This window comes from Orcinus orca, chromosome 13 (assembly GCF_937001465.1).
Source record: "Orcinus orca chromosome 13, mOrcOrc1.1, whole genome shotgun sequence".
Lineage (NCBI taxonomy): Eukaryota > Metazoa > Chordata > Mammalia > Artiodactyla > Delphinidae > Orcinus > Orcinus orca.
Window position 1 is genome coordinate 4,918,136 of NC_064571.1, and position 144,179 is coordinate 5,062,314.

Here is a 144,179-nt window from a genome sequence, read left to right on the forward strand (position 1 = left end):
CTTTTGTTCTTCTTTCTCTAATTGCTCCAGGTGCAAGGTTAGGTTGTTTATTTGAAATGTTTCCTGTTTCTTAAGGTAGGATTGTATTGCTATAAACTTCCCTCTTAGAACTGCTTTTGCTGCATCCCATAGATTTTGGGTCGTCGTGTCTCCATTGTCATTTGTTTCTAGAGATTTTTTAATTTCGTCTTTGATTTCTTCAGTGATCACTTCGTTATTAAGTAGTGTATTGTTTAGCCTCCATGTGTTTGTTTTTTACGGACCTTTTCCTGTAATTGATATCTAGTCTCACAGTGTTGTTGTCGGAAAAGATACTTGATACAATTTCAATTTTCTTAAATTTACCGAGGCTTGATTTCTGACCCAAGATATGATCTATCCTGGAGAACGTTCCATGAGCACTTGAGAAAATTGCGTATTCTGTTGTTTTTGGATGGAGTGTCCTATAAATATCAATTAAGTCCATCTTGTTTAATGTATCATTTAAAGCTTGTGTTTCCTTATTTATTTTCATTTTGGATGATCTGTCCGTTGGTGAAAGTGGGGTGTTAAAGTCCCCTACTATGAATATGTTACTGTCGATTTCCCCTTTTATGGCTGTTAGCATTTGCCTTATGTATTGAGGTGCTCCTATGTTGGGTGCATAAATATTTACAGTTGTTATATCTTCTTCTTGGATTGATCCCTTGATCATTATGTAGTGTCCTTCTTTGTCTCTTCTAATAGTCTTTATTTTAAAGTCTATTTTGTCTGATATGAGAATTGCTACTCTGGCTTTCTTTTGGTTTCCATTTGCATGAAATATCTTTTTCCATCCCCTCGCTTTCAGTCTGTATGTGTCTCTAGGTCTGAAGTGGGTCTCTTGTAGACAGCATAATATATGGGTCTTGTTTTTGTATCCATTCAGCCAATCTGTGTCTTTTGGTGGGAGCATTTAATCCATTTATATTTAAGGTAATTATCGATATGTATGTTCCTGTTCCCATTTTCTTAATTGTTTTGGGTTCGTTATTGTAGGTCTTTTCCTTCTCTTGTGTTTCTTGTCTAGAGAAGTTCCTTTAGCAGTTGTTGTAAAGCTGGTTTGGTGGTGCTGAACTCTCTCAACTTTTGCTTGTCTGTAAAGGTTTTAATTTCTCCATGAAATCTGAATGAGATCTTTGCTGGGTAGAGTAATCTTGGTTGCAGGTTTTTCTCCTTCATCACTTTAAATATGTTCTGCCAGTCCCTTCTGGCTTGCAGAGTTTCTGCTGAAAGATCAGCTGTTAACCTTATGGGGATTCCCTTGTGTGTTATTTGTTGTTTTTCCCTTGCTGCTTTTAATATGTTTTCTTTGTATTTAATTTTTGACAGTTTGATTAATATGTGTCTTGGCGTATTTCTCCTTGGATTTATCCTGTATGGGACTCTCTGTGCTTCCTGGATTTGATTAACTATTTCCTTTCCCATATTAGTGAAGTCTTCCACTATAATCTCTTCAAATATTTTCTCAGTCCCTTTCCTTTTCTTTTCTTCTTCTGTAACCCCTATAATTCGAATGTTGGTGCGTTTAATGTTGTCCCAGAGGTCTCTGAGACTGTCCTCAGTTCTTTTCATTCTTTTTTCTCTATTTTGCTCTGCAGTAGTTATTTCCACTATTTTATCTTCCAGGTCACTTATCTGTTCTTCTGCCTCAGTTATTTGCTATTGAACCCCTATAGAGTATTTTTAATTTCATTTATTCTGTTCATCATTGCTTGTTTCATCTTTAGTTCTTCTAGGTCCTTGTTAAATGTTTCTTGCATTTTGTCTATTGTATTTCCAAGTTTTTGGATCATCTGAACTATCATTATTCTGAATTCTTTTCAGGCAGACTGCCTATTTCCTCTTCGTTAGGTCTCGTGGGTTTTTATCTTGCTCCTTCATCTGCTGTGTGTTTTTCTGTCTTCTCATTTTGCTTAACTTACTGTGTTTGGGGTCTCCTTTTTGCAGGCTGCAGGTTTGTAGTTCCCATTGTTTTTGGTGTCTGTCCCCAGTGGCTAAGGTTGGTTCAGTGGGTTGTGCAGGCTTCCTGGTGGAGGGGACTAGTGCCTGTGTTCTGGTGGATGAGGCTGGATCTTGTCTTTCTGGTGGGCAGGTCCACGTCTGGTGGTGTGTTTTGGGGTGTCTGTGGACTTATTATGATTTTGGGCAGCCTCTCTGCTAATGGGTGGGGTTGTGTTCCTGTCTTGCTAGTTGTTTGGCATAGGGTGTCCAGCACTGTAGCTTGCTGGTCGTTGAGTGAAGCTGGGTGTTGGTGTTGAGATGGAGATCTCTGGGAGATTTTTGCCATTTGATATGTGGAGCTGGGAGGTCTCTTGCGGACCAGTGTCTTGAAGTTGGCTCTCCCACCTCAGAGGCACAGCACTGACTCCTGGCTGCAGCACCAAGAGCCTTTCATCCACACGGCTCAGAATACAAGGGAGAAAAAGTAGAAAGAAAGGATTAGTAGAAGAAAGAAAGAAAGAAAGGAAGGGAGGGAGGGAGGGAAAGAAAGAAAGAAAGAAGGGAGGGGGGAGGGAGGGAGGGAAGGAAAAAAGAAAGAAAGAAGATAAAGTAAAATAAAATAAAGTAAGATAAAATATAATAAAGTTATTAAAATAAAAAATAATTAAGAAAAAATAATTAAAAGCCAAAACAAAACAAAAAAACGGATGGGTAGAACCCTAGGACAAATGGTGGAAGCAAAGCTATACAGACAAAATCTCACACAGAAGCATACACATACGCACTCACAAAAAGAGGAAAAGGGGAAAAAATCATAAATCTTGCTCTCAAAGTCCACCTCCTCAATTTGGGATGATTCATTGTCTGTTCATGTATTCCACAGATGCAGGTTACATCAAGTTGATTGTGGAGCTTTAATCTGCTGCTTTTGAGGCTGCTGGGAGAGATTTCCCTTTTTCTTCTTTGTTCTCACAGCTCCCAGGGGCTCAGCTTTGGATTTGGCCCCGCCTGTGCGTGTAGGTCGCCAGAGGGCATCTATTCTTCGCTCAGACAGGATGGGGTTAAAGGAGCTGCTGATTCGGGGGCTCTGGCTCACTCAGGCCGGGGGGAGGGAGGGGCACGGAGTGCGGGGCGAGCCTGCCGTGGCAGAGGCTGGCGTGACATTGCACCAGCCTGAGGCATGCTGTGCGTTCTCCCTGGGGAGTTGTCCCTGGATCCCGGGACCCTGGCAGTGGCGGGCTACACAGGCTCCCCGGAAGTGGGGTGTGGATAGTGACCTGTCCTCGCATACAGGCTTCTTGGTGGCGGCAGCAGCAGCCTTAGCGTCTCATGCCTGTCTCTGGGGACCGTGCTTTTAGCTGCGGCTCGCGCCCATCTCTGGAGCTCCTTTAAGCAGCGCTCTTAATCCCCTCTCCTCGCGCACCAGGAAACAAAGAGGGAAGAGAAAGTCTCTTGCCTCTTCGGCAGGTCCAGACTTTTCCCTGGACTCCCTCCCGGCTAGCCGTGGTGCACTAACCCCTTCAGGCTGTGTTCACGCTGCCAACCCCAGTCCTCTCCCGGCGCTCCGAAGCCCAAGCCTCAGCTCCCAGCCCCGCCCGCCCCGGTGGGTGAGCAGACAAGCCTCTCCGGCTGGTGAGTGCTGGTCGGCCCTGATCCTCTGTGCGGGAATCTCTCCGCTTTGCCCTCCGCACCCCTGTGGCTGCGCTCTCCTCCGCGGCTCCAAAGCTTCCCCCTCCACCACCCGCAGTCTCCGCCCGCGAAGGGGCTTCCTAGTGTGTGGAAACCTTTGCTCCTTCACAGCTCCCTCCCACTGGTGCAGGTCCCGTCCCTATCCTTTTGTCTCTGTTTATTCTTTTTTCTTTTGCCCTACCCAGGTACATGGGGGCTTTCTTGCCTTTTGGGAGGTCTGAGGTCTTCTGCCAGCGTTCAGTAGGTGTTCTGTAGGAGTTGTTCCACGTGTAGATGTATTTCTGGTGTATCTGTGGGGAGGAAGGTGATCTCTGCCTGTTCCTCCTTGTATAGTCACTTTATGTGTAAGGTTAAGTTGTTGGAGACTTTTCTTGTTTCCTGAGGTAAGATTGTATTGCTATAAACTTCCCTCTTAGAACCGCTTTTGTTGCCTCCCAAAGATTTTGGATCAACACGTTTTTGTTTTTATTTGTTTCTAGCTTTTTCTGAGTTTTCTCTTTGATTTCTTCAGTGGTCCACTGGTTCTTCAGTAGAATATTATTTAGCCTCCACATGTTTGTGATTTTTGCAGTTTTTTTTTTCTTGTAGTTGATTTCTAACCTCATAGTGTTGTGGTCAGAAATGATGCTTGATGTGATTTCAGTTTTCTTAAATTTACCAAGGCTTGCTTTGTGGCCCAACGTGTGATCTATCCTGGACAAGTTCCATGTGCACTTGAAAAGAATGTTTATTCTGCTGCTTTCAGGTGGAATGCTCAATAATTATCAGTTAAGTCCATCTGGTCTACTGTGTCATTTAAGGCCTCAGTTTCCTTATTGATATTCAGTCTGGATGTTCCATCCATTGATGTAAGTGGGATGTTAAAGTCCCCCACTATTAGTGCCCTACAGTCAATTTCTCCTTTTATGTCTGGTAACATTTCCCTTATATATTAAGGTGCTCCTATGTTGGGTGCATATATATTTACAATTGTTAAATCCTCTTCTTGGATTGATCCCTTGATCATTATGTAGTGTCCTTCTTTGTCTCTTGTAACAGTCTTTTTTTTAAAGTCTATTTTGTCTGATATAAGTATTGCTACTCCAGCTTTCTTTTGATTCCCATTTGCTTGGAATACCTTTTTCTATCCCCTCACCTTCAGTCTGTATACATCTCTAGATCTTAAGTGGGTCTCTTGTAGGCAGTATAAATACAGGTCTTGTTTTTGTATCCAGTCAGCCAGTCTGTCTTTTGGTTGGAGCATTTAATCTGTTTACATTTAAGGTCATTATCAATATGTATTTTTTATTGCCATTTTGTTAACTGTTTTGGATTTGTTTTTGTAAATCTTATTTTTCCTTTCCTCTTTTGCTCTCTTGTGATTTGTTGATAATCTTTAGTGTTGTGTTTGGATTCCTTTTTCTTTTTTGTGTGTATATCTATTATAGATTTTGGGTTTGTGGTTACCATGAGTTTTCGTTATAGCAATCTCTGTATATACATGATTGTTTTAAGTTACTCACTTCTTAATTTTAAATGCATTTTATTTTCTTTAATTTTTATTGGAGTATAGTTGATTTACAATGTTGTGTTAGTTTCTGCTGTACAGCAAAGTGAATCAGTTATACATATACATATATCCACTCTTTTAGATTCTTTTCCCATATAGGTCATTACAGAGTACTGAATAGAATTCCCTGTGCTATACAGTAGGTCCTCAATTGTTATCTATTTTATACATAGTAGTGTGTATCAAATGTATTTTAACTATCCAGCATTTGTACTCTCCTCTCACAATTACTGTTTTTCATATCATATTTGTGTGTGGATGACTCCCTACCTTTACTGTTTGTTTGCCTTTACCAGGCAACTTTCCCATTTCATTAATTGTCTCATTTCTAGTTGTGGCCTTTTCTGCTTACAAAAGTTCCTTTAGCATTTTGTTGTAATGCTGCTTTGGTGATGCTAAATTCTTTTAGCTTTTGCTTGTTTGTAAATCTTTTGATTTCTCTGTCAAATCTGAATGAGAACCTTGCTGGGTAGAGTATTTTTGTTGTAGGTTTTTTCCCTTCCATCACTTTCAGTATATCATGCTGTTCCTTTCTGGCATAGAATTTCTGCTGAAAAATTAGCTGAAGCCCTATGGGGATTCCTTTATATGTTACTTTGTTGCTGTTAATATTTTTCCTTTATCAATTTTTGTTCAATTGATTACTATGTGTCTTGGAGTGTTCCTCCTTTGGTTAATCCTGTATGGGACTCTCTGTGCTTCCTGGGCTTGGGTGACTGTTTACTTTCCCAGGTTCGGAAGGTTTTTAGCTATTCTCTCTTCAAATATTTTCTCAGGCCCTTTCTCTCTCTCCTCTTCTGGGACCTCTATAATGCAAATGTTGGTGCATTTGACCTTGTTCCAGAAGTCTCTTATTAGACTGTCCTCATTTCTTTTCATTTTTCTGTTCTGTGACAGTGATTTCCACCCCTCTGTCTTCCAGCTCACTTACTGTTTTTCTGCCTCATTTATTCTGCTATAGATTTCTTCTAGTGCATTTTTCATTTCAGTTTTTGTATTCTTCAGCTCTGGTTGTCTCTATACATTCTAACTCTTTGTTAAAAACTTCTTGTAGCTTCTTACTCTGTGCATCTGTTCTTCTCCCGTGTTCTTGGATCATCTTTATGATCAGTACTCTGAACTACTTCTCATATCTCCACTTCACTTAGTTGTTCTTCTGGGGTTTTATCTTGTTCCTTCATCTGGAATATATTTCTCTGCCTTCTCATTTCATCTAAATTTGTTTGCATTTTTATGTATGTGGAAGGTTAGTTATGTTTCTCAAACTTGGAGAAGTGGACCTCTGTAGGGAATGTCCTATGTGTCCCATCAGTACACTCCCTTTCTTCACCCAAGGGCCAGGGATCAGCTGGTCCCAGGGTGGGTTCTGACCTGTGCTTGGGGACTCATATCCACAGGCTGCAGGACTGTTGTTTTCTTGCATCTGGTGGGTGAGGCTCGTCTAGAGGCTTGTTCATGCTTCTGGGTGGGAGGGGCCAGTGTCTGCCCACTGGTGGGCAGAGCTGGGTCTTGGCCTTCTGGTGAAAATGTAAAAGTCTATACAATGGTTGCCCTTATCAGTTTTTGGACTGGTAAAGGGTTAATAAGAAGACTCACATTTTAATCCATTTTAGGAGCAAGCAAACAGATGGAGTACAGCTGAGGCTACAAAGGGGAATCAGCCCTCATTGGTTAGCTAATGGTCTCTGACCTCCCCAGGCAGAGTGTCCTCACTCTCTATGGGACCTGCGAGTGTGCAGGTAAACTCAGGAGAGGGCCGGCAAAGGAACAGATTTGAAGGAGAACGGTCAATACCAGGTTTTGACAATTTTATTGGAAAATAAATACAGTCCATTGATCAATGATATGTGCTGTACATGAATCTGGCATCTTACTATATAAAAATATTTGGTATCTGCTACAGAATTATACAAACAAGTTTTAAAAAAACCCTTCATCATTAACCAGTACAAATATAATTTACAAAAAATATCATTGAAAAAATGGCTCAATACCCTTTCTTTCATTGCAAATAAAATAGAGGCAGAAGGGGGAAAATAAAAATTCTGCTAAGCCAGTTTTAACAACTGGAAATGAAACACTTCATTGCATTTGCAAACTTAAACAGGCTGACCAGAACAAACAAAAAATTTACCATCAGATAGTGCAGTAAAATCTAATTAATGGGGAAGGCCTGAAAGGAAAGAGGTTAGAGGAAACCTTAAAAGAGATTTTCAAAAATTAGATAAGATAATCTGCGGACATTTTTAAACAATAAAGCACTACACAAATCTGTTATATGTGCAAATTACTTCTGAAGGCACCTCTGACAAAGAGACACACCCACACCTCTCCTGCAGAGAGCAGGGCTCCTTAGCTGGAGACAGAACAAACTTCCCATAAAGTGACAGCCAACAATAAGTACAATCAGACTGAGAAAAAGAGAGCAAGTGCCTTAGGGCAGTTTCTTGGGGAGATCTCTTGGAGGAAGTGACTTGGAGTAAATTTTGAGTTTCAGTAAAATTCTGGCCAGCTGGAGAAAATGTGAGGAGACAGGAAGGAGAGGCAGAGATGGAGGGGCACTGGGGGCAGGTATGAAGGTGCACAACTTGGGATTCGCAGAGCAGGACCAAGAGGGGTCCAGCTGTGTTGGGGTGGTGAGATGCTAAGTGGGAGAACATGGGCTTTAGCTCCTGAACCAGGAGGAGCCGGTGGAAGTATTCTAGTAAGGACAGGATGAGATCACAGCAGCATTGTGGGAAAGATGGTTCATCTGGGGCCGTGTGTGTATGACAGAGTATAAGGAGGAGGTGACTTGGAAGTTGTCCTTCCAAAGAAGGTACGAGTCAAGTAAAATGCAGAAGAATAAGGTGGAACCGAATGGTCATTCCAGGGGGAAGGCATTAAGAGGTGGATCAATTCTTTGCAACTCTTGCTCTTGAAATTGTCTCTCTCCTGCAGAAAGCTAAGGTTATTGCAAACCCTTCTAATACTGGAGAATTCCTTTGTTCATTGAAATGACAGTTTTAAAGGTCTGTGAAGTAAAATTCCATCTTTGGAAAGTGACTGCCAGCCGTCAAGGGGTATGGGAAATGCAAGGCAAATGGAAAGTTCTCCAAGAATGCGTCTAATTTCCCTGGGAAGTACGGGTCTCACTGTGCCTGCAGCAATGTCCAAGAGAACCGCTCGAGGACCAGTGACCCTGCTGTCCCCAGACTGGGCCACAGCCCTGCCCTCAGACTGTGGGTGACTTCCTAAAGCTGTCTATAGAAGGGATTTCCTGCACGTTCATTCCTCTTGTTTGCCGCCTCAGTGCCTTTTCTCAGCAGTTCAAACATTCAGACAGGGCATCTGCTGCCTTGTTAAAGGACTTCCCAAGCCCTCTGCTCTGAGTTGCCCTGGCCACAGGGCAACTGTCACCACTTACTGCTCCCTTAACAATCCAATTCTAGGTGACCTCAGGGATAAGGGACTACACAGGTGTGTGGTATGACTGTACAAGTCAGTGAGGCCCAGCCCCGCCTGCAATGCCTGAAGACAGGAATCACCAAGGAACTCTTGACCAAGCTTCTCTGCTACCCGAGGGGCACGTGGACCTCCAGTGGCCGTTTCTCCTTAGAGTCCCGCTGAGTGGCCGGGGACAGCAGCTTGTGCTTGGCTGAAGGCGGCTGCCGCTGGACCGGCATGTGGTACCTGACCTTCTTCCAGAACCTCGAGTTCGTAGTCTGCGACCCTTCTCTAATGTCCCCTGACCAGCGTATGGCCCCCTGTTTCTGCTTAATGAATTTAATGGATTCTGGCATTTTCTCATAGTCTGGGATTTTCTCTAGCTCCAGCAGGACAACTTTAATTCCTTCCTGAATGAGAGCGTTGTACATGGCTATCTGCTCTTCAGATGAATTCCCCAGCCAGCAGAATCCTGATATTTCTCGGGCCAAAATGATAATCAGTCTTCTGCTTTTCTTTATGGTTTCATTAGCAACCTCCACAATGCCTGAAAAACACGGAGCACAGCAAGTAAACTTTCAACTTACAATCATTCCCTCCAGAACCAAAACCCCTCAAGGTTCTTCCCACCCCATGGCCTATGTCTCCTAATGCTCTTTTTTTCTTGCCTTACCTAAGATTGAAGGAGTTTCTCATTTTATAGAATAGGTCAAAAACTGACCCACAAAAGGTGAGCAGGGGTCAGAGTACTTTAAGTAGAAATTTATAAACTTTCTTGTTAAACCACTGGATCTATATCACTCCTATTTTACCATCAGCTGTAAAGTAACTACTGGATCTAACTAGTTACGTTTTCCAAAATGAAATAAAACTTAGTTAATTGTTGCCCCAAAAGAATATGAGAAAAGTAAACACTTTGCATTTAATATGAAAGTCGTCATCATGCACCACTTAAGAGGCTCTTAAAATTGTCAGATATGTACACCCAGAAAGAGGGAACCCAAGTTTCGTAATTAAATTAGTTTTACAAGACTATTACTTTTTCCACTGCATACATACTTTCCCCAACATAGTCATCTCGGCCACTGATGAAGAGCTTATATCCACACTGTTTTTCCAAGACCTCAGGTAAGACTTTAAACACAAAAATATCTGAGTTAGAGGTGGACCCTTCCCCAGGGGTCTTTGGACATAGTATGTACGCATCATACGTCTTTCCATCTGAAGCTAAAGAGAAAATGCAATATATTTAGAACCAAAAGAAAAAAAAATGAGATTTGGTAAAGTCAGTATCGCAAACATGCATTTCATAGTGAATTATTAATTTTGTGTGCAATGGTATGAAGCAACAACACCAAAAGTATAATGCCTTTTTAAAGTGTTCATCTTCTTACAAGTTTACATTTATTCTGTTTTACTACAAAGTTCTTCTTATATTATTCGATGGTCCCCTCATATGCAAACATTCTTTACCCCTCAGTATGGAACTACCCTTATCTCACTGTTCTCATCTTCCCCAAACGTCTAAGCCCTGAATGCTATCCATTCTTCCTTTTATATATTAGTGTAGTATTAGTTTTCTGTGAGGTTTAAACAAAAGAGAGAGTGCTTCCCTGATGCCTGAAAATTACTTCATTTCTTCCATTTGATGGCAAATCATGGGGTGATCTGTGTTCTACCCAGCACAGAGCAAGTCCTCAACCACAGCTTCTGAATAACCGGATTTATCAGCAGATGCTCTAAATGCCTGTTTATCCCACCATGATGAACACCAGAGCAGTAACTTAGAAAATAATACTATTCAGTCTATTTGGTTAAGAAACTATAATTATGTATAATTATGTTATTTTGTATATGCCACATTTCATTTTAAAATTTAAATAAAACCCCTCTTAGTTAGCTTTTACATCTCTTAACTATCCCAACAAGAAAATACTGCATAGAATACAAAATTGTACCTTTTTTGGGGAGAAAATCATAGAAAGAATCTCTGTACCAAAGCACAATGTCAACCTTGAAGACTTTATAGATGAAAACAGAGCATGTAATTACCAATGTTAACATGACAAATATACCAATTGTGGGCGTCTGGAAGTCAGGGACTACAGCAGAAAAGAGGGGAAAAAATATTAGAACCCAAAGAATTTAAAAATTGAGCATAGCAAATTAAACATTATCATCCCAGAGAAACCATATTTGGGATTGGCCTGTAATCCCAAATCCCAGACAGTATTAACCCATTCATTATCATCTTTTATTAATGAATACTGATGTACAAAGGCATTGAGAATGGATACTGTATAAAACTAAGGTGCGTTGTATTAAATCTTCACATAAGTCGTATGTAATAACATAGAAAAAATACCAAAGACCATAGGATAGAGCACTCCATAGGACTATGAGTAAAGTCAGAGTCAGTCAAGAACCTACAAAAGTTCTACAAAAGTAGGAGAGTCAGGTGGAGCAAGCTGAAGACAGGAGGAAAGGAGAAAAGGGTTTAGGGATGCCAGACAGTGTTTCACACTTCCACATCCTCCCAGCTTCACATGCTAGTTATTCATCTGATGACTGCAGAGGAGTTCATGCGGAGAGGTAAGGGAGAGGAGAGGAGAGAAAGAAGGAGCCTTCTAAATGCCAAGGGCCAAGGAGGCATCCAGAAAGCTCTGTTATGTTGCTTTTCCAATTTCAGTCATTGATCCATCTCCAGTTGAACTGGCTATGAAGTGGAACTCAAGATAGATCAATATCCGATTGGCCCAACTGATAGTTCACATTTACAGTCTTAATTACTGTAGCTTTGTACAAGATCATGATATCTGAAGTGTAAATCTTTGCGATTTGTTGTTTTTATTCAAGACCACCTTGACTAGTCTTGGCCCTTTACATTTCCAATATGACCTTTAGGATAAACGTGCCCACAACAACATGCCCACACAAATGCCCACCCACACCTGTACAAATATTGCTGAGATTTTGATTGGAACTGTTTTGAATCTGTAGATTAATTTGAAGGGAACTAACATATTTATAATACTGAGTATTTCAGTCTTTCAATCCATGGATATTGTATATCCCTCCATCTATTAGGTCTTTAATTTATCTCGATAATGTATTTTTAGTTTGTATCACAGATTTTGAACAGCTGTTGCTGGATTTATTCCTATATACTGAATATTTGATAGTTTTAGATGCTACTGTAAATGTTATTTTTTAAACTTAATTTCTATTTGTTGTTGGTATTTGCAGAAATACATAGAAATACTATATATAAACATATACACTAGTGATCGTGCTAAATTCATTTAGCTATTAATTCTAATAGTTTGTCCATAGGTTCTTTTAGATTTTCTTCCATGTACACGTTCATAAATACCGTATTTTAATTCAACTACAAATTACCTTAAAATATTTCACAAACACTTTAAGATTTTTTTATTGGAGTATAGCTGACTTATAATGTCACGTTAGTTTCAGGTGTACAGCAAAGTGATTCAGTTATATATACAAATAAAATATATAATTCAGTTAGATGTGTGTATATATATATATATATATATATATATGTTCTTTTTCAGATTTTTTCCCCTTATAGGTTATTACAAAATATTGAATATAGTTCCTTGTGCTATACAGTATGTTCTTGTTGGTTATCTATTTTATATATATTAGTATATATATGTTAATCCCCAGCTCCTAATTTATCCCCCCCTCCCCTTCCAACTTTGGGAACCATAAGTTTGTTTGCTATGTCTGTGTGTCTATTTCTGTTTTGTAAACAAGTTCATTTGTATCTTTTTTTTTTTTTAGATTCCACATATAAGCGATAACATATATTTGTCTTTCTCTGTTTGGTCTACTTCACTTAGTATGATAATCTCTAGGTCTATCCATGTTGATACAAATGGAATTATTCTATTTATGGCAGAGTAACATTTTATCGCAAATATATACCACATCTTCTTTATCCATTCATCTGTTGATAGACATTTAGGTTGCTTCCATTGTTAAATAGTGCTGTTAGGAACATTGGGGTGCATGTATCTTTTTGAATCATAGTTTTCCCTGGATATATGCCCAGAAGTGGGATTGCAGGATCATATGGTAACTCTATTTTTAGTTTTCTAAGGAACCACCATACTGTTCTCTATAGTGGCTGTACCAATTTTCAATCTTACCAACAGCATATGAGGGTTCCCTTTTCTCCATTCCCTCTCCAGCATTTATTATTTATTTGTAGATGTTTTGATGATGGCCATTTTGACAAGAATGAGGTGACACCTCATTGTAGTTTTGATTTCTCTAATAATTAGTGATGTTGAGCATTTTTTCATGTGCCTGTTGGCTATCTGTACGTCTTCTTTGGAAAAATGTCTATTTAGGTCTTCTGCACATTTTTTGATTGGGTTTTTTTGTTATTATTGAGTTGTATGACTATTTGTGTATTTTGGAGATTAATCCCTTGTCAGAGGCATCATTTGCAAATAACTTCTCCAGTTCTATAGGTCATCTTCTCACTTTGTTTATGGTTTCATTTGCTGTGCAAAAGCTTTTAAAGTTTACTTAGGTCTCATTTGGTTTTGCTTTTATTGGCATCTAGAAGATGGATTGGGAAAAATATTGCTGTGATTTATGTCAAAGAATGTTCTGCCTATATTTTCCTCTAGGAGTTTTATAGTATCTGGCCTTACATTTAGGTTTTTAATCCATTTTGAGTTTATTTTTGTATAGGGTGTTAAAGAATGTTCTTTTACATGTAGCTGTCCAGTTTTCCCAGCACCACTTATTGATGAGATTGTCTTTTCTCCACTGTATATTATTGCTTCCTTTGACCACAGGTGTGTGGGTTTATTTCTGGGCTTTCTATCCTGTTCCATTGATCTATATTTCTGTTTTTGTGACAGTACCATACTGTTTTGATGATTGTAGCTTTTCAGTATAGTCTGAAGCCAGAGAGCCTGATTCCTCCAGCTGTTTTTCTTTCTCAAGATTGCTCTGGCTATTCAGGGTCTTTTCTGTTTCCATAGAGATTTAAAAATTTTTTGTTCTAGTTCTGTGAAAAATGCCATTGGTAGTTTGATAGGGATTTCATTGAATCTGTAGATTACCTGGAGTAGTACAGTCAGTTTGAAAATATTGATTCTTCCAATCTAAGAACATGGTATATCTTTCCATCTGTTTGTGTCATTTTCAAATTCTTTCATCAGTGTCTGATAGTTTTCGGGGTACAGTTCTTTTGCCTCCTTAGGTACGTTTATTCCTAGGTGTTTTATTCTTTTTGATGTGATGATAAATGGCATTGTTTCCTTAATTTGTTTCTGATCTATTGTTAGTGTATAGAAATGCAAGAGATTTCTGTGTATTTTCTATCCTGCAACTTTACCAAATTCACTGATGAGCTCTAGTAGTTTTCTGGTAGCATCTTTAGCATTTTCTATGTACAGTATCATGTCATCTGCAAACAGTGACAGTTTTACCTCTTTTCCAATTTGGTTTCCTTTTATTTCTTTTTCTTCTCTGATTGCTCTGGCTAGGAATCCTAAAATTAAGTTGAATAAAAGTGGCAAGAGCGGGCATCCTTGTACTGTTCCTGAGGAAATCTTAGAGGAAATGCTTTCAGCTTTTCAGTGTTGATTATAATGTTAGCTGTGGGTTTGTCATATATGACTTTTATTATGTTCCCTCTATGCCCACTTTCTGGAGAGTTTTTATCATAAATGGGTGTTGAATTTTGTCAAAAGCTTCTTCTGCATCTATTGAGATGATCATATGGTTTTTATTCTTCAATTTGTTAATGTGATTAAAATCAATCACACTGATTGATTTGTGGATACTGAAAAACCCTTGCATCCCTGGGATAAATCCCATTTGATCATGGTGTATGATCCTTTTAATGTATTGTTGGATTTGGTTTGCTAGTATTTTTTGAGGATGTTTGCATTTATATTCATCACTGATATTGGCCTGTAATGTTCTTTTTTTGTGGCATCTTTGTCTGGTTTTGGTATCAGTGTGATGGGGGCCTCATAGAATGCATTTGGAAGTGTTCCTTCCTCTAGGTTGTCCATCTTATTGGCATATAGCTAGTTGTTGTAGTCTCTTATGATCCTCTTATGACACTGTATTTCTGCAGTGTCAGTTGTAACTTCTTTTTTGTTTCTAATTTTATTACTTTGGGCCATCTCCCTTTTTTCTTGATGAGTCTGGCTAAAGGTTTATCAATTTTCTTTACTTCTGTTCTGATCTTTATGATTTCTTTCCTTCTACTAACTTTGGGTTTTGTTTGTTCTTCTTCCTGTAGTTACTTTAGGTATTAGATTAGGTTATTTGAGATTTTTCTTGTTTCCTAAGATTGTATCACTATAAACTCCCCTTTTAGAACTGCCTTTGCTGCATCCCAGAGGTTTTGGATGGACATGTTTTTTTCATTTGTCTCTAGGGTTTTTTTTTCTTATTTCCTCTTTGATTTCTTCAGGTGATCCATTGGTTCTTTAGTAGCATATTATATAGCCTCCACATATTTGTGGTTTTTGCAGTTTTTTTCTTGTAGTTGATTTCTAATCTCAGTGTTGTGGTTGGAAACGATGCTTGATATGATTTCCATTTTCTTAAATTTACCAAGGCTTGCTTTGTGGCCCAACATGTGATCTATCCTGGAGAATGTTCCATATGCACTTGAAAAGAATGTGTATTCCCTGCTTTCAGACGGAATGCTCTTATAATTAAGTCCATCTGGTCTACTGTGCCATGTAAGGCCTGAGTTTCCTGATTGATGCTCAGTCTGGATGATCTGTCCATTGATGTAAGTAGGGTGTTAAAGTCCCCCACTATTATTGCCTTACTGTCAATTTCTCCTTTTATAGCTGATAACATTCTCCTTAGATATAGAGGTGCTCCTTCTATGCTAGGTGCATATATAGTTACAATTGTTAAATCTTCTTCTTGGATTGATCCCTTGATCATTATGTAGTGTCCTTCTTTGTCTCTTGTAACAGTCTTTAATTTAAAGTCTACTTTGTCTGATATGAGAATTGCTACACCAGCTTTCTTTTGATTTCCATTTGCATGGTATATCTTTTTCCATTCCCTCAGTTTCAGTCTGTATATATCTCTAGATCTGAAGTGGGTCTCTGGTAGATGATATATGTATAGATGGGTCTTGTTTTTGTATCCATTCAGCCAGTCTGTATGTTCTTATTGCCATTTTGTTCATTGTTCTGGATTTGTTTTGGTAGGACTTTTTTTTTTCTTTTCCTCTTTTGTTCTCTTCTCTTGTGATTTGATGACTACCTCTAGTGTTAGTTTCCTTTTTTATGTGTATATCTATTGTAGATTTTTGGTTTGTGGTTAACATGAGGTCTTGGTATAGCAGGCTATATATATACATTGTTGTATTAAGTTGCTGATCTCTTAATTTCAAATGCATTTTAAATATCCTGCATTTGTACTCTCCTCATGATTACTGGTTTTCATATCTTTGTGTGTCTATGATTTCCTGCCTTTACTGTATGTTTTCCTTTACTGGTAAGCTTTCCCGTTACATAATTTTCTTGTTTCTAGTTGTGCCTTTCCTTTTCTGCTTATAGAAGTTCCTTTAGCATGTTTTGTAAAGCTGGCTTGGTGGTACTGAATTCTTTTAGCTTTTACTTATCTGTAAAGCTTTTGATTTCTCCATCAAATCTGAAGAATAAACTTGCTGTGTAGATTATTCTTGGTGGTAGGTTTTTCCATTACATCATTGTAAAAATACAGTGCCACTCCCTTCTGGCCTACAGAGTTTCTGATGAAAAACCAACTGATAAGCTTATGTGGTTTCCCTTGTATGTTATTTTCTGCTTTTCCCTTGTTGCTTTTAATATTTTATCATTAATTTTTGTCAGTTTGATTACTATGTGTCTCAGCATGTTCCTCCTTGATTTTAATCCTGTATGGGACTCTCTGTGCTTCCTGGAATTGGGTGACTGTTTACTTTCCCATGTTAGGGAAAATTTCAGCTATTATCTCTTCAATTATTTTCTCAGGTCCTTTCTCTCTCTCTTCTCCTTCTGGGACCCCTATAATTGGTGCATTTGACATTGTCCCCAAGGTCTTGTAAACTGTCCTCATATTTCTCATTCTTTTTTCTGTTCTTTAGCAGTGGCTTCCACCACTGGGTCTTCCTAATCTAACTTTGCAGCCCCATGTAGGTTGATAAGTCTGAACTTTTAAAAGCAACCTATATGATTCTGAAAATAAGTGGTCTCAAGACCAATTTTACAGACTATTAATGGAGCAAATAAGGAACTCTAATGGCGAAATTGTGAGGAAAATAATTTTAGTGCAATGAAAAAGAAAAGGAGACAGCAAAGGAAATAAGGGTACAATGAAGTAAGAGAAAGTACAAGAAGCAAAGAGTAGAATTTTAAGGAGAGTTGGCAAATGCTGCAGAGTATCAGTGAAATGAGGAGGGGGAGAAAGCTGAATAACACTTGAAGGAGTCCGTAAGAGGCCTGAAATATCCAGTAGGCCATGAGGAATCACTGAAGCCTTTGATGGCAGAGTAGAAGGACCTTGAGTTCCCCTCCTCTCACGAGCACACCAAAATCACAACTAACTGCTGAACCACCATCTATAAAAGAGTGGAACCTACCAAAAATGACATTCTACATCCAAGGAATTAAAGAAGAAATCATGATGAGATGGTATGAGGGGCACACTCGCAATATAATCAAATCCCATACCACCCGGGTGGGCAACCCACAAACTGGAGAATAATTATATTGCAGAAGTTCTCCCACAGGCATGAGAACTCTGAGCCCCACATCAGGCTCCCTGACCTAGGAGTCTGGCATCAGGAGGAAGAGCCCCCAGAGCATTTGGCTTTGAAGGCCCATGGGGCTTCACTGCAGGAGCTCCGCAGGACTGGGGGAAAGAGATTCCACTCTTGGAGGGCACACAAGGTCTTGTGCACACCAAAACCCAGGGCAAAAGCAGTGACTCCATAGGAGTCATTACCTGCTCGTTTGGAGGGTCTGCTGGGCAGGCGGCAGCTGTGGCTCTCTCTGGGATCACAAAAGCTGGTGGCAGACATATCTGGGAGTGTTCATCTGCGTGAACTCTTGATAGAGGCAGATATCTTGCTTGGGTCTTTGGCACCAAGACCTGGCCTCCTGCAACAGCCTGTAGGCTCCAGTGCTGGACTGCATCAGGCCAAACGACCACCCAGGGCAGGAGCACAGCCCCACCCATCAGCAGACAGGCTGCCTAAAGACTTCCTGAGCCCACAGCCAGCTCTAGATGTTCCCCTTGACACGGCCCTGCCCCCCAGAGGGCCAAGCCCCAGCGGCACCCACCAGTGGTCAGGCACTGGCCCCTCCTACCAGGAAGCCTGCATAAGCCCCTAAACCAGCCTCACCCCCCAGAAGCAAGAAAACTATCATCCCACAGCCTGTGGAACTGAGTACACAAACAGGTCAGAAGCTACCCTGGGACCAGCTGGTCCCAGGCCACTGGGTAGCAAGAGGGGAGTGTACTGACACCCAGGACATCCCCTACAGAGGGCCACTTCTCCAAGACCAAGAAACATAACTAATCTTCCATATACATAAAAATACAAATAGAAAGTTAACAAAATGAGACAGCAAAGGAATACATTCCAGACGAAGGAACAAGATAAAACCCCAGCAAAACAACTAAATGAAGTGGAGACAGGCAATCTACCCAAGAAAGAGTTCAAGTTCAATATAATGATCGTAAAGATGATCCAAGAACTTGGGGAAAGAATGGATGCACAGAGCAAAAAGCTATAAGACGTTCTGAACACAAAGTTAGAAAATATAGAGGCAACCAGAGTTGAATACCATAACTTTAAATGAAAAATACAGTAGAAGGGATCAATGGCAGAATAAGTGAGGCAGAAAAATGAATCAGTGAGCAGAAACACAAATACTGCCAATATTGTGTTTGATTACAGAATTCATGAAAACCAGTAACTTCTGACATCCTGTCTGGAAAGTGGATATTTAGGCTTCCCCTGTGCATTCATCATGTAGTGCTTTACCTAAAACTATTCATTAGGTACCGAGGATGACCAGACTTAAGTTGCTATTAGCTCTGGAAATAGAACGATTAGTAATTATCTGCAACATCACAGAATTTATATTCAAGTAAAGAAAACTAAGATAGATATGGACATGCATAGCAGAGGCTCTACGGGGCAGAGAGAGGGGTTAAGAGTAGGCAGCAGGACAGCACAACCTCCTAGAAGAAGATATAGTTCAGCTGGGAAGTGAAAAAGGAACGGCAGTCCCCAGGTTAAGAGGAATCTAAGAGCATTCTGGGCAGAGGAAATAGCATTGTAAACCTCAAGGTCATGAAATCTTACTACAGGAAAACAAAATTGCATTTCAAATAAACAGCTGTGTTGTTTACCTGGATGTATTAATTGGATATATGCTGTACTCCTTCCTTCTGTATTCTTGGCTAAACAGATAAATGGATGTAGAAAAAATTTACTTTCCACTGCTGTAATATTAAGCCGTGCGATGACCGCACTCTTTCTTTTGTTTAAAGGATTCTGCACGCTGTTCAAAAGAGTAACAGAATTGTATAAATGGCATCAATTATAGATACGATAAGCATCCCTGGTTTATCGTTACAGCAGAAATAATCACCAGCCCTAAGCACAGGTATAAGAATCAGGCTTTTAGCAAGACTGATCTGATGTTTCATAGCCCTAAGACCACTGTTAGTAAAAGACCCAGTAGCACAGAGAAATAAAATTAAAATTACCAGCTTCCAAGAAGGAAAATGGGGACCTAGGCATTCTGGTCTCCATGGGGCACGAAGAATATATGAAACAAGGGTAGATTGGGACAGATGGGAAAGGGTTTGCAGGTGATGCTAAGAAGTAATAGGACGCCATCAGAGACCTGAGCAGGGGAGTGCCTGATTCTTGGCCACAATTAATGAGTCTTTTCTAAACTACTTTAAAAATGGAATGACATGAAGGATAATTCAGGACAATTGCTTCATGGGAATGCTGCAACATTTTTAACTGAATTTAAGAGAAAGCCTTCCAAGGGGTCTGGAATTTGTACCATAATGACATGTATCGTCACCTTCATTGGACAAGATCTTATGAATCCTGCTGAGCTTAGCAAAACTCAATATGGGCAGCAAAGGGTTAAGGACCAATCAATGACCAACTCGATCACGGCCACTAGATTCAATCAAAACGGTTATATAACGTATGACATGGAATTTAATACCAAAATGTCTGGCTCTTGGCATACTTACTATGTAAACTCTTCCATCATCATAGGCTCATATTCCTTAATTCCTGACCCATTCCACCTCCAGTAGACAAAGTTACTTAACTGGCCGGTAACATTGCAGATGAGTTGGAGCCAGGATCCTGCAAAGGAATGGATTTTGAATCATAACATTAATGGACTTTCACCTGATCTATCTAGATTAATAAATGACTGTTGAACAAAAATTTTAAATTACAGGAAAGCAAAAAGAAGAAATTGCCCTTATATCCACCACCGAGAGATAAGCACTATTAGTAACTTTACGTAGCTCATTCCTTACCTTTCTGTGTACGTATGCAGTTTTTAAAATGGGGTGTCGTTGTCTACTATTTGTAATTATTGTACATTGAGAATTTCGGCTCACGTGATTAGCCTTCCAAAATAGGCTATTTCATGACAGTTTACTATTCCATCATACAGACATACTATGATGAATTCCTTTCCTATTGCTAAACATAATGTTTCTAATTTTCCATTATTATGATTAACATTCCAATGAATGTTCCTGTACGTCAACATTGCACATATCCTGAAGTATTACTCTGAATAAAAATCTGGAAGAATTGAGTTAAAAGAGAGACATACTTTTAAAAGCCAAACGCCCTGTCCCAAGGGAGACTACACCAGTCTGCAGTCTGTCCAGCAGTGTATGCAAGAGTCATTTATCCCCGAAAGCCCCAGATACCAAGTGTTTTTGGTTAGTCATTGCCAATTGAGAGAAGAAAAAAATTCCATTTAAATTTTCATCTGCATTTCTTGAGCTCATGGTGAATTAACATGTTTTTCATAAGCTTAGTATTCATTTGCCTTTCTTTTAAGAATTGCTTGTTATGGGCTTCCCTGGTGGCACAGTAGTTAAGAATCCACCTGCCAGTGCAGGATCCAGGAAGATCCCACATGCCGCGGAGTAACTAAGCCTGTGCGCCACAACTACTGAGCCTGTGCTCTAGAGCCCATGTGCCACAACTATTGAAGCCCGTGTGCCTAGAGCCGGTGCTGCACAACAAGAGAAGCCACCGCAGTGAGAAGCCTGTGCACCGCAAGGAAGAGTAGCCCCTGCTCTCTGCAACTAGAGAAAAGCCCACGCAAAGCAACGAAGACCCAACGCAGCCGAAAATAAATAAATAGAACGAATAAATTTTTAAGAAAAGAGTTGCTTATTATTCCTAATGGCCATTACTAAGCTGCATTCTCATATTATTAGCCTTATGATGCATGGAAGCTCTTTAATTATCAAGGATAGTAACTCTTTATCATACATGAAAACTACCGCAAATATCTTTCAGAGCTTGTTTTCATTTTGTTACTGTTTATGGAAATTCTTTAGTGTATATATTTTTATTATTTGGCCAAATTTACAATTGTTTTATACTACGTCTTCAGTATTTTTTGTTGTTGTTGAAAAGCTCTCTCTACCATCAAATCAGGAAAATATTCCACGTACTTTTTTCTTTCAGGTATATACGATGTTTGCATTGCTGTAGTTTGAGTGTTTTAGTTCTTTAATCTGTCTAGAATACAACTTGGGTATGGTATGAGAGAAAGCTTTAACTTAATGTTTTTATCCAAATAGTTGACTGATAATTCCAGAATCTCTTACTGAATAATAAATCTCTTCCTCAGTTACGTAAGGATGATAAAATAATTATTTGGGACTTTCTAGGTTGATCTGAATGTGTATACTGGCGCCAGGGGTACCACACTCTTAATTATTGCAGTTTTGGGGTAAATATTCATATCATTTAGCTTTTCTTCCCAGTATTATCTTAGTAATCTCAGCATTTTTTTCTCCCAGGTGAATTTCAGTATCACTTGACAATTTTTAAGCCCATTCATATTTTTATTGGAATTCCATTAAAACTGTAACTTTCTGTTGAGAGTCCATACCTTTACAATTTCCAGTTTTTCATATGGGAAAAACACACATCCTTATTACAGTTTTTCTTAAACGTGTGTTTCTTGAGGGACTGTTTTTCTTATTGCTCCCTTTGGAGCTTTTTTGGATTTCTTTATCCCAGTTGCCTAACTCTCCATGGATTTTTAATTCCACAGACACACACTCTACCTGTTGACTTAGATGTTTTCACCTCCTCAGAACCAATTTCCTCCCCATTGCCGACAACATCTCCCCATCCCTTTAAGAACGTGTGCGTTAAATCGCCCAGTGTTTTGAGATTTATAGGTCAGAATTTGTGGGGGTTTTGTTTGGTTGGTTTCTTCTTCCTCACACATCCAATATAATTTTTACAGGTTTTGCTAAGCTATCTTATAGACACGTCTATGGCATTTACTGTTGCAAATAGGACCTCTTTCCCCATTTTCTTGGTTTTTGCTAAATAAGTCTAATATTTTAGAATATTAATTTTATATCTGGTCAGTACAACAATATTTGTAGGTACATCGTTATATGATCTGAAAATAATACAGCTCTTTTCTCCCCTACAGTCAGCATGCCTTGGTTCTTTTATCTTTGCATTAGTGGGCACTTCTGGAACATGTTAAGGCCTAGACCTGTAGAAGGTTTAACACTATATAGTGTTTCACCATTAAAAATGTTGGTGACGATTGGTTTGAATTGATGTTATTAAGTGCAGAAAGTATCCCTCAATTCCTATTTCTCTAAGTCATTTTATTGGTAATTAATATGAAACCTTATCAAATAAATGTCTGATTATAGGATACTCATATGCCACGGTGATCAGGCCTCTGATCAATGTGATATATGAAAATTATTATTTCCTAATGTGAGCTTCTTAGACTTGTAGATCCAATCTAGGCTTTAGAGCTCTACGTGTACATTCCTCGAGCATGCTTTCTCAACAGGGCGAAATGTGTGTCTTGGCGAGGAGAGCAAGAGAAGCTTAGCTATTGCAGTGGTGTGTGGCCTTTCAAAGTGCCACAGTGCACATCTGGGTATTAAATACCTGAGCAACTAACGAGTATGAGGGAAAAAATGGCTTGTTAGGCGCTACAGGGGAGCAATGATGGGGAAAAAAGGGTTGAAACACTGCTCTGGATTCTACGGGACAATATTTAAAATTTTCACATCTTTGTTTACATCTACGACTGTCTTTATATTACTTTCCACCACGAAGAACAACTTGGCCAAGTACAGAATTCAGAGGTCACACATTTTACCTTCTAATCTCTGTACAATTGCTCTTTGTCTTCATGCAGTTACTATTACAGACTTCTATATGCCAGCCTGATTTTTGATCCTCTGATACAAAAATCTGTTTTTATGTTTGGACCGGTGGTTTCCAACTAGAACTTTCAGCGTTGGCAAAAATGTTCTGTAGTTGTGCTGTCTCGTACGTAGTCACTAATCACATGTCACTCTTCAGCCCTTGACTGAGGGACTAATTTTTAATTAAACTAAATAAGTTTACTTAATTTAAATTTACATGTATGTAGCCACACATGCCTAGTGGCTATCATATTGCATAGCTTAGATCTGAATGCTTATCGTGTTACATCTTCATTCTTAAAATGAACATTATCACTAACTTGGAAAAATAACTTTCTAGAATAACTGTCTTTTTGGCCTGTAGTCCTATTCTTCTACCTAAAAGCTTAGCTCTGATCATAAGAACTCCATCCTGCGCCAAGTAAGTTACATTTCTTATTCCTAGGCCTACTGAACTTGGTCTTTGTTTTTCTTTTTTTTTTTTTAAGATTTTTTTGATGTGGACTGCTTTTAAAGTCTTCATTGAAGTTGCTTCTGTTTTATGTTTTGGTCTCCTGGCCGTGAGGCATGTAGGATCTTAGTTCCCCAACCCGGGATCGAACCCGCACCCCCTACATTAGAAGGCGAAGTCTTAACCACTGGACGGCCAGGGAAGTCCCTGAACTTGGTCTTTGGCTGATGGCTTCACGAGTAATAAGCGTCCATAGGAAAGTAAGGGTGGGCCAATCAGACATGGCTAGATGTTTGCCGTAAGAGGCAAGAAATCCAAAGATACATTTAAGACATCATCTGTGCCACTTTCCCTCTAACTTTAGATATATATCCACTAAACAGCTTAGGTTGTGTGCAGTAAAGGTACAGTTTATCTTAATCTCGAGTGCAACAACTACTGATTTCAGCATATCCTGATTGTAGCCCACTTACCCAAGACCACTTCTATCGTCTCATTAGCTGGACTCACAATCTCAGGTCTCTTGTTCCTGGATTTCACTGAAAGAAAAACATCCATAAGGTCTCTCACAGACCAGAATCTCAAGTGATGACCACACTTGGCAAAATATACCAAAAATATACTACAAGGCATCCGCCCGATATTCCCTCTACTGGCCAAAGCATATATAGCAGGAAACAGAAGGCCAGAGGTGAAGGTAGGAGGCTGACACAGAGACCACAGCAGAACCCACAGAGTTGGCCCTTCTGAACCCAGAGTTTGGTGCTGCAAAAAACACCCCACACATCACCAGGCCCTGGGGCTCCAGACAAGTGCCCCTCTTCATGCAAATCAGGAAAAACGAGTCGTTGTGGAAAGGGACTTATTAACCAGAAGGCCATCTATTGGTAGACGTGCTTGTACTTAGTAATTTTCACAATGACCCAAGAGTGAAAGCCACCATTATTGAAGAATGCCAAACATTTTGGCATAATTTATTAAAATAAGCATAAAAATACTAAGGAGCTCCAGAAATTAATCTGACCTATCTGGGGCCAAGCCTGAGAAACTATGAATTTGAAAGCCCAGTATTTATTCCGCCACAGTCAAAAAGAAAAATGTTAGCTCCATCAGGGCAGGATACTGTCTCCTTTGTTCCCTAATGTATACCTAGAACAGTGCCTGAAACATAGTAGATGCCCAATAAATATTTCTAAGTCCACCTTTAGAAGAAAACAAAATACAACCTCCCATCTGATTAAGTATATTATTTCTACGTAAGGGATCAGAAAGGATGGCAGAAAGTATTTAAAACCCATTTGGCCTAATTTTTAAAACTCTGTAGTACCCTGTTTTCCCTAAAATTTGGTCTGCTGGTCTGGTTGCAGTACCCCAAGGAAAACAAATCAGCTACACAATGACCAGAGAGGGGCTGCTCAGGAACTCAGGACGGTTGTGATTCAAGGACTCCTGAAATTTACGAGTCATTGATGCTTGTAGGATGTAGGGAAGGAATTGATTCTGAGACAATAAAATTAACCTTTGAAGAAAAAATGAATTATTGTAGAATTGAGAAAACATAGCTCTCTGAAAAGTGATCATAATCTGGGTTTACCTGGGATAGGCCCTGTTTATCCCTGTTGCCCCAGAGTAATTACTGATAGAGACTGCTTTGACTTTCAAAGTCCTGGTTAAACGAACTCTATTCTTATCTTACTGAAAGCTTAGAAAACCCTGGTATTTACAGAAAGGTTGAGCATTCTGCCCATCCCCGGGTAACTTGTAGGAGTGCCTTGGTTTTATTTTGTTGTAGTTTTTAATATGAAATATGGTTAATAGAAGCCTCAGGAAAACTAACAAGAATCATCATCATGCACCTACTCATTTCTCATCTGTTTGGTCCCAGGCACAGGACCGCAAGCTGAGCACACCTGATCTCTCGCTTTTGCAGCAAGCTTGGAAGCTTGAATTTTCTTACAGAGGAGGAAACAGCCTTAGAGAAGTTAAGTGACTGGACTAACAGAGATCTAACAAGAGTGTAGCTTGTGCCAAAGTTCATTAGCATCCATCCATCACGCCAGTGATGGCTAGACACTCAGACTGCCCAAGTGAGGGATCTCAGAACTGTCGTTCCTCCAGTGTCTCTCCAGAGAACCCTCTGGAGAAGCAGCTCTAGCCAGGCCAAAGAACGTGCCTCCGAGTTCAGCTGGGACACATAGCTCATCCTTGTCTGTTTGATCAGCACTGCCTCTGAAGTAGGAATGAGAAACACGTACATAGCACGTAACAACAAAAACTAAACTAAAGCCAGGTGACCTCTGGCAAGTCATCAAGCTTCTCTTGGATTTAGTCCCTCCATAGACAGTGAAGGTGATATTAGAGTTATGGTCTCTGGGCCTTCCTGGATTTAAAATCCTAGGATTGGAGCTCTGACTCACCTAGAGTAATGAGTTTTATTGCCCGGGTGACATGATACTGCTTTCCCAAGTGTGCGTAGGATGCATGACACGTGTAGTGCCCATTATGCGCCGTAGTCACGTTCGTGATGATGAGTTTATTTGTTATTCCAACAAAGTTTGTATTGTCAAGAAGTAGAGGTTTGCAGTCCTAAACAGAGGGAGAGGAAGGAAGTATTGAAAACCAATAATTCATATTTATATTCGTACGTATACGAATAGAAAGGTTCCTTGCATACAAGTTTTAATATTGCATTTTTTTGCAAAGTCATAATTACATTCCCAGGATTTACATTTTTATGCCTATGAGGCTTGCACTTTGAAGACAAGTGAAGACAAACTTACTCTGCAAGAGAAACACATTTGAGGAAAGAATGCTAACACCATAGCTGCTTAGTAATGCTATACTTCCATTCTTCACTGATATTATTTTGTATTTTTTTAACCTCTACAAGATGACTCTCCATGTAAGCTCCAACAAGCCAGGTAGATCAAAGATACCAGAATATGATGTATTCCATGGAGTGCTGGCCAATCGCCTTTCAGACAGTTAGAGGAACCACTAGGTTATCCAAGGACCACTTAATGTTTGTAATAAAACACAAAATAGTATCTTTGTAACAAATAGTTATTTCTTAAAAACCCTAAATTTATAATCATCCTTATCTTTAAACATCTTTTATGCCTACTATACTTTTCTCAGCTCTACCTTATTAAACAAAAATGACGTCTTTTTAGTTAAGCTGCAAATTAAATGTGTACAGTCTTAAAACCTTTTAAAAACATCCTATTAAATTTCACCACTCAGGCAAAATAACACGCCAAAGGAAAAAGCGCTTTGCAGATTCATCCTATTGTCTGTGATAGAAAACTATTTTATTTGCTAGATGAGTAGAATGCCATATGTAATATAAAATTACCTTATACCACTGTATTTGGGGTAACTCATTGTTTTCATCTCTGAAAAAATCCAAATAAGGACATACAAGTTGTCCATCTCCTGGAATCAGTAGTCTCTGTGTAAATACGGCTTGTGAATTGTAACACAAGTTAGGCTCATGCTGTACAAACTCTGCAGCTATTTTAGTTTTGAGGCAGTAAGTTGAATTGCTAAAATAAATCAAAATAGGTTTATTAGAAGATTTTTGTCCTTAACTATTGCAGGTACATACAACGCACGTTTGTAACATATTAATTCCTTTCTTACCTCACTGCACAGTAGTAATATCCTGAATCCTCTACTTCCGCAGGAACAAACCAAAGTTTATCTTTGTGCTGATGAATCCTGGAGTCTCTTTCGGTAGATACAGGTGTCTTGCTGTCATTTTTATACCAAATTATAGGGCCTTTGTGTTCACTTAGGATAAGAGGACATGAACGAGCATCAATTTCATGTGCAGATGAAACTAAAATAACTTCCTCTTCACGTTCCACACATTTATCTTTAAAAGGGAGAAAGGGAAAGTCATTTCTATAAGAAATTAGTCAATGTTTCTTAATGTAATATCTAAATATAAACACACCAACTATTAAATACATTAATTTGTGTTATACGTGAGAGTGTCAGTAGCCTTATGATTAAGAGAATCATCTTGGAAGTCTAAAAGATTCCTAGTCAAATCCAGGATGTCACTTACTACTTGTGTCCTTGAGCAAGTTATTTAACCTCTCTCCTCCCCTAAAACTTGGGGATAAGGTAGCAGGAAAAGATGGCTGCTTCAGTAAAAAGATGGAATAACCGTTATTTACCCTCCCACCTGAACAACTAAAAAATGCACAAAGTATATGAAATAACCATGTTCAAGACATCGAACGTCAGGGAATGAAGGACACAAAGGAGGCGAGCCCTAGGGTTTTCCCAAATTACTGTGTAGAGAGCAATTCTAGGCCATGACATTGCTGGGAGGAAATGCAGGCAAAACCCAGTGTTCTCTCTTGAGTTGAGGAGATGGAGCAGGGAATCCAGGTCAACCAAGAGAGTGGAGGGCAGAGTACCAGCGAGATTACAGCTGTACACAGAGAGTAAGCAAGCTTTGGAGGTCTACAGGATCTCCCTCAAGTTTTCAGCTGAGTATCAATTAGCAGAAGCATGAAAGAAAGCTTCCCAAGGCCAGAGTGGCAATTGCCACAAGAATTAGAGTGGATGATACCCGGAGCGCACACATGCCGGGAATGGTGGCTGTTCTCAACAGCCAGAATGGACAATCTTATCAGTCATGGGGCACCAGGTAGAGAACCCAGAAGGGTTTTGTCTCAGTAGATGGAGCAAGTTAGGCCTAGAATAAACCTTGTTCTGCTCCTGACTTACAAAGCTTAAAAGCAAGACCTAAAAGGATCAACTATTTCCAAGTAACAACCCTGTAAAAGAGCAAAGCTCAAGAACGTTTTTAGTAATAAAAAAAATATCCAATGCCCAGCATGGTAAAATCTACAATATCTAGCATCCAATCAAAGATTACTAGGCATGCAAAGAGGCAGCATAATAAAGAGGAAAAAAACAGTCATATCAAAACTGACCCATAAATGACACAGATAATAGAATAGATGGAAAAAATTAAAATAGTTATTATCACTGTGTTCCCCTTGTTCAAGGGGCCAGATCAAGCATGTTGAGTAGAGAAATGAAAGAGATTATTTTAAAAATCCTAAATCAAACCCCTAGAGATGAAAACTACAATGCTGGCTTAAAAAAAAAAAAAGGATGTGATTAATGGCAGGTTTGACACTGCAGGAAGAAAAGCTTAGTGAACTATAAGATGTAGCATTAGAAACTCTTCAAAACTAAACAGAGAGAGAAAAATAACAATGAAATAAACAGGATTCTAGTTAGCTGCAGGACAACTTCAATACATGTAATAAGAATCCCTGAAGAACAGGAGAGGTGGGTTGAACAGGAAAAATAGTTGAAGAAATACAAGTTGAAATTTTTCACGATTTTATGAAAATGATGTAGCCACAGACCCCCAAATCACAATAAAACCCAAGCATAAGAAGCATGAAGAAAAGCACACCAAACAAAGACAAAAATGATGCAGTCTTCTCACCAGAAACAATACAAGCCAGAAGAGGGCAGAATAAAGATGAGTACTAAAAGGAAAAACATCATCTACCTAGAATTCTATATCCAGGGAAAGTACCTTTCAGAAATAGAGGCAAAATAAAGACTTTTTCATATTTATAAAAGCTACAAAAATTATCACCCATACACCTGTACTGCCAAAACATGTAAGGAACTCCTATAGAAAGAAAGAAAATAGCATCGGATGAAAAATGAATCTACATAAACGAATAAATAGCACCAGAAATGGTTACTACCTGGGTGATCATAAAATAATTTTTCTTATTTAAATCTCTTTAAAAACAATGGCATATTTAAAGCAAACATAATGTCTTTTGAGATTTATAACATATAAAGAAGTAAAATGTATGGAAACAATAAGGCAAAGTTCAGGAAGGGAGAAGCAGGTATATACTGTTTTAAGTTTTTTATACTATTTGTGAATTGGTATAGTATCACGTGAAGGTAAACAGTGATAAGTCATAGATGGATACCATAAGCACTAGAGTAGTTATTTTTTAAGTTATTAATATAAGCCAACCCAGAAGACAAAATAAATCATGAAAATTCTCAATCCAAAAGGCAGCAGAAAAGAGAAAACACATAACAAAGAATTAATGGTACAAGGTGACAATAAAACAAGATCCTAAAATAAAACCCAAACATATTATCATATTTTTTTCATGGTCTAAACAACCCAGTTGAAAGGCAGAGATAGTCAGACTGGATAAAGAAAGAAGGATCCAACTATATGCTAACATACACACGAACTCACACATAAACACACTTTAAGTGTAAAGACACAAATATGTTAAAAGTAAAAACGGGGAGGGGAGAGAAATATCATGTTAACACTAATCAAAAGAAAGTTTGAATGTTTATTATTATCAGTCAAAGTAGATTTTACAGTGAAAAATATTAACAGGGATTAAAAAGAGTCATGAAATTATGATAAAGGAGTAATTTGTCAGGAGGTACACAGTAATCCTAGACATTTACTCACCTACTGACAGTGCTTCAAAATACATGAAGCAAAAACTGATAGAATTGCAAAAAGAAATAGAGAAACCCACAATTATAGTCTGAGATTTCAACAGTCTCCTCATAATAATTGGTAGAACAAGTACAACAATTAGACAGAAAATCAGTAATGATATAGAAGATTTGAACAACACTATCAACCAATTTGGCATAATCGATATTTACAAAAACTCCTACCCAACAACAGCAGAATACACATTCTTTTTAACTGCACACAAAAGAACTTACCAAGATATACTATATTCCTGCTTGTAACCCAACAGTCAACAAATTTAAAAGAATTCAAAGTATGTTCTCTCTTGACAATGAAATTAAATTAGAAATCAGTAACAGAAAAATATCTAGTAATTCACCCATGTATTTAAAAGCTGAAAAAAACCCAACCAACAAACAAAAAAATCACCCATGCATCAAAGAAGAAATAAAGGGGACTTCCCTGGTGGCACAGTGGTTAAGAATCCACCTGCCAATGCAGGGGACACGGGTTCGAGCCCTGGTCCGGGAAGATACCACATGCCTCGGGACAGCTAAGCCCATGCACCACAACTACTGAACCTGTGCTCTAGAGCCTGTGAGCCACAACTATGGAGCCCACGTGCCACAACTACTGAAGCCCGCATGCCTAAATCCTGTGCTCCGCAACGAGAAGCCGCCGCAATGAGAAGCCCGTGCACCACAGTGAAGAGTAGTCCCTGCTCGCCACAACTAGAGAAAGCCCAAGCACAGCAACAAAGGCCCAACGCAGCCAAAAATAAATAAATCAATTTAAAAAAAAAGAAGGAATAAAGGAGGAGATTAGGAGATAAGTCTTTTGACCTGAATGATAAAGAAAACACAACATATCAAAACATACGGCATGAAAAGGAAACAATACTTAGAGGAAAATTGATAGCACTAAATGTCTGTATAAGAAAAAAAATCTCAAATTATGACTTCGGATTCCATTTAAGAAATTTTTTAAAAAATTACACCCTAAGTAAGCAGAGGATAGTAATAGATCCAGGAGAAAAACCAATGAAATGGAAAACAAAAACAATAGAGAAAAAAATCAAAGATACCAAAAGCTAGTTCTTTCAGAAAAAGCAATAAAATGGATAAATCTCCTGCCATACTGATCAGGAAAAAAAGAGAGGTGACATCTCTCATTCAAATGATTTTAAAAGAGTAATGAGGAAATATTATGAACAGCCTAATGCCAATAAATTCAACAACTTAAATGAAATGGGCAAATTCCTTGAAAGTACAGACTATAAAATCTGCCTGAAGAAGAAATAGATAACCTGAATAGCCCTACAGGTATTAAAGAAACGGAAAGTGTAGTTAAAAACCTCCCAACAACAAAAAAAGTTTCAGGCCTAGATGGCTTCACTGGTATATTCATAGAAGGACCAACACCAGTTTTACACACACTCTTCTAGAAAACTGAAGAGTCAGTAACGCTTCCCAGTTCACTCTAGAGGTCAGTATTATTCTAATTCCAAAACCAAACAAAGACATTCCAAGAAAAGAAAACCACCAAACAGTCTTCATCGTGAACATAGATGCAAAATTTCTTTAAAATATCTTAGCAAATTGAATGCTACAATATATCAAAAAAGGACAGTGCAGTATGATGTACACAACATCCCCCCCCCAAAAAAAACCACAATAAAACAAAACTAGGAATAGAAGGGAACTTCCTAAAGCTAATAAAGGACAGCTATAAAAACCTTACAGCTATCATATACAAGATTAGAAACAAGGTAAGAATGTCCACTCTAACCACTTCTATTCAACATTGTATTGGAAGATCCAATTAGTGCATTAGGCAAGAAAAAGAAATGGCATACGGATTGAAGAGAAAAGTAAAATGTCTTTATTTGCAGACAACATGATTATCTATACAGAATATGCTAGGAAATCTACCGAAGACCTACAGGGTTTGTAAGTTGTAGGATACAACATGAATATGCAAATTTGAATGTGTGTGTATATATTACCTAAGAACAATTAGAAACTGGATTTTTTTAAATGCCTTTTACAATAGCATCAACATATGAATAATTTAGGATAAATGTGACAAAAGATGCATCAGACTGATCCAATGAAAATTACAAAATAAATTTAAATAAATTTTAAGAGATCTAAAAAAATGAAGACGTCTATACTTTGTTCATTGATCAGAAGACTTGATATTGAGCTGCCCTGTTCTCTCCAAACCAATTAATACTCAATTCAATATTATCTTGATTGTGATGACGGTTTCAGGGGTGGATATGTTTGTCAACACATCAAATTGTATACCTTAAACATGTGTGGTTTATTGTATGTCTATTATAACCTCAATAAAGCTATTTAAAAACAGAATGGAAATAAAAGTGGCTAGGCACTCAGCAAGGTACCTGCACTGATGGAGGACTGGTAAGTATTTAGCTCCGAGGAGGAACAGTAGCAATAATAACAGTGATAAAAGAGTAAACCTTAAGGTCTCAGCTCAACACACTCTATTTATCTGGGGTTTGCTCCACCACTCCATCAAAACTGCTCTGATCAAAGTCACCTATGACTTTTAAGTTGCTAAATCAAATCGACAACTCTCGGACGTCAGCTTACTTAGCACATCTGCACTGGACACGTGTTATCCTCATCCCTGAAACACGTTCTTCACTTGGCTTTCAGGACATTTGTCTGGTTCTCTTCCTACCTTTCAGGCCAGTCTCTCACTGGTTCTTGGATGAATGGAAGCCTGACCGCCCATCCCTGGAGGGCTGCAGGGTTCACTCCTTGAAGTTCTGTTCTTTTCTAACCACACTCACTCCCCAGGTAGACCCATCTAGTCTCAGGGTTCTAATAGCAGCTGCTTGCCAAGGTCTCCAATTTTATACTTCCAACCCCTGGCTCCAGACTGCTTAGTCAACATCTCTACTTAGACATCTAATGCACAGCTAACTTTAACATGTTCAGTCTGAACACGTGACCTTCCCCCCTCCCATCAACGGCAACTCCACTTTACATGCGCTTGGGCTGAAACCCTTAGTCATCCCTGATTCTTCTCTGTTTCTCACACCCACATCCAATCTGTCTGCAAATCCTGCTGGCTCTGTCCTCAAAGTATATCCAGACTCTGACGACTCACTTCTCCTTGTCACCCTTGAATAAGTTACCATCGTAGCTTGCCTGGATTGCCGTAATGGCCTCCTAACTGGCCTCTCTGTTTCTCCCTTTGCCTCCCTAGGATCTGCTCACAGTATAAGAACCAGAATGAGCCTTTAAAATATGGAAACTCCCTGGCGGTCCAGTGGTTAGGACTGCACACTTTCACTGCCGAGGGCCCGGATTCGATCCTTGGTCGGGGAACTAAGATCCCACAAGCCGCACGGCATGGCCAAAAAAAACAGAAAGGAAAGTTAGATCACCTCTCTGGTTTTAAACAGGGAACCTACACAGTCTTCCCACCTCAGAGTACAAGCCAAGATCCTTAGAGAGGTCTACAAGGTTCTCTCTACACAGTCAAACCTCCACCGCCCCCCATTACCTGAATGACCTCACCCTGTATCACATCCCTCACCATTCCCTCTGCTCCAGCCACAGCAGATTTCAGCCCCTGGAACATGCCAGTACTCCCGGCCTCAGGGCCTTGGCACATGCTGCCTAGAATATTTCCCCACCCCCCAACCTGATCTCTATATAGCTCCCTCCTCCCGCTCCATCAGGTTCAACTCAAAAGTCAACTTCTCAGTGAGGCCTTTTCTGGCCACACTATCAAAACATCCCCAAAGTGTATACTTTACTTTTCTGCTTCTTTTCCTCTCCACACTTATCGCCATATGACACAATATATCTTTACTTATGTAATGTACTGTCTCTCTCCCCTACTGGAATGTAAACCCCAGGCAGATATTTCTGTCTGGATTATTCACCACTGTAGCCCCAGCAGCTAGTGCCTGGCGCACGGCAGGAGCTAAATACGTTCGCAGCGGGAGAGGGAGAGGGGAAGAGAAAGAATGAATGAATGGAGAAAACACAGAACTGCCAGCTGTGGTTCATAAAGACTGCGTTTAACACCTCTTCTGAATGAAAGCCAGGATTTCCCATATTACACTCTTCAAGCAGCAACCAAGTGGGAAGAGGCCTGGACTAGACACTGGTGACGTGGACTATAGCTTTTGCTCTGAAACTAGCTGCATGACCTTGGGCTCTTAACCTCACTGGGCTTCAGTTTCCCGATGTATATAAACGAGAGAATGAAAAGTAAAGATCTTGAAAGGACATCCAGCAATACAGTTCTGTGACTTGGGCATCCACAGACACACGTAAGAAAAATGACTGTTCAGCAAGGTACTTCATGTATTCTAAATAACAGATTTTCTTAGCAGACAGGAACACAAGGAAATGCTTAACTCACCAGCCTCCAGAGAAGAAGTCAGTAGAGCTATGAAACAAACAAGCCTGAATAATACTTTCATATTCTCCTGGAGAAACAGAGGAATGAAAGAAAAATTTTAAATGTTACTATTCCCCCAAACATCTCTAAAACTACACACACGGACTCCCCCCCTGGTCCCACCCTTACCCGCAAGTCACACTGATGGGTTAGTCTCCCTACATCCCTTATGTGATCATGCTTCTGGACGCAAACTGGGGAAAAGGGGAATGAAGATTTTTAACAGAACTGGGGACAAACTCACACCACTTAAGATTAACAAAACTTCCATCAACTGTCCCAACGTTCATTTCCATTTAAGTTTCCCCCAAATCTAATCTATGCTACACCCAAAATAGACTACCCACTAGACCCTAAACCATCTTGCCTCTACTTACATGGATGTGTTCCCCACCTGGAATGTACCCACTGCCAGGACCCACTTGCAAAGTCTCCCCATGCTTCCAGATCCTGCGAAAGCTCACACCTTCGCTTTATAAGGTAAGACACTAAACCGTTTGTACGAAATGGTATAGCTGCATGGAAATGCACCAGAAAGACTAAAAGAAATAATAACAGTAGATCAAAATTGCATTGCTTCTCGTGGTTGGTTGGTTTGCCCCTTCTCTGGGGCTTTTTATCTAAAATTTCTATAATAAGCGTGTATTCATCTTATCACAAAGAAAACCAAAAATATAAACAAAACCTCCACAGCTCCTCCGAGTGGTTTAGAAGTCACACTAACACAGCAGCAGCTACGACAGGTGTTGATCAGCCATGGGGCTACATAGCAGCAGCTACAACAGCAGCAGCTACGACAGGTGTTGATCAGCCATGGGGCTACATAGTAAGCTGAGGTCCTGGTAACCTAGCGTTTCAGTTTCCTAACACTCTGTCCATGTACCTGGCAGGGGGCGTAATCAGATGAGGCATTTGGCTGATGCTGCAAGGAAAGCACGCCTGTGGCTTTATCCATAAAATATCCCTAAAATCATATCAATTGAAAAAGGAAAAAAGCACTCCATTTTGCCTACCTTTCTAAACTTCTCAGGCCCACATTAAGTTAATGTTCAGTACGGCCCCCTTTACCTTTTTGAACGTTCCTGTTCAGTGCTCCTGAAGGGGGACCTTACAACTACATGCAATAAATTCCAATCTCGTGCTTCCAGTGAACTTATGCACAGGTCTATTCAACAACCTATGAATTCCTAGTATTCCACAGGCCTCAAACCAAACTCATTCTCTGCACCAGCCATGCTCCCCACCTTAGTGACGGGGACAGCACTGCCACACTCCCACCCACCCAACGAGCGACCCAGGCTCAGTGACCCTGACACCCGCCATCCCCAGAGCTGTTCTCACCAGCCCTGAACAGTCCGGCTCCGGAGATCACCAGACCAGCCCGGTTCACTCATACCCACTGCTGATGCCTCTTTAGCTCAACAATCACCGGCTCCTTCCTGGATTAATTATGCCAACTAGCTCCTTAGCAGTCTCTCTGCCTATGGACTTACTGCTTCTATTCAATCCAGGGATCTTACAAACTCATAGTTACCAAGTGATCGGTTCAAAGCGCCTTCACCAGCTCCCCAGTGCACCCCAAACAGTCCGCACCCCTCAGCAACGCACACAGGTCCTCTGTGCTGAGGCTCTGACTACTCAACCCTCCACCTTCCTCTCCCCATGCCCAGTCCATACGTCAGCCTTCACCTTGCCCAGTTCTCCAACCTCAGAGCCCTTGCCTTTGCTATTCCCTCCACCCTTCACCTGGTGGTGAAGGTACCTCCCCACTCAGCAGGTCTCAGCCGGGGTCACCCTCCTCCCACCAGCTCCAGGGAGCCCCCAGAACCCTTGCCTGGCCAGACCGTCTCTCTCTGGGCCCCTGCAGCAACCTGTGTTAATGCCTTCGCACTTTTCACTGCAGTTACCCCAGGACAGGGAGCCTCATGTGGGCAGGAACCGTGACCCGCCTATCACTGCACTCACAGCTTCCAGAACTGTGCTGGGAACTCAGAAGCCCTTGATAAGTGCTCACAGAATGAGTGAAAAAATGAACTAAAGAAACAGCTATCCCCTCGACCCGACCTCAGGGGCAATGTCCAGGGCAGACCGCATAATTTCATGCTTCAAAAAAAAGCTGTCCTTTTCATTTTACAGAAGATGAAATTTGCCTATATTCTTTTCTGTAGCCGTAAGTTAATTGCAAACAAAATATTTTAACTAAGACATCACAAACCCAGATTCTAATAACATGCAATCATTTGAATATTAGCTGGAAAATGTTCTACTTAAGAAGTGGTATTAAAAGGTATAAAAAAAGGGACAGTGTGCTTTTTAAATACAGGCGTACCTCGTTTTATTGCGCTTCGCTTCACTGCACTTTGCAAATACTGTGTTTTTTAACAAATGGAAGACTTGTGGCACCCCTGCGTCGAGCAGGTCCATCGGCACCATTTTTCCAACAGCGCCCACTCGCTTCATGTCTCTGTGTCACATTTTGGTAATTCTCAAAATATTCCAAACTTTTTCGTTACTGTCATGTTTACGTTATTCTGTGATGAGGGATCTTTGATGTTATGGCTGTAATGTGTTTTTGGGGCACCACGAACCACATCCATATGAGACAGCAAACTTAACTGATAGTGTGTGTGTTCTGACTGCTCCACCATCTGGCTGTACCCCCAGCTCTCTCCTTGGGCCTCCCTAGTCCCTGAGACACAACACTATTGAAATCAGGCCAACTAACAACCCTACAATGGCCTCTAAGTGTCCAGGCAAAAGGAAGAGTCAATCAATGTGGCAAATTTCAGTGTCGTCTTCCTTTGAGATTGCCGTGGCCACCTCAACCTTCAACAACCACCACCCTGAGCAGTCAGCAGCCACCGACATCCAGGCCGGACCCTCCACCAGCACAAAGATGATGACCTGCTGAAGGCTCAGATGACCGTAAGCATGTTTTAGCAATGAAGTATTTTTTAGTGAAGGTATGTACATTGCTTTCTTGGACATAACGTTATTGCTCATTTAACACACCGCAGTACAGTGTAAACATAACTTTTATATGCACTGGGAAACAAAAATTTCATGTGACTCACTTTATTGCAATATAAGCTTTACTGTGGTGGTCTAGAACCAAACCCACAGTATCTCCGAGGTGTGCCTGCAAATGCAGGGAAAAAGAAGACAGTCTAAGCCTGAGAGACACCCCCATCCGCATTCTCCTCAGTTTACCCCCAGCATGAGTGCAGTGATCCCTATACCTGATTCAAGCCTTAAAACCTACCTCAGAGCCACGAGACAACATTCCTTAAGTATCCTGTAATTCTGACGTTTTACTCACATAAATTAGCCTTCTCCCAAATTAGTCTAGATTAAGAGTATTATTATCATATTTACCTTGAACCTGTATTCAGATTATTAAATAAGATGGGAGGCTTTGACGTCTTGCAGTCTGGCTTATTAACTATTTCTGTAACCCTGAGGAGGTGTGTTTTAAATTTCTATGATAGAAGGAAGTAAATAAAGGGTTAAAACATTTCCCGATTACCTGTTCCAGGCCAATCCATTACTCACATTAGTTTATTAAAGACACCACAAAATCAACTGAACTCTGCCAGGTGTTCGTTCATTTAGTCACAAGCTCTGGCTTGTTCGATGAGTGGGCGGGGGAGAAGACAAGGAAGGTGCCAGGTTGAATTCATACAGAGTGTGTCTGGAGATGTAATTCCAAATTAATTGTGGGCCAACAACGTTTAAGAATTGCAAGTCCAAGGACGGTGCGACCTTGGACACAATTCCTCCTGAGCCTCGGTTTCCTCGTCTGCACAGTTGGCAATGGGCTGGGTGACTATAGACCCCTTCCTATCTAATAGTCCATAGAATGCAGGAGCCCGGCCCCAGGGGTCCAGGTTTTACTTCGCCTGCCCTGGAACTGCTCTGGGAAAAAAGCAGGGGGGTGAGAGAAGCCCCTTCCCCTCAGCAGGGGACCTTCTGAATCCCTGTCAGTCTCCAGGATCCTAGGGCAAGGGGTTTGGCTCCAGGCCATGGGATGGGGGTTAAGAGTCCCATGAGTGCGGACAGTGTAGAGGAAGCAGGTAAAGACGTACCATCCAAGGCCAAACTAAACAAAAAATTGAACAAAACCCCCCGTATGTCCCAAAACAATACAAAATTCCAAGGGTGAAGCCAAACCTGACTAGCCTTCACCCTGCTAGTCCTTGAAAGGCTGGGCAAATCAGAAAATCCCTCAACGACATTTGTGTTCTGCTGTATACCAACATATACAGCCTGTATAGCAGGCTGTATATGCTAGTGCCAGGGACAAAAATAATTTTTAAAATTCAAAATAAATAAAGTGAAATATAAAACAAGAACCCGCTCTTCAAGACGGTCACAATTCAGCCGTCAGCCACATGTGATCACGCAATACATCCCACATAGCCATCAATGGCACACTGGATAAAAGTTCAGCCTCTGTGTCGCAGTTCCCCCTTTGGACAAAATGGGGATGATGATAACAGTATTTGTCCTTGAAGGCTGTGATTAAGTGAGTTGTCACACGTGAAGGGTTTAGAACATTGGCAAATGGTCACACTCTGAATTAGTTATCGTAAGTCACCCCACGCTCTGAGGAGAGATGTAAGTTTTGGTAAAATGTTCTCAGGTATCCATTCATTTCTTCATTCATTTGCTGCCAAACCAACAACTGTATGTTGAAGATCTACTACATGCCTGTGTGTACACTTGGTCCTGGGAACAAAACTAGGAACAATGACCCAGGGGCTCGAGGAGCTCCCCAGCCAGCAGGGAGAGTGGACATGTCTGCAGAGTTACACCACAATGCGGGACTGACTGTCCATGGGGAGAGAGATGCCCCGGGTAGGAGGGAAGACAGGGTCTAACGCGCCCTGCAGGAGGGCTTCTGGACCAGGTGAGCCTCACGGTGGGGAGAGCATGGGGGAGATTCATCATGTTCCGGAGCATAAGTCAAAGGTGAGGTGCCAGGAATTCCCTGGCGGTCCAGTGGTTGAGACTCTGCGCTTCCACTGCAGGGAGCGCAGGTTCGATCCCTGGTCGGGGAACCAAGATCTCACGTGCTGGGTGCGGCCAAAAAAAAAAAAGTGAGGTGCCAAGAGGCAAAGCTGGAGAGATGGAAAGTGCCCAGGACACGAAGAGCCTTGCTGGGCAGTTGGGACTGCCATTTGTAGGTGGCAAGACAATCGCGTAATGGTTTTAAGCCACAGAGTGGTATGCGATCAGATTTTCATCTTTTAAGGAAATGTTGGCACTCATGTAGAATATAAACGGGAGACGTGTCTGGGGAAGGGCTGTAGATGAGCAGGGATGCAGGCGTGAGCGGCCAGCAGTGACAGACAGACGGAAGGGGGCATATCTGAGTCCCACTCAGAGGCAAGCCAGAGAAGGGGTCTGGGACCCACAGGCCCTGATTCCCTCAGGTGGGACCAGCAAGGGCAGGGCAGGTAAGGAGGGAAGGTTCCGGCACCCACACAGCCGAGGAGATGCCTGGGGGTGTCGCTCACAGCACCACCGGCCTGGGTCTCCTGAGACCATGTAACAGAAATCGAGAATTCGATTGTGAGGTGGAAATTCAGTGACGTGGACATGGAACCCGGGACGATCTGGAATTGAGGCAGTTCAGACCTGCACTGGGAGCCACCGTCACATGGTCACAGCTGAAGCTGAGGGGGAGGCAACCCTGAGAAACCGGGTGAGCAGTGCTTTTTTTTTTTTTTTTTTTGCGGTATGCGGGCCTCCCACTGTTATGGCCTCTCCCGCTGCGGAGCACAGGCTCCGGACGCGCAGGCGCAGCGGCCATGGCTCACGGGCCCAGCCGCTCCGCGGCACGTGGGATCTTCCCGGACCGGGGCACGAACCTGCGTCCCCTGCATCGGCAGACGGACTCTCAACCACTGCGCCACCAGGGAAGCCCAGCAGTGCTTCTTAATGGCTTCACAGACCCCTTCAGAAGTCAGATAAAACCACGGAGATGTCCCAAAGAAAAATGTACCGCCAAAACCAAAATATTTTGTATACAATGGGAAATAGTCCAGAACTACCTGAAACAGGGTGGAGGACTTCAGCTGTTGACGAGAAAAGGCCGGCGGGCCCCTGGGGTGAATCAGCCCAGTAACTGTGGAGGAGGCCTTGTCTCGTAGTAAGTGACCTGCTCCTTAGGAAGGAGTCACCATCTTCAGGGGGCGCATCTACCTGGGGAAGGAAATGCACACACAGGCATGAGCTGGAACAAGGAACGTCAAGTCCCCGAGCACCACACGGATCTCACGGGGTCCAACGAAACAAAACAGGCTTACAAAGGTGAGTCACCTGTTTAAAGAGCATGTGTTCCACAGTCCTTTGAGAAAATCAAGTCAGGGGTGAAGAATACAGAGGCTGACAACCCCTAGTTTTGTTTTGTTTTAAATTTTTATTGGCGTAAAGTTGCTTTACAATGTTGTGTTAGTTTCTGCTATACAGCAAAGTGCATCAGCTCTACGTAAACATATATCCCCTCTTTTGGATTTCCTTTCCATGTAGGTCAGCATAGAGCGTTGAGTAGAGCTCCCTGTGCTATCCAGTAGGCTCTCATTAGTTATCTATTTTATACGTAGTATCTATAGTGTCTATATGACAACCTCTAGTTCGTTTTGATTAAACGCACACACCTGGCACTTTGCTGCACACAGGGATGAGTCAAACCACCTCTTAACGCACCTGGCCACTTAACGCACCTGGAGAATAATGCTCAGGGAAACACACCAGATGCCAGGAAAACCTTCCAGGCCCTGTTTAGTAACAGTCATCCCCTCAGAATCTTCACTCTTCCTTTGCACCAAGCATATTAACACACTGGCATTCCAAATTACATAACTTAAGATAACTTCTAAAAAGCTGAGCTGGGAATGCCCTACTGTGACGTCCTCTAGACGTTTCACCATTCATTCCCTGGTTTTGCAGCTTCCTTTTAGTGTTTTGGAGTGTCATTTTTTTTTCTCAGGTCTGAATCATTTCCTTAGGCCTCTGAGAAGCTTGTAAGACCTCAGCATAAGGCCTTTTAATGCCCAGTGGATAAAACAGCCTAATGCAACGCCAAACATTCTTCTTAGACTACATGTGCTAAATGCCATCCTTGTCATTCACTTTGGACTTAAGAGAAAGTACAGGGCATCCCATCAAGGTGTCAGAGCTCGCCGTCATGAATCATAACAGGACACAAGATCAAAGACAAGCCTCCCAGATACTCCCGTCTGCAGGCCCAGCAAAGGGCCCTCCCCACCTCCAGTCGTGTGGCCCAGAATGACCGCAGCTGTTGGCAGTCCCGTGGATGACGTCTGGGAGAAATTAACAGACTGGGGGAGGGGTGGACGGGCAAGCGGACCAGATTTGTTTGGAAGGTCCAGGAAACCTTCTGCAGGGAAGGACACCCCACAGCCCTCTAACCACTCTCCTGCCTCGATGCAGTGATGCCTATGCTACGTATGAAGTTTCCCAGACTTGCTAACATCCTCTCCATAGCAGCTTCCAGCTGATGTGCAGGGGTGCAGCAGTGCACTGAGGTACCCCACTGCCCGACCCAGGGCCGTCGTGGGGGGCCTGGGTCAACAGGCCTCGGCTACTCACCCCACCTCCAGCAGCCTGGCCCGCTCACGACAGTGCACCGTGGAGTGGAAACACGAGGCGCGACTTTCTACGACGCTCGCTGCAAAAGCGAGCCCTTGTGAGCTCCCCAAGCCCAGCTCCCATTGCCTTTTGGTGACACCGTTTGGAAACTAGTACATCACAGCATGCCTGTGTGGTACATGGAACATACACAGAAAGCTAGTGGCTTATTAAAGACAAAGCGAAAGTACAAATGTGGGGCATAGAGCAATTTCCTCCTAGACCCAGAATGAGAAACTTCAACGTGAGCTCATTTATAAGAACAGAGATTAAGCATCAGAATTTACAGTGAGTGTATTGGCCCCAACCAAAGCCCCCCTTCCGGGAAGGACTGACTTTATCCATAGCGCCTTCCTGTCACTGCAAGAAGTTCCACACCCAGTGCAGACAAAGGAAAAGAGACATGGGGGTGGGGTGCTGTCCTAAGAACCCGAGGGATTTCCACAAGTCCCAGAGCCCCCGTGAAGGGCGGGGCAGGGCATTTGCTCCTAGTTTGCGGCCACAGAGCATCTAGTAAGGCCTTCCTATTCTTGAGGAATTTCCTTCTTGTTTCTAAGGAATTTCCTTCGTGTTTCTGAGGAATTCCCCCTCTCTGTGACTCTTGCCTTCCAGGACAGAAGCCACGCAGACGACTGAGGTGGCGCACAGCAGATGCACCCCAGATGCATGAAGACACACTGCTGTGTGGGCCCAGGGTCCGGGCTGCACCGTCCCACACAGGGTCTACAGGGGGCAGTGCCCAGTGGGGCTTGAGCAGTTTCTATCTACAGTAACCTCCAAGCCTGACTCCCCGGCCTGCCCCCAGCTCCATCCCATACTGTGAGGGCCCTGAGTGTGCATACAGGCAGACATCCTCCCGTCTGGCCCTGGCCACTCTGCAGACCAGGGAGGCCCTCAGGCGGTGGAGTCCCCAGTAGACAACCCAGGAAAGAGGGTTGCACACGCCCTGGAATCCAAGTCCAGGTTATCTGGGCAGGGAATTCCAGGGCTCTTGGGCCCCTGGACCACCCTCTTGGCCCTACAGACTCCTAGCCATGCCGAGGCCAGCAGCCAGCTCTGAGAAACAGAACAGAACCCTCCAAAGTACAGGGCCTGGGTGGGACCTCTCCTGCCAGGTCTAAGGGAAGTTTCTGGAGAAACCCAAGGAGAGACATGACAACACTAGGGGCCCCATCCTCTTCCAGGGACCTTAAGTAGCAGAGCCCCGCCTCCTAAATACAAAAGGAAATCCTAACGGTACTTTCCACGTTTCCACCTCACGCCTACTCACTCCCCACACTGAGCGCCGCGTAAAGACACGGACGGCATTATTTCCTACAACTTCTCATCCCAAACATTAATCAACGTGGCCTCCATGTATATCGGACATCATGGGAAACTATTCAGAGAATGACACTCCAACTGCTTCACCTATAACTAAGAAGGTACAGTGGATGAGCCCCTGGGGAAAGCAAGGGCTGTAAGGCAGGTCCTTCAGCTCATGAAATGGCACCACCCACGTGTTCTATTGAAAATCAGTGGAAACGTGCACAGGGAATGGATGACGGTATTAAAATGAAGTTCATAATTATGATGTTCACCTGTTACAAGCATTCAACCAGCTATAAAACGGTCGATGTTATTCAGACCAAAAATGTCAGTTTTCGGAACTTATAAAGCCAGGGAACTACACGATGGTGGGAAATACTTTAGAATTCTGTGCTTACACAAGTCCTTGTTTTTTTAAACTAGAGCCATGAATACCCGCCCAGAGAAGCTGCAGACGGCCAGGGATCTCAGAGCCCGTCTTCCAGGGGTAAGGATTCTCCCTGAAGCTTTTCTAGGGGGAGCTATCATTTTTATATTAGAGGGTGCAGGGCTATGTCATGAAGAGGAAAGAAAGGTCTCCAAGAGATAAAACATGAGGCAAAGAACTCTCTCTTAAGGTGATACTGTGGAGTGCTGGGTTGAGCGTCTACTCTTCGCTTCCCAAGAGGAGCATTTTGGAGGTAAGCTCGGCGAGGCACTATCTTACGGAAGCACCACGGTCATCTCCATTCCGTCCCAACCACGAGAAACAGAAGCACTGGGGTCCCACAGACTCACACCCACCAGCCCAGACACACAGAGCAGCCCAGCCCCGAGGATGGACGGGGCCCCAGGACGGCTCCATACGGGGAAGGAGAACGTGAACGTGACCACCTGATGGTCGCCACGGTGTGCCCCCCGACATGACATGATGACTGTTCCCATTCTGCAGAGATGAAAAACACACAGACATCCTAAACCCTGACTATGTGGTCGGCATGGCTGTCACGGATCTTCCCCCGAGAAAAAGCTTTCCACGACTCTGAGCATACAAAACCACTCCCACCACAGAGGGAAAAGGAACACTTATCCTCTCAGAAAATCCAAAAAACCCTGAAATGTTGGTGATTTTCCTCTCGGGGGACAGATCCAAAGCCTAGCTCACAGAACTATTTGACTTATTTACCCAAACGGGGCAAGGAAAGTTGCTTTTTTTTTTTCATCATAAGGGTATCACGTACAGGACATGAAGATAAAGTAAAAACAGCCACAGAGGTTTCCGGTGTTGCTAGGAAATCTAAGTTATTCAGCTCTTACACGGCTCAAAGCCACCAGATTGGTGGTGTCACGTGGGTTTTAAGGGCAAAGGGGAAAATGAGGCAGAGAGGGAGTGATTACCATCACAAGAGGGCTACAGACAGGAGTGGGCTTGACCGCTAGGCTGGAGTTTGACAAGGTCTCCACTTTGCCTTCCTTGGGCTCCTGGACAAGAGAAACCAGACCCGGTGATGGGAGTGACTCTGGTCTCCATCCCTGGTGACCTTTTAAGCGCACTGCCTTGCCCCTTCCAGAATCTCATCCTGAAGCACGGCCCCAGTGCAGACACTTGCCAAAGGCTCTGAACTGAGTCCGGCCACACAGGACTTGCAAAAAGTCAACTGTGAGCGACAGAATGCCCCGAGCACTGCCTTCTCGTCGGCTGAGAAGTCCCACTTCTCAGAGTGGCGACTACAGGTGAGTCTCAGAGGACCAGACAGTCTCTACAAGAATCTCCCAGTGTTTTCACTCTTATGGGGTTTTCTTAATTGAAGTAAAGCATGCATATGATGAAACACACAAATCTTAAGTGTACAGTTCCAGAAACTGTGCCAACTGTATATACCAGGAGCACCTCCACTGGGATATAGACTGTTTCCATCCCTCCTAAAGTTCCCGGGTACCTCTGAGCACTCACCCCACCCCCCCACCCTGCTGCATGCGGCCCTCACCAGTCTGATTTCTATCACCTCCTCTGCGACCCTCTGACGGTTCACGCGCATGCCCCCACTGGCCAGCTCACACCTGCTACTGTGAGTGCCCTGCTATTTCAGGGTGCACACCTGCATTGGCGTTTTCATCGCTTACCACCTAGTGATGCAGTGAAAGCAGTGGTTCTCCATGGGGCCAGCATTTCCCCTGAGGGAGCACATTTTGCAAACTGTGGGGAAGGGGACCCTTTGGGTAGCCATTTAGTGGCGGAGACAATGGACGCTACACACCGGGAATGGCCCTACCCAGCGAAGACCTGTCCCTCATCCTCCTTGGCTTCCAGGGTCCTGCAGACATTCGTGGCGACAGCAGCATCGTTTACCGCTTTGGGAGCCTAGCACCCCACTCCACGCTTAGATAATATATATTTAGATAATATATATTAGATAATATATATTTATTAGATATATATATTTTGTTAGATAATATATATTTTGTTGGCACAGTTAGATAATATATATTTTGTTGGCACAGTTAATATATAGATAATATATATTTTGTTGATAATATATATTTTGTTGGCACAGTTGCATCCCCCTGAATTTTCCGGGGGATGCAACCACTGTGATAACAGAGGGAGGACTGGCCTTTGACCTCCACTTAGACCTTGATCAGGAGTCAGACCTCGTCATGGGCAGCGCCCCATGTCCTCACGCTCGGTCTGCATAAAGCACCGCTGACGCCACAAGTCCTGGTGGGGCTCTGCCCAAGCATTCGCACACCAGAACACACCCTTTTAACCCAAATTACTTTACTTATTCTTTACATCTACTATTATATTGATTATTTGGAAGTTATGTTGTAGGTAAGTTTTATTGTATCATTTTGGAATTGTAAAAGGGTGTTTACCATGTTCGCATTCAGAGGGGGTACTGGGTTTCGAATGAGGTGACAAGCACTGGTCTAGAGTGACAGCATCCAGTATTTGTTTCTCTTTCTGACTTACTTCACTCTGTACGACAGACTCTAGGTCCATCCCCTACAAATAACTCAATTTCGTTTCTTTTTATGGCTGAGTAATATTCCATCGTATATATGTGCCACATCTTCTTTATCCATTCGTCTGTCGATGGACACTTAGGTATGCAAACACATATATATGGAATCTAAGGGAAAAAAAGGTCATGAAGAACCTAGGGGTAAGACGGGAATAAAGACGCAGACATAGGGAATGGACTTGAAGATATGGGGAGGGAGAAGGGGAAGCTGAGATGAAGTGAGAGAGTGGCATGGACATATATACACTACCAAACATAAAACAGCTAGCTAGTGGGAAGCAGCTGCATAGCACAGGGAGATCAGCTTGGTGGTTTGTGACCACCTGGAGGGGTGGGAGGGAGGGAGACGCAAGAGGGAAGAGATATGGGGACATATGTATATGTATAACTGATTCACTTTGTTATAAAGCAGAAACTAACACACCATTGTAAAGCAACTATACTCCAATAAAGATGTTAAAAATATATATATATAAAAATAAAGCGACAGCAGCTAACTCTGAATTTGACTCTTGGTCAGGAGCCATCGGCTGCATTTTCAGGGATCCATGCGTTCTCTGGTTTGGGAAGCCAGAGGCGCAGAGCCCGGCATGCCAAGATGCTCCCCCACCCCCATCCATGGCACCCTGAGTCCCACTGAAATGCACCAAACTGCACTTTTAGCGGGGGTCGCTCAAGAGATGCCCTGAAACTCGCTCTTTGTACCTCTTAAATGGGGACCTTCAGGAGAGAGCTCCCTCTTCTCTCTACCAGGAATGCTTTTGCATCCCCTGAGGACTCCCTTTTCATCGCGAAGACACGTGCGGCTGTTCTCTGCCAGGTGTCCCCTCTCCCACTGCCTGCAGGAAAGTGTGTTGTTGCTGTCGGCCTTGGCTACTCGTTAGAACCACCCGGGGGGCTTTAGAAACACCAGGGCCCGGGCGCACCCCGAGATGCTCGTTAGTTTGCTCTGCCGTCGGTCCAGCAGCAGTGGGAGGGCCCCGGGGGGTGCAGAGGAGCCAGCAGGGACGGGCACTGTGCTTTCCTCCGCCCCTGCAGCCCCGCTTGGGTCACCTTACAAGATACACAACTACTACGTATAAAACAGTTAAACAACAAGGAGAAGGAACAATATTCAATATCTTGTAATAACCCATAATGGGAAATAATATGAAAAAGAATATCTATATATATGAATAACGGAATCACTTTGCTATACACCTGAATTATTGTAAGTCAACTCGACTTCAATAAAAACAAGCACATAGGTCATCCAGCTTTACCTTTTATACATTTCTAGACTCCTCTTTGTCTCCATTCTTGTTTTACTTTCTTCCCACTGTTAACTCATAGCATCTTACAAATCCTTTCCAGAACAGGTAGGAATGAAAAACTTGTCTCTGTTACTCTGCCGCACGCATAAAAGAGGGGCCAGCGCCGAATCCAAAGGTACGCCGGCGACCCGCAGCCTCGAGGAACCCAGCCCCTTCCCACACTTAGGGAGATCACTCTACAAGCTCCCGCGCGCCACGGCCAGGAGGCTGCAGCAGCGCTGCCTGGGGCCCCAGCAGGCAATGGGGCAGGTGGGTGCAGAGAGGGAGCAAAGCTGCTGACAGTGCAGATCCTGTCGGCCCACCTGACAACCTCCAAGGGAGGAAGACGCAAGCACGTTTGACAGCAGCAAATGGGGAGCATCACGGGGCAGAGCCCCTGATGACTTCTGTCCTTCAAAGCGGCAAGTGCACACTGAGTCCATCATGTACCACAATAATAATAACCTCTGCGCTCCCCTACCCGCTATGCTATGGTAGCTTCACTGCAATTGTCCAGCTTCGCCACTTGGATCAATGACGTGTTCTCTCCACAACCTCTCTACCTACGTCCAGGTGGACACACCTCCCACCGATGCATCCCAGTCACAGGCTCTCCATCTGTCCTGGTCCAAGGCCATGGCTGAGCCATGTCCTGCCTGAGGGCAGTCCGTTTCCCCACACTTTGTCCAAGGGGGCAAAGTTCCAAGAACCTCATTATTCAGAGAGACCTCCAATGTCCTGTGACTTCACCCAGAGGACTCCCATCCATTAGAGGACAGGAATTTGCATCTATCTTGTTCACTGCTCTATCCTCAGTACACGGAACCGTCCCCAGCACACAGTAGACCTCCAATAAACATTTGTTAAGTGAATCTAAAATTAAATGGTGTTTCAGCAACAGTGAAGGAATTACTTAAGATGCTGCGTGTTTCAGAGCCATAAAGCCCACAAAGGGCCCCGCAGAGCCTATTAGAAACAGGGAGGGTTTTTCCGGCCTCTGCCAAGTTCACGTGAGAATTCAGGTCAATCCTTCCTGGAACCTCAGGGAGGCCCCCTGAGGACATTCAGGTGCGCGGGATGCTCCACACACAGCAGAATGGCACCCAGCCAAACAAGACACAATAAGTCAGGGCTCCCACACAACGGCCACACCCCTTCTCCATCAAATCCCATCCCAAAGGCCCCACGTTTCTGTCTAGCACAAAACTTAAGGTAGGATACGAATACAGAGTATTAAATGAAATACTAACTAGGATATACTAGATAAGAAACTGAAAGGAGTCCAGAGAGAAAAAGATGCCTGTAGGTGCATAGCAGACTGGGTGGGGAAATGGTAGCCGCCTTCCCCAGCACCACCCGTAGTTCTCCTCATTTTCTTAACGGTCCCAGAGTCCCATTTTGCACATCCACCTTCCAGACGCCCTGGAAAGTAGGACCACTGGGAACTATCACGCCATAAAGTAGAAGCCATGGGGTGTGGAGTCCAGAGGCCTCTGTCTCCTTCCGGATGCCAGCCCTCCAACAAGTTAACCACCCCGTTTAAGCTTCTGCTTCCTCCGCCGGAGCATGAGGGTGATAACTGCACGTCTCTCACAAGACTGCTGGGAGGATAGAAGAGCAGAAAGTGGAAAGGGGCTTCGAGGAGGCTCCCAAACCCGGAGGCTCCTAGCAGAGAGCGGACCTGCAGGCCCCAGATGTGCTGGTTTCTGCTTCAGGCAGAGCAGCCAAGCCCCCTGGGGGCTGCAGCCGGGCGTCCCCCCAGTTCTATCCTCCGGGTCAGGCGAGGCCACACTGGATTCCCAGCCACTGGCTAGATGTGAGCTCAGAAATGGGATCTCCCTACTCACCAGTTAGACCCCAGTTCTATCTGTTTCCACATCTGTCTTTTAAGTAAATCTAAAAGAACTGGACAGTGTGTGACCACACTGAGCGGATGTGACCCCCAGGCATGCAAGAAGAAAGCGGTGCGGGTTAGAAGCTTCTGGAGTCCTGCAGGTCTCGACTGGAATCGTCATTCTGTGGCGCTATATTCGCTCCAAGCCCCGGGTTCTTCCTATTTAAAAAGTGGAGCGTTGACACCTAGAATTCAGGTTTGTGTCAGGAACTTTATACACGTATATATACATATAATAGTTCCAGACACATGCAGATGTGCAAATGTACCTAAACACATACAAAGACATCTAATTAACTACTTTTTCATTAAATAAATGTGAAATATTAAAACAAATAATTACTAACCTAATTTTAAACCTTCTATTTTGGGCACCTTGTAAATAATATATATGGATAAAATGGACAACGTGCTAAACTAGGTAGTGTCAAATAACTACTCCATGCCATGCTACTTTCAGGATTGGTCCGTATCTTTTTAAAGCTCCCTTCCTATGTAATAATGTACCTTTTCAAACTTGTCTTTACATTAGAAACTTACTTAGGGTGTTGGTAACACAAATCAAATACAAAATACTTTCAAATAAAAAGATCTGAAGTCAAAAAAAAGTGTAAAGGGCCTTATAAACTGTAAAGTGCCGGACGTGCCTGTTGTGAATGAGTGTCTTCCTGGTGTCCGTAGCTACACCACCCAGCATCATCCTTCATCTGAAGGGGCCACAAGGTACCCTTCCCCACTGTGTTTAGGGAATTCGTACCTTATCTTCTCGAGAAGACAACACTTTTGACCCTAAACCCCAAAGAGGGCCACTCCCAAATCAGTTGAATTTGGCCGGATTAAAACACCTGGATGCAATTTACAGACACACCCTAGAGCAACCCTCCAGAAAGATTGCCAAGTTCCCCAAAGACAGATTTGAACAACTTTTACTCCCGCTTCACACAGGAATAAAAACAACCCCCCCCCCCCAAAAAATAAAAAGAAACCCACAAATCAAACTACCATCACCTTCTTGCACAACAAACTGACAACCAAGAGTAACAGAAAGGACGCTTTCTGCGCGCTGCACAGGGAAAGGGGACTCCGCGAAGGTGCCAAGGCCACAGTCGCTACCCCCCCCCTCCCCCGCAAACCCTACCCGCCTGAATTCCGGCCCCGCGCCCCAGCGTCCTCCTACCTGGGCGCCCCGCGGGCGGCGAGCGGGGACGCCGGCCGGGCGGGGGCGCCCTGGGAGCCGGGCGAGAATCACATGCCCGCGCTCCGGGCCGGGCTGTGCGCCCCAACCGGCTCCGCCCTCGCGCCCGAGAAGCGCGGGCGCGGCTCTGGCTCCGGCTCGGGCTCCGCGGGGGCGGACGGCTCCCACCCCGCCCCACTCGGGAGACGGGAAGACCGCCAGCCCCTTCCGGTGCAGTCCTCCCCTGGCGTCCCCGCGAGGGGCCCCGGACGGCTGTTGCGCGCTCCCCCCGGACTGAGGTGGAGCGACTCACCGAGACCTCGCCAGTCGGTTGCCCCCCTCCACGGCGGGGTCCCTGGGCACGACTTCTAACGGAGCTGCCGACCCGCCGGGCTCCCAGGCTCCAGCGACACTCACACTTCTGTCCCCGAGCCTGACCGGCGGCCAGCCTCCGGAGCTTTGTGAACTTGGTCGAGTCAGAACTTCTGCGAACCTCCGTTTCCTCTTCTGCGAAAGGGATTTTAACAGCACGCACCTCGTGCAGCGGTTGGGGCTATTAAAGGATTTAATGCTGTAAACCTGGGCCAGGCGCGGAGTTGATACTACACGAATCACCTGCTACTTTTATTGTTACAGTTAAGCGCCTGAATGGGCAAGCAGCTGCAAGTGGTACAGTCTTGATACCAGACTTATTGGCCAGACCTCGTGTGCTTTTAAGCTTAAAACCTACTTACCCCACCGGTTCGTTTTGAACTCAGAGGAATGCAGTGAATGGGTCACACCTAGACCTCTGCGGGGGGGGGGGGGAGGATGCTGGGGTCCTGGCAGCGCGCGCTTGGCTCCAAGCGGCCCTTCCCCTTCCAGTCCGTACCTCCAGCAAGTGACTGGACCCCAGCTTGTTTTGAGAACCACCTAGGCCATCCTTCCAGGAGACACTGAGTAAATGATGATTGTTTCCTTTCTAATAGAACACACCACCCCTTCCTGTATCCCTTCCAGGCTGGGCAGGCACTCCTTTCCCTAACCCATCCCTTGATATCCACATCAGAAACTCAAGAATTGAGATAACCTGGGCCTCAGCTGCCCCAGATAATTCTGCGATGGAAAAAAGCATAAACGATACAGCAGCAACAGCACCTCTGCCCTAATGCTGCCTTGCAACCTCTCGAATGATGACATTTTCTCACTTTTTATTTTAGCTGGTTCTAGAACATGTATGGTTCCTTTTTCTCAGAGGAACTGGTTCACATCTGGGGCTGGTGACATAGTATTATGAGAACTCATCACATGTCCCATCTCTTAGTTTATTCCTGTTTAGGTGGCCGTTCTCTAAACCTGGCCCACATGTTAGAATCACCGAGGGCATCTGGACCTCCCAACGCTCAGATCAGTCCCTTCAGAAACTCTGCAGCCGAGGCCCAAACCTCAGGGTTTTTAAACCTCCCAGATGATTCCAACGCGCACGCAGGATTGTGAACAAGTGTGCGTCCAAGCTCCTACAGTGATGCCCTCCCTCTGTATCCTCCACCTGAAAATACTTCAGTGAGTGTGTCCGAGTGGCAGTGAATGAAACTAACACAGTTCGACACCGCAGAACTATCTCACAAGCGATAAACTGTCTTACTATTTATACAATGAAGATTTCTGAATAGTTCACAAGTAGAAAGAAAAATTGATTTGTGCGATAATGTAGAAGTAAAAAATTATGCTTTCCTTTTATTTTTCTTTTATGTTCTCGATGCTTCCCACCTACCCCTACCCCAGCTGTTCCACTAGACACCAGGGCCCCTAAACCCAGGTGGGACCCTCAAACATCCCCCCCCCCCCCGTTATAGGGATGGGATCTGAAGACCTGACCTTCCCACCTACAGCCACTGCTCTACTGGGACCATGAATTCATCTCCTCCCTCACAAAGCGATGCTGACCACCTTCCCTGGATTCTCCTCCCTCTGTTTCCTCTCCTAGGTAACAGGTGTGTCCACCTGCCTCACCCCACCCTGGGTTGGAGGGTCTTCACGGGGTGGAGACTGTCACCCTACATCACTCCCTGCTCTGGTCTCAGCACCGCACAAGTGCTCTGGGTGCGGGCGTGTGCTTCAGTTCAGAGACCACTTCATGAACATGAGGACAGGTGTGTTCGACAAAACCGTACGAGGAACAGAAATAACACCCAGAGCCTCGGGACCCCTCCTGGAGTGTGTGTCCCTCACTACCCTCCCACCTCTGAAACTTATCCTTTGGGAGACCTGACCGTCTGCCACCCCGGGCCACCTTCCTTAAGAGAGACCATATCCCTGAGGATTTTCAGCCTCTCCCCGACCTGTCAAGCTGCTCAGATCACATGACCCTCCTTGGAGGAATAGCTAATATGCACACGAAATAGCACCCCACTGACCAGTACAGCATGCTCTGGTGATCTGAAACACAAGGCATTCCCCACGGCCTATGAGGCATGACGCTTTGAAGGATTGTCCATTATAAACATTCACACCAGCTTTGGCAGCTTTAAAGAGGGAGCATTTGTGTGATTGTTTCCTTGAATCCCCAAAGCCAAAGTGCTGGAGAACTCTGAGCCTTGAGTTTATATCATAAACCATCGAGTTCAGAAGGATGTACGGTCATGTCAAGAATGAAAGGTATTTTTCCCATCCAAAGGAGCAGAGTTAACCAGCAGGTGAGAAGGAAAGCAGAGGGGAGACCCCTGGTGTTTACTGACCCTGGAAGTCGCTGAGAGGGGGTCCAGCACCCCCATTCTCCACCACCGCCAAACAAGAGACACCCTAGCCTCCTCCCAAGAGAAGAGACTGAGGGGACCCTGGAAGAGAGAGGCATCCCTGGGCTCCCCTTGGCATAGCCCTGGACACCGCCCATGTCATGGCAAAGTCCGGGGTCCAGCATGGCCTGTTCCGAGGGGCAGCCCGACAGCGGAACTGCCCATACCTGGGGCCAGGCTGCCTCACTAAGTCCAGTGTATCCTCGAATGTTCAGAGTCCCAGACCCTCCAAGGGGGCTTCAGACGGACTGAGATGAGCCGTTGCAGTTGGGGACCAGTAGGGCAAGCAGGATCTCAGCTGAGGGCTGTAAGTCCAGAGGACTGGCCAGCAGGCAGAAGCCGTATCCAGATGCCAGGACAAGCCTCAAGCAGTCCATACCTCCATCTCCACCACCCCTGAAGAGCCCCAGTTACTGTCCAGAGAAAAAAAAGCCACTTGAAGAGGGAAAATTCTGAATAGATTGTGCTGTTTCCCCAAAGAGACGGAGCCTTGACCCAGCAGAGACTAAACAACTCTGCATTGGCAAGATTTTCTTCTGGCCTCAGATGGAAATGAGGATTCATGAGCTAAGTTGACTTCAGTTGTGGGAAATTTTTTTTTCAATTACATTTGCGCCTCTGTGACTCTGGCTACGCCTATCTTTTTGTTATTTATGGAACTGCCAGTAACTGCTCACAGAACCACAGCGTTCCCTGAGATAGATTTAAAAACCACTGTCCTAGATGGACTTCCTTCTATGGCCTAGTTTTTTGCTCCTTTCACACATTTTCCATCCACTGAGCTCCAAATAATCACTTTTTAAACCCATGTCTCTTTCCATGTAATACTTCGCAGTTTTAATCGTTCTCTGTGCAGTCTTGTGTGGGCTTCTGTGATCATCTTTCTGCCCAAGTTCCTCTGATTTTGTAAGACCTCTACCAATCAGACAGCCACGTGTGAACTAGAGAGGAGAGCTGGGGAGAAAGTATAAACTATCATAAGACTTCCACGGACAATAAACTATTTCTTAACCTCTTTTATGAAGAAGAAAAGATAGACATTGCCCTGCCAAGCCTTAGTTCCAACTACAGCTTTCATCTTGTTCAATGAAGGCAAATGACCACAGAGGCTCCTTGTACCCGGTTTTTCCCATGTTAACACAGAAAGTGCACAGCAAGTTCCAGAGGCCGGTAGACTTAGTAACTTCCAAGAACTGTTAGTAACCTAACAGAACCAGACTGGCAGGCCTTTTCTTTTCTACCAGCTGTCTTTGATTTGATGATTGCTTCAAAACAGAACACTGAAGGCACCAATGACCAAATCATCCATCCCCATCCAAAAGGCAGCCATTACCAGCTTCCCACGTCATCCAAGCAGGGCCAATTGAAACCTTTGTGCTTATTCAGGTGCAAGCTATGTAACAAAAGTACTGCTTTCCTTAAACACAGTTTTAAATCTAACAGTCTTTCCTGGTAATTCTACGTGGTCCCACCACCATTGGTGCTCCGCAAATTTCTATAATTCATCCCTAAATTTTGTCACTTTCCCTCTTCCCCAAGCACCTTCCAAAATCCAGATTTTCATGTTGCAGCCTCTCAACTCTTTGATACTTCCTGAATATAACTGCCAATTTCATTTCTCTAAGTGGTTTCCTTTTAATATGATCACTATAGTACATTAAAGATGGCTGCAAATTCTTCACTCCTCTAATTAAGGGGCGAAGTCAGATTCCCTCCCCTTGCATCTGGCCCCCCCGAATCAGTGACTTAACCAATGCCAACCAATAGGATAAGGTGGAATTGAAATTTCTGAGGCAAGATCATCAAAAACCTTTCAGCTTCTTTCTGGGTCTCTTGGAGCACTCACTCCTGGTGCCCAAAGCTACCTGGTAAGAAGTATGACTCTCCTGAGACTGCCACACTATTAGAAACACTAAGCTTCATAAAGACCACATGGACGCACCCCAGTCCACAGCCCCGGCTGACAGCCAGAACCTACCCCAGCCATGGGAGCGCCATCTTGGATGTTAAGCCAGTCACCCTAGTCAGCTGCTTTCTGACTGCATCCACAGGAAAGGCCCCAAAGGAGAACCACCCAGCTGAGTCCCATCAACCCACAGAACCATGAGAGAGAATAACGCGCTGTTGTTTAAGTCACTGAGTTTGTAGCACAATAACAGACAGGCAAAGCAATGACCACACTCAGGAATGTGTTATGATTCTCCATGGCCCATCCTGCACCATGTAGAGTCAGCCCAGCATGCAAAGTCTCTATGAATTAAAATGATGCCTATCTCCCTTCTCCAGCCTCACCTCTGAACACTACCCAGTTACAGGGTTCCTTAAGATGATGACTGTCTCACCAGCAAATAAAGGAAAAATGAGAGTTATGAGATAGTCAAATAGGTTTAGCTTTACATATACCATCTTGGGTAAAAGAGGTAACCATGTACTTTGCAAATGCTAACTGCAAGAATGATTTAGTTTCTAGTGTTGTCCTTTAATGGTTTTCCAAGAAATAGTGTGACCCGTGGGAAGTAAGCCTCTGCCAGCAAAGGTACTTGCGAGAGTGAGAGCAGGCCACGACTTCCGACAGTAGAAGCAGAAAGAAAATCTGGGCAGACTCAGGAGCGCCAGAGCTGTTGAACCATTTCTCTAATGTCCAAAGATTATATTAACACTCACCTATTCATTTCTCTTGTCTTTCCTCAGAACAAACAATTTGGCAATAACTCGGCTGCTGGTGGGCTACTCTAATAATAATCACTGTTCCCCTGAGGCAGGAGGAGAGCTGTGTCCAAGGGGTGGGAGAAGAGGCCCTGGTACCACTGATTCCTTCTTTGCCTCTTGCATCCTTACTAGTAAGTCACTGAATTGAGAGCCTTGATGGTGGATGCTGAGCTATCCCAACTCTGGGATGGTTAGACCCGCTGATGAGCTCAGCCTATGGTCAAGAACATAGCTGGTATTGTCCTCGGAGGAGGCCAATGTCACTGAGCCTTGAGTCTTTCTGAGAGTGACAGTAGTAGAAGCCTACGATCCCAATCTCCCAATCACGGCATAAAAGATTCAGGATCCAGACTTGGTACCAGTTCTGGGCAGGAGACACAGAAGATCCCTTGAGTGTGACTTCTACATGGGCTCTCAGGACTAAAGATTCCCTCTCGTATCCCTCTAGATCTGTGCTATCCAATACGTGTAGCCTCTAGAAACATGAAGCTGTTTTAATAGTTAAAAATTGAATAACATTAAAAATCCAGTTGCCCAGATGTACTAGCCACATTTCAGGAGCTCAGTAGCCACACATCATTAGTGGCTGCCATACTGAACAGCACAGTCATAGAACGTTCCCATCTCTGCAAAATATTCCATTGGACATCGCTGCTCTAAAGCCTAGACAGTTCAAGGCCTCTGGAATAGGGGCTCCTTCTCTGGCCAGCTGGTTTTCATCCAAAATAGACAATCTGCTCATTTTAAAGCTATACCTGAGCAAGAAACCTCTTCATACGTCCGTCTTTCCTCTCAATCAGCCAGGTCATCATTTAGACTGCCTTTCATGGCTCAGCTCAACCCTACCTCTTCACACCTTCCCTCTATATTTCATGTTCTCAGTTTGTATACTATAACTACTTGACATTCATCAATATAATGCTTTGCCCATAATCATTTCCAATCTATATTTTTTTATTTCTCTAGTAAATATAAGTATTTTTTAATTTCTCTAGTAAATATAAGATTTTATATTTACTAGAGAAATAAAAAATACAAAACCATGTATTTTGTGGGGGAGGAAGGGAATCCCTCCACCCCCTGTCCCAAAAACTCACATCAACCATAGCAATACGCTGAATGTCAGAAGTAGTCAACAGACCAGCTAAGGAGGAGGGTGGAGAGTTTTTATAGCAAGTATCACTCCATACTTCTACTGCCCCGCAATGAATTCTAGCAGAGGCAACACTGTAGTCCCTAGTCACAGGATCATAAAACCAGCAGCAGAACATTTATTACCTTTCAATTTAAAATAAAAAGGCCAAAGATTTTAAATGCAAGTATGCTAGTAAACGAAATTGAAAAGGCTTACCACACTCTATATTTTTGTCATTCCTTTCTGTTATTCTCTAAGAAATAATAATCACTTACAGTGCTTTCCTGTTGCTTTGACATATTAACCACGTGTTTATCAAGTAACTTGGCGTTGCCCAACTCAACCTGGCCATGGGAATAACGACACAGAGAAACAGTCTCAGAGAGAAGGTGCCCACCTAGAACCCAGGCTTTCCTAAGAGCAGGAAGAAGGGGTCCCAGTGCATCCTGTTTTGAATGCAGAGGAAAGCCCTAAGTTTCCTGGGATGAGAGTTTTCTTTCCCCATGCTGTTTCATGAAAAGGAAAGCATCTCAGGAATGAACTGGTGATGGCTGAAAGAGGATTAAGTGCTTTTTCTGCTTTCCCTGCTCCATGTATAGAAGAAGTGAGCTACGTACCTGAAAGACCCGGTAAAAGCCAGTGATTTGGGAAAGATCTTGAAAAAGTCTCTGCAGAGAGAGCGGCATAAGCCAGGGAGGGCAGGGAGCAGGGACAGAAGACAAGAGCAGTGCCTCACCCACCATGGGCTCAAGGGAAGGACAGCCTCCCACGGCTACCACCTCACACGCTGGTCTTGTAAGTCTTCTATTTTATCTCAGAGTTTTCATACTGTTGATCCTACTGTAGAGGGTATTGCTTTTAAATGCCAATCCTGGATCTTCAACGCTAGTGTATGGAAATACAACTGATATTTGTACATTGATCTTGTGGCCCACAGAACTCGCTTATTAGTTCTAGTAGCTTTTTAAAATAGATTCCATAGGCTTTTCTATATAGACCACCATGGTATCTGCAAATATAGTTTTACTTCTTCTTTTCCAGTCTGGATGCCTTTTGTTTCTTTTACTTGACCTTTTAGATCCTTTAGTACAATGCTGAATAGAAACGAGGAAAGTGGATATTCTTGCTTTGTTCCTGACCTTAGGGGAAAGCTTTCAGTGTTCTACCATCAGGTATGATGTTAACTACAGATCTTCCATAGATGCCCTTCATCAGGCTGAGGAAGTATACTTGTATTCCTCATTTTGGGATAATTTTTATCAGGAATAGACATTGGGTTTTGTTAAATGACTTTTATGCATCTGTTGAGATGATATATGGTTTTTCTATTTTAGTTTTATTAATATGGTGAATTACATTTCTTGATCTTCCAATACTAAGCCAACCTTGCATTCCTGGGATAAAGCCTGCTTGGCCATGGTGTATTAGCCTTTTTATACATTGTTGGATTAGATTTTATTTTGTTTAAAACTTTTATATCTGTGTTCATGAGGAATATTGACCTATAGCTCTCTTTTCTTGTGCTGGTATATTTTTTAAGGTGTTTTTATTTTTTAACATCTTTATTGGAGTATAATTGCTTTACAATGTTGTGTTAGTTTCTGCTGTATAACAAAGTGAATCAGATATACATATACATATATCTGCATATCCCCTCCCTCTTGAGTCTCCCTCCCACCCTCCCCATCCCACCCCTCTAGGTGGGCACAAAGCACCAAGCTGATCTCCCTGTGCGATGCGGCTGCTTCCCACTAGCTCTCTATTTTACATTTGGTAGTGTACATATGTCCAAGTCACTCTCTCACTTCGGTTTTGATTCCAAAGTAATACTAGCTTCTTAGAGTTGGGACGAACTTGTGAGTTGGGAAATATTTACTCCCCTTCAATTTTTTGGAAGAGTTTATGCAGAACTGATATTATTTCTTCCTAACGTGTTTGGTAGAATTTACCAGGGAAATTATTTAAATCTCAAGTTTTCTACGTGGAAAGATTTCTAACTGCAAATTCAATTTCTTTAATAGATAGAGGGCTATTCAAGTTATCTCCTGCTTCTTGAGTGAGGTTGGTAGTTTGTGTCATTCAAAGAATTTGTCCATTTCATCTAAGTGTCAATATTTTTTGCATAATTTTGTTCCTAATATTTTATTATCATTTTAATATTTTTACTGTAGTGCAGTGATATCACCTAATTTCTGCTATTGATATTTCTGTCTTCTATCTTTTATTCTTAATCATTCTGGCTAGAGCTTTATCAGTTTTACTGATCTCAAAGTATTAGCTTTAGTGTCATTGATTTTCTCTACTGTATTTCTGTTTTCTACTTAATTGCTTTCTGCTTTGTTCTTTATTATTTCTTATCTTCTGCTCGCTTTGGGTGTAATGTTTCTTCTTCTAGTTCCTGAAAGTGGAAGCTGAAGTTATGATTTGACACTTCTCTGCTTTTTTTTTTTTTTTTTGCTGTACGCGGCCTCACTGCTGTGGCCTCTCCCGTTACGGAGCACAGGCTCCGGACGTGCAGGCTGAGCGGCCATGGCTCATGGGCCCAGCCACTCCGCGGCATGTGGGATCTTCCCGGACCGGGGCACGAACCCGCGTCCCCTGCGTCGGCAGGCGGACGCCCAACCACTGCGCCACCAGGGAAGCCCCCTCTGCTTTTTTAAATAGACATTTTGTGATGAAAATTTCTCTTTACGATACTACATTTCCATTTCTCCCTGCCTGGCCTTTGTGCTATTTTTGTCACTCATTTTGCTTTTACATATGTTATAAACCTTGCACTGTACTATTATTATTTTGTTTAAACAGTCCATTTTCTTCTAAAGAAGTTTAAGTAATAATTCCATTGCCATTTCCCATGGTCTTTATTCCTCTGAATAGATCCATATCTCTATCTTTCATCATTTTCTTTCTGCCTAAAGGATTTCCTTTAATGTTTCTGTAGTTCAGATCTTCTGGTGATGAATTCAGCCTTTTATGTTCGAAACAGTTTAACTTTGTTTTTGAAAGATATTTTCAGTGTGTATAGAATTCTACGCTGACAGGGTTTTTGTTTTTTTTTTCCTTTCAGTACTTTATAAATAAGGCTCCAAAGTCTGCTAGTCTGCATGGTTTCTGTAAGAAATCTGCCATTTTGTCGTCCTCATTCCTCTGCAAGTGTGTTTATTCTCTGGCTTTTATTAAGATTTTAATAAAATTTAATTAATTTTAATTTAATCTTTAATCTTTTATTAAGATTTTATTCTTTATCACTGGCTTTAAGCAATTTGGTTACGATGAAATGCTATTTTTCTTTGTGTTTGTTGGGGTTCTTGGATCTATGGGTTTATCATTTTCATCTAATTTGGAAACATTCTGGTCACTAATTTCAAATATTTCGTCTGTTACTCCCTTCCTTTGGGGGACTTCAGTTACATGTGTATTTGGCTCCTTGAAACTGTTCCAAGTTCACTGATGCTCTGTTCTTTTGTTTGTTTGTTTCCCCTCTGTTTCACTTTGATAGTTTCTATTGCTGTGTCTTTAAATGTATTCATCTATTCTCTTCAGTGTCTAACCTGCAGTTAATCTCATCCAGTATATTTTCGTCTCAGACATGGTAGCTTTCATCTCTAGAAGTTAGAGGTGGGTCTTTCTTTCTCATATCTTCCAATCCACTACTTACTTCTTCGAACATATGGAATACAGTTATAAAAAGCTGCTTTAAGGTCCTCGTCTGCTAATTCTAACACCTGTGTCAGTTCTTAGCTGGTTTTGATTGACTGATCTCTCTCCTCATTATTTTCCTACTTCTTTGTATACCTGGTGAATTTTTTTTATTGGATGCCAAACATTCTGGATTTTGACTTGTTGCATGCTGGGTATTTTTGTGTTCTGGGATGCATTTGAGTTCTTGGAAATGTTTGATGATTTGGGGTGCTGCTTTGTGCCTTGTTAGGCAGGGGCACAGCAGCATTGGGTCTAGGGTTCATTTTGCCCCACTGCTGAAGCATGATCCTTCTTAGTCCTCTACCAAATGCCTGCAAATTAGGTTTTCCAGCCTGGGTGGTAGGAATAGAAATTATTCCTGGCCTTCTGCACCATCTAATCCTTTCAGAGCGGTACTTTTTCTGGCCTCAGGTAATTTCCTCACATACATGTGCAGATTGGTACTCTGCTGATTCTTTTTTTTTTTTTTTTTAACAGCATCAACAAGATTATTTATTTTCAGAGCAGAGAAGAAGAGAGTTTTAAAGGTTTGCATGTTTGTTTATAATTACAAGTTTACATTGCTCCAACAGAGTAGCCGCGTTGCTATGTTCTAATTCTTAGCCATTAATTCCTACAAAAATAAACCTAAGCTTTTACAGTAACTTAATCGACACAGAACTAAAACCGTTCCGCCTACTTAAAGGGATTTAGTTACCAAGGCGCTTATGCTCACCACAATGCCCTGTCAGAGGGACGCACGCTTCTACTGAAGGTCTGATCCCTTTGCTCATGCCACAAATTTATATTCCCCACCCTCCCTCCACCCACCAGTAAAACAAAAACACAGAACTATTTACGATGGAGAGGAAATATGTTCTCGGTCAACCGACCTTGCAAAAAAAAAAAAAAAAGACTGGCTCATTTCCAAGTGGATGAGACACCGAACAGTGTTCGGCCAGAGTCCAACGCTGACTGGCCTGGGTCAGGGACTGGCAGGGAGAGGGCAGGAGGGAGAGGGACGCCGCAGAGGAGCTCGTCCTGGGCGCTCACCCCCAGCCCGGATTCCTGTGGAAGCCACACTCCAAGTGACAGCTCCCAGCTCCCTCCCGTGCAGGGCCCCATCCCACACCTCCAGCAACCCCGACCCCGCCAGCCCTCTGCCAGCGCTCTACCTTGACGTCGCCGCTCGGGATGTCAGGGTCGTCTGGTTTGCTTCTACAACATGATCGTGGGACACCCCACTTTCCATGCCCCCATGCTGGCCATGCCTGTCTCCTAGGCCCCGCCTGTGGCAGTGGGTACCAGGCCAGCAGCACCAGAGGCCGGTTGGATTACAGAGATGCGATTGGCTGCCACATTTGCCAAATGGGACTTGGGTCCACGTTAAAAAATCAAAGCTGTCCAAAAAAGGTCACAAAGTGAGGATCACGCTTTCGCTCTAGAAACCTTTCTGCAAAATACCAAAACCTTAGCGTCGGGCTGTGCACAACTAAAAAGGAAAAATAGGCCAAGACACCTCAAAGAGGTTTCCCATATACGCGTCCCCCCAAAAAAGTGGTTGTAACTCAGACCACGTCCAAGTTCAGTTCAGTCCAAAACATAAGCAGTAGCATGGGAATTTTCCAAACTCAGTAAACAAAGTGACCCACGACTCCCGCAGTAAGTGCAGCGTTTTCCAGCATCCTCGTAGACACAGTCTGGCGTCTGTGCCACTTCAGCAAGAGCCTTCAGCTGCCTCCTTACACCCGGCCAGTCCCAGCTCTTTGGAAGTCGGGTTACGACGGGTTGCACCGTTGCCCCTGCCCCCTCGAAATTCACCCCGGAAACTACGGCCACAAAGAAACCTTCCCGACACCCCGAAGGTCTCATTGTTGACCCTCCTCTCTTCAGCCCACGTCATCCACCTGGAACTGGTCTTGAGCTCGGAGGAAATGTTGTCAAAGAAGGACTTGGATTTGTCATCGTAGCAGTTGGGCCCCAGGTGGTCCTCCTCAGGCAGGGACCTCGTCACTCTGGGTCACCACCGCCAGGTCCTTCTCCTCCCCTTTCTCAACTTTGTCGTCTTTAAAATTCAGTTTCTTCTTAAATTCTTTGTCCAGCTCCTCTCGGTTGAACTGGGCATTTGCACTCTCAAAGTCAAAGTCGCCTTCAAACTTGATGGTGTTTTCCTTGACGGTAGTTGGACGGCTTTGCCCTCTGGAGCCATTCCTTGTTCGTCTGTCCCCCGACCGCCTCCTCTGAGGTCTTCCGTTCTCATCATTCACCTGCCCTTGAGTCTGCCCAGCTGCCGGCTGAGCTACATCGCTGGCAGCCTTGCTGCTTGGCGGGGCTGGGCACCCGTTGAGCTGCATCCCCGCGGTGCCCTTGCCAGGCAACAGCTTTTTGGTGTTCAGGTTATCAAGAGAACCAGTCTGGACAGCCTCTGCTCCACCATGGGGCTCTTGCTGACTGAGACAGCCGGAAAGCCAGCTCCTAAACCCAAGGAAGCGGTAGGCTGCTGGCTGAGCAGGGAGCTGGCGGCCAGCTGGCTGTAGGGCGGCATCCCTCGGAAGGGGCTGGAAGGCACGTGTGGCTGGAAGGAGGAGGCCGAGCCCAGGGAAGACTGAACAATAGCAGGGAGCGCGTGCTGAGCTTTCGGAGGTTCGCACACAGTAATGTCTTTTTTTTTTTTTTGGTACGCGGGCCTCTCACTGTTGTGGCCTCTCCCGTTGAGGAGCACAGGCTCCGGACGCGCAGGCCCAGCGGCCATGGCTCATGGGCCCAGCCGCTCTGCAGCATGTGGGATCTTCCCGGACCGGGGCACGAACCCGTGTCCCCTGCATCGGCAGGCGGACTCTCTACCACTGCACCACCAGGGAAGCCCCACAGTAATGTCTTTGATGTCACTTCCCCGGAAGATGATGTACTCATAAACTTCCTCTCTGGGGGGGGGCAGGCCTATCTGTGGGACGGTCTTCAGTACCAAAGGACCTCACTTGGGCGAGCGCCACCGTGGAGTTGTCCATGTCGACGGTGTAGAGAACGCCCTCGTAGCGGATCTGCGCCTTGGAGATGAGGCTGATCTCGTTGCCCAAGTACGGGATGCCCGAGGGCCTGCGCGGGGACCAGACAGAGAGCAACAGCGTGCAGCCCTCTGCTGATTCTTAAAGGGGGCCCTCCGCAGATCTGAAGTTCTCTCTTGCTCCAGCTCCCTCTCCTCTGGCATCCTTTCTGTGAACTGTAGCCACCTTGGTCTCCCTTGGCTCTCAGCTCCATCACACCCATTCAGGAAGTTGGCGAACTCTGCCTGGATCCCCCTTCCCCAGGGAATTGGCTGGACACCCTCCCATGGCCTGAAAATTCTCTCAGTTGGTGACCAAGAGCATTCATAAGGTCCACCTCATTTGTTTTCCTCTCAGGGACCACTGTCCTTTACTGGCTGATGTCCAGTATTTTAAAACCTCTGGTTTCATGTATTTTATGGAATGCTTTTCGTTGTTGTCTCTGGTGAGAAAGAAAATCCAGGCCCAGTGACTCAGTCTTGGCTGGCAGCAGAATTCTGCCGCATAGTTTCTGAAGTTCGCAGATATTACCCTCTGCCATGAACATGCCACAAATTCTTTACACATCTCAAAAAAATTTGGGGTTGGAAACATTTTTGAAATATTTATAAAACAAAAGCCAGAATTAATAAATGTCAGACAAGACCAAGAATTTTGAGGAAGGAAGTAGGCTGTGAATGATGTCAAGCAAAACACAACCTGGCAACTGTCAGGTTCTAGAGGCACAGAGACCGGTCGGGAGGCACCAGAAAAACTCCCCAGGTTGTGAAGCAAGGAAGGAGGATAGGAAGGGAAGAGAAGAGGAAAGGAGAGAGGGAAGGAGGGAGAGAAGGAGGGAGACCTCTGAATCCACTATCTCCAGTCTTGCCAAAGCCAAGAATGCTGAAGGAAGAATTATTATCCATCATGATCACTTGAATACAGGCATCAGGAGGGAGGCGTTGAGAAGAAATTGTAAGAATGTTGAAAAAAGATGTTTAAAGAGAAAAAGATATTCTACATTAGTGGTCCTCAAAGGTCCCTGAGACCCTTCCAAGGGGTCCATAAGGTCAAAACTACTTTGATACTAATTCAAAGATGATCTGTGCCTTTTCCACACAAATTCTCTCGCAAAAAGCTACGTGATGTATAATACCTCAAAGACTGAATGCAGATGCAGACATGAGAATTCATCTGTCTCCTGTTGAGCCAGATATAAAGAGATTTCCAGAACAATGTAAACAATGTAAAATAATACCAGAAAAAAGTCTATTTTTTCTATTTGTTTTAAAAATCTAATCTTTTTTTTTTTGCGGTACGCGGGCCTCTCACTGCTGTGGCCTCTCCCGTTGCGGAGCACAAGCTCCGGACGCGCAGGCTCTGCGGCCATGGCTCACGGGCCCAGCCGCTCTGCGGCATGTGGGATCCTCCCGGACCGGGGCACGAACCCGTGTCCCCTGCATCGGCAGGCAGACTCTCAACCACTGCGCCACCAGGGAGGCCCAAAAATCTAATTATTTTATAAAAGAGATGTTACTTATGTTAACAGGTAATGAAGTTATTATTTTTGAATGATCAATAAAAATTCATTTTAAAATTTGTGTTCACTTCTAACACTGTCAATATCAATAGTTAACCCATGTAAATAAATCTCTGTAGAGTTCTCAATAATTTTGAAGAGTGAAAGGGGTCCTTAAATCAAAAGTTGAGAACTTCTGTTCTACCTAAAGCTTGGGCAGCCCTATGGAGACCACCGTGTAGTTCAGGGAAGCATCTTCCCAGAAGCAAGGACCAAGGGCAGATCAAGAGGTCAGAAGGGAGAATCACCCCCGCACCAGCTGCTTCACCTGTTACCCAGACTTTGAAATGATATTTCACTGAACAGCAGCCCCTCTAAGCCTCACCCATGAGGAACCGTGCCCTCGCTCACCACCGCAATCTGAGCTGCTCTCTTAGGTTACACAAGTCCCACCCTGAGTTTCTCAAAGGCTATGCAAAACAGCCAGCGCCATTTACAGTTTACTTCACTACCGCGTCCCTAACTGTTCCTCTGACCCAAGCCTAGTGATGATCCTTCACGTAGGAAGGAAATGTACAAGCAGTAAGCACCTATTACACGTCCGACAGTAAGTTAGATGCTTTAATAGGACACCCATCGAATGCTCACTATGCTGTGAGCGGTATCACTATCCCCTTATTTTACAGACAGAATCAGACATTCTAGGGAGCTTAAGGAACTCACCCAACTGCAAAATAACCAAATGAACTGGAGCTCAGGTCACTCTCCAAAACCGTTGGTCTTTCCCATCCACACTGCTGCCCTTTACTGCTCCAACATTTGTCACCGTTGTGGTGATGTTGTGTGTGAAGTTAAAAACTCCCTAAAATAGGTAGCAGCTGGGAGATCTGCTTTCCAGAACAAAAGGAGTATAGCCTGGTGGTTCGGAGTGTAGACAGACACTGGAGGTTCTGAGCTCCACCATATCCAAGCTCTGTGTGGCTGAGCCAGTCATAGCTTCTCTGTGTCTGTTTCCTTGATGGTAAAATGATGTTATAAATAGTCTCCACGTTACTGAGCTGTGTGTGAGGACTGAATGAGTTAATATGTAAAAAGCATTTAAACACTGTCTGACACATACAGAGTCAACAGTACAGAGGATCATTATTTGTCATACACACGAGGGTAACTCGCTCAGCCTCCTTGAATCTGTGGAAAGGGTACAACATTCCTGCCCTGATAACCACAGAGTTACTGAGAGACTTACAGGTAATGAATATGCCTGAGAGTGTTTTTAACCGAATATTATACAAATAAGCAAATATTACTGAAGCATTATTAGCCATAAACTCCTAATGTGATATTTTGGGATAGGGATATTTCTGGTAAAGGGTGGGTCAATATTTCTGGCAAAAAGACTATATACACTAGTATATATACCACAGCTGATAAGGCCCTCATTCCAAAAACACCAATCAAAACCACATCTAAGAAGCAGGGTTTTTCTGCACAAATACTCCAGTCTAAAGTAATCAGGTGTGAGATGTACAAACAGCTTGGTCTCCATGGGATAGGACGGTGAATTTAGTCCATATCACGAAGAACTCTAAGGAACCGAAATCTAAACAGTACTCCAAGACTGCGAAGGGCTTCAGGGAAACAAAACGTTGGTTTGCAACCAGAAGTTTCTCAACATCCCTTACGCAAACCCAGAAATGTAATTATTGCCATGCTAAAGTGGTTCTGTTTCTCTTCATTTCTCATTGTTAAAAAACTTTACTCAAACTTGAATCATTTCCTGTCTTAACAACTGCAATCTCTCTTTCCCGTTCTTCCTACACAACTAAACTCCCAATCACCACTGTCAAAGAAATTCCCCTCCTCATTGCCAAATAGATATCCCAAGCCATAAGATGTCACGTGCACACATGTGTGCACACACACACACAGGCACACACATGCACGCACGTTCCTACCCTACTGAAGTCCCTACTGGTGCTTCACAGCATGTCACCATCTAACTTACTGTACATATTCCGTCATGATCTTGTTTATTAACCATCTACTTCTACTAGTACGTGTGCACCCGGAGGATAGGATTTTGGTCTGTTTTATTCACTGTCGTACTATCATTATCTAGAAGAAAGCCTGATATGTAGTAGATGCATTTTGCATTATGTAAGATGAATAAATGAACCAATCATTTAACTCTGCACTCTGAAAACTCTTGTGCTTGATTTCAGTATTTTTCATCCCTTCCGCTTAACGACACTTTGTCTTCCTTGTCCAGCTCTTTTTCACAGCCCTGATAGGACTCTTCAGCTCTCTTTGTTTTGTCTCACCGGGCACTGTCCATGAATGTACAGGTCTTGAGTTTTAGGACAACTTTTCTGTATTGGATCCTTCTAAAGGTAGCCGGGGAGCTGACTCAGCCAATGGGACTTCAAAGGATGGAGACCTGGAGCAAAGTGTTTCTCACCCTTGACTCAGTGGGGGAACGAGCAGAGCAGAGAAAGCTGAAGTCTGAATCACCATCTCCAGGGCTGCTGCAGGCAAAGGCCCAGAGGAGGAATGTGTGCATCAGACCAGCTGCTCCAATCCTGGCTTGCCTCCTGGGCTGACAGGTGGGCTGGGAAGAGAAGTGACTCTCTTGATGCTATTTACTGAAGCATGGCACCTTCAAGCCCAGGCTGGGCAGCCACTGACCCCAGATATGGGAAGGGGACCCCGTGAATAAGAGCGAGGGATACCTGGGTCAGGAGGTGCCAAACCTGGCTGTGCACCAGAGTCTCCTGGACATTCTAGGGTCCTGCCTCCTGAGTGGAATCTCTACAGGTGGTGCCTGGATATCTGTATGTCTTAAGAGCTACCAACTGCTCCCCAGACCAACCCTTGGTAACCAACAAGCTGAGAAGACCACCAAGGACCCTTCCAAGCCATGACTACGAGACTCTGAGACCTCCAGAGAGGCAGGACATGGCCCAGGGGAGTTTTAAGTGGAGGTGGAGGTACTTCGGTTGGCCTGTGTTGGGGAGGGTGCCTTGTTTAGTGGACAGAAGCTGGGGCTTCTAGAGGTTCTGCAACACCCAGGACATCACTGCACAACAAACTGCCCCCCATCCTCCCAACTTTTCAAACATCCCACACAACCTGAATGTAGGTAAAACCCGAGCCTGGAACCTAACTCTGTTTTTCATAGAAACAGGAAGTATTTTTGTGCAGTTTTACTACCTATTGAATTTTGCAGAAATGCAGTTGCCATGAAAATTGAGGGGAAGTAGAACTTTTCTTCCTGAAATTAAAAAAAATATTTTTCATCATGGGAAAAGTCACTGATGGCCCCACGAGGCATGAGATCTGAAGCTCCAGAGAGGGACAGACTATCTCCTTCTGGCTTTGCAGCTACCACATTACAGACTTGTCTGTGCGTATCTGCACACCTGACAGCTTCTGTCTCCCTGTTCAGTGGTGCCCACAAATGTCCATGTTGAACTGAACATGGAATAGCTTTCATTTCTCCTTCACATTATGCTTAGTGTAATATAGCTACGTGTTTAATGTCATGTATAGATAGAATATGTTATCAGTGAATTTCATTATAAGTTTGTAAAGAAAATGTTATAAAATATGCATGAAGGAAAGGAGCATTAAGTCTGTTGAAGCCAAGAACCACTGATCCAAACCTCTTAACTCATCCCTCAAAACAAACCACCACTCAGCCATAAAAAACGAATGAAATAATGCCATGTTCAGCAATACGGACGGACCTAGAGATTACCGTACTAAGTAAGCCAAAGACAAAAATCACGTGATATCATTTATATGTGGAATCTAAAAAAACTGATACAAATAAACTTATTTACCAAATAGAAATAGACTCAGACATAGAAAACAAACTCATGGTTTCCAAAGGGGATAGTGGGAAGGGGTGGGGGGATAAATTAGGAGGTTGGGATTAACATATACACACTTCTATATATAAAATAAATAAACAACAAGGTCCTACTGTATAGTCCAGGGAACTATATTCAGTACCTTCTAATAACACATAATGGAAAATAATCTGGCAAAGAAGAGATAATATATGTATAAATGAATCACTTTGCTGTATACCTGAAACTAACACAACACTGTAAATTCATGATACTTCAATTTTAAAAAATGGTTATAAACCTCTTAACTCATCCCTCGGAACAAAGCTACTAGTTGGAGGAGAAACACTATTTTCTTTGGCTCGTCCTTGTTGTTGGCCTGTTTACCATTGACTTGATCCCATTCGTCATCCAGGTTTGTGACCTATCCAGTAATGTCTCCCAGTAGAACCAGTTCAAATTCAAACCAGTCTTCCAGTACAAACCAGATGCTTGTAGTGTCTCAAGCATCACAAAAGAGGTCTATTTTCATGGACGGGCCCCCAAGGAGACCCTCTCAGCTTCGCTCAGCTTTCCTTTTGAAGCACAGATAGTGCGAGCTTTCTTTTTAGAACTTGGTTTTATTCATGGCAACTCTGCTTTGACAGTTTACAGTCAAGACCACAAGGAGGGCTTGACATAACCACACCAGCTGACCCTGCTGGGCCGTAAGTGCCACAGTGGGGCTAGAAGCTCTTAACGTTTAGCGCGTCTCCTTTCTAAGCATCTCCCTTCCTCCTACCCCTCACCTGTGTGCCACAGTGTACACTCTGGCTGCTAAATGTGACTGCTGTCAATGCACCTCAGAAACTCTTCCCTTCCATTCCTGGGGAAGCCCTCGGTCCAAGAAACAATAAGAAGGTTACCAAGACCTGTGACCAAGGGGGAAAGGAGATATTGTTTGTACCAGACTAGATCCCAGCTGAGAATTATTCTTCATGCAGAGGTAATGAGGGAAGTTGCAAGAGAAAATCCTCTAGTGTGGTTTTCCTACCAAGTTGTTCTGCAGAGGAAAGATGGTATCTGCTAAATGATCGGTGGGTTCTAGATGGCTGGGGGGTAGCCGAGGAGGAGCCTCCAGGATACCCTCCCAGTCATCATCCTCCAAAGCTATAAGGGTGGCCGTTCCGCCATCCTCCTCTCCATCCTCAGCTAAACTTCTCCTGCCTCAGCCGTGGGCGTTGCCATCTGAGTGCTTTACTTAGATGGACTTTCCTCTCCCCCTTCCTCTTTCCATCCTCTGCCCCCTCTTCCTCTCCTTCTTATTCTTCATCTCCCTCTACAATCTCTTCCAAGTCTCATTCCTTGCTCTCCATGCACCAAGAAAGACCCATATGAGATACTACCTGTATTTTTATATTTTCTTGGAATTGTATCAACGTACCTTATTTTAAACTGTAACGTTTTATCATTGTATATACGTAAAGTATTGATATAATTCACAAGGATTCCCCCCAGCCTTTTCATTTGCCATTAACATTTATGGTATCTTCTGCTCTGATTTACTCAAATTTGTTTTAAGCCTAGCATTCTGGGAATACTTCATTCCGAAAAAGCTAAATGCATTTATGAGAAAACTCAGCTTGCTTCTCAAAGTGGGGCTGATGATGCTTTTCCCAATAAGATATAAATACAATTTTACATATAATAAGAAGAGCACGGCATTGGAACGTCTGAGGTTAAATATCTTTGACTGATGAAATTTGGCGTTTTACTAGGTTATCTTCTGAATCAACACACCTTGGATTGGAATGCAGTGTCACCTTAAGGAAACAGACTGAATGTACTCGAATACTTAACTCAAGGCCGCATTCAGCCTTGCTCCATTTATATAATGTCTTTGGGTTGGTGTCTAGTCAGTGTACAGTGTACCCCTACTTCTCAGGAAAGGGAACCAACTTCCCTGTTCCACCACTTCCCGTCTATAGATGTGGCCCTAGGGATGAAGGGATGATACCCTGGACCATGGCTGGCTGGGCCAAGAGCGTTTGCTAGGCCCAAAGCTAGAGCATTCACTTTCTCTCTCCCCAGAACTTTGCATCCAACCTGAAACACACATCCTGTGAGTCACGGTTGGAGTCAACACAAAGAAGGTGCTATTCTGCTTAGAAATTCATCTGGGACACGCGGGGCGGCTATGTTTTCCTCTATATGAACCAGAGATGCAAAGAAAGGCAGTTTTCGTAGAAAGAGAGAAGCAAGAAGTGGAGATAAGAAGAGAGAAAGACCCCTCAGGCTCTGCCGGGCAACCTCCCAGGCTGTTGCGGAAGCTAGGTGGCGCCCCTGAAGGTTGGCTACAATTTCTCTTTTTTTTCGCTTGAGCAAAGGCAGCTCATGTCAACAAGCTCATGGTTCTTGCCATTGCCAAATCCTGTCGCTTGTTATCACCAACATCTACCTGAGTTCATCTCACTCTTCACAGTGACTTTTTTCTCAGATTTGGTTGTTATTACACAATTTGGTCCCTCTCTACTTCATGTCCACTCGTTCGTTATTGTGTGTGTGTGTGTGTGTGTGTCTGTGTGTGTGTGTGCCTGCGTGTGTGAGACGGAGACAGAGAGAACTGACATAGAAAGCTCTGACCTAAGTATAGAAGTTTTCCAAGAAAGGCACTGTTTGAGGTTAACCTGTTCCTAAAGAGGAGGTCCAGCTAACCCCAAAGTGTCCTGAAAGACGGCCTTCACCTCTGGATCCACTGGGCCCTCGGGCCCGGCTCTCATTGTACAGACTCAGGAATTCAGGTTTTGTGGTGTTTCACACGCATACTGTTCTTGTGAGGCAGATGTGTCGGTCCAGAAAGGAACTCTGACTATTTAGCTTAAAATAAAACCTATAACTTCCAAAGGGACAAGCTATTATTATTTACTGACAGCACGTTTTCTTCTTCCAGGAAGGACACACTGGGAAACCACAATCGCATCAGAAGTGTTCTTAATGACCAAGGAATCAGACAGAAGGCTGGGTCCAGTGTTTAACGGCATCCGTCTTGGGGACCTTCATCCCCACTCTGCATCAGCACTTCTCAGCGGCTGTGACTGGTGCATAGCCGGGGTGGGCGCTGTCGCATTTATCCAGGGGTCCGTACGTCTTGCCCCACGGCAGCCCCAGGCTCTTTTTTCTCTTTAGCTGTATTCCAGGATACAGCATGGAAGCCAGCCTATCGCATGAAGGTGGTCTAATGCCATTTATACCGATTAAAAGGGTGATCTTTTGTACTGGGAATTATATTTCTTGAAAGTATTAAACAATGTATATTCTTCTGGGTCACCCTTTAATTGTTTCTGGTTGCCTGATAGCTTCCTACCTTTGAAGGAGAGGCATCCATTACCTTGGGGAGAAGAAGACGGAGGCTAGAACGAAGAAGGTATTGCTTGTCTTAAAACTCCAGAGTAGAGTTTAAGGCCATGGCCAGACAATTGCCTATGCCAAGTGTCCTTAATTGTAACAGGTGCAGTAGGAAAGGAAAAAAGAAAATGCTGACAGGTAACTATGACCTATCATCTATTGCAAGATGCATCTTAAAATGTGGTGGAAAATGTGCCAGGCTTTGCCGAGAGACAAGAGGGATTTAACTGGAGCTCCTCAAACTGGGCTTTACTTCTCAAGAGTCAGAGGGGAAGAGTGGACCCACACACCAGAGAGTGAGCTGGGCTGGACTAGAACAGGGAGGCCTTCCACCCAGCCCAGGAGGGCACGGCCTGTGGCCGATGGGAAGAGCCCGCAGAAAGAGAAAACGGACGAAGCAAGAGCTTGGCTCTGACGGTCAAGTCTGGAAGCGGGGGTAGAAACCTACAGTCACTGGGCGCGTGGCTTCCTCCCCCGGGGGAGCCCGGGAGGTGGCAACTGCCCCAGAAAGGTGGGCGCAGAGTGAGACCCGGCTTCCAGCCAGGCACAGAAGGATCCCAGAGCCTGGGGGCACCAGCAGAGTGGGAGAAGACCAGGAAGCTGGAGTCCAGGAGCCTCACATCTGGTGCAATGGCAAGGCCCACGGCTGTTGGCCCCGAGCAGCTTCATGGCCCACACCCAGTGAGACCTGTCACACCACAGCTGACACACAGGGCACAGGAGGCCACAGGGACCCAAGGACGGGGGCTACCACCTGACCCGGCAGGATGAGGCAACTCCCCTTGAGGGGGGCAGGCTGGGACCTCTCCACAACCCCTGCAGGTGCCACACCAACATAAGGGAGAGGGCCAGTGGCAGCCGGAGGGGTTGCCCTGAAAGGCCAGGTCCTAAGAGTTACTGAGATTTAAAATAAACTCAGTGACGGACATAGTCATGCCTGCCCTGGGCTAAAAACCTTGACCTGGACCAAGCAGGCTGGAACTCACTAATCCTGGCATGTATCCATTCAGTAAATATTTACGGAGCACACACTACCTGCCGGGCAATGTTCTAGCTACTTGGGATGGATACGAGAACGAATCACACAGAAGCCCTACCGTGGAGCCTACATTCCGCAGGGGGTGAACCGATAGTAAACCGTGGCCGTAATAAAGAAGGGACTTCCACGGGATGTGAGACGCGAACCTGGAAAATAAGTGTCTGCCTCAAGGAGTCTGGGCCTGAGAGCAAAACCGTGTCCAGTTACACAATATCCATCCCCACCGGCGCCCCTACACTCGTGTATGCCAGCGTCGCCTCCCTCTGAAGGACGCTGAGGACAGAAGGAGGAACACAAGGTAGGCCGTGTCCTCGAGGACCTGACAGCCCAGCCTGTGAGTTTGCACCATGGGCTTCGTGGGGCAGGAACTGTGTCCTTTCCTTCATTTAATAAATATTTACCGAGCACCCAGTGAAATGCATGCCTGGCGCTGGGCACTCACACAACACACAAGACATTCACAAAGCACACACGGCCTACACAGCACACACAGAAAATACACACATACAGCAAACAATACACCCTCACACAACACACACAGAAAAGTCACACAACATACCACATACACAAAACCACGCACTCACACAACATACACACGGCAAACACAATACCTGCCACGCACAACACACGTGCTGACCCAACACACGCATCCAAGTCTCCGTGCTGAAATGTTTTCACGTTTCACATTAAAGCCCCCAGGACAGAGATGCTGGCTGACGGGGCCAAGCAACCAGGCAAAATACGCCCACATGGAGGTGGTGAACGGAACAAAAGCCTTAAGACCTGGGTGGGGTGGGGGTGGGGGGTCCCGGGTGAGACACTTCAGGACAACACTTGGGGGTCCCAAGTTCCCGCAGGCGCCCCCCGCAGGCTCTGAGGAGGGATTTATGACCATGAGAGCTGTTTACAATCAAGAGCTCGGGGTCTGCTCTCATGATGTAATTGCTTTAAGATGCTCTAGACTCTGTTCCTGCAGGGCCGAGAGGGCCACCTGGCACCAGGTGTACCTGTGTGTCTCTCAACACCTGGTGCTTCAGTAAAGGTTACAGTCACATTGTGCAACTGTGTCATCGGGGTTTCTGTCCAGAAGTTAGTCTGATGCAGCGAAGTTTAGGACAATAACCTGCCGACAGCATGAAATTTATTTTCTAACTTTCAGCGGATCAAAGGAAGTGCAATTTGGCTTCCATAGTGAATATCCCCGTTTTGCATGACAGCACAAAGTGTTTTGAGAGGAAAAACCCTCTGTGGTCAAAGGCATATCTTTGAAGTGCAGTAAGGAGCTTATGTTTTAACTAGATATTCTTGAATGATTGAAAGAAAGTTCCAATCTCACTATGGCACGAAGTTACAGCTTTTACCATTACCCTCTGATAAACGTTTCTTTGGTCCCAGCTGAGCTGTATACTTATTCTGAGCAATTTTAAAAAAATGTGTGTGTGTGTGTGTGTGTGTGTGTGTGTGTATACACATATATATAGTATATATTGTATAGCTTTAAAGGAATATATATATATATATATATATATATATGTTTCTTTTCTTGATACTTTCCAAACATATTCTTTACCATGATTGTAATGAAAAACTCCCAGGAGGTAGCAGTTTTAGCACTTTTTCAAGGTCGAATAAATGAGATTAACTCTTGAAACTCAAGTGCTCAGAGTAAATGTTTTCTGCCCAGCAGTGTCCCCCGCACACAAGCGTTATTTCACACATCCCCAAGGGGCCATACAGACTTGGACAAACATTTAAACAAGCTGCCTCAAGTCCCTTTTGGAACAAGGTGAGATTCACCTAAACAAAGAAAGAAGCAGGGAACATGCCAGGTGAAAGTTAGGATGGAGAATCAAAGGTGACTCTGTGAGTGCAGAAGTGACAAGTGAAACGTTGACAGCTGTTCAGAGATCTGAGAGTTGGAGGTAACTAACAGTAACATATGCAGGTACTTTACTTTGCTATGTCAACAGGAGAGCTAAGCCACAAATGTGTGTGCCGGGGATGCCACTAACGCATGTGCCGGGGATGCCACGAGTGTGTGTGGTGGGAGCATCACTCATGCATGTGCCGGGGATGCCGCGAGCAACAGTAACCCATAGACAGGAGAGGCTCAGGGTGCCTCCAGCTCTACCCATCCCAATGGTGCTTCGTCAGCCTCAGTTCCCCATCCGTCACATGGGGAAACCAGAGCCCGCCTGACCAGGATGGTGAACATACAGGTAAAGTGCTTATTGCTGTAGCTGGCACATAGTAGGTGCTTTCTGCTGCTAATTTTGGTCCCCCAAGATAGGTAGAGGACATGTTACAGTTTCAAGCCTGGAGTAAGGATGCCTTCCCAGTCCAAAACTGGACCTGCGGTTTGATGAGAAAAGGTGCAGCTACGAGACAACACTGCCCAACATTGAAAACTAAGACCTTTCAGTATTTTACCTCCCGACTGTGTCACACATCTAAGATTCGCACATAAACAAGCCTTACCTTTAAGAAGTGACTTTTTCCTTCCTCCTTTATGACCAGATTCTTTCAAACTAGGTCAAACACTTATTGCAATGGGGTTATGAATTAATGTGAGAACAGTAAGAAGTAGAACCGAGAAACTACAGACATGCAAAGTTTATCTAGAAAAATGTTAGCCCTGTCATACAGAAAACACTAGGACCCAGCGCAGCAAGTCTGCTAACGTGATTTCACCCTTTTCTGCCAATGGGAGAAAAAGTGAACCCGAGAGTTTTCAGGACCGTAAACATCCCCTTCTGTGTGTGTGTGTGTGCTGGAGGGGAGGGGAGGAATCCTCTAATGTGTCCAACACAATGCAAATAAATGCTTCTTAAACTGAAATATGATTGACATGTTAGTTTCAGGTGTACAACATAACGACTGGCTATTTGTATATACTTTGAAATGATCACAATAAGTTTAGTGAACCACCATCACCACCCACAGTTACTATGGTTATCGTGCTGTATATTACATCCTAGGACTTATTTATTTTATAACTGGAACTTTGCACATTTTGACCCCTTCACCCATTTCACCCCTCCCCACCCCCTGCCTCTGGTAACCACCAATCTGTTCTACCTCTGAGATAATTCAAAATCAGACTTAGACAAAGTGATCTCAATTATAGGGAAATCGCTCTCCCTCCTCTCCCCTTTTAGACAGAACCACTAACCGCACTTTCTTATACATAAAATTCTCAAAATGCATTGAAGAACATTTAGAAGCAATAAAATTAATCCAGAAACATCTCTGGCAGAAGCATGTTGGCCATCTGAGCCAAAACCTGGCTGACCTTTCAATGTTATTATTGTATTGTGAAAAGAATTTTTAAACAAGCAGTTACCGTATTTACTTAAGAGTCAACGTGGCCAAGAATGAAGTAAATACCGTGCGAAACATCAGGCCTCTTAATGACCAGAGAATCTTTTTATACTCAGAGTTTCACTGTCACTACTGGAGGCAACAAGATTATATGTGTGGGAGGCTCTTCAATTTCCCCCTCAGAAGGAGGACTGGGGAAGAAGAAAGGAAGTAGTGCTCAAAGCTAGAGAAAAGGAGAGATGAATAAGGCAGCAATCAGGAAAAGTCTGAACCCACCCTGTGGACACAAAACTGACGTGTGGAGCCTACGTGGGTGTTTTTCCCACTTTGTCAAATGAGATGGTTAGACCAACACAGACTTTTCTTCCAAAGCACCCACATTAGCTGGATAAATAGTGCTAGGCCAGGCCCTACTTGCCCTTTGCTTGGGCTTTGGCAGTCAGAACCCAGCCCCGCAGGGCTCCCACTCCCCTGGATGAAGCCCAGACCACTGGCTCTCATTCCAGACCCGCCTGGCCTCCCTGACTCCATCTTTCTGACAAGTTCCCCTCCTTGCCTCGATGCTTCATGGCCGAGGTCAAATCACAAAGCAGCCTCCTTGCCAGTTTCTCCACTGTTCCCTCATTCCCTCTGCCCAGACTGTTATCCTTCTTCCTCCTTCGTCCTCCAGGCCCATCCTCAATACTGTATGCTCCTTTCAGAGGGCGTCCTAGGGTTTTCCCACCCCTCCAACCAGGGGAAACGGGTGACTATCTCCACCTCCTCTGAGCCCTTGGCTTCACCTCCCCGTCCCTGGTGGCACCAGCACCCCGGACTCCGTATGGCTGAGTTCTTCTCTCCCTGATACTCATCACATGCTGAAAGGTAAGCTCTTTCCCTTACTGACCGTAGCTTGAGCAGAGCAGATGTTTACATCTTAGCCGAATAAATGACAGCAGCTCCGTTTACACTACTTACACCCACTGTCCCTTAGAAAATTCAAACCACACGGACGGGACAGAGAACCTGTGACCATGTTCAGGAACAAAGTATTCTGGGAAATGGACCTAAATTCCCCCAGCAGAGGGATGTGGCAATCACTCAGGACAGCCTTGTTCTAGCCAGCTTCTCGTTGACTTGGGTAAATTATGGAAATTACGGCTGTCTATTTCCCGGGTCAGTGATTCTCAGGCCACATTATAACACCTGCCCCCGGAGAGTTTTTAAAAAACCCCTCTGCCCAGGTCTGCTGCATCTCAGACCTATGCCATCAGAACGTCTGGGGGGGTGGGGCCCGGGTACCTGGTAGTTCTTAAGGCTCCCCAGGTGATTCCAACGTGCGGTCAAGATCGACAAAGGCTGGCCCAGATCACAGGCTGATCATAGTATGTACCTGTACGTAGCTGAGTGGGTCCCCTAACGCAGCAGCACCATTTTCTCCACCGACTGGGCCGACAGGGGCCAGGCAGAGGAAGAGAGTCCAACTTCAGGGGTTTACTCACACACAGCAGGTTTCCCTGGAACAATAATTCATGATCCGGACATCAGTTCCAGACTAAAGGAAGTGTCTGTCTCCACCACCCCTCCTCCGCCACCCTCCCAGCATTTTTCACTTTCCTATGAACCTAGTTTTTATATATTATGTCACATGACCTAAATTTCTTAAACATTTCAACTGGGAAAGAAAATCTAGAACTCTGATCTTGCAGTTAAATAAATCTCAGGATTCGAGGTTGACGAGAAATACTCAAGTGTGCTGAGTGATGTGGGGTGTAATTTCCCACATTATTACAATTGCAGAAATGTAACCTCTCCTTCTCCCTATGAGTCAGCTCAGCAAACCACTGCGATATTCTAGAGAAGTGCTTAAACCTTGAGGGAAATTTGTTCAAAAGAGGTTGTCATGGCAAGTATCACATGAGATTTTTTAAATCAACAAGTCAAAGAACGCATTCTATCACCCCTGGCTAGAATCATATATTTTCTCCCCAGGAAAGAAATGCTGTGACTTTTTGCATATTGTTTAACAGGTTATTATTTTGTTTGTTTGTTTCCCAGATTAACTGAAATATAATTGACATATAACATTGTGTAAGTTTAAGGTGTACAACGTGTTGATTTGATATATTTTTATACTGTCAGATATGACCACCATAGTGTTAGCTAATACCTCCATCCCATCACATAATTACCACTTCTTTTTTTTGTGGTGAGAGCATTTAAGATCTACTCTCTTAGTGACTTTCAAGTATGTAATACAATATATTAGCTACAGTCACCATTCGGAACATTAGATCCCCAAACTTGTTATTCTTATAACCGGAAGTTTGTACCTTGACCAACATCTCCCCATTTCCCTCACTCCCCAGCCCCTGCAAACGCCACTCTACTCTCTGATTCTCTGAGTTCAGCTTCTTTGATTCCACATATAAGTGATATCGTACAGTATTTGTCTTCCTCTGTCTGGCTTATCTCCCTTAGCTTAATACCCTGAAGTTTCTTCCATGTTCTTGTAAAAGGCAGGGTTTCCTTTCTCATGGCTGAATAGTATTCTACTGTATGTCCAGTATGTACCACATCTTTATCCATTCATCTGTTGACAAACACTTAGATTATTTCCATATCTTGGCTATTATGAATCATGCTGCAATGAACATGGAAGTGTAGGTATCTCTTTAAGATACTGATTTCATTTCCTTTGGATATATACCCAGAAGTGGAATTGCTGGATCATATGGTAGCTCTATTTTTTAATTTTTTGAGGAACCTCCACACTGTTTTCCAAAGTGGCTACACCAATTTACTTTCCCACCAACAGTGCACAAAGGTTCCCTTTTCTTCACATACTCATTAACATTTGTTATCTGTTCTTTTATTGATGTACAGATCATTCATTAACAGATAGATGATACAATCTGTGAAACCAGGTTTCTCCCACCTATTTCAGGCAGGGTATGTTTAACCCTTCCAGAGAAATATCTGTTGAGTTCCTATTATAGTTGAATTTTTACTTTATAATATGTATTGTATTGGTTGTAGCTTAAATATTATCTACAGACCATTTCAGAGGCTGGAAAATAACCCTTGTACAGAACGCCTTCTTTAAAAACTAGCTTACAGGTACCAGGTGCCAGCTTGGATGATAAATTCCCATAAGAAATGGTAGAAGGGAGCCTTAATCATGTTCCTCCCGTGAACGAACTCTGAAAGCTTCGGCACTCATAGAAATATGAGTTCAAATACATCTCAAAAAGAATTATTCATCGACTAGCACTTCCCGTCTTTGGGTCCCGTTATCATATCAGCACAGTGAAACGTGAAGAGGTTTGGGAGCCCAACTGACCCAGGTTCAAATCCTGACTCTGTCATTCATCTGCCACCATCTGGAGATGGTACCTGCCTAAATCTGCTAGCTCTGCCCCCCATCTTCCTTTGGGACAAATTGAAAACAGTAAAACCTCTGTACAGAGCACAGGTAATGTCTGTAAAGCACCCAGACGCCGCCAGGAGGAGCCAGATGACAGCTGACCCTGGTTCATTCAGGACAGCGGCAGATCTGCCCAGAGCGATGTGGTCAAAGAACCAGCAATTGAAATCCAGGTAATAAATGATCTGAGAAAAGTTGTCCCATGATTTCCAGTCAAGTTCTGCCCTCTCACTAAGTCCAGGAATTGAGTGAGGGAAACCACATCAACCTCTGGGGTCATAGTCACGGCTGTGGAATGTGTTGGGTTTGCAGCCATGTTGGAATATATCATTGGCGTAAGTGGCTGAGTGGATACAGTCAAACAAACCAACACTGCTTACCTCAGCCAGGAAGTTCAGCATCTTCAGAAAAAAGAGGATAATGTATAAGTGTGTCCACTTCCAATAATTTCCCCTCAAGTGATAAAAAAGGCAAACCTCCACAAAAGACACAATCACGCCATCGCCTAGTTCTATAGCAACATCATCATTCATTTGTTCATTGATTCGGAGAATGTCTGAAGCCTTCAGACATCAAACTTGCTAATATTCATTCTCACTGAAATTTTAGTCATTGTCATGAACAGATTGAACACAGATATCGGAAAACCAAGAGCCTAAAAATCTATGACTCCTGAAATGTTTATTTTAATTACAATTAGCACAGATGCCGTTCAAGTTTTGTCTTTGTTTTGTTTTGCGGTACGCGGGCCTCTCACTGTTGTGGCCTCTCCCGTTGCGGAGCACAGGCTCCGGACGCGCAGGCTCAGCGGCCATGGCTCACGGGCCCAGCCGCTCCGCGGCATGTGGGATCTTCCCGGACCGGGGCACGAACTCGTGTCCCCCGCATCGACAGGCGGACTCTCAACCACTGCACCACCGGGGAAGCCCCGTTCAAGTTTTCTAAATATGTTTCTGGGCTTTTCCTTTGTAAGTATCCCTTTGGCTGTGCCTCTTTTACCTCCTTATCATTACCACTAGACAAGTCCCAACCCCACCCCATGTTGTGTTGGATTGGGCCACTCTGTCTGAGTTGAGCATCTGGAACTCATCTGTGGAATCCCTTCTCCTCCAGAGCAAACCCTGCCTGCCCTCTTCTCCCTGGACCAGGAAGCAAAGCTAGCTGAGGTGTTAACTGATCTCACAGCTGTCCCACTTTCTGCCCAGGTGGTCCTATCTCCATGGAAACCTGCAACCCTGAACACATCTTCTGGGCCAGCAGGTCCTGAAGCCTTCATCCAGACACACCACCTACGCACACACACGCGCGCACACGTGCTAATCCCCACTCTAATCACCAGTTGTGCCCTAGATAGGGGCCTGAGAGCCCGACCAACAATACCTGACCTCGGTCCCCTATATTCCTTCCCAAGATAGAAGCAACTCTGGGCTTACAGCCTGAACCATCAGGCACGTGAGGGTGTGGCCCAGCCCTTCTGCAGGGCTCTTTCAATGCTACAGGCTCGGAAGCCAAGCTGCCCCATTATACTGGAACCAGAGGGGCCAAAGTGAAAGAGGATGCGGGGCAGAGAGAGCGCCTCTCCTCCAGGCCTTCCCCAGTGATGAGGCTGAGGAATTTTGCTCCATCTGGGGATGCCTGGAGAGCATGCTCAGAGAGCTCAGAATCAGGGGCTAGCCCCAGCTCCAGCCTTGGCCCACCCCGTGGCCTTGAGGAAAGCGCTCGATTCTTCCCCTCTAAACATAGAAGGAACACCCTACCTGCACCTACAGAGAAGGGCATAAGAGAAGCTCCAGCCCCATGGACTCCCCAGCACCAAACAGGCCCCCGCAGTGGTCTGCAAGGCTGGGGTTCTCATCTGGGACCAGAAGCGCCTGGGCCTCTCTGCTGCCCCCTCCGCCTGCCTTTTGATCATTGATGTTAATTCTGTCTCGAAACTGTAAGTAAGAAAGTAAGAGGCCGCTGCTCACTTTCTTCCTCTGTGTTTTCCCATCCTCCGACTCCTCTCGGCACTGGAAGCACCGAGCACAGGGCTCGGCCCGGACTGGACGCTCATGAATCATTTCCCAGAACCCTCAGTTAATTTAGCAAAGCGTGAGGGGACGAGCGAGAATGCCCTTTGTACACCTCGTTTCATTCCTGGGAGAGGCAGAGTGCGTGCCTGTGGAATGTCTCCACGGCCACGTTCAGGCAAAGCACCTGTCGCTTGTCACACACCCAGGAATCCAGGGCTGGGCGAGACAGCACAGTGTCCTGCGTGCCAGGACATGTCCGCCCTGCCACCATCTCTCATGGTAAATACAACGACGGCCCCCAGTGCTCGGGCACAGGGATTGGGCTTCCCTAATATCACACAGGTGAGCACTTGTGGTCTGGGAGGTAAGACTGTACACACTCTGGCACCATCTCCCCAGCCTGTGACTGGGAAGTTCAGAATAAAACCCAAGCTCCTTACCATGGCCCCATCTCTGTCTACACCACCGTGATCTGGCCCCATCTCTGTCTACACCACCGTGATCTGGCCCCATTCTCCTGGCCCCCCACCCTGGGCTCAAATGCCGCTGTTCCCTCTGCCTCAGACCTCACGCCTCCTCACAAGGACCCCCCATCACCAGGTAACGTAGACCCAGCCCCTTAGCCACTGTCTCAGCAACCATCTGTGTCTTTCACGACGCTCATCACACACTCGACTTGGGCTACTGCCCGGCCCCTCTGTGTGCCCTGCCCTACTGCAGCGTCCCATGGCTGGACACCCACGAGGCTCAAAAAACAATCGTCATGATCACAGCCGGTTTTAAAACAATCTCAATGCCACTACACACCTATTAGAATGGCCAAAACCCACAACACTGACGGCAGATGCTGTCAAAGATGTGTAGCACCAGGGACCCTCATTCACTGCTGGAGGGGGTGCAAAACAGTGCAGCCACTTTGGAAGACAGTCTGACAGTTTCTCACCAAACTAAACATACTCTTGCAGTACGATCCTGCAATCACTCTCCTTGGTATTTACCCAAAGGAGTCGAAAACTTATATCCACACAAAAACCTGCACATGGATGTTTATAGAAGCTTTATTAATAACTGTCAAAACTTGGAAGCAACCAAGATACCATTCAGCAGGGGAATGGATGAATCACCAGTGGTCCATCCAGACAATGGAATATTATTCAGTGCTAAAGAGAAATGAGATATCAAGCCATGACGAGACATGATGAAACCTTCAATGAATAATACTAAGGGAAAGAAGCCAATCTGAAAAGGCTGCATAATGTATGATTCCAATTATATGACATTCTGAACAGGTGAAATTATAGAGACAATAAAAAGATCGGTAGTTGCCAGGGGGCGGGGGGGAGGAAGGATGAACAGGCAGAGCACAGAGGACCTTTAGGGCAGTGAAAATACTCTGTATGATACCATAATGATGCATACACGTCATTCTATATTTGTCTAAACACATAGAATGTAGCACACCAAGAGTGAACCCTAAGGTAAGCTATGGACTTTGGGTGATAATGACGTGTCAGTGTAGGTTCATCAGTTGTACCGAATGTATCCCTCTGGGGAGTGGGGCATACTGCTAATGGAGCAGGTTATACACGCGTGGAGCAGGGGGTATATGGGAAATATCCGTACCTTCCTCTCAATTTTTCTGTAAACTTAAAACTGCTCTTAAAAGATAAAGTCTAAATAGAACTACCATATGACCCAGCAATCCCACTCCTGGGCATATACCAGGAGAAAACCATAATTCAAAAAGATACACGCACCTCAGTGTTCATTGCAACTCTCTTTACAATAGCCAGGACATGGAAGCAACCTAAATGTCCATCAACAGAGGAATGGATAAAGAAGATATGGTACATGTATACAATGGAATATTACTCAGCCATAAAAAAGAATGGAATATTGCCATTTGCAGCAACATGGATGGACCTAGAGATTGTCATACTGAGTGAAGTAAGTCAGACACAGAAAGACAAACATATGATATCGTTTATATGTGGAATCTTAAAGAAAGGGTAAAAATGAACTTATTTACAGGACAGAAGTAGTGTCATGGATGTAGAAAACAAACTTATGGTTACCAGGAGATAAGGGGGAGTGGATAAATTAGGAGATTGGGCTTGACATATACATATTACTATACATAAAATAGATAACTAATAAGGACCTACTCTATAGCACAGGAAACTCTTCTCAATACTCTGCAATGACCTATATGGGCAAAGAATCTAAAAAAGAGTGGATACATGTATGTGTATAACTGATTCACTTTGCTGTACGCCTGAAACTAATACAACATTGTAAATCAACTACATTCCAATAAAAATTTTAAAAAATAAAAAAATAGTCTAAAAAAACCCCTCAGCAATGATATGAGATATGAAAAATTCGAAAACACACGGAGTTAACCTCTTCCCCCTATAAGATCACCAAAGCTAAAAAATAAAAACAAACAACAACAACAACAAAAACCAAAACACAGTTTGGTAGCATACTGTGTCGACATACGTGTAGAGAAACATTTTCTCAAACATTCCTGGCAGAGTTGTTAACTGTTATAACCTGATGGGAGGTGGGTGGGCAAATCACAAACGCACACAAGCCTCTGACCCAGCAGTGCCACTTCTAGGAATTTAGCCAACAAATACGCTTGCTAGCACTTCTGCAAAATGACACAGGCATGGCTGTTTGTTATTCATTGCAACATTGGTTGTAATAGCAGAAGACTGCAAACAACTTATTAGTCAGCAAAAGGTTAAAAAGCAGCTCGTTAGACGCAGATTTGGAAACAGGTACAGATGAGTGTACATCACTGGCATGTGTGATGATTAATTTTATATGTCAACTGAACTGGACCATGGGATGCCCAGATAGCTGGTGTGTCTGTGAGGGTGTGTCTGGAAGAGATTAGCACGTGAATTGGTGAACTGAGTAAAGCAAATGGCCCTCCCCAGTGTGGATGGGCTCCATCCAATCCTTTGGGGGCCTAAATAGAGCAAAAAGGCAGAGGAAGGTTGAATGAACTCTGCCTGACAACTTGAATGAGGATGTCGGTCTTCTCCTGCCCTTGGCACTCCTGGTTCTTAGGCCTTCAGACGAGACTGGTGTCTACACCATTGCTTTCTAACTCTCAACCTTCTAACTACACCATCTGCTTTCCTTGGTCTACAGCTTGTAGATGGCAGATCCTGGGACTTCTCAAGCCTCCATGATGGCATAAGCCAATCCACACCTTATAATAAGTCTATTCCTAGACAGATACATATAGACAGATAGACACATATATAACCAAGAGGAGATTGATATAGCTATATCGATACCTACATATCTACATATATATCAATCTCCTATTGGTTCTCCAGAGAGAGAACCCTGACTAACACAGTGTCAAAGAGGTGGAAGAAACTATTAACTATCAACCTATTGGTGAGAAAGAGGGAAAGACTTCGCTGAATAACCTTTTTAAAGCCTTTTAAACTGTGTGTCATCTATTCAAAAGCACGCAAGCTATGTGTTTTTATTCTTGCTAGAGACCGTGTCATGAAGCCCAGTCGTGCACTAAGTACTGATGTGACTTTAGGCAAATCATGTCCCTGCACTTACATTTCTTAGTCTGCAAAGTAAGATAATAATAAAGACTACCTCGTACACAGGGCACTTAGAACCAGGTCTCACATGTAGAAAGTGCTCTGTTGGTTATTTGCCATCATCATTACTTATTCAATACCAGGTTCAAACGATTGCGAAATGTTCATTTGATCCCAATATTAACAACCGACCACTGAGCTGAGGGTCAGAGTGAAACTCTGTACCTCCTGCAAAGCTTTCCATACATTCCAAGTCCATGGGACTTGCACTTAACAAAAGCCGCGATCTCCGTTTTCCTGAGTCTACCCTGGGTTTGTATTCATTTGCTTAACATCCATTAAGAGCTTTAAAGTCTTACTCAGTAGAAAGAGAAACCAACCCACACTAAACTAAACCAAGAAAACAATCAATATGTCCCAGATAAAGCTCCATTTTTAAATCCTCTGTAATTCCTTTTGGGGATGTTCATTTCCCTGCAGAGTTGGGTAAAAACGTTCCTAGCTCCCTTCCACTGACTCATGCGAGAAACGTTCGTCAAGCCCCCACAGGGTGTCAGACCCCAAACCAGGCCCAGGAGAGAGAAAAACACATAAAACCAGCCCCTACCTTTCAGAGGCTCTCACTGGGGATCAGAGTAAAGCAAGTGGATGGTGAAAATGCAATATGAGAAGAATGGCATATTATCCCACGTGCAGGTGAGATAAAGAAGCAACAAAATAAAACCTGTTTTTAATCTAAAGTATGTCCACGTGCTACTGAATCTAGGAACCAAGAAACATGTTGTAACACACACAACCTTCCAAGTTTAGAATTAGAAGACATTGTCAAATGTCAGCAGGCAGCTCTCCCAAAACTAGATGCTCTATAAGGTAAGGCTATAATATAAGCAAACTTCATATTAACACTAGTAATAGTACCATTTGGTATTTTTACTTTCTTTCTATTTAAAGAACATTCCTCTAGCTTTTCTCTTTGTCTTCCCAGTAGGATCATGTGGTGGAGTGGAAAGTCAGTCCTTTTACCTCTAAATTGTAGAGATAAAAGGAGATCAAATCATAAACACTGAGGTTTGCACTCAGTTGTTCAAACGGTAAATAAAAAGTCAGAGCAAAAGCATTTGACTCCCACACACTCTGGGCGGACTTGCTGAGAGACATCAAATGAGGTCAAAGGCCTCAGAAATTAGGTTGGCAAAAGTTACTGTGAGAGAGGATTGGTTTGATAATGTAACCAAAAAAAGACAAGAAGCTGAACCTAAAGGGGCAGAATGGGAAGCCAGAAGGTTTCACAAAAAGTGGCCTTGAAGCAAATTAAGACAACAAAATACTCTTGGCCAGTTACCAGATTAGTACACTTTAGAAAAAAAAAGGGTGAAAAACCCAATGCTGGTGAAAGTGTGAGAAAAGGGTGTCCATACAGTGCTGGAGGGAGTATACATGACTAGTACTTGCCTAGAAAAATTTAGTAACAGAAGCAAGACCTTCAAATATGCTCATGCCCTTTGACCTCTGGGAATTTATTCCAAGGAAATAATCAGGAAGAGAGGCATAGGTTTCCCTACAGGAATGTTAGTTTGGGGAATGTTAAAAATAGAAAAGAAAAACATCAAATATACCAACATGATTTAACAAATCATCTGTGTAATGTGATTAAAAAGCTTTTGTAGGAAGAAATACATTAGCATGGTAAAACGCTCACAGCATATTGCTGAAAGGGAAAAGCAGGTGATAAAACATCATGTACAGTACAAGCATGTTTTGTCAAAAATGTAAATGTGTTCAGAGAAAACAATACCCACCAAAACACTAACAGTATTTATCTCACAATGTTAGGTTTTTAAGTTTCACCTTTTTCATTTATCTCTATGTATTCTTTTTTTTGTGTGTGGTACGCGGGCCTCTCACTGTTATGGCCTCTCCCGTTGCGGAGCACAGGCTCTGGACGCGCAGGCTCAGCGGCCATGGCTCACGGGCCCAGCCGCTCCACGGCATATGGGATCCTCCCGGACTGGGGCACGAACCCGTGTCCCCTGCATCGGCAGGCGGACTCTCAACCACTGCGCCACCAGGGAAGCCCTCTATGTATTCTTTTTTAATTTTATTTTTGACCATGAGCATGTTCTGTCTGTGTACGTTTTTAAAGGCTGTATTTCAGAAGTGGATCCTAGCCACTCCGTGACCTCGCCTGTGGAGTTTCTCTCCTCAGCAAGTTAACAGAGCCCCAAAGTGTTTGTAGGTTAAAGATTAAAAACTGAATGTGGGGACTTCCCTGGTGGTGCAGTGGTTGGGAGTCCACCTGCCAATGCAGGGGACACGGGTTCGAGCCCTGGTCCGGGAGGGTCCCACATGCCGCGGAGCAACTAAGCCCACGTGCCACAACCACTGAGCCTGCTCTCTAGAGCCCTTGAACCACAACTACTGAAGCCCACGCGCCACAACTACTGAAGTCCATGTGCCTAGAGCCCATGCTCCACAACAAGAGAAGCCACCGCAATGAGAAACCCACTCAGTGCACCAAGGAGTAGCCCCCACTCGCTGCAACTAGAGAAAGCCCGTGCACAGCAACAAAGACCCAATGCAGCCAAAAATAATAAATAAATTAAATAAATTAAAAAAAAACACAACTGAATGTTGAGTAGAGACAGGCCATAAGCATCTTTCAGAATTCATCACTACTCATCAACAGATGAAAGGATAAAGCAGATGTGGTATATTTATACAATGGAACATTATGTAGCCATAAGAAAAGAATGAAATAATGCCATTTGCAGCAACATGGATGGACCTAGAGATTATCATACTGTGTAAAGTCAGACAGAGAAAGACAAATATTATATGATATCACTTACATGTGGAATCTTAAAAAAAATGATACAAATGAACTTATTTACAAAACAGAAACAGACTTACATAGAAAAAAAACCTTATGGTTACCAAAGGGGAAAGGTGGTGGGGGAGGAGAGATAAACTGGGAATTTGGGATTAACAGATACACACTACTACATATAAAATAGATAATCAACAAGGCCCTACTGTACAGCACAGAGAACTATACTGGATATCTTGTAATAACCAATAATGGAAAAGAAACTTAAAAAGAATAGATATATGTGTATAACTGAACCACTCTGCTGTACACCTGAAACATTCTAAATCAACAACACTTCAATAAAAAATACATTTTTATCATATGATATCACTTATATGTGTAATCTAAAAAAAGGTAACAAATGAACTTATTTACAAAGCAGAAATAGAGCCACAGATGTAGAAAACAAACTTATGGTTACTGGGGGGAAGGAGGGGAGAGGGATAAGCTGGGAGATTGGGACTGACATATACACACTACTATATATAAAATAGATAATAAGAACCTACCGTATAGCACAGGGAACTCTACTCAACACTCTGTAATGACCTATATAGGAAAAGAATCTAAAAAAGAGTGGATATATGTATAACTGATTCACTCTGCTGTACACCTGAAACTAACACAACATGAAATCAACTGTACTCCAATAAAAATTTTTTAAAAAATAAAATGCAGTAATTTATAAGTTAACTTTTAAATTTAAATAACTGTGAAAAACTATTAGAAGTATAATAATATAAAGCAAATTGGAATAAATGTTGAAGAAACTCTAAAAAATACATTTTTAAATAAATAAATAAAAATAAAATAAAATTCATCATCACTATTAACAAGATCAAATTCATCTTGAGAAGTGTCCCTACTCCTTCCAGATGGTATGTCTCCTCCCTTTCCCCAACTATCCACACGTTTTCAGTGAGCACAGATTTCCCCCCGGCCCCCAGCACACACATGGTGGCCTCCAGTTGCCTGTGGGTGGACATGGTGATTCACCAAACCAGCTAGTCACTCACTGCACCTTTTGAAATGTCCTTCCCACCATCCAGCCCTTCACACCCTCACACCCACAGTGCAAAGTCACATCTGGCATAAGAGCAAGAGGAAGTTTTAAGTTGAATTGAATTGAATGCTTAACCTCATTTTTGTTTTCTTCCTTCCTTTCTTTAATATCTCAGATTCTGTCCCATTTTCTTATTCTTTCACACAACAACATTATTATAGGACATAGAGAGGTCAAGGGTGTCCAATAAGAAATACAAGGCAATGTTGACCAAACCCTGAGAGCCTAGAGTCTTCCTTGCAATTCCAGATGTAACATTTTCAAAGCCTCTGAGGAAGCATGCTCAAAACAGTGAAGGCTGACCAGGGCTCCCTGAGCTATACAGGCCTCTGCTCTGGGGGTGACGGCCAGTCCTAGTGTCTGAGTGATTCCCTAGGCCCAGCAAAGGGAATAAGTTTCCAGAGCCCAATAAAAGTAAAAACAAACAGCAACAACAGCAACGATGTTCAAGCATTTAAGAGTCCATTGCATCTACTGAGATGATCATATGGTTTTTCTCCTTCACTTTGTTAATATGGTATATGACATTGACTGATTTGCTTATACTGAAGAATCCTTGCATTCCTGGGATAAACCCCACTTGATCGTGGTGTATGATCCTTTTATTGTGCTGTTGGATTCTGTTTGCTAGTATTCTGTTGAGGATTTTTACATCTATGTTCATCAGTGATATTGGCCTGTAGTTTTCTTTCTTTGTGACATCTTTGTCTGGTTTTGGTATCAGGGTGATGGTGGCCTCGCAGAATGAGTCTGGGAGTGTTCCTCCCTCTGCTATATTTTGGAAGAGTTTGAGAAGGATAGGTGTTAGCTCTTCTCCAAATGTTTGATAGAATTCACCTCTGAAGCTATCTGGTCCTGGGCTTTTGTTTGTTGGAAGATTTTTAATCACAGTCTCAATTTCAGTGCTTGTGATTAGTCTGTTTATATTTTCTATTTCTTCCTGGTTCAGTCTCAAAAGGTTGTGATTTTCAAAGAATTTGTTCATTTCTTCCAGGTTGTCCATTTTACTGGCATAGAGTTGCTTGTAGTAATCTCTCATGATCCTTTGTATTTCTGCAGTGTCAGTTGTTACTTCCCCTTTTTCATTTCTAATTCTATTGATTTGAGTCTACTCCCTTTTTTTCTTGATGAGTCTGGCTAATGGTTTAAGCTTTCGAAAAAATTCAGCGCCCATTTATGATAAAAACCCTCCAGAAAGTAAGTGTACAGGGAACTTACCTCAACATAATAAAGGCCATATATGACAAACCCACAGCCAACATCGTTCTCAGTGGTGAAAAACTGAAACCATTCCCTCTAAGATCTGGAACAAGACAAGGTTGTCCACTCTCACCACTATTATTCAACATAATTTTGGAAGTTTTAGCCACAGCAATCAGAGAAGAAAAAGAAATAAAAGGAATCCAAATCGGAAAAGAAGAATTAAAGCTGTCACTGTTTGCAGATGACATGGTACTATACATAGAGAATCCTAAAGATGCTACCAGAAAACTACTAGAGCTAATCAATAAACTTGGCAAAGTAGCAGGATACAAAATTAATGCACAGAAATCTCTGGCATTCCTATGCACTAATGATGAAAAATCTGAAAGAGAAATTAGGAAACACTCCCATTTATCATTGCAACAAAAAGAATAAAATACCTAGGAATAAACCTACCTAAGGAGACAAAAGACCTGTATGCAGAAAACTATAAGACACTGATGAAAGAAATTAAGGACGATACAAACAGATGGAGAGATATACCATGTTCTTGGATGGGAAGAATCAACATTGTGAAAATGACTATACTACCCAAAGCAATCTACAGATTCAATGCAATCCCCATCAAACTACCAATGGCATTTTTCACAGAGCTGGAACAAAAAATTTACAATTTGTATGGAAATACAAAAGACCCCGAATAGCCAAATCAATCTTGAGAACGAAAAATGGAGCTGGAGGACTCAGGCTCCCTGACTTCAGACTATACTACAAAGCTACAGTAATCAAGACAGTATGGTACTGGCACAAAAACAGAAATATAGATCAATGGAACAGTTTACAAAACCCAGAGATAAACCCATGTACATATAGTCACCTTATTTTCTATAAAGAAGGCAAGAATATAAAATGGAGAAAAGACAGCCTCTTCAGTAAGTGGTGCTGGGAAAACTGGACAGCTACGTGTAAAAGAATGAAATTAGAACACTCCCTAACACCATACACAAAAATAAACTCAAAATGGATTAAAGACCTAAATGTAAGGCCAGGTACTATAAAACTCTTAGAGGAAAACATAGGCAGAACACTCTATGACATAAATCACAGCAAGATCCTTTTTGACCCACCTCCTAGAGAAATGGAATTAAAAACAAAAATAAATGGGACCTAATGAAACTTAAAAGCTTCTGCACATCAAAGGAAAACACAAACGAGACAAAAAGACAACCCTCAGAATGGGAGAAAATATTTGCAAATGAAGCAATTGACAAAGGATTAATCTCCAAAATATACAAGCAGCTCATGCAGCTTCAATATCAAAACAACAAACAACCCAATCCAAAAATGGGCAGAAGACCTAAATAGACATTTCTCCAAAGAAGATATACAGATTGCCAACAAACACATGAAAGGATGCTCAACATCACTAATCATTAGAGAAACGCAAATCAAAAATACAATGAGGTAACACCTCACACCAGTAAGAATGGCCATCATCAAAAAATCTAGAAACAATAAATGCTGGAGAGGGTGTGGAGAAAAGGGAACACTCTTGCACTACTGGTGGGAATGTAAATTGATACAGCCACTATGGAGAAGAGTATGGAGGTTCCTTAGAAAACTACAAATAGAACTACCATATGACCTAGCAATGCCACTACTGGACATATACCCTGAGAAAACCATAATTCAGAAAGAGTCATGTACCACAATGTTCACTGCAGCTCTATTTACAATAGCCAGGACATGGAAGCAACCTAAGTGTCCATCAACAGATGAATGGATAAAGAAGATGTGGCACATATATACAATGGAATATTACTCAGCCATAAAAAGAAACGAAATTGAGTTATTTGTAGTGAGGTGGATGGATCTAGAGTCTGTCATACAGAGTGAAGTAAGTCAGAAAGAGAAAAACAAGTACCGTATGCTAACACATATATATGGAATCTAAAAAAAAAAAAATGGTTCTGAAGAACCTAGGAGCAAGACAGGAATAAAGATACAGACATAGGGAACAGACTTGGGGACACGGGGAGAGGGAAGGGTAAGCTGGGATGACGTGAGAGAGTGGCATGGACATATATACACTACCAAATGTAAAACAGATAGCTAGTGGGAAGCAGCCTCATAGTACAGGGAGATCAGCTCGATGCTTTGTGACCACCTAGAGGGGTGGGATTAGGAGGGAGGGAGGGAGATTCAAGAGGGAGGGGATATGGGGGTATATGTTATACGTATAGCTGATTTACTTTGTTATAAAGCAGAAACTAACACATCACTGTAAAGCAATTATACTCCAATAAAGACGTTAAAAAAAAAGATTCCATTGTAAGCTCTTATGGAAGGAAGCATGCACAAATCTTGCTAAAACAATATATTATAATTTTAAATGCAATCGGTGATATCTGTTTATAGCAATGCAATGCCGTCAGCCAAACACAGGCCCAGGTTATGCCCCTCTAGAACTGTAGAAGCATGAAGGAAAGTCATAAAATGTCTTAATTCTAACATCTACTAGAGCATTTTAAAAGAACTTTACAACATCCTTTGGTTAAACCTCGTGATTTACCAAAAGACACATAACTATTGATGCCTTATAGGTAGTATATAGTCATAAAATATATCTCCCACATATTTCATAGTTAATCTTCCATGGAATAAAACATATGTAATCATAGGTGATCTTTTAATAGGGCTCACAGACACACTTAGGGTTAAATACGGCTACAGGGCCACATAACGCCAAGAAATCCTTCACATCTTGTCTAAACAAACAGCATGACATTGTCAGTTTTATCAGATTCCATTGGCCCCTCTTAAATAATTCATCAGTGTATAAGTAAACAAACGGAAAAGGAGGGGGAAAAAATACAGAAACGAAAACCAAAGTGCAAATCAATCATCTTACCGTCCCCTTTCCTTATGGTTGGAGGCTTTGGGAACGGCTGGCCCCAAGGGAGGTGGTAAGTCAGGGTCAGCCCGCAGGGTTTCTGTCCCTGGTTGGAGCCCGCTGAGTTGACGGTGGTTATTAAAAACAAAAGTGCATTTAGAAGTCAGTCCTGGATGGAGTTGCTAATTGCACTTTTCTTTCCCAAAGAGCTTTGGGTGTGGTCTGTACGTAGGAGAGGGACGCCTCACAGCTTGTCAGGAGACCCAGCTGTGCAGAGGCTGAGAGAAAGGAGAAAGTGGGCTCCGGTGATGCCTCTTAGGGCTTTAATCCTCAGCTGTGACACATGTGGGGAACTAGAAACAGGAAACTCTGAGCCCGGCAGGCAGCCAGAAACATTCAGAAAACGTGCCAAGCCCTTTCGAAATACCACGCTCTCCACTGAGCATTCACTCCTAACAGTTCACAGGCTGTGTCTCTCTTCTCAAATGACTGAGCCATAAACCTGGGCAAGGCTGGCCTACAGACATCTCGTCTGTCACAGTTCCTGTTATCAGAATCTGGACCAGTCCAGGACAGGCCTGGGGTCTCCTATGCCCTCGCTCTTCTGCCAACCTCCCAAGCCTCTTGTAATGACATCCACAGATGGGAGCTCCCGGCGATGCTGCAGGACCTTTCATTCAGGTCTTTGCATGTTTCAGACGCAGGGCCTCTTCCTACTGTGCCCACCGCCCCTGCCATGTGCCCTGGGGACACTGCAGGGATCTCTTCTCAGCATCCTGGAGGCGAGGAGACCCAAGAGTCACCCCTGGGCTCAAAATCCATCCGGGCAGGGAGGATTCGGGGAAATGTAGCCAGAGCTTCTGGCTTCCACTCGCGGCGGCCTGATCCATCCCCGAGAGACTGTGCTGCCGCATCCCTCTTCTGTTTCTCTCTCACGGCCCCTCCTGCGCCCGGCATCCAGATTCATGTTCTCAACAGAGCACGGGCACTGCCTATCAGAGCTGTACTCAAAGTCTGCAGCGCAGGGACCAAAATGGCCAAAGCTCCTCTCCTGGCACCCAAGGCCCTCCCGCAGCTACCTCCGCATACCTTTCCACCTTGTCCCACTGCCCTTTAAAAGAACCCCCCGTGCCAACCTGGATGGGCCACCACTCTCTCCAGAAGACAGCGTTCAAATCTGTGTTTGCACGTGCTCTGCAGCCACCACCCTGCCCCGTCTCCCCTTCTCCTCTTGAACGTGATGTCACAACACGCACAACACTCCGTCCCCCTCCTCTTCGTCCCCCTCCCCGCACTTCCGGTCTTCACCACCGTTCACTCATGCACACCCCCTACTGCATCCTGGCGTGATGCTCCGTGCTCTGAATCCAAGTCTTCTCTCCATGATAACAACACAGACAGCAAGGGCGGGCACTTATTATGTATCAGGCGTTTTTCCAGGAACTTTAAATTCTTTAAGCCCATTTTACAGATAAGGCAATGGAGGCATGGAAAAGGTAAGTACTTTCCCCAAGATTCCCTCAGCCAGGCAGGGTGGAGCCCGGGTGGAACCCAACCTGGCCTTGCTCTTTGAGTCTTTCCAGGGACCTGTGCTATTTATCAATATTTGTGAACAGGGAGTATGTACTCAGGGGGAGTGCAATTTCCTCACCCTTCTCGGTATCCTTTCCAGAGGGCCTCCCGGAATGTTTTCCAATGCTAAATGATTATAAGTAGCTGTGACTAATTGGGAGACTAACAAGCTTTAATTGAGAGATCAAATGTTTCCACCTGAGTGGTAGACAGGACTTTCAACATTAAGAATGAGCAGAATGGTCTTGAGGTTAAGGCAACGTTCCTGTAGAGGTTTTGCTGACATTTTTAACCTACCTATCATGTGACTATTCAGGCCTAGGCCATCTGGTGTGTCAACAGACTGCTAAAGACATAACCTCACTGAAAAAGCTGAGATACCCTCAAAGGTCGGGGGGCCGGGGGAACTTTCCACCCTTCCTCCAATGTGGAGTAGCAGAGGCCGCTGGAGCATAACCCACCCCCAGCTCCAGGGGCAGCCTTGCTGATCCGAGCTGTTAGATCCTTAGAAACACACTAGCACCGCCCACATTGCTGGCCAGGTGCTACTCATGCTGGAAGGTGAATGATATTTCACTGAAGAGATGTTTCTGGCTTCCACTGAAGGCAAGACCCTCTCAATGCTCTTTGGAAGAACAGCAACAAAAGATCAGGAAGACCCAGCTTTTGTCCCCAAGAAACTTACTACCCAGTTGATAGGGAGGCCATGGACAAGACACCAGCAGGCTTAACCCACCCTGGGTATTTGCCCCAAAACAGGAGTTTATTTTCCCAAGTTTTCCCTAATCAGTTTATCCTTACTGAACATTTAGTGGAGAGGAAAGATTTTGTTTCCAGGATTTTTCTGACCCTCTTTTCCACTCCAGATGTCTCCCTTCCTCTTTCCCACTTCTCAACAAGGAGACACACATGCACACACATGCACACACACACTCCTGCCTGGGTTTTGTCAGTTGCTTAGTCCCCCCTGACAGAGTTCAGGGAAAACAAATTGTCAGAGTTGGCAATAAAAATTCAGTACCAGAAGTTCATGGAAAATCTCCACACTCCAAGGTCCTTTACAAAGTCTGGAGCACAGCACTCACTGAGCCAAGCCCACAGCTTTTACCATGGAAACTCTCAGAAGACGTCATTATGACGCGATTTTATCAGCGACATGGTCTTTGCAGAACTCCGAAACATCTGTATTTATATTTAATAGGTCAGAAATAGCTCACATATTTTCCCGTAAGATTTTTATGGAAAAGTTTACACATTCAGAATGGATCTGCATTTAAGAATATCTTTAATGTGACTGTAACCCATTTCTCCATGTGTTTCCTTAATCCATGTGTTTCCTACACATCATAATCAATGAGAAAGGAGAATGCAAAGCATAGTGTGTGTGTGTGTGTGTGTGTGTGTGTGCATGCATGTGCATATGTGTGCATGTGTGTGCGTGTGTGTGTGCCTTCAGGCAAGCATGTCCATGCCTGGAATCTGACCTTGCCTGTCCTGTCACATACTACGGGTCCTTAAGAAAGGCTGGTAAACCCTGCTTTACTAGGTCCAGCAATTTGGTAATTAATTTTCTAGTTAGACACTGACCTGGGCCCCAGGAGACCTGGATGAAAGAGGCTGCTCTAACTTCATGGATGTGGCTTTGGGGAAACCACTTCACCTCTCTGCACTTCAGTTTCTACATCTGGAAAAACATACAGTATAATCTAAATCCTTGCTACACAAAGTGTGGCCACAGTCCAGAGACATCATCAAGGAATGCACTAGAAATGCAGACTCTCAGGCCCCACCCCAGAACGACTGAATCAGAATCAGCATTTTTTTTTTCTTTTTTTTTGCGGTACACGGGCCTCTCACTGCTGTGGCCTCCCCCGCCGCAGAGCACAGGCTCCGGGCGCGCAGGCTCAGCGGCCATGGCTCACGGGCCCAGCCGCTCCGCGGCATGTGGGATCCTCCCGGACCGGGGCACGAACCCGTGTCCCCTGCACCGGCAGGCGGACTCTCAACCACTGCGCCACCAGGGCAGCCCCAGAATCAGCATTTTAATAAGATTCCCCACGTGACCCGTGTGAGCGGTAAAGCTTGAGGAGCACTGATCTAAATGTTCTCTGAAGTGCCTTACAGGGGCACATTTTGTTTCTTTAACCCTTATCCCTTTCAGCTGAAGAGTTAACATGCTATACACAATGGCTGCCTTGTGACCTTTGTGGTTATGCCCCGGGGAGATCTGGCTGATTCCACTCCTGTTCCAGGCAATGACACATAAACAGACCAGATCATCTCCATGACTCTCCCAGACCACTAAGTCACACTCTGTCTTCCAGCTTCCTTCCAAGCCTCTTAGGAGAATACTTAATACTTAACCCTTAATACTGCCTACCTCCAGACAGCTCCCACATCCATCACTGGGTCTGAGGGGTTGTGCAAGCACAGATTAGTGAACAGGAAAGATTCTAGATGAATTATTACAGTGATTGTCTTTAGCACTTAATGAAGCCATGATCACTAAGAGAAAGCATGAAGTGACTAAGAATGAACCAAGTCTGGTGAAGCTCATTTAATCTTGTATTTGATGGGGTTAGAGAGGTGGAGATTAGGCAGAATACTGTGAATTTAATGAATCAGGATTTCACGAGAAAGCATTTCAAACCTCTTTCTTGTGAGCAAGATGAAGAATACACTTAGTAGAGTTGGACACCTTCCTAAACGCCCATACTCCATGACAAATGGGTTAATGTGAAGAGTGGTCACCAGTGGACAACCTCGGGTGCCATACTTGTTCCCTCCCAGGAAAGTGGCAGCTAGGATGGATGTGGACAAGTTCACGGTCACCCTCCAGCTACAGCAAGTCAAGAGTAGAGGAGGTAAGGGTGGTTGGAAGGGATATATTCCCCCCCTGCCAAAAAAAGCAAATTCAGGATTAAGAAGCAAAACAGAAGTCTGAAGCCAAAAAAAAATTACCAAGTGAGCATGGGCAAAAAAACCCCAGAGAGTGTGGAAGTGGTAATATTTCCAGGGGTCGTGAGTGCAGGACAACAGAGGGCCACAAACCCAAGCCAGAGATTGGGAAGGGAATTGGGAGCTGCAGAGTGAGTTCTACAACATGCGGGCACAGCTCACCACATGATGGGAGACCAGCACTTAAAATGGACTTTGAATTCACGGAGTGAGCAAATCAGGATCCCAAAAGATCCCATGAGGATGGAGCCATGGCCAAATCTAACAATAGGAAATGTAACAGAGGCAAATCTAAAGTCCTGTTCTTACTTCCCAAACCTCATTTTGTAAGTACAGGACAAGGCACACAAAAAGCAAAAGCATGGGTGGAGGACACAACCAAACAAATGGTAGGGTCTCAATTGACTAAGATGTCCTCTGTGAACCCTAAGTGTGATGGGAGACTGCGAATTCAGCTGCCCTGGTAGAAGCATAACTTCTCATACAAGGAGGGCGGTCACTCTCGAGATTGTCCTCCAGAGAAATGTTTTCCAAATGTTCTCTCACCATGGCACTCAGAGAAAATGAGAACAAGGGCTGCTCTTGGCCAGAGAAGACCACCCAAGCCCTCCACCCTGCCCATAGGTCGAGGGGATTGATATCTGTACACCTGGAAGCCATCAGGCCAAGGGACCCTACCATAGACCCTACCGCAGAGATGTTGAAACAGGAAACCAGGGCCAGTAGGGACAAATCCAAAACTAGAATTCAGGTCTGCAAACTTCAACACCTTTCTTGGTTACTCTGTTCACAGTGCCTCACTGTATATATCTGTGAACTTTGGGTGAGGTTTTCAGCCCTTTCAGTGAATGAGGAAGTCATTGTTTTTTAATAAGGTAAGATGATATATTACTATGTGTCAAGTTCTAAATATGTGTAACAGTCCAATAAATGTGCCCAACTTACCGTGCCATTAAATTTTACATGAAAACACTGTCTTTGGTTGTTCTTTGACACAAGATAACTAGTGTCACTAAGTTTGTAGGAAGGTTCGAAACATTCCAATTAGTACAGATTTTTAAAATATTTTGTCATGAAAAATATAACCATGATACAGAAGATAAGAAGGAAAAAAGAAAAGACTTAAACATTCTTCATGATCTTGCAGCCAAATTCCCATCACTGTTGGCATTTTGGAATATTTCCATCTACTCTCTTCTTTTTTGGCACATATGTCTTTGTAATCTCTTCTGATTTAACATTACATCAGAAGTGGTTTTTTATGCTATTACATGGCTTTTATCACTATCGTTTTTAGTGCCAGGTACTGCATATCACCTCCTATTCTGACACATTACCCCTTTTTCACAGTCTTGACTCTATTGCTTTCATTTTACATTTAAAAAGAAAAATGACTGTATCCACACACTACATTTGAAAAGTCTGGATGAGAGGAAATGGGGGGAGGGATAAATTATGAGTTTGGGATTAACATATACACACTACTATATATAAAATAGATAACCAAAAAGGACCTACTGTATAGCACAGGGAACTCTACTTAGTATTTTATAATAAACTATAATGGAAAAGAATCTGAAAAATAATATATATGTGTGTGTGTATATATATATATATACATATATATACACACACACATGTATAACTGAATATATACATATATATACACATATATATACACACACACATGTATATACACACACACATGTATAACTGAATATATATACACATATATATACACACACACATGTATAACTGAATCACTTGGCTGTACATTTGAAACTAACACATTGTAAATTAACTATAAAGAAAAAATAAAGAAAAAATTTAAAAATAAAAGTCTGGATGGACAACACATCCATGGCACCCACAGTGGTTGTTTGGAAAGGAAGGAACTGTTGATAATACAGGGTTGATTTCTTTGTTATATTTTTCTGCATGCTATAGATATTTTACCAAAGGTATGCATTCTTTCTAATAGAAACTCTAAAAATCTATAGGATACATTACAGACTCAGTAACTACTAATGGAACACGCAGATGCGCTTGCCCCTTCTGTAGCTGACGCTCAAATGGTCCACAAACACCGCTGCATCCAGTGCAAGGAAATCAACAGAGCATGCTGATTCACTTAAATTTAACAGCCTTTATCATCAAATGCGTTGGGAGGTGTGCGTGTGTGTGTGTGTGTGTGTGTGTAGCCAGAAAGCATCATTTCCCATGTTTATTAGACCTATATCCTCCTAGATGAAGATTTCATGAGCTAAAAACATTAACTTTCCAGCTTACTGCAAATATTGTTTCAATTCTAGAAATCATAAAAATAAAAAGCTCTAAACATAGTTATGGGTTAACAAAGGGAAGATCCCACATGCCGCGGAGCGGCTAAGCCCGTGCGCCACAACTACTGAGCCTGCGCGTCTGGAGCCTGTGCTCCGCAACGGGAGAGCCCACGGCAGTGAGAGGTTCTCGCGCAGCGATGAAGAGGGGCCCCCGCTCGCCGCAACTGGAGAAAGCCCTCGCACAGAAACGAAGACCCAACACCGCCCTAAATAAATAAATAAATAAATAAATTTATAAAACAAAAAAACAAAAAAAACCAATGTGCTGCATAAATACAACTAAAACAAAATTTGCTTTTGGGAACATTTGACTCAGTGAACAATCTCCTTCTACGCTGGTTTTATGTCTCCCTCTCTGAACATTTCTTCCGTGTTCTGAATCCTCATCTTCCTCCTAACTTCTAGCTACCACGACTCCTCAGGAATCACACCTGCCAAGTCAACTGAGGCTCTTCTCCCACCTCTTTGCCTCAACCCTCCCCCTCCGGGAAGATGGGTGCTATTGCATCTCCAGCCCGGGCTCCTGTCCCAGCTCAGGACAAGTTCACCTGTCCCCTGGGCACTCCACCCTGTGGTTGTTCAACATTCCTCTATTGCAAACTGGTGTCAAGTACTGCACTGGCCTGAGGATACAGCTCTGAAAACCCTGCTTTCTGGAACCCTGCAGTCAAAGACAGCAGGATGTGGGCCAGAATCCTATCCTGAGGACGTGGGAGATGTATGTCCAATGTTAGCAGGGTACGGGGGACCAGCACAAAATCAACTCGGCTACCTGAGCACCCCTTCCAGCTCCCCCCACAGACTCACTCCACACTCACATGTCCCCATAAGTCTCATCACCCGGCACAATTATTAACCCCCTCACCCTGTCCATACAGGCATCATAACTCTTTTACTTTCATTGTTTCTTCACATTTGGTTCTTTAAATAGCCAATGAATAGTGGCTTGATTTTGCCTTAAAAATCTTTCTTCTAAAGAGGTGGAAAGAAAAGAAACTATTTGTTCAGTCATCATTAACATTTTATATGCTAGAAGGTTGAAATTATATATATAATCATATATAATATAAATTATATGCCTATATGCAAATATTGATGTATTTAGTGGCTTATATCAAAAGCTAGTGACCAGGGATTTCCACCAAATGGACTCAGGAACCTCTCTGCTAATAGACTGAGGAAAAAAATTTAAACCACATGGAATGAAGAGTAAGATTAAAAGCATCTCACACTTAAAGACAGAACACAGAAAGGATAAAAACTTTCTAGAAGTATGAACTCATAAAAGACAACCCCAGAGACAAAGAGCAGAGAAAACTGGTTGTCTCAGTCTTGTCTCTAAGTGAAGGTTGACAAAGAATTATCACCTCCCATGAAAATACATGCCTCCTGGTACACCTTTGTGAGGGGTTAGAGCCTGATTTTACACACTTTTATATGTTCTGAAAAGCCATAAGGCAATTTAAAGGAGTCCTAAGTCTCCTGGCTGAGGGAAATATAAATACTCCCTGGAGGAAGACACTAGAAATGGACCTCAAAAAATTTCCACTGATTGATGTCAAACAAACATGATTTCACAATCAAAAATTTTAAAACATACAAGCTTTTAAGCATTCACAGAAAAAAACCCAAAAAAACAAGAGAACCAGGCTGACAAAAGAAAACCTTCAAATACTGAATGATCAAATATAGACTATAAAGCAAATATATACATGTTTTAAACAACTGAAAGGAAATCAAAACATAGTAAGGGGTAAAAGAATGTTAAAAATATTCAGGCTGACTAAAAGAAAGACACATGCACTATTTATTAAAATTGACTCTGAAATTAGGCCACAAGTTTAGAACAAATTTCAAATTATTGGTATCAGACACAGACCCTATTCTCTTACTACAGTGCAATTAAATTAGAGAGAATAACAAAGACACTCACATATTCAGAAATGTAAACATACACTTCTAAATTAAATTATATTTATATTATTAAATTATATTATACTTTAAAATTAAATTATACTTTTTAAAAACTACATATCAAAACTAACAGTATACAAAAAAACTAACAGTATATAAGGGAGCACTTTTAGCTTTAAGATCATATATTAGAAAAAGGGTTAAAATTAATGAGCTCAGCACCTTACTTAAGAAATTAGGAAAAGAACACAGAAAAATTTAAAGAAAGGAAAAGAAGAAAATATTAAATACGAGAACAGACATTAATGACATGGAAAGCAGAATAAAGTACAGCAGATCAGCAAGGCTCTCACACAGGCCAAAAAAAAAAAAAAAGACTAATAAAATTGACAGGCCTGTAGCAATCCTGATGAAAGAAAAGAAACTTCATAAACTATTAGGAATGAAGGAATGAACAGGGATACATATATATGGCAAGAACTAAAAATAAGAGAATACCAAGAACCACTTCAAGCCAATAAACCTGAAAATTTAGATGAAAGGAATAAATTCCAAGAAAAATATGATTTATCAAAACCGACTAGAGAAAAAAATAGAAAATCTGAATAGTTCCATGCAATATTAATCCACATAATAAACTGTTTCTACAAAGAAAACACTTTGCCTAAATGATATTCTGGGTGACTTCTCCAATTTTTCAAGCAATAAATAAGATTACTCTCTTGGTTATAAGACTACTATCCAAAAATGAGTTGTATTTCTGTACATGTAAAATCTTTATTAGCAACAAAAATTATAAGGACCTAGGAATAAATCTGGCAAAAATACAAGCAATACCTTTGTAGAAAAATATCATATAACTTTAATGGAAAACCTTAAAGAAAACTGAAGTAAATTGATAGAGAAACAGTAATCGCAAAGATTTCAATCTTCTCCAAACTGATTAATAGAATTAATGATTTAATCCTACAGGAGTTTTAATGGAAATTTATAGGCTCATTTTAAATAAATTGAAGAGATAGGACCAAAACTAGCTTTTCTTAAATACTGGGAAAGGAAATCAGATCAGGGCACTTGCATAAAGCAACTATCAAAACTTATTATAAAGCTATAGCAAGTAAAGAATTGGTGTGAGGATATACAAGCAGACCAGGAACAGAATAAAGGGCCCAGAAAGAGGCCCACACTGAGATGACAAGGCAGAGGCAATGCACGCTTATTAAATGTGTACGTGCCCCCCAAATTTCACCACTTCCCTTGTGGTATGCTTGGGGCCAACTAGTTCTGGACAAGTGGCTGTGAGCAGAATTGACCTGCTAAGGGTGCAGGTTTTTTAGCTTAACTCCTTTATATGTTACTTCTATTCCATTAAAAATTTCAAATATTTCATAATTTAAAAATGAAAACATAATCATTGCTTCTCTCTTGTCTTCTTGATTTTAAAGAAAAAAGAAAACTCTGTTGTAGTGAAATGTCATAAAACAGAATTTATTGGGTTAGGGTTAGCAATATAAACGAGTGGAATTTTTCTCCCTAGTGGAGAAGTCAGCTTCCTTTCCCGCATTCTTTGTCATCACTGCAAACTCTTTCTACCGCAACAGAAGTCGGGTTGGGCGTTTTTCCCCCATTATTACTATAAAAAATGGCATCATCACTACTACTGTGCAAGAACTGTACATATGTGACTTTCAGAGGAAATACCTGGTTCATGAGGTAGCAATAAGAAAGGACGCTGTGGTGGAGGGAGAGGATAAAGTTCAAAGGTTAAACTCTTGGGAAACAGCTGTGAAGTGGAAAATTCGATAAGTTTTGACATATGTGTAAGCGTGTGAGATCATCACCACAATCAAAAGAATGAATATACCCATCACCACTAAAATTTTCTCACACCATTTTGCAACTCATCCCTTCTGCCCCTCCCGGACCACCACTGATCTGCCTTTCTGTTAGCATTGATTAGTCTGCATTTTCTAGAATTGCATATGGATGGAATCATACAATGTATGCTCATTTTGTCTGTCTTTTTTCACTCTGCATAATTATTTTAAGATTCATCTATATCGTAGTACGTATGGATACTTGGTTCCTTTTTAGTGCTGAGTAGTATTTCATTGTATGGATGGACCACTGTTCACACATCCACTTGTTGCTGGACATTTGGAGAGTTTCCATTTTAGGTCTATTACAAGTAAAACTGCTCTGGACATTTGTATACAATCTTTGTGGGCTTCCATTTCTCTTGGGTAAACACTTTGGAGTAAAATGTCTGTATCAGATAGTAGGTATATTTTGAACTTTGGGGGAAACTACCAAATTGTTTGCCGAAGTGTTTGTACCATTTCACATGCCCACCAGCACTATTTGAGAGTTCCTTGTCCTCCACATTCTCACCAACACTTGGTATGGTTAGACTTTTTCATTTTGGCCATTATAACAGATTTTTCCCTGAGCGCTAATGATGTTAAGCAACTTGTCATGTGCTTATTTTCCGTTCATACATCTTCCTGGATGAAGCATCTGTTTAAATCATTTGCCCATTTTTAAATTGGATAGTTTGTTTTCTTACTGTATATCCTGAGGGTTCTTTGTATATTCCAGTCCTTTACCAGGTATAAGATTGGTAAATGTTTCCTGTGGCTTGTCTTTTCATTCTCTTGAGTGTCTTCAGAAGAGGAGGAGATTTTTTTTAATTTAATTTTTTATCAACTTTTTTTTTTATGGATTGTGCTTTAGTCACATATATCTTTTTTTTTAACATCTTTATTGGAGTATAATTGCTTCACAATGGTGTGTTAGTTTCTGCTTTATAACAAAGTGAATCAGTTATACATATACATATGTTCCCATATCTCTTCCCTCTTGCATCTCCCTCCCTCCCACCCTCCCTATCCCACCCCTCTAGGTGGTCACAAACCACCTAGCTGATCTCCCTGTGCTATGCGGTTGCTTCCCACTAGCTATCTATTTTACATTTGGTAGTGTATATGTGTCCATGCCACTCTCTCACTTTGTCACAGCTTGCCCTTCCCCCTCCCCATATCCTCAAGTCCATGCTCTAGTAGGTCTGTGTCTTTATTCCCGTCTTACCCCTAGGTACTTCATGACCTTTTTTTTTCTTAGATTCCACATATATGTGTTAGCATACGGTATTTGTTTTTCTCTTTCTGACTTACTTCACTCTGTATGACAGACTCTAGGTCCATCCACCTCACTACAAATAACTCAATTTCCTTTCTTTTTATGGCTGAGTAATATTCCATTGTATATATGTGCCACATTTTCTTTATCCATTCACCTGTTGATGGGCACTTAGGTTGCTTCCATGTCCTGGCTATTGTAAATAGAGCTGCAATGAACATTTTGGTACATGACTCTTTCTGAACTATGGTTTTCTCAGGGCACATGCCCAGTAGTGGGATTGCTGGGTCGTATGGCAGTTCTATTTGTGGTTTTTTAAGGAACCTCCATACTGTTCTCCATAGTGGCTGTATCAATTTACATTCCCACCAACAGTGCAAGAGTGTTCCCTTTTCTCCACACCCTCTCCAGCATTTATTGTTTCTAGATTTTTTGATGATGGCCATTCTGACCAGTGTTAGATGATATCTCATTGTATTTTTGATTTGCATTTCTCTAATGATTAACGATGTTGAGCATTCTTTCATGTGTTTGTTGGCAATCTGTATATCTTCTTTGGAGAAATGTCTTTTTAGGTCTTCTGCCCATTTTTGGATTGGGTTGTTTGTTTTTTTGTTATTGAGCTGCATGCGCTGCTTGTTAATTTTGGAGACTAATCCTTTGTCAGTTGCTTCATTTGCAAATATTTTCTCCCATTCTGAGGGTTGTCTTTTGGTCTTGTTTATGGTTTCGTTTGCTGTGCAAAAGCTTTTAAGTTGCTACCAGAAAACTACTAGAGCTGATCAATGAATTTGGTAAAGCAGCAGGATACAAAATTAATGCACAGAAATCTCTGGCATTCCTATATACTAATGATGAAAAATCTGAAAGTGAAATCAAGAAAACACTCCCATTTACCATTGCAACAAAAAGAATAAAATATCTAGGAATAAACCTACCTAAGGAGACAAAGGACCTGTATGCAGAAAACTATAAGACACTGATGAAAGAAATTAAAGACGATACAAATAGATGGAGAGATATACCATGTTCTTAGATTGGAAGAATCAACATTGTGAAAATGACTCTACTACCCAAAGCAATCTACAGATTCAATGCAATCCCTATCAAACTACCAATGGCATTTTTCACAGAACTAGAACAAAAACTTTCACAATTTGTATGGAAACACAAAAGACCCCAAATAGCCAAATCAATCTTGAGAACGAAAAATGGAGCTGGAGGAATCAGGCTTCCTGGCTTCAGACTACAAGACAAAGCTACAGTCATCAAGACAGTATGGTACTGGCACAAAAACAGAAATATAGATCAATGGAACAGGATACAAAACCCAGAGATAAACCCACGCACATATGGTCACCTTATCTTTGATAAAGGAGGCAAGAATATACAGTGGAGAAAAGACAGCCCCTTCAGTAAGTGGTGCTGGGAAAACTGGACAGGTACATGTAAAAGTATGAAATTAGAACACTCCCTAACACCATACACAAAATAAACTCAAAATGGATTAAAGACCTAAATGTAAGGCCAGACATTATCAAACTCTTAGAGGAAAACATAGGCAGAACGCTCTATGACATAAATCACAGCAAGGTCCTTTTTGACCCACCTCCTAGAGAAATGGAAATAAAAACAAAAATAAACAAATGGGACCCAATGAAACTCCAAAGCTTTGCACATATATCTTTGCCTAACCCAAAATCATCAACGTTTTCTCTTACATTTTCTTCTAAGTTTTATCATTTTAGGTTTTACATTTAGTTCTATTATCCATTTTGAGACATTTTTTGTGGATGGAGTGAAATATGGATCAAAAGATTTTTGGGGGGTGTGCTTTTATTTTGCATATGGATGTAGAATTGTTTCAGCATGATTTGTTGAAAAACTATCCTGTCTCCATTGCCTTTTTAAACTTTGTCAGATATCAGTTTTCCATATGTGTGTACCTCTGTTTTTGACTCTCTATTCTATTCCATTGATCTATTTGTATCTGTGTGTTAGTGTGTGCGTATCAGAGAACTGTCTGCTATCACTTCACGAAATAAAGTATTTATCCTAGGAAATATGCTTCTATATAGCTCCACTGCTGGGCTTGTAGATTGATTTCTTTGGAAATCAATCAAGTGTAAAAACTGTGTCACCTTAATTATTTTCAGTATAAATGTAGCGTCTCCTCACACACAGACACAGTGATCCACATTTATGGGGCCAACTCATATATTCTTACCTCTGATGTAGTTATGCATACTGTCATTTCCTAAATTCAATATCCAGCAACACAGAACTTTCTTTTACTTTTACAAAAATTATTTTTTTGAAATATTGAAAAACGTTTTTTTGAAATCAACTAAAGGATAGTTGATTTACAATGTTGTGTTGGTTTCAAGTGTACAGCAAAGTTACTCACTTATATATATATAATATATATTTTTTTTTCAGAGTCTTTTCTATTATAGGTTATTACAAAATATTGAGAACAGTTTTCTGTGCCATACGGTAGATCCTTGTTGGTCATCAGAACTTTCTAAAATTTTGGTAGTGATCACTTAATACCTTTTTCTAGGTAACCGGGTGGCAAAACTGGAGTTGATCAACTGCCCTACGTAGAGCGTGCATTACCTTGCGCGAGGCTTTATGTGTGTTGTTTGTTCATCTTGTTGTGTTGCACGAGGGTTTTACAGGGTGTGCTCACTTTATCGATAAGATAAGTTAGACTGGTGCTGTTTTCTTTTCTGTCTTGTAAAATGATGGCTCTTTTTTCTTTTTCACTTGACCTTCCGCTCACTGCCCGCCACCACCACCTTTAACCACCACCCACGCTGGGCAGTTTGAACCACAGGACCCTACATCCAGACAAAGTTTCTCCCTAAGTTACTTGAATCACAAATAAGTCCATCACACTAAATATTATTTTCTCATCAATCTCTTAGTAAACAAAAGGTAGAAACCAATTAATACTCAGTCTCTCGTTTCAAAACTGCTCTCATTCCAAAATGCGCTCATTCTAGGCAACATCTCTATGGAGCTTTGCTTTAAGTATAAAGTTACCTCCCTTTCTGGGCTCAGTTTCCTTTTCTAAGTGCATCTTAGCAAAATTTCACTTGATCGTAAATAAATACGAGCTTATTGACAAGATACTCTTTGCCGGCAAAAAAATCATAGTCCTGGAACTGGGGATGATTGAGTGGAAAGCCATCTTGCCTTGGACCCCAACTCTCTCCACCCTATACTCTCGCAGGCCTTCACTTGGACTTTAGCCTCCCATTCTTCCCTCTCAACCGCCCTGATGTGCAGTTAAGCCCCACATCTAATGAACAAGAGCTCCACTTCTAGAGGAACTAGTATTGCAAACATGCTTCCTCATGCTCTGTTATCTGACTTCGTATGTGGTGTGCAAAGTAGAATTTTCAGTGTTATTTTTAGCACAGGCCAAATTGTTATTTATCTCATTAATGAAGAAATGAATAAGGAAGACCAAAAAAAAAAAAAAACAACTTGGTTTAAGGAACCCTGAGAAACATGGGTTTATATAACCAGTTGGGAAATGAATATCAAGATTAGATTGTCAAGAACTTCTACTTCTGGGGAAGATATACTAGATAAAAGGTACACTAGATCTTGCTGTAATCACTGGATAAATATGAATACATTTAAGAAGCTGTATTTTTAAAAGGATCAGAGAGCTGTGAAAGCAATAAGGAGTAGGAAAAAGATTTTCGGAGAACAGAGAACAATTACAATATAAACTCATAATTGCCAGCCATTTTTTCTCTGACATCTACCAATTCTGAACGCAAGCTGAGAACTGAGCTGGGCTCAGACAGAGGATGCTGCTGGGGAAAGAGAAACCAGCAAAGTTTTTCATCGTTACATATGACAACTCGGCCAGGTTAGAAATTTGAGGACTCTCAAACACATGACAGTTTGCCAAATAAAACATCTCCTGAGGCCTGGGTAGGGTAGGTAGCTGGGAAAGAAGGCTGAAAACTTTTCAAATGCAGAGAGAAATCCCCTGAAGTCTTGAAGTAATTACAAGTCAAAACCTCTCAGACAGACAAGGCCTGTCTCATGCTCATAACCCATTTTCCCCTCAAGACATCTGTCAGATTTTTCATCTCTGGGGACTGAACACTGGCAAGTAGGGCTGTGAGTCTCTGGGGAACATATGTGGATGTCTCACAATTTTTCAGGACTAGGGAAACAGAGACTCCTAAGGCTCTCTACAAAAAGCCCAGAAAAGCCTCAACCGTGACACAGGGTTAGACCAGGGTCCAACCTGTCTCTGAAGCTGCGAATCTGACTGGATTGAGCTTACACATTTCATCTGCCTAACAGAAAAAAAGAGGGAACACTCTTTATAAATAATAACATTATCTGAGCCTCTTATGCACAACTGTCTGGCAAAAATAAAAACTTACTGAAGAGGCAAGAGGACCAAGAGTCAAGAAAAAAACCAGACAGTAGAATCAACTCACGGATGGTCAAGAAATTATGGTTAGCAGATGAGGACTATAAAACAACTATGATTAATATCAAAAGATGGAGAAAAATATGGGCTAAGTAGGTAAAAGGATAAAGTATAGCAACAAAGAACGGGAATCTATAAAAGGCAATCCAAAAGACAGTCTAAAACGAAAAACTATAATAGTTGAAATAAAAAATTTAATTGATGAGTTAACAACTGATTAAACACAGCAGAGCAGAGGGTTAGTGAAATGGCAGACAATTTTAACAGGAAATATCTAAACTAATGCATAAATTAAAAAAAAAGAGCATATGAAACTTGGAGACATACTCAAAAATCTACACATAGGGCTTCCCTGGTGGCGCAGTGGTTGAGAGTCCGCCTGCCGATGCAGGGGACACGGGTTCGTGCCCCGGTCCGGGAGGATCCCACATGCCGCGGAGCGGCTGGGCCCGTGAGCCACGGCCACTGAGCCTGCGCGTCCGGAGCCTGTGCTCCGCAATGGGAGAGGCCACAGCAGTGAGAGGCCCGCATACCGCAAAAAAAATAAATAAATCTACATATAATCGATCAACAGATAAGTAGTAAATGAAATTTTTTAATGACATCATGCATAATCTCATTAAAAATAGGAATCACCTAAAAGCAAATCTAATAAATATGTAAGTTCTCTACAGTGAAAAATATCACCAAAATTGCCAAGAAAAATTAAAGAATATATTCTTCATCTTCAAAACTTGATAGACTCAGGATAGGCATACCTCAGAGATATCGCTGGTTTGGTTCCAGACCATTGCAGTAAAACAAATATTACAAGAAAGCAAGTCACACGAATTTTTTTGTTTCCCAGTGTGTATTAAAGTTATGTTTACACTATACTTTAGTCTATTAAGTGTGATTATGCAATAGCATTATGTCTAAAAATCAATATACATACCTTAACTTTATTGCTAAAAAATGCTAACCGCCATCTGAGCCTTCAACGAGCGGTAATCTTTTTGCTGGTGGAGGGTCCTGCCTGGATGTCGGTGGCTGCTGACTGCTCAGGGCGGTTGTTGCTGAAGGTTGAGGTGGCCACGGCAATCTCTCAAAATAAGACGACACTGAAGCTTGACTTCCTTTCACAAATGATTTCTCCGTAGCCTACAGTGCTGTGTGATAGCATTTTACCCACTGTAGAACTTCTTTTAAAATTAAAGTTAATCCTCTCAAACCCTGCCTACTTATTAACTAAGTTTATTCTCATCCTTTTTTGTCATGCCAACAATCTTCACCACATCTTCACCAGGAGTAAATTCCATCTCAAGAAGCCACCTCCTTTGCTCATCCGTAAAAAGCAACTCTTCATCCAATTCAAGTTTTATCCTGAGATGGCAGCAATTCAGTCCCATCTTCAGGCTCAGCTACTAATTCTAGCTCTCTTGCTATTCCCACCACATCTGCAGTTACTTCCGACATGAAGTCTTGAACCCCTCAAAGTCATCCACGAGGGTTGGAATCAACTTCTTCCAAACTCCTGTGAATGTTGATATTTTGACCTCTTCCCATGAATCAGGAATGTTTTGAGTGGCATCTAGAATGGTGAATCCTTTCCAGAAAGTTTTCATTTGACTTTGCCCACATCCATCAGGGAAATCGCTATCTGTGGCAGCTATAGCCTTATGAAATGTGTTTCTTCAATAGTAAGATTTAAAGTCAAAATTACTTCTTGATCCATGGGCTAGAGAATGGATTTTGCATTAACAGGCATGAAAATAACATTCATCTCTTTGTACATCTCCATCAGAGCTCTTAGGTGACCAGGTACATTATCAACGAGCAGTAATATTTTGAAAGAAATCTTTTCTCCTGAGCCGTAGGCTTCAACAGTGGGCTTAAAATATTCAGTAAGCCTTGTTGTAAACAGATGCACTGTCATCCAGGTTGAGTCGTTTCATATATAGAGCACAGGCAGAATAAATTTAACATAATTCTTAAGGGTCCTAGGATTTTCAGAATGGCAAATGACCACTGGCCTCAATTTACATTTACCAGCTCTATTAGCCCCTAACAAGAGAGACAGCCTGTCCTCTGACGCTTTGAAGTCAGCTTTCTCTCTAGCTAAGAAAGTTCTAGATGGCATCTTCTTCCAAAATAGAGCTGTTGTATCTACACTGAAAATCTGCTGTTTAATGCAGCCGCCTTCACTAATGATCTTACTGGATCTTCTCGATAACTTGCTGTTTCACTTCGCACTTTGATGTTGTGACTACAGCTTCTTTCCTTAAATCTCATGAATTCACACCTGCTAGCTTCAGACTTTTCTTCTGCAGCTTTCTCGTCTCTCTCAGCCTTCACAGAATCAAAGAGAGGTAGGACTTTGCTCTGGATTAGGCTTTGGCAAAAGGCAACGTTGTGGCTGGCTTCTATCCGGACCACTAAAACTTTCTCCATATCAGCAATAAGGCTGTGTCACTTTCTCATCATTTGTGTGTTCACTGAAGTAGCACTTTTATTTTCCTTCAAGAACTTTTCCTTTGCGTTCACAGCTTGGCTGTCTGGCGCAAGAAGCCGAGATTTCAGACATGCCTTCCTTGTTAAGCTGAATCACGTTTAGCTTATGGTTTAAAGTGAGAAATGTGTGAGTCTTCCTTTCATTTGAACACTTAGAGGCCAGTACAGGGTTATTAATTGGTCTAATTTCAATACTGCTGTGTCTCAGGGAACAGGGAGGCCTGAGCAGAGGGAGAGAGGTGGGGGAATAACCAGTCGGTGGAGCAATCAGAACACACACATTTATCAATTAAGCTCACTGGCTTAACTGGTCACGGTTACTGGCACCCGAAAACAATTACAATAGTAATATCAAAGATCGCTGATCACAAATGAGCAGGACAAATATAATAATAAGGAAAAATTTCGAAATGTGATAATTACCAAAATGTGCCCCAGAGACGCAAAGTGAGCAAACGCTGTTAGAAAAATGGTGTCAATAGACTAGCTCATTGCAGAATTGCCACAAACCATCAATTTGTAAAAAACAAACAAACAAACAAAAACGACAGAATCTGTGAAGCATGATAAAGCAAAGTGCAATAAAATGAGATATGCCAGTAATGTAAAATATGTCAGCTCTTCCCAAATGTATTTATAAATTCAATGCAATCCTAGTCAAACTGTCTGTAGGGTTTTTGTAAGAACTGACAGGTTATTCTAAAATTCATATGAAAACATAAAGACATGACAATCTTAAAGAAGAATAAATCTGGAGGATTTACCCTACCAGGTATCATCTTATTTTAACACTAGAGCAATTAGGACAGTATTGTATCAGTGCAAGGATAAGCTGACCAATGCAACAGAACGAGCAGTCCAGAAAGAGACTTCTTCACACACAGTTACTAAATGATGCCAAACATGACACTGAAGTCAAGTGGGAAAAAGGCGTTCTTTTCTACAAATGAATCGTTTCAACAAATCAAATGGAAAAATTAAGATCAGACCTCAAACCACCACCTAACACCGTAGCAAAAATCATTTATAGAGAGACTGCTGATCTAAATGTGAAAGGTAAAACAAGAAAGCCTTTTAAGGAAAACATAGAAGAAAATCTTCATGACTTGGGAGTAGACAAAGATTCATTAAACAAGACAGAAAATACTTGAACCAGAAAAGAAACAATATTGATAAATGATATTCATAAGTCAAGATCAGTTCATCCATTCCATTAGGAGAGTGAAAAGCCAGTCCACAGAGCTGGAGAACGGATTTGCAGTCGACATATCTGACAAAGCATTCTTATCCGGAACGTATCAAAAACCTCTGCAAGTCAATAAGAAAAATACAAATGACAATAGAAATACAAACAAACGATTGAACAGATACTCGGCAAAAGAGAATATTTAAATGGCAATAAATATGTTTTTTAAATGTTCGACTTCATTAGCCATCAGGGAAATGCAGTTTAAGCCAGAATGAGATACAAGGACACACCTACCGGAATAGTGGAAAAGAGAGGAAATACCAAATATTATAAAGATCTCAGGCAAATGGAGCTCTCCAACACTCCTGCTGGGAGTACAGAGGAGTAAAACCACTCTGAGAAACAGTGAGGCGGTATCTACTACTAGCTACCACCCAGAAACATATGCATATCCTCCGACCCAGGAATTTCACTCCTGGGCTTATGACCGATGGAAGAGTGTAGTAATGTTCATTACAAGACAAGATATGCATAGCAGCTCTACACATAGTAGCCCCAAACCAGAAATGACCTGTGCCCATCAGCAGTACGCTGGACGAATAAATCTCAGCATACTCCCAAAACCTGATTTTGTGAAAACGCATGGAGTTGTCTGCAATAAGTTCACTTTTCTGTAACAGCAATAGACTGGGTTTAATTTAATTGGGCTTCATTTAAATGGGCTTTTCAGCTCAGGTTTCTCATTTGAGCCTCACGTTACAGCTACTAAATCTTAGTTTTGCCAACAAGGAAACTGAGAGAGTCTCAAGGAGACCTGGGCCAAGGCCACAGAGCTAAGTAGTCAGGTCAAAACAAAATATTCATATATATATATATATATATATATATATATATATAATTTATATAATTTTATATATATCATATATAACATTATATATATAATTATATGTAATTAACATTATATTAATTTAATATATTCATATTTGGCTAAAGTACATATTCATATGTCCATTTCTACAAAGCACTAGCCTGTATTGCAGATTTTTTAGATAACTGGTAACTATAGTTTTAGGTGCTTGAGGAAAGGCCTTAAATGAATCATCAACCGTGCTCAGATCTTTTGAACTGTTCTGATACTTGCATCAGACACTGAACCAGAGCAGCCTGGGATGGAAGAGTCCATACCTACTGGTGTCAAGATTCACTCAGGGGTTACCCTTGACCACTCAGACCTTCCAGCTGTTTTATAAAAAAGGAACTAGTAGGATTATACACAAGGTGATGTCACTCCATCCAGGTATGCATACACCCAGCACTTTGGGGAACAAAGCATCCATTTGAGGAGAAGGTGACTCCCCAAAAGAACAGATTCTATTCTAGGTACTGTCAGTCCAAGTCAGCAGCTGACGGCTAGGAAACTTACATCTATTTGCATTTTCTTTCCAAACACCCACTCAAAGAAAGTGTTCTCAAAAGTGTGGAAATGAGTCAGTGTATGAAGCTTACTCTCCTGATGCAGTAGCCAGAAATCGTGGAGTCCAGAGCAGGACGAGGTGTCCTCAGACACAGTCAGCAATTGCTACCCTGAGCCGACATGTGCTGGCCCTTGCAGAAGCTCATGGTCCCAGGGGAGGAGCCCCCCAGGGCTCCTGCACCCTGACATCATTCCTGTGCTCTCACAAAACTGGCACAGGTCCAAACCCCAACCTCAACTGCAGTTCCTGGGAGGAAGTGGCTCTTCACGAGCAGAGCCCCACTTTCAACACGTGGTGAGTTGTTAGAAAACACTGACAAACTCTAACCATCTCTGAAGGTACCCAGTCGATCGTACAGCCCGGACTCTTAGCTCTCACTTGCACTGACCAGGCAGCTATAAGCAACATCTCCCAGCACTAAATCTTTCTCTGAAGTAGGCCCCATTGATGGCATGCTCACTTGAAGCATTTAAAGAGAAAGAAAGAGAAAAACCATGCCACAACTTTACAAGGAAGTCTAGGACTCTGTCCCCAGAGGCTCTATTTTTTTTTTTTTAGAGAAACAGCAATATTTAATCTCTTTAGATGCTACTTGACTCCATTATCTGTATTATAACAAAGCACAAGTGTTTATAGATTTCAACAATTAATATTGTCAGATAATTATTTTTCCCCTAAACATCTCTATAGTGTACTAGAGATACACATGTAGAATCTAAAGTGTTGATTTTGTAAAAAGCTGAAGTTTTAAAAGTTCTTGAGATAAAAATTTCTAAGTTGGGTGGGAAAAGCCAAATTACTTTTGAATGTTTTTTAAGTGGATCTTAACATATATGTACGTTTACTAATTTAGTGTATGAAAAGTTTGTTTAAAAAAAGATATATCGGGGGTGATGATTGAATTTATCAAAAGATTTTTCTCAGGATTCGCATAGTACAGGTATTATTAGCAAGCTCTATTTCATTCAGGCCAAAGGGTTACTGCAATAGGGCCCTTAGCCCTCATGTTTCCTATCGTAATATACATCTTTTTAAAAAAAAACTTTTTATTTTATACTGGAGTATAGCCGACTAACAATGTTGTGATAGTTTCAGGTGCACAGCAAAGCGACTCAGCTGTGTATACGCGTGTATCCATTCTCCCCCAAACTCCCAGAGGTTCTTTTTGTCCTAGCAGTCTGAACAGGAAAAAGCAGGAAAACCAACACCCTTGTTATCACTTAACTTTAGCTGAGTGTGCGGAATAATCGTGGCATCATTTCCAAGAAACTGCTTTTACTTTACTCTGATTCCAAAGTTTTTATATCAGGTAAATAAACGATGTCTGGGAAAAGAACATCCTTTGGTCCCGAGCACCCCGAGATGCACTATGTGTCCTTGGCTTCAGGACAAAAAAGACGATCATTTTTGAGAAGATACGATTAATATTTTCCTCTCTTGTGCGCAAAATGGGCCACATAAAAAGACATTTTCCAGAAGTAACATTTAAATGAAAGGATTAGATATAAAAGGTCGCGAAGGCAACGTGCACGATGGGGAAACGGAGACAAAGATCAGTTATAAAGCCAAAAAGAAATGGAAGGAAATTTAAAGAAGAAAAAGGAGGAAGGGAAAGAAAAAGGTGTGTGCGTGGCTGGCAAAGTGGTAAGGTGTCTGTCCCACATCTACTAATTCAGAAACCCCGGAGGTGGGCCCTAGCATTCTGTGCCTGCCAGTGACTCTGAGGTAGGCTCGAGTGTGAGAATCACTGATTGGAGCAATCTGTGACCCACATCTCAGCTTCTTTAAAGATGGTGATCCAGTGGTTAAGACTCTGTGCGCTCCATGCAGGGGGCTTAGGTTCCATCCCTGGTCAGGGAAATAAGATCCCACATGCTGCAAAGCATGGCCAAAAAAAAAAAAGAAAAGAAAGAAAGAAAAAAGACGGTACTACACTTTCTCTGTTTTGAAGACTCCCAATGTCGCAGGCAAATGGGCCGTTAATAATGATGAGTGACTGGCAGGGAAGTTGTGTTACAGCCACTGAGATAACCAAGAGAGGAACCCCTGGGCCACCCGGCCAGTGAGCCCAATTCCACGACCACCTGAGGCCATTGCAACATCGGGGTAGCAGTCCCCTGCATGTTCACCGTGATTTTCCCACAAGCACCAAGTTGCCACCCATGTCTAATTAGCCCTGAGCTTCTAATCAGGGGTGGCAGGATCTCTGGCTTCTTCCTTGGCAGGAAGCTGGTTTACACACTGGGAGCTGAGGTGCTTCCCAAACCCCTGACCCGAGAATGGGCAGGAGTTGTTATTTCCTGTCCTTGGGTACAATTAGTCTAACTCAATCCTCATCCTTATTCTATTATGAACACTTGATCATCTCTAGGGAAATGGCTGAAACCATTGTGGAGCCAGATGGATAGATGCTCTGGTGTGTTGCAGGTTTGAAGACTTCATCTTTGGTTCTTGGGAGATTGCCAGGTAGGCCACTGGGTGTGGTTCCAACTCCCCCAACCTCAACCAGTTTCAGCTAATTCAGCATATTTCTATAGGAGTTTTTTAAGCCTCTGCATTTAGAAACAGGTACTCTCATACAGTCCTATTTTTAAGAAAACTTTAGTGAGATATAATTCATGCACCATAAAATTCTTCCTTTTAAAAGTGTACAATTCAGTGAGTTTTAGTATATGCATAGAGGTGGGCGTCCATCACCGCTGTCCAGTTTCAGATCATTTTCATCACCCCAAAAAGAAACCTCATGTGCATTAACCGTCACGCTCCATCCCCCTTTTCCCCAGCCCTTGGTAACCACTAAACTACTTTGTTTCTGTGGATTTTTTTTTGTAGACATTCCATATAAATTCCATGCAATACACAGCCTTTTGTGGCCAACTTCTTTTACTTAGCGTAATGATTTCAAAGGTCATCCATGCTGTAATATGTGTTGATAGTACTTCATTTCTTTTAGTGGCCCAGTAGTATTCCACTGTGTGGATATACCATATTTTGTTTGTCCATTCATCAGTTCACGGACATTTGGGTTGTTTCCACTTCTTAGCTACCATGAATAACATTGCTATGAATACTGGTGTACAGGCTTTTGTGTTGTTAATTTTGTTCAGTATGTACCTGGGAGTAGAGCTGCTGAGTCATATGGTAACCGTATGTGGAACATTTTGGAGAGCTGCCAAACTATTTTGCAAAGTGGCCGCACCGTTTTATATTTCTGCCAACAATGAACGCGTGTTCCAATTTCTCCATCTCCTCATTAACATTTGTTATTACCTGTCTTTTTTATTTTATTTATCCCAGAGGATGTGAGGTGGTATCTTATTATATTTTGATTTACATTCCCTAATGACTAATAATGTTGAGCACCTTTTCCTGTGCTTATTGGCCATTCGTATATCTTTCTTTGGAGAAATGGCAGTTCAAATCCTGTGCCCATTGTTTAACTGGGTTATAATGCTAACTTATAAGAAGTTAAAAATATATTATGATACAAGTTTCTTATCAGACATATAATTTGCAAATATTTTATCCCATTTCATGGGTTCTATTTTCACTTTATTAAGAGTGCGCATCGGGGAGTGTTGTGGTGGTGGTGTGATGAATTGGGAGATTGGGATTGACATAGGTACACTAATATGTACAAAATAGATAACTCATAAGAACCTACTATATAAAAAATAAATTAAAATTTTTTTAAAAGTCCACAGGCACTGGAAAAAAAAAAAGAGTGTGCATCAGAACAACTGATGAAGTGCAATTTTCCTCTTGTTTCTTGTGCTTTAGGTGTCATATCTAAGAAACTATTGCCCAATCCAAGACCACAAATATTTACACCTATGCTTTTCTCCAGGAGTTTGATAGTTCTAGCCCATACATTTAGGTCTACGATCCCTTTTGAGTTGATTTTTGGATATGGTGTGAGGTAGATGTGCACACTTTTTCTTTGCTTGTGGATATCCATATGTCCCAGCACCATTTGTTGAGAAGGCTATTCTTTTCCTGTTGGATTGTCTTGGCACTCTTGTAGAAATTGATTGACCATGAATTTAAGTGCTATTTCTGGACTCAATTCTATTTCATTGATTTTTATGTTTAGACTTATGATACCACCACACTGTCTCAAATACTGTAGCTTTGTACTAACTTTTGAAATTGGGAAGTGTAAGTCATTAAACTTTGTATTTTTGTTCCAAGATTGTTTCGGATACTCTGGATACCTTGCATTTCCATATGGATTTTATGATCAACTTCTCAATTTCTGCACCAAAGGCAACTTGGATTTTCATAGGGACTGTGATAAATCTGTAGATCGCTTTGGTAAGTATTGCCTTCTTAAAAATATTAACTCTTCTGATCCACGAATATGAAATGTCTTTCAATTTATTGAGGTTTTCATCATTTCTTTTAGCCATGTTTTATATTTTAGTGTACAATCTTGCACTTCTTTTAAATGTTACTAAGTATTGTATTCTTTTTTGATACTATTGTAAATGGAATTGTTTCTTAATTTCATCTTCAGATTTTTCATGGCTAATGTATAAAAATACAATTAATTGTGTATAATGATCCTGTTTCTTACAACCTTGATGAACTTGCTTATTAGTTTTAATATTGTTGTGGATTCTCTAAAAATTTTTATATACAAAAACATGTTATCTGTTAATAGATAGATTTACTTTTCCTTCCCAATATGAATGGCTTTTATTTCTTTGTCTGACCTTATTGCTCTGGCTAGCACCTCCAATACAATGTTGAACAGAAGTGGTAATAACAGATATCCTTCTCTTGTTCCTTATCTTAGGGGAAAACTATTCATTGTTTACCATCAAGTATAACATTAGCTGTGATTCTTTTCATGGATGCACATTTTCATGTTAAAGATATTCCCTTCTATTCCTAGTCTGTTGATTTTCATTTTATCATGAAAGGGTGTTGGATTTTGCCAAATGCTTTGTCTGCATCTATAGAGATGACCATGTGGTTTTGTCCTCTTTCCATTAATATGTTATGTTATATTGACTGATTTTTGGATGTTGACACAACCTTGCGTTCTTAGGATAAATCCCATTTGGTCATGGCATATAATCCTTTTATATGTTGCTCTATTGGTTTTCTGGTATTTTGCTGAGGATTTTTGTAACTATACATATAAGGGATATTGATTTTTATTTTACTTTTCTTATCATGCCTTTGTCTAGTTTTAGTATCAGGGTAATAGTGGCTTCATAGAAAGAATTGTCAAGTGTTCCTTCCTTTTCTATTTTTTGGGAAAGTTTTTTTAAATATTGATATTAACTACTTTTTAACTGTTTGCTAGAAGTGAATATTTGCTGTAAGTGGAATGCCATCTGGGCCTGGGCTTTGCTTCATAGGAAGGTTCTTTTATTACTAATTCAATTTCTTTATTTGTTATAGGCCTATTCATTGTCTATTTCTTTTTGAGTCAGTTTTGGTAATGTCTTTCTAGGAATTTGCCCATTTCATCAAATGGCAATTGTATACCATTGTTGGCATAGAATTGTTCATAATATTATCTTGTAACACTTTTTACGTCTATGGGGTCACTAGTAAAGTTCCCTTTTTCATCCCTGATTTTAACAAAGTAAGTCTTCTCTCTTTCTTGGTCAACCTAACTAAAGTTTTACCTATTTTGTTTATCTTTTCAGGAAACTAACTTTTGGTTTTGTTGATTTTTTCCTATTTTCTATTTTCCATTTCATCTATTTCCATGCTAATCTTTATTATGTACTTCCTTCTGCTTGCCATAGGTCTAGTTTTCTCTTCTTTTCTAGTTTCTTATTCACTTGGGATATTTTAAAATATAGTCATTTACATCTCTAAATTTCCTTCCATGTACTGCTTTCATTGCATCCCTTAAGTTTGATATATTGTGTCTTCATTTTATCTTCATTTTATCTTCATTTATCTTCATTTTATCTTCATATATTTTTTCTAATTTATCCTTTAATTTCTTCTTTGATCCATTTGTTATTTAAGAGTGTGTTGTTTAATTCTACACATTTGTGAATTTCCTAAATTTCTTTCTCTTATTGATTTTTAATTTTAACATGCTTTGTATGTATTCAATCCTTTTAAATATATTGACCTAACATATGGTCTATCCTGGAGAATGTTCCATGTGCTGTTGAGAAGAATGTATATTTTGCTGTAGTTTGGTTGAGTATTCCATATATGTCTATTAGGTCTAACCACCAATGTAAAATTCACAATATCTACCATCCAATCAAAAACTACCAAGCATGTAAAGAAGCAGGAGAATATAACCCATAATAAGAAAAAACCCAATCAATCAAAACTGACCTAGAAATAACACAGATTATAGAATTAATAAACAGGACATTAAAAATTATTATGACTACATTGCATAAATATCAAACACCTTGAGTAGAGACATAAAAAAAGATCTTTTTAAAGATCCAAATCACATTTAATGAGATTAAAAACTACTATACCTGAGATTTATTTTTTTTTAATGGATGGCATTAATGGCAGATTCAACACGGCAAAAAAAAAAAAAAAGATTGGTAAACTTTAAGACATAACAATAGAAACTATCCAAAATGAAACAGGGAGAAAAAGATGGATTAAAATGAACAGAGCATTGATGAATTGTGGAACAACCTAAAGCATCCAGATACACATGTAATTGTAGTCCCCGAAGCGGGAGGGCAGGGGTGGAAGTGTGGGTAATAGAAAAAATATTTGAAGAAATAATGGCCCCAAATTTCCCAAATATAATGGAAACTGTAGACCCACAGATCCAAGAAATGCAACAAACCCCTAGCACAAGAAACATGAAAAAGACCACACCAAGGCACATCATAATAAAATTATTTAAAATCCATGATAAAGAGGAAACTTTAAAAGCTATTCAGAGAACAGAGGAACAAAGATAAGCATGTCAGCGGATTTCTTATTAGAAATGATGCAGGGTAGAAGACCTTGGATCAGTATGTTTTAAGCACTAAAAGAAATAACTGTCAACCTAAAATTCTTTATTCAGCAAAAATAGCTTTCCAAAAGGAAATGGAAATGAAGTTTTCAGACACATGGAAGCTAAAAGAATTCATCACCAGCTGACCTACAGAACATGAAGTGTTCAAGGAAGTGCTCCAGGCAAAAGGAAAATGATACCAAATAAAATCTTGAAACTACTCAAAGGAATGAAAAGCAGCAGAAATGGCTACTCCATGTACATAAATATTTTTATTATTTAAATCTCTTTAAAAGATAATTGTTTGAAGCCAAAATAATAGCAATGTATTGTGAGGCCTATAACATGTAGGAAAAAAAAATGTGTGATGCTAATAGTATAAAGGTCAGAATGGTAGAAATGAAAGTGTTATAAGGTTCCTATACTATACATAAAGTAGTATAACATCACTTGAAATTACATTTGGCCCTTGAATAGCATGGGTTTGAACTGGTCGGGTCCACATACACATGGATTTTTTTTTAATAAGCATAGTTGTCCCTCAGTATATGTGGGGGATTGGTTCCAGGACCCAGACATGGACCACAGATACTCAAGTCCCATAGTCGGCCCTCCATATCCAGGGCTCAGCATGAATGGATTCAACCAACTGCAGACCATGTAGTGTTGTATTTATTGGAAAAAATCCATGTGTTAAGTGGACTGGCGCAGTGCAAACTCATGTTGTTCGAGGGCCGACTGTACATACAGTACTACACAATCTGCGCCTGGCTGGATCCACAGGTGAGCAACTGCAGATTCAGAGGGCCGACCAATGGACCTGGGCGTCCTCGAATTTTGGTATCCACGGCGGGTCCTGGAACCAATCCCCCATGGATATGAGAGACGACTGCAGATTACACTAAATTTCAGACGTGCTTGATAAATCCCTTCATGGCGCAGATCGTGGCTGACGTGGTTGGGAACCTCTGTCATACACTGTCCACAGTGCCCATAGATTGGTCTTCTGAAAGCCAGTGGTACCACCCTTTGCTGCTTGAAAGGTAGATGGCTCCTGTAGCCTTCCCCAATAAAATCTGAAGTCTTTAACCTGCCTTTCCATCCTTATCTGTCAAGATACCCTCTACATACCTTGTGAAAAAATGAACCTCTGGCATCTGGACCTCTTTAAGACACTTCTGGGGACTGCAGTAAACAATCAGGGATGTTCAGGGTGGTTTTGCACCAGAAATGTGCAGCTGGTGAGTGGGTAGGCAGGTAGTGAGTCTCCAACCATCATGTGAGAGGAGATCCAGGAGGGTGTAAACCTTTTTGTGAATGGCAAAGAGCTCCTCATGTCTGGCAGAATCCTCACATTACCCTGGAATTAATACGTACAGTTGAACATCTCCTCAGGTTAGCTGAGGACTTGGGAACTGTATTTGGAGTCATCTGTGTTAGTTCCTGCTTTATAGAATTTTCTCCTTTAACTTGCGTATCCTTTTCTATTAAAGGAACGTTACGGTCTCGGAGTCTGTTGGCATCTTTTCTATAGTTATGACAACCACACGTACTGAGTCCTAAGAGGGATTCAGTCAAAAGCCCCGGGCCCTACTGGCTACGTTCATTTGGGAAAGGCAGAGGAAAACTGCAGGTAAAGGGGGTTTATGCCCAAATGTCTGGATGACAGCTGAGCCCGCCTTGGTATAGAAACACAAAGGTTTGTAACAGGGAAAGAATTGCTTCACTAGAGAATGCAGTTGGGCACACTGCTTGGAAAAGAAGCTACAAACCCAAATAGCGAAATGACAGTTCCCTGGCTGTTCCTACAGGCTGTAGCCAAAGCAGAAGAAAGACCTAAGGCTTCCCACAACCTGAACAGAAGTCCAGCCAAAAAAGGGAAGCTGAGGATGAGACTGGAATCGAATGCCTGGAAGGAACACACTGAGGGTACAAGGTTGGTGACAGTGACCGGCCCAAAGCACCGCCAGAGCCTCCCGTCACACTGGCCGTCAGCAGCGTCCAGGCAGGCGCCGGGGGACTGCAAGGTTCGGGGTGCCTGTGGGTCCGGAGGCACAGTGGGGCAGCAGGTGTTCAACTCACGCGGAGCTACCTACCGACCTCACAGAGCGAGTGGCGTCACAGCCTCAAGGCAAGGGGAAAAACAGAGGAGATATGAAAGTGGGAGAGGTGACAGAAGCAAGTTTAAAAACAATGACAACAAACTTCCTTCTCCTTCCTAGCGACCTCTTCAGGGAATACGTTGTCAGTGCGTTCCCTGAGAACGTTGCTAAGAAGGAAAGGGATCCAAGTTAAACTGTTCAACACTGAGTAGTCCTCTGCTAATGTACGTATTAAATCTTTCTTTTTACAGACAGCTCTGACCCTAGAGTTCTGTGATTTCCGCAAACCAGTTGCATGTAATATTTGTGTGTTTCTATTCGTGCTTTAGTGGTGTCCTGAAATCAAGGACTCGGAAATCATACGTATATAATACACACACACACATAAATATATTAGATGACAAGCTCCCTACAGGTAGAAATCTAGTCCCCTTGACAGACTTGTGGTTGTCAAGGGGGAGGGGAGGTGGGAGAGGGAGGGAGTGGGAATTTGGGACTAGCAGATGCAAACTATTATATATAGAATGGATAAACAACAAGGTCCTACTGTAGAGCACAGGGAACAATATTCAATATCCTGTGATAAACCATCATGGAAAAGAATATGAACAAGAATGTATATATACGTATAAATGAATCACTTTGCTGTGCAGCAGAAATTAACACATTGTAAATCAACTCTACATCAATAAAACACAATTTCTAAATTTTATTGAAGTAGAGTTGATTTACAATGTTGTGTTTCAATAAAATAAATTCAAAAACAAAGAAATCTAGTCTCCTTGGAATGAGGTAAAATGTGTCTTTTCTCTTCAAGCAGACGGTGCTCACCTCTGGTTTTTCTGCAGCATTTGAATCTGCATCTCCCTTTATCGGTGTGCTTTTCAAAATCTGTTACAATTTTGTTCGTCACTGCATCTCCCTTACCAACTCACAGGCTCCTAAGTGTAGGATCCCTGTACCAAGACCCTCTCAGCGCCAACCATGTCTAAGACAAAGCCAGTGTCATGACATGCTCATCATACCTCTTTCTTGAATGAACACATATTTACTTGTGTAACTGATTAACAGAGAAGATTTAGTAAAGAAGTTTTTGCCTGGATTGGATGAGGTCAAAGAGTTGAAGCTATGTCAGCTGGAAGGGTCGTTAGAGGTCATCTAGTCCAACTCCCACTATCACCGCCATGTTTTATTTGCAAGTCCTGGGGAGGCTGGGGGCTTGGGCAAGGTCACGTGACATGGTTAAGGACAGTGCAAGGTAATCCACATTGACTACCGACTTTGCCAAGGTCCAAATCAGAAAAGGAGTAAAAGAAATGTATGAAGGATATGCACATCGTGACATATATTCATAGATACATACATACAATGGCAAATGGCATTTTTTTCTGATTATAAAAATGATGCATTGAAAAACTTCATGAGATGCAGAAATGTTTAGAAAGAAGAAAATAAAAAACATCAAAAATTCCACCATCTGGAGCAGGCCATGTTTTCCATGATAAATCCCTTCCTTTGTGGCTTTACTTGATCGAGAGCCATGGTGAAAACCAGTCCCACCTTTTCACTTGGCAGAATGGCTAGGAAAAAATGGTCCCTCCTTGTTAGATATTGCCATGGATTAAACAAGGCTGCAAATTCTCTGTCACTGTCCCCTTCGAGAAGGGTGGTCTGTTTTCCTTCCCCTTGCATCTGGATGAGTGCTTTACTCCTAGGAGGCAGGAAGTGATGCCGTGCCAGCTCTGGGCCGGTGCCTCACAAACATCCAGCAGCTTCCACTTCTGTACTTTGGAGAGTTCTACGTTACTGTGTAAGAAATAGGCCACCCTGCTGGAGAGAATGTGCGAGAAAGACCACATGGAGAGACTCTGAGATGATGGTGACAGAGGTAGACTCTGTCATCACAGCGTGCCACGTGAGCCCTCGCCGAGATGCCAGCCATGGGAGGGGACCGTATTGAACCCAGCCGGCCCAGTGAAGCCCTCACGTGACCACGGCCCCAGCTGATGTCACGTGGAGCAAAAGAAATGCCCACCTGATCCCAGCCAACCCACAAAATCACGACAGAAGAGAACACGGTTGTTGTTTTATGGATTTCAGGGCAAGGGGCGAGTGGGTAGATGTGATGACAAAGCAGTAGATAACTAAGACAGCTAGCAAAAATCTTCAGGTGTGAACTTCTTTGCGAAACGTCAAAACTAAATCCAAGAATTAAATCTGAAGTTAAGTTGCAAAGCTGCAGACCACATGCTGGTCATCACTGATGAAGCGAAAAGAATGTGGGTTTGAAGTGGTACAACCAGGTACAAGAACTGACTGAGCTACTTAGGAGCTGTTTAACCTCAAGAATAAGTCACTCGACCTATTTGTTCCTCCATCCTCTCATCGTAAAATAGGGGCATCGCTGATGTCAATTTCCGGGGCTTCTGAGAAAGGGCAGATGAAACCCTGTACGGGAAGATGCTTTTTACTGGTAAGTAGGGTTGCTTTTTGCCTCTTTTCTTTGAGCTTAGAGATTTGCTGATCACAAACAGTGGCTTTTAAAAGAGAACACTGTTGTCTCCTATCTTGGAAAGACAAGAGGATGCCAGACCTTGGTTATTGAAGAGGTAATATTTTATCCATCTGACATCCAAGAAAGGGCCCCAAAGGTTGTTCTCATGTGCACAGTATTTTAAGCCATTTCCCCAAGGTTCTGTGGAAGAGGATAGGGGGCTCTGTGAGGCCTCTTTCATATGAGCACTAATCCTATTCATGAAGTCTGCACCTCATGACCTAATTGTTTCCCTACGTCCCCACCTACTAGTACCAGCATCTCTGGGAGTTAGGATTTCAGCATGTGAATTGGTGGGACGGGGTGGCGGGTGGGTGCAGGGAACCACAGCACTGAATAAATGCAGAGTCTCTACACTTTGGCCGCAGACCCACTGCACCAGGAATGGGGCCTTGGGAATCTGCGTCTTACTAAGTTTTCCAAGTGCTTGATTTTCATGCACTCTTAAGATTGAGACCCATCAGAGCTTGCCTGGATCAAACACGAACATTTAGAAAAAACAACAAGAGGGAAAAGGTATCATGACATTCCAGACCCAAGGAGAAAGGGAGTTTTAGACCCACCGTCCCAGGAGCTGTTTCCAAACAGACCAATCAGCCCCTTTGGCTCAAGCTGAGGTCTGGCCAGGAAGGGAGCTGCCCAGTCCCTGGGCTGGGAAAACAGCCTCCCAGCAGCTCTTTGACACAAGCCCTGGTCTTGTCCTGACATGTGAAGCCCTGGGGTGAGAGGGGGAGAGAGGGAGAGGGGGGAGAGGGAGGAGAGGGAGAGGGAGAGGGAGAGGGAGAGGGAGAGGGAGAGGGAGAGGGAGAGGGAGAGGGAGAGGGAGAGGGAGAGGGAGAGGGAGAGGGAGAGGGAGAGGGAGAGGGAGAGGGAGAGGGAGAGGGAGAGGGAGAGGGAGAGGGAGAGGGAGAGGGAGAGGGAGAGGGAGAGGGAGAGGGAGAGTGTGTGTGTGTGTGTGTGTCCGTGTCCCTGGCGTTATACTCCTGTGTGAAGGCCAGGTCTGCAAAGGCGGGAAACAGGGGAACCGTATGTCTGAGGAGCCAGGACAGGGAGGACAGTGTGGCTGGAGAGTCATGCAGGCCAGGATGCAAACCCAACTTCTAAGCTCACCCTTACCAACAAATGCATTTTAGATAAATCAGAGATTGAAATGAAAAAAAAAAAAAAAAAAGAGAAGATCTAGAAGGACATTTTCATAACCCTCAACGGAAGAACTTCTCGGCGTGATATAAAACTCAGAGGCTGTAAAGGAAAACAACTTAAAACGTCAGCTACATGAAAGTGAAAACCTGGGGACGTAGGGAAAAAAATAAAGTTTAACAAACAGATGAAAACTTAGGGAAAAGGTTTGCAACATATACTACCAACAGAGGGTTAATGCTCATACTAAATTAACAAGTATCCACAAGTCCAAGCCCAAACTGGGCAAAGGATATGAATAAACAGTTCACAGAAGAAGAAGAAAGACGGCCAATGAACATGAAAAATATGTTCAAGATTACTAATAACCAAAGAAATATAACTCAGCATAATACAAAAAGAATGTGTTTTGGCAGAGACTAAAAGATTCCTAATATCCAAGTAAGTGAGGTAGAAGGAATCAGGCATAGCTCTTATAAGAGTAAATTGCTGACATCTTTTTTAGAGGACAAAGTGTCAGCAGCAAGCAAAATTTAAACCTTGCCCTCCATTTGCCCAGCAATTTTATAGCTCGGAGTTTATCCTAAACTGGTCATTGCACAAATAAACAGCTCTGTGTGTACAGTACAAGGCTGGTTTTTTAAACAGCATCTGCAATTTTGAAGGATTTGGACTGAGTCTAGGGGTCCATTGTGGAGGATGTATGGCCCAGACTCTTCCATGGAAGATGACACTTGACCAGTCATTGGTCAAGAAGGGGACATGGGAGGGCTTCCCTGGTGGCTCAGTGGTTGAGAGACCGCCTGCCGATGCATGGGACACGGGTTCGTGCCCTGGTCCGGGAGGATCCCACATGCCACGGAGCGGCCGGGGCCGTGAGCCATGGCCGCTGAGCCTGCGCGTCCGGAGCCTCTGCTCCGCAACGGGAGAGGCCACAACAGTGAGAGGCCCGCGTACCGCAAAAAAAAAAAAAAAAAAAAAAAAAAAGAAGGGGACATGGGAGACTTCTCTGGTTGTGCAGTGGATAAGACTCCACGCTCCCAATGCAGGAGGCCCGGGTGTGATCCCTGGTCAGGGAACTAGATCCCACATGCATGCTGCAACTAAGATATCGCATGCCACAACTTGCCCACATGCCACAACAAAGGAGCTGGCGAGCCGCAACTAAGGAGCCTGCCTGCCGCAACTAAGACCCGGTGCAACCAAATAAATAAATAAATATTTAAAAAACTAAAAACTAAAAAAAAAAAAAGGACACGTGCACCAAGGGGTCTGACCAGGGTGAATTGCACAATTCTTGCTCACCACGTGAGGGGCAGCGTTTTCCTCTCCTCCTCTGTAACCCTGATATGAAACTGTAAAGCCTGGTGTTGCTGTAATAACTATTTTGCCACCAACAAGGGAAGAACCTTCTACAAAAAAAGCCAACATGCAGAGGAGGGCACATCAGAGGGAAAAGCCAGTGATAAAATAGCAACCAATGGAGCTAGAACCACTGGATTAAGCTCACCCTGAAGCCGCCATTTCTATGACTTCAGTTACAAAGGCCAACACTTTATTTTTTACTCTTTCTTTTCTTTTCTTTTCTTTTTAAGTTTCTGTCTGCACCACGCAGCATGTGGGATCCAATTTCCCAGACCAGGGATCAAACCCATGCCCCCTGCATTGGAAGCACAGAGTCTTCACCACTGGACCACCAGGGAAGTCCCACAAAGGCCAATACTTTTCTTTACGAAGCCCAACTGAGTCACTTTCGGATACTTGCAGCCACATGTCTCCTGACATAGCCATCAGTAGAGAACTGGTTAAATAAATTATGACACAGCCATATAGTAAAATACTGTGCACGTGATGCAAAGTCAAAGTTGCTGCATACGCAGTGTCAGGCACAGATCTCCATCGGCTATTATTAATCAGGAAAATGGCGGGGACTCATATACGCGGCATCAACCGCTCAGTGAAAAAAGTAAATTGAGCTCTCGATAGAGATAGAAATTAGAATCATAGAGGGACAGGAGGCTCTTCTTTCTACCTGTGTACACTTCTGAGTTTTTAAGGGTTTAGCAATAAGTATGTGTTACTTTTTATATATATATATATATATGCATAAATATATATTTCAGTTTGGGAACTCTGAAGGGCTCTAGGTAACATCATTTTTCAATTACAATACTAAAAACAGATCTTTAAACAGAGATTTTAAAAGCAGATTTTAATGCCATAGTCTCCAGATATCTCAGTTTTCTACATAAGATCAACTTGCATAACCTGATGCTTACTTAGCCTTTGATCACTTCCTCCAGTTTCTTGTCTGTCTTGAAATAGAATGTGTGTCTTGATCGCTAAAAGTAATAAAAATAAAAACCATCTCACAGGGTCTGGCACGAAATGACCGATCAATGGTAGTTCTTACTGTTATTTAATTTTCTCGGAGGGAAGGGAGCCCTTCCTGAAATCTGTTTTTGCTTAGAGGTCAGTGAACCCTCTTCTGACATTACATTTCTTCAAACGCCCTGGAAGCAACAGCCATTCCCTGAGTCCAGCTCAGGGGCCATGCTGGGCCTCCTATCCTGGAAATGACACGGCCGTGAACGCCCCAAGGAAACCAGGAAGGCCCTGTAAGGGCCTCATTACCCAGCCAGCTGATAAGAAGCTTTGGAAAAACAAGCTGGCTGCCCTACTCATTTTTCAGTTGATTAATGAAGACAAATCTCTTGGAATTTTCCTTAAACTGGACGTCACCCCCCCATTTTCAACATGAAAAAATGCAAGTGAGGAGCTGCCAGCGAGTGAGGTCTTGGGCCACATTCCCCAGGAGGCTCTGGGCTAAGTTCCCTTCTTTGGAGGGGAGAGAGAAACAGGGCCAGCCAGGGCTGCAGTCCCCCCCATGCCTGCAGCTCAGAGCTCTGAGCCCTGCTTTGGGGCCTCCTGCCATCGCAGCCCACAGCTCTGAAATGAGGAATATTACACACACACACGCACACACACACACACACACACACACCACACCACACACTATGATGTTTTCTAAGAGCCTTCAATAAAGTTTTAAATTATTGTCAATTATTGTTGTCAGTTATCAGGCTAGCAATTCTTGTAACTAAAATGTTGAACAGGGCTGGGCTTTGAAGCTACCCCGCCCAGGTGTATGTGCATCTGTGTACGTACCTGTAATCTGAGAAAGATTCTTGTGCGTATTGTGTGTGCAACAGAGACTTAGGAAAGATATCAAAGTTCCTTGCAGATTTTCACCGAAGGAGGCCATGTCCTATGGTGTTATTTGAAAATGTCATGAAGTACAAGAGAGACAGGGATTCATGGACCTCCCATGTGACCCACAGGGGGTGCTCAACAAGTATTTGTGGGATGGTCGAAGGCTTTGCTTTGGGACCTGACACTAGTGGCTTGCCTTTGTTGGGCCTGGCTTTCCTCTCTGCGAATGGAGATAATCACCCCTACTCCATGGCTGGGATGGAGGCGGTGCCTCCCTTGGCATCCATCTGGGCCTCTCAGAAACCAACGGGTGACCTGAGGCAAACGTTCCAGGGAACTGCACAAGCACCCTCTGCTCGCATCTCCCCGGGAACCCACATCCTCCCCTTCGATCAGGCTGCCTTATCAGTGTTTCCACGCCCCAGGCTCAGCCAGCTCTGCACTTGGGTTGACGCCAGACCCCTCTGGAACAAGTGTCCAGGCCCTCCACCCGTCACCCCCTCTGTAGAGCGGGTAGGCTCTAGGCTCATCTCTCCAAGAAGCCTTCAAACCACCCTCCAGAGCTGCCTCTCTTCTCCTGTCACCCCCCCCACCAAGCCCACCGTCCTCCCTCTAAGGCGGCAGGCAGCTCCCACCAGATGTCCCCTAACAGAGAGGGCAGGTGAGGGATTGAATCAAGAAGCCAGTTGATTTTCAAAAGGCTCTTCTTAAAAGGCTTGATTTTTAAGTCTGGCCCTTGAGCCGGAAGAAGGTTTTGTTTTTATGTTTGCTTTCCTTTGGTGGAATTCAAGAAATACATCCTTATATACCAAGAGCCCAAAGCTTAGAAACCTGGGGCACAGAGTTTATGCCATAAACCAGAGAGCAACTGCTCAAGAAAAGTACCTATTCCAGCCAGCACATAATACAAGAAGTACTGAGGGAACATGACTGGGTTCGGGACTGAGGTGGAGGTGGAGGTGGGAGGCAGCCGAAGCCCCACCTCCAATGTGGCACCTGTAAATGGGCAGCAAGGAAACTGGGGTGAACGGGAGGGAAGCCTCAGAGGTCCAGTAGCCCCAGCGCGCTACAGAATGGCCCTGGAAAGTTCCTGGGCTACCTCCGCCAAGAACATGAGACCAAGGGCAAGGCAGGCCACTCGCAAATCAGCAGCCCAGTGACCAGGTCAACAGGCATCCCCGGGCAGCTCCCAGCAGGGGCAGAGAAGAGGGGAGGAGGGGCAGATGGAGAATCTTGAACTAGTTCAAACCCTTGAGTAGACATACGTCATACTGAAAGGACCTGAGTTACCTTGAACTGGAAGGACCGATGTTTCCCACCATCGGCAGAAGTAAGGATTCATGAACGAAGTTGAGATCAGTTACACAGAGTCTGAAGAGCCCTGGTACCAAGGAGGGCAGCATGATAAAACGGGAACAGCGCCAGAGTCAGTACGTGTAGATTCTAACCCTGGTTTTGACAGTGATTAGCCGCGTGACCCAGGACAAGACACAGCCTTTGGGGGCCTAACCTTCTCCTTCCTTCCTGGTCACCCGAGCGTCCTGGTAACTGAGAAGCGCACTGGGCAGCAGAAGGAGGTTGCTGCTCTTCCTGGCTTGGGTCCCAGTGTCCCAGTGGAGCTACAGGAAAAGGGAAAACACGGAGAGCAAACATAGCTCTCGCTAAATGTAAGAATAACTCCTAGTTTCTAATATCTTAGCAAATGCTGCTGATAAAACAAACACTTTGCAGAAAAAAGAAAAGATCAGTTATACAGAAAGTTCCATTTGGGTGTAATTGTGACTAAATGTCACACCTGCCATCTGTCAGCTACCCACATCCCCTGGGTGACCAACCATCCCCGTTTGCCCAGGACTGTCCTGGGTGTAACTCCTAAAGTCCTTTGGCCCAAGAACTTCCTCAGTCCTGGGCAAACCGGGACAGTTGGTGGCCCTACCTGGTACTAAGCAGCATCTTCCCAGGATGTGCCAGTTTGACTTAAAGTGAGTGAGGGCAGGGACTCTGATTCTATTCAGACTGTGTTCACTCAACCAGCAAAGGTGAATAGAGCTGTCTTTGCACTGAAGTCTGATGGGGGAGACCTACTCTTAAAGGAATAATTAAAATACTAAGTGAAGTAAGTCAGACAGAGAAAAAGACAAATACATGATATCACTCATATGTGAAATCTAATTTTTTTAAATGATATAAATGAACTTATTTACAAAACAGAAAGACACAGATTTCAAAAACAGACTTAGGGTTACCAAAGGGGAAACGTTGGGGGAAGTGATAAATTAGGAGCTTGGGATCAACATACAAACACTACAATATATAAAACAGATAACCAACAGTGACCTACTGTATAGCACAGGGAACTCAACTCAACATTCTGCAATAAACTATATGGGAAAAGAATCTGAGAAAGAATGAATATATGTATTCATATATGTATAACTGAATCACTTTGCTGTATACCTGAAACTAACACAACATTGTAAATCAACTATACTCCAATAAAATTTTTTAAAAATACAGTGTGATATGGGGAAAGGTAAATTAATGCAACAGGATAGCAATGCACATCTACCAGAATGGCTAAAATCTAAAAGATTGAAAATAACAATGTTGACAATTGGAGCTACTGAAACTCTCAGACACAGCTGGGGGGAATGTGAAATGGTGCACTCACATTGGGGGAAATGCTGATACTTGCTTATGAAACTAAATAAAAACCTACCCTTTGACCCAGCAATTCCAATTCTAAATATTTTCTCAAGAGAAATAAAAACATATGTCCACTAAAGACCTGTACTTCATAGCAGCCTTAGTCATAACAGCCAAAAATTGGGAAAAGCCCAGATGCAGGAAAACTGGTAAATAAATCATGGCATATGTATACAAGGGAATAGCGCTCACTGGAAAGAGGAACGACCTTGTGCGCACACGTGGATGAATCCCCGAAACCTTATGCTGCGTGAGAGAAGCTGGACACAAAAGCACATATTCTGTGCACCGTTTATATGCAACACCGGGAAAGACAAAGCTGATCTATTACGATAGAAATCAGATCAGGGGTTTCACAGGCCAGGGTGAGGGGGTGGCCAGGCAGGGGCACACGGGACCTTTTGGAGATGTAGGAAATATCCTGTGTCTTGCCTGTGGTGGTTGTTTGGTTGTTGCATGGTTTGATGTATTTGTCAAAACTCATCAAACTGCACACTTAAAATGGGTGCATTTTTTCATTTTTAAAATTACACCCAAAGAAGTTGATTTTTAAAAATCAGAACAAGAAAATATAAGCACCATAACAAATTTGCACACAAAGGGCCGAGGGGATAAGGGAGCCCTTACTGCTGGGTTAGGGCTGAAAAGTCAGAAGGAACTGCACCCGATGGAAGAAAGGAGACCACCGTGTCAAGATGCACAGGAAGCGATGGAGGGTGGGCTGCAGCCAGGGCACGAGAAGAGGGGCGGGTGGAGGCCACCCTAAGAAAAGTGAGAATTGAAAGTTAGTTCTGAAAAATGAACTTATTTATGAAACAGAAACAGACTCACAGACATTGAAAACAAACGTATGGTTACCAAGGGGAAAGGGGGTGAGGAAGGGATAAATTAGTAGTTTGGGATTAGCAGATGCAAACTACCATATAAAAAACAGATTAACAACAAGGTCCTACTGTACAGCACAGGGAACTATATTCAATGTCTTGTAATAAACCATAATGGAAAAGAATATGAAAAAGAATGTGTATATATATGTGTGTGTGTGTATATAACCGAATCACTTTGTGTACACCAAAAACTAACACAACATTGTAAATCAACTATACTTTAATTTAAAAAAAGAAGAAGAAAGAAAGAAAGCAGACGCACACACAACACACAAAAGAAAGGTAGGTCTGGAGAGTTCGGGAACGGCCTCCTGTTCCCTGCAAAGGACGGTGACCCCTACCTCTGGGCTCCATCTTACTGTGGGTACAGCTAGGCAGCGTGGCACAAGTAATATGTTACTAATTAGGACTCGATCAAGGTGACCCCTGCCATGACCCTGTCCCTCATGTGCAGGCTGTTGTGTTTTCTGAAGTGAGGGAGGAGAGAGAGGAGAAGGAGGGGTCCAGGGCCAAGGAGCACCCACGGGAGGGTGCTCCCCCTGACTGGGACCCTCCCCAGGCTGCAGAGTAACAGATGGTCAAGGACCACTGCTGGTGGTGACGGTTGGAAAGAGACGTGTGCTATACAAGGAGTCAGGGGAGGATTGGCTGGAATGGGGCTAAACTAGAAGCAGGGAGACCAGTTAGTAGGTGGGGCAATGGTCCCCCCAAAATGAGAGGGACCTGGGTTAAGGCAGTGGCGACACAGGGAAGAGTACAAATTGAAGGTACATTTTAGGAGCAGATGCGCCAGCACTTTGTAAGACTGAGAGCACCAGGAAGCTGGATAAACCACAAAACCTGGACTTGGTGAGTGGCCAGAACATGACTCTGGACAAGACAGAGAAGAGGGGGGCTGGGGTCAGGGAGCCGGTGTTTTTGCATGTGGTGACACTAGCAACAGTAGCCCGTGTTCACGATCTTGTCTCTTCTCTGCCAGCATCGCAACAAATCTTTCCTTGGGGCTCTGCAGGGCACATCTGCGATATTCCAGCCTTCCTGGACACATAACCTCTTCCCAAGGGCACCCCACTACCTACTCGAGACCAGAAATGATGCATCAGACCAGGTGACAGAGGTGCCCCCGGGCAAGACAGCCTCTCACCAACCTCCAGTCGCATCACCTACGACACGGTCGGCCCTAAATTACTTGATCGACACACCCTGCTGCATAGACCTGGCCTACGCCTCTTAAGAAATCCAATTAAAAGTCCCTGCTCAGTGACAGGCAACGGGTCCTAAGAGAAGGAAGCAATTCTGTAGGGTACTTAACCGTGTGGCTCTCGCTTCAGGGTTTGTATAAATAAAACCTGGCAGGCTGGGGATTTCTGTAACCAGATCCTCCCAGCGCAGAGTTTCCTGGAAGCCAGGTCAGAGTCCAGCAGTTGTATAGCTGTTTCTCCATCATTACAAGCCAGCCTTCCTCTTGGAGATGTTAAGAACTGATACGAAATTCTGGGACATGGATCCTGTATGATTTTAAGGGTACACGGACAATAAAATTAAGCTCTGAGATGAGCACATTGCTTTCGTCTGGGGAATGGACAAGCAACCCCTGCACGTGGCAAATGATTCTCGAAGAAGGGCTGGGATTGGGGTTAAGGAGCTGCTCGTGGGGCTGTCACCCTGAGCCCCGGACACAGCCCTGGTGCAGTGTGTCAGCTGGGGTCAGCGTGGGCAGTGACTCAGAGTCTACCCTGGCTTCTCAGGAAACATGTAGATCTTTCCCTCCCGACTCAGGCTTCCCCACTGCTGAGCAGCCCTCCCGTGTGCACCCAGCCCCCCACCGTCTTCAGACACCCTCCTCCCCGGCTGGCAGGGAGGCCCCTACCCGCCCACCGGGAACCTGTCCACAGCTTGTTGGGGCCGCAGCCCGGTCAGATTCCCGCCGGGCGGGAGGGTGGCCACCCCTCTCTGGAGGCCTAACTCTGCCCCTGGGGTATTTCTGTTTCCCTCCATCTTACCCTGCGGCCAAATAAGAAGCAGCCAGAGACAGCGAGGATGGGCTCAGACCCCCAGGGAGTGACGTCTCCGCTGCGGGGGGTCAGGACAGCGGCAGGGCTGGGAATGGGGCTGAGAATTAAGAGGGGGAAACTTCAAACTTTCTGAGCCAGCAGTTTTATCTGTTGAAAAATAATCACTGGGCTTAGTCCGTCAGGAAGAGGAGAGGAAATAACATTTCTTAAGGGCTCAAGGCTTATTTACTCATCCCACAAATCTTTTTGAAAGAGTGATTAGTGGTTTCCGGGACCGAACAGCCCATGTGGAGCCAGAGATTCTCCAGGCAGTGGGCGTGATGGAGTCAGGAGGCTGCAAGCGACCAGCTCTCAGACCCAGGCTGGAGCAGCTGCTTCCTGGGGACCTTGGGCAAATGGTTTAGCCCGTCTGTGCCTCAGTTTCCTCATCTGTAAAGGGGTAGGTGAGGAATGATGGAAGCTGAGGTTTGGGTTTCCTGTGGGGACTGTTCGCTCATGCAGCCGTGAGCACCTCCTGGGAGGCATGAAACAGACGCAGATTCCAGGCCTTATGGAGAATGAAGGAAAAACTAGAGAGAAGGTGCACCTCAGGCTGCCTTTCTGCCCCAGCGCAGACGATAACCAATGTTTTTAATGGGTTTACTAAGTTATCAGGGTTAGGTGTGGGCAATGAGGTCTGCTTAAGAACACGAGGCACAGTGTAATTTATTTTAGAAAGATTCACATGCAACATAGTTACAAGTTTCCAAAGCCGGGTGTCCAGAGCCGTGAGCTCTGATTCCCGGAAAATCCACTGAACAGCACATTTCTGAATGAGGCCCAGTGAGATGTGTCTGCTCCATAAGGATGAGTCAGGGGCGAGCAAGAGGCAGGGGGCTTGGTGACTCTGACGCACCAGAAATTGAGCCGGGCAGCCTTAAAAACAGTGGTCTCCTCCCTGAATCACAAGTGAAGTTTAAGAGGAAACCAAGTTTCCGGAGGGGAATTAGCCAAGTCACAAAGGAACCACTAAATCAGGGAGGCCACACAGGAACGAAAATGCCGGAAAGATAGAAATTTCTAGCCACAGTGTCCTGACACGGGACCACGGTCATTAAAAATAAGCACTGGCAGCCGCCCCAGGGCCGGTGCATGAGGAGGGATGGGACACCGTCCCTCCAGCAGCTCTGGAGCAAGCGTGGTCCCCAGAGAAGTTGAAGTGGGAGTCACACGCCATCAGCCTGTCAGGGCACCAAGTCCATTTTCCATTCCCTTCTCCTGCCAAACGGTCACTGCAAAATCCCACTCTGCCACTTGCAGCTGTGTGACCTTAGGCAAATTACTTAACCTTTCTTAGCCTCAATAAATGGTAGCTAATACTACTGTTTATTGTTATTCAAAGTGGCTGAGTATTTACAGGATTCTGTAATGTACTGCCTGTTATCATAGAGCCCCCGGGGTGGGCAAACTTTTCCTGTAACATACCAGATAGTAAATATTTTAGACATCGTGGGCCAAGAAGCAGACACAAATTTGCCCTGTGTGGTGGGCACACCTTGGGCCCAGCTGCATTGGCTGGAGATCGTCTCAAGAAAAGCAGCCTGCTGGGGGATGGGGCCTGGAGGGCCAGATCAGCAGGGTCGGGGAGGGGACAGGGACTGCTTCAGGGTTTGTCAATGTCTCTTCGCCAGCGACACCCAGACCTGCTCCTCCTGGAGAGGCCAGCTGGCTCCCCGTGGGCAACTGACTGGAAGTGAGGTTACCGCATCTCCAACTCCCAGTCTGGGAGCTCGAAGCACAGGGTCTAGCAGGTGCTGGGAGCAGAGTGGGGAGCAGGGGTGGAGAGGACACCCCAGTTTGGGTCCACAGTGTTCACAGTGGCTCACTACCAGCATTTTTTTTTTAAAAAAATGAAACAGAGAATGGAATAAATGCAGGTTTGCAGCTGTGTCCCTATGCGTATGAACCTGTGCTCTGGGTACAATGTCAAAGGTCTCTCTGAGCACTGGGCTCCAGGCATGCTTTTTGGCTTCTGCAAACCTCAAAAGAAGTGTTCTCATCTAACCATCAAGTACTCACAGAGCAGTTACCGTGAAGGTTTAGGGAGAAGTTCTTTGAGGAAAAGACTCAAGTCATAACCCTCTGTTTACCCCGAAACCTACCATCTTCGGTAGGAAATGGAGGGAAAAGTGAATCCGCTGGCCTGTGGCCAATGGATGTTCCCTGGAGGACCCTGGGGAGGCGCGGGTCTTCGCTAGCACACCTCCTCACCCCCATGTTTCACACACTTACACAACCAGAACATCTTATAGGGCCTCCAATCCAGTGGTTCTCAGACTGGGTGGGCTCTGAGGAACCCTAGGGTTCCTTGGCGTGCCCAGGGGGTGCCTGGGGGGAGAGGCTCTTGCCTTCCCCCCACCCTGACTTCAGCCACAATAGCTTTGCATTTTCTTTTCTATATTTTGAGATGACCAAAGGACTCCAATTCTAAAATAGCGAACAACAGAAAGGCATGAGGGCCATCTATTCTGTCCAACGCATTTTATAGCTGGGGAAACCTGCAGTAGCCAGAGAAGAGGCAGCAGCACAGAAGGAAGACTGGCCTTCAGGCTTCAGCTCCCACCCTGTTCAGTGGTCTTTCTACCCATCAGGATGCAGCCCAAGGAGAGTCCCAACCTTCTCTGGGGGCGACTCCCAGTGGCCACATCACAGCCCAAACAGACGATGTTGTAACACTGAGCTCAAGGTCAAGGTGAAGCCAAGAAGACGCGCATCATTTCAAGTACTCATTGAGGGGTGCCACTGTTTGTCCCCCGCTACTATTTATCACAGGTCAGGCACCCACTGGCTTTGGGGTCTTCGACAAGTCAATTCCCTTCTCTGGACTTTGGTTCTTAAGTCCTCTCACTGTTCTGAATCCTCACTGGAGAGAAAGGGGTTCTCGGGCTAATCCCCCAGGTGACCATGATGGCCATCCCCCCTTATCTGCAAGGGATACATTCCAGGACCCCCAGGGGATGCCTGAAACTGGGGATACTACTGAACCCTATGCTTTTTCCTATACAGAAATACCTGTGATAAAGTTTAATGTATAAATCAGGCACTGTAAGAGGTTAACAACAACTAATAATAAAAGAGAACAGCTGTAACAACATCTTGTGATGAAAGCTGTGTGAATGTGGTCTTTCTCAAAGTATCTCATTGCACAAATTTAATGCTTTTTCCTTCTTAACTAAGCACTTATCAGGCACCGTGGCTATAACTTCTGCAGTTTGCGGTGCAATAGCAAAACTAGCATGAATTTCTTTTCTCATACTTCATAATTTCACAGATAGAAGCCTCATTCTCATTCGATCTTAGCACCCTCAGCATACGATTTTTTTTTTTTCTGTCCTTACTGAGTCGCGAGCTTTCATGCTTTCACTTAGAGGAAGCGCTTTACGGCATTTCTTCGGCGCATGCAAATCGCCAGCATCACTTCTCTGCGCTTGGGGGTCGTTATTAAGTAAAATAAGGGTCACTGAACACAAGCACTGAGATAGCGTGACAGGTAATCTGATCACCCAGTGGCTACTAAGTGACCAAGGGACTGGACACACAGGACAAAGGGATGATTCCCGTCTGGGCGGCACGAGATTTCGTCACACTATTCAGAACGGCGAATGATTTAAAACTGATGAATTGTTTATTTCTGGAATTTTCCATCTAATATTTTCAGACCATGGTGGACCCAGGGTAACTGAAACCACGGAAAGTGGAGTCTTGGATAAGGGGCAGGACGGTATTAACGCCACTGCTATGACACATCCTTGGGGGGTGGTGACTGCCACCTACAGTCAGTCTGGCAGCAGGACAAAGCCTCTTTGAGAAGCCATGGAGATGGTGACCGTGACTCAGACCCTCTGCTCCTAACGCAGTTCAGCCATGCAGAGAACTCAGGGAAACCACACTTTGGGGCTGAGAGCATCGATTTAGTCGTCCTGACTGCTAAAGCGACTCTACTATTTCTCTTGTACAGTTGAGGAGACCCAGCGATGCCAAATGATTGTCCAAGGGGTGTAGAATTGGGATGGGGGGGAGAGAGACGGAAAGACCGGGGGAGGGAAAGGGAAGACAGGGAGGAGCTTGGGGTTTGAGGCTGGGAAATGTCAGTTATCATCTGTTGACTGTCTTCTGTGAAAGGATTTGACATACTTAATCTCACTGAATCCTCACGAGAACCATGCAAAAGTAGATATAATAAACCCATTTTACAAAAGAGAAAGGTGAAACTCAAAGAGTGACAGCTCTGGTCCTCTAACTGGTTTGTCTGATTCCCAAATCTTTGCTCTCCCCACTCTCTCACGATGCCTCAGGGCCAAACTAAACACGCCCAGAGTATTCCCCACTCGGTGTTACACAAGGCCAGGCCAGCGGAGAAGGTGAAGGTCATCTTCACCACTTCAAGTGACACCTGCTACGAGAAGAACCAAGTTCTATCCCAGCTAGAACATCACTTCCTGGAGCACCTCTAGTCTGCTTCCCCAGCATCTTGTCTCAGATGCACCCAAATCTTGACAAGTCTGGTGTCCCCATCAGGAAACCAGGGAGACGAGGCCATCATTCTGTCCCTACCTCTTTGCCCCAATTGGCTTAAAGGTACGAATAGCCCTTTATGTCTTCACAAACTCTTTGACACTTTGAATAGTTTCCTGCAGAACTGGAACATGTCATGAAAAAGCCGATTTATTAACGGTGCACCACAGTGGGAAAAGGGCAGGTTTGGAAATAAGTCCCTTTATCCCTCTCGACCTTTGATTCTTCCTTGGCAAAAATGGGATAACCACTGTAACGTCCACACGGGGTCAGCGTGAGGAACAAACGAAGGGATGTATCTGGATCTTATAAGTCCCTGTAAGACAGTGAGTTGGTTTTATGCCGGCAGGCAGCACGCCATCCAGCCTTGCCTCACGGAGGGGCCAGAGGTGAGGACGACGGTCCTCTAAAGTTCTATGGGCTTCTCTCATTCGATCCTCTCACCCTTTGGTAAGAACGACACACTATTCCCATTTTACGGATGGGAAGGTTAATGAAGTCCATTAAATGCAGGGCAGGCTCCAGATCCCAACGTTACAGATAGAACAGCACACTCTGTCACCACCTCGACAGGCCCTGGAAGAGGTCCCCGTTGTCCCACCCGGGTCAGTGAGGTGCCCTGGGTGTCCGGAGCCAACACTTGACCAGCATTACTCTGATATGAAATAAAAAAATTTTTTTAAAAGTACTTACGCTTCAACAATAAAGACAAATAACCCAATTTAAAAATGGGTGGAAGATGTGCATAGACGTTTCTCCAAAGAAGGTATACAAATGGCCAATAAGCACATGATAAGGTGCTCAACATCGTGAGTCATTAGGGGAATACACATCAAAACCACAGTGAGACCCTACTTCTCACTGACTAGCATGGTTATAATCAAAAAGACAGTAACAAGTGCTGGTGAAAACAGTGGAGAAATTAGAACTCTCATACATTGCCAGTGGGGTGGGAAAATGGTACCATCAATTTGTAAAACACCCTGGAAGTTCCTCAAAGGATTAAGCATAAAGTTACCGTATGTCCTAGCAGTTCCACTCCTAGGTATATACCCAAAGAACTGAACACCCAGGTCCATACAAACCTTGTACAGAATGTTCATGGCAGCATTATTCACAAGGACCCAAAGGCGGGAACAACCCGGCTGTCAAGTGATGAAAGAATTACAAATCATGCAATCTCTACACGGATACATGTTCCTCATGCATGAACCTGGAAACACTAAGCTAAGTGGAAGAAGCCATTTGCAAAACACACATTTTATGATTCCGTTTATATGAAATGAAGAGAACAGGCAAACATACAGAGATAGACAGTAGATTAGCGGTTGCCTAGAGCTGGGGATGATGGGAAAAGGGAATGACCGCTCATGAGTACAGGTTTGTTCTATTTTGTGGTGATAAAAACTTTTTCAAATGGATTATAGTGATCAGTGTACAACAGTGACTGCACAGAAGAACCACTAAATTATATACTGTAAATGAGTGAATTGTACGATATGTGGCGTATATCTCAATAAAGCTGTTTTAAAAAATGAAAAGAAAAAAATCCAAGGAGAGAGAAACCCCTGGGGTGGAGGGAGGCAGTCAAGAAAGAAAGGGGCTCGATTTTTTGTAGGAAAACATCCTAGACTCGGAATTTTGATGTGTGGCTGTGATTGTTTCCTGGGGAGCCTCATATGGGAAGCAATGAGGAAACTCCCTCCAGCGAAAAGCCAGGGAGCCTCACTCTGCAGGCCTTGGCCCACCTGCTCACAGGTACACATCCTTGTATGCACAGAGATGCCCAGAGAACCACCGCCCACCAGCCTTCCGGGACTTGCTCTGTGGCTACAGGGGAGGGAAGGCCTTGCACTCACGTAAACAAACTTCAAAGGCCTGCTGGAAAGGGAAAACTGATCAGGTACATTTGAAAAGAGGTCAAAGGACATTTGATTACAGGGGGAAGGACTATTTGTTCAGAAGTACACAGGTGAGTATGACATACAAGGTCCGTCCAGGGGTCATGAAGTCTATTCAAGGGAATAAAACTAAAGGTCTTTGGGCTTAGAGGAGTTTTTTTTTTAATTTTAGAATATGTGGTATGAAGTTCTGTTGATTATGGAAGGCCTGTTTCCTAAGGAGAATGCGGAAATAAATTACCCCCAATTCACCCCTGAAGCTGCGTGCAAATGTGTCTGAGGCTATGAGCAGCCAGAGGAGGAGT

The 144,179-nt window shown here is 43.2% G+C and overlaps 1 protein-coding gene, 1 non-coding gene and 1 pseudogene across 6 annotated transcripts; 1 reads left to right on the forward strand and 2 right to left on the reverse strand.

Moving 5' to 3' along the window:
- Positions 1-6,993: 6,993 nt before the first annotated feature.
- IL1R1 (interleukin 1 receptor type 1) lies at positions 6,994-94,609 on the reverse strand. 5 transcript variants are annotated; one of them, XM_033401718.2, is made up of 13 exons: positions 94,323-94,602; positions 78,650-78,773; positions 40,569-40,719; positions 34,474-34,540; positions 27,198-27,432; positions 26,911-27,100; positions 25,973-26,141; positions 24,029-24,094; positions 19,901-20,018; positions 19,034-19,185; positions 10,585-10,728; positions 9,686-9,853; positions 6,994-9,173 (listed from the first exon to the last, which is right to left on the reverse strand). In XM_033401718.2, exons 4-13 carry the CDS (start codon positions 34,532-34,534, stop codon positions 8,755-8,757), a joined length of 1,722 nt encoding a protein of 573 aa, XP_033257609.1. In that variant the 5' UTR covers positions 34,535-34,540; positions 40,569-40,719; positions 78,650-78,773; positions 94,323-94,602; the 3' UTR covers positions 6,994-8,754. The 5 variants fall into 5 exon arrangements, with proteins under 5 accessions (XP_033257609.1, XP_004277783.1, XP_049552036.1 ...); XM_004277735.3 differs by lacking the exon at positions 78,650-78,773; XM_049696080.1 differs by lacking the exon at positions 78,650-78,773 and having other exon boundaries at positions 9,002-9,173; positions 9,666-9,853; positions 94,323-94,609.
- LOC101276709 (protein LSM14 homolog B-like) lies at positions 61,641-82,743 on the reverse strand (annotated as a pseudogene).
- Positions 90,493-90,578, forward strand: LOC117195843 (small nucleolar RNA SNORD86). Its single transcript, XR_004475719.1, has one exon. It is a non-coding gene; the product is annotated as a small nucleolar RNA SNORD86 (small nucleolar RNA).
- Positions 94,610-144,179: the final 49,570 nt, after the last annotated feature.

Bases quoted from the DNA above. Each gene is read 5' to 3' on its own strand.
- IL1R1 (XM_004277735.3), bottom strand. From the start codon at position 34,534: ATGAAAGTATTATTCAGGCTTGTTTGTTTCATAGCTCTACTGACTTCT. The intron at 27,101-27,197 runs GTAAGAAAGGAA...GATTTATTTTAG, and splicing joins TATTACTACTGTGCAGTGAG to CAATTCAACTTACTGCCTCA. The intron at 10,729-19,033 runs GTAAACAACACA...TTTCTGCTGTAG, and splicing joins TATCCAATTAATACATCCAG to TCCCTGACTTCCAGACGCCC.